Source organism: Pan troglodytes, chromosome 18 (assembly GCF_028858775.2).
Source record: "Pan troglodytes isolate AG18354 chromosome 18, NHGRI_mPanTro3-v2.0_pri, whole genome shotgun sequence".
Lineage (NCBI taxonomy): Eukaryota > Metazoa > Chordata > Mammalia > Primates > Hominidae > Pan > Pan troglodytes.
The window spans coordinates 35,967,465-36,084,845 of NC_072416.2; the positions used below are offsets into that span (position 1 = coordinate 35,967,465).

At 40.2% G+C, this 117,381-nt stretch overlaps 1 protein-coding gene and 1 long non-coding RNA gene across 7 annotated transcripts; both read left to right on the forward strand.

Annotated features, from left to right (window-relative positions):
• Positions 1-14,077: 14,077 nt before the first annotated feature.
• On the forward strand, positions 14,078-16,305 carry LOC134808805 (uncharacterized). Its single transcript, XR_010152590.1, has 3 exons — positions 14,078-14,191; positions 14,302-14,422; positions 14,563-16,305. It is a non-coding gene; the product is annotated as an uncharacterized LOC134808805 (long non-coding RNA).
• An 8,606-nt stretch (positions 16,306-24,911) lies between these two features.
• ZNF267 (zinc finger protein 267) lies at positions 24,912-68,477 on the forward strand. 6 transcript variants are annotated; one of them, XM_063797784.1, is made up of 6 exons: positions 24,956-25,148; positions 26,335-26,485; positions 31,913-32,009; positions 35,689-35,815; positions 36,356-36,451; positions 65,649-68,477. In XM_063797784.1, the coding sequence occupies exons 4-6, from the start codon at positions 35,782-35,784 to the stop codon at positions 67,652-67,654; spliced, it is 2,136 nt and encodes a 711-aa protein (XP_063653854.1). In that variant the 5' UTR covers positions 24,956-25,148; positions 26,335-26,485; positions 31,913-32,009; positions 35,689-35,781; the 3' UTR covers positions 67,655-68,477. The 6 variants fall into 6 exon arrangements, with proteins under 6 accessions (XP_063653856.1, XP_009428983.2, XP_001147484.2 ...); XM_063797785.1 differs by having other exon boundaries at positions 24,957-25,148; positions 26,386-26,485; XM_063797786.1 differs by lacking the exon at positions 31,913-32,009 and having other exon boundaries at positions 24,912-25,148.
• Positions 68,478-117,381: the final 48,904 nt, after the last annotated feature.

Sequence of the window (117,381 nt, forward strand, 5' to 3'; positions counted from 1 at the left end):
TGCTGATTTTTCCTTGCAGTACTGAGGAACAAGCATTCTGTTTCTAAATAAACATTTTACATGTAACAAAATGGTGGCCCATACATTCTCCTCTGGGGTCAGTCTCTAGTCCTCTCTCATGAGGAGGGGCCCCACTGCCTCATCGCGGTGGCCTTATGGGTAAGGAATCAAAACCCACCCAGCATGACAAATAAACCCAGACTCTCAGCAGTGCAGAAAGAAACCAGTTGGCAACCTGGAGTAAAGGATCCTCACATACCATGTAGACTGGGCGACCTCGTGCATGAGCCAAACAACGAAAACACTGGAGGAGCAGTTAAAGTATTTCCTTGGTGGTCAGAACTAAGGAAAAAAAGCCGTGGGGGTGGTAAAGCATTCCTTGGTTAAAGCACACCAAGGTAAAAGAAATTGCAGGGGCAGTAAAGCATGCCTTAGTCAAGACAGAGGAAAGGAAAGCTGTGGGGCTGGGGGGCGGTGAAAAAATCCTTAGTTGGGTTGTCTTAGAGGTTAAAAAAAGAGGTGAAAAATCCCCATTGGGGGAGATTAAAGATCACACAAACCTCCGGTAGTAAACAAATATATTCAAAACTTCCCTTTCCTTTCTTCTTGGGGGAAGAAAAACGCTAAGCTCCACGCCCACTGGCTGCTCCCTAGGGGAAGGGGAAAGAGAGGGGAAAATAGCAGCATGGGCAGCTGACAGAGGCAGGGAAAGACCAGCAGACAGAGAAAGAGAAGGGCAGATACAAAAAGCAAAAATCTGTTGGCAAGTTCCAAAGTTTTCTAAAAGAGGTAAAAGGAAAAAGTCAGGGAATTCAGGAATGCAAAAAGAAAGAAGGCAAGGTCAGTACTTTAAAGGAGAAGGTAAAAATAAATGGTGTAAGGGCTGTGGATATAAAAGTAAGGAGGAAAAACAAGGGGACCCTCTGGCCCAGGGTTAATAACTCATGCAACTTATGGCAGGCATCTGCTGAGCCTCTAGGCTGACAGTGGCCCAGGGCACGGACTGCAGCCATGAAGATCCCACCCAACAAGTAAGTGTGAGAGAAAGAGGAAACAGGAGGTGACAGAGAGAAGGAGAAAACGCAAATGAAGGAGAGAGATAGAAGGAAAAAATAAGTAAAAAAAAAAAAAAAAAAAAAAAATACTGGAAAAAACAAAGATAAAAAAACACAAAAAATAAAACTAGGGAAAAAATAGTGTAAAAAAAGTCTAAAAGTTAAGGCATGTCAAAAATTGTAAAAGTCCTAAAAAATTTTATAAAAAAAGGAATTTATGCAAAAAATTATATAATTTAAAAATAATTAAGCCTCCTAAATGTAAAACTATTAAAGAAGCAACTTGTGTGCAAGGTATATAAGGAAAGTAAAATATACTTTTAGAAAAAAAATTATAAGAAAACATAAGAATGTGAATTTTTACCTACATTAACATTTTTTAAATAGATGCTAAAGAAAATTCAGAAGGAAAATAAATATTGCTAAACCAAAATTAAAAGAATGTTATCCAAACCCCTTATTAAAAAAATCTTGTTCCAACTGCATCAAAAAACCCACTGGGGCTCTCCAGCACAGGTTTAATACCAACAAGTTTCCACCTCCAGCGGCTCCTACAGAGGCTGCAGTGAGAGCCTGCGAGGGCGTGGGGGGGACAAACACTTCAGGTGCAAGGGAGGGGGCCAAACGACTGTCAGACAGCACAGCCCAGCCCAGCCCAAGGCCAGGGGCTAGACAGTGGGGGCTCTGGCAGGAGCAAGGTCTGGGGGCAGTGGGGTAAGTCACAAGGACCCTCATCCCCCCAAGGCCGCAATGCATGGTAGCAGTAAAGGCCACAGGGAAGCCAGGACCTTAAGACGGGCCAGGGCCACAGCGTCCCCTAGGCTACACTGAACGGGAATGAAGCGGGAGGCGTCACCGTGGGGCTTCGGGCCCCAGGATATGCAAAGTTCTAACTTTCTGAGGGACCCCAAAGGTTCCCTCAAAAACAACATAAGTAAAAATTAAAAAAGGAAATTTAAGTCAAAAACTACCTATAGGTTGCCTTACTTACATTCCACGGCTGATATCCGCACATTTAAAACAACAACAAAAAAATCAGTTTCTCAAAAATTACATACTTATTTTCCACTTTCCTTTTCCTCAAAACTAAAAGTCTTCTAGCACAGGTGCCACTCTTAAAATTTCCAGTACACCAGCACCAGCCTGGAAACCACGTCCTCATCAAAGGATAAAAAGAAGAAAAACTCAAGCCAGCCTAAGAAAAACCCTACCTTGTGCTGCTAACCACCAAGACTGCCGTTCCCACAGCAGAAGAGAATGAACACCACATACCCGAGTCAAAAAAGCGTCATCACCGTCAAAGTCATAGGCCGTTGTTCCAGGGTTAAGCCCTACCAAGTTAAAGCTAAAAAAACGTAATCTATCTATCTTTTCTTTTTCTTTTCTTCCCTTTAACTACTGCCTATCTTATTAATATAACTAAATCTAACTCACCTCAAGTTACTACTTTCAATGCCTGTTTAGTTATCACTCCTCCCAGACACAAAAACAAGACCAAAGTCTCTACAGTAAAAATATAAAAATAAAAAACCTAAAGCAAACAATAACAATTAAAACAGGATATCAAAATGTAAATGGCTGGTTAAAATAAATTAAATATTCCATCTGCATCTAAATAAAAGTGACCGTTAAACACTTGTGTGCACGGTAGGCTAGAGGCCCAGGTTGTCCCCTTTCCACTCAAGTAGTCCTCTAATCAACAAAACATGGACTACATGGTAGCTCCTTTTCAAAATCCTGCAGCCTGAGATAATAAACTGTGTCAAATGCTCTCGCTACTATTTCCTAAAATGCAGTACCCTGTGGGTCAGCCCCCAAGGGCCATCTAGCCTCCATCTTCCAAGACCAATTTTACCTGGTGTCTCCAACAATAAGGGAAAAATTTAGTGTTCCTTGAAAACTTAATGCAGTGAAGTCGGGCACTCCCAAGAGCTGACCCATCAATCCACCCTTATTCATCACCAAACAGGTATGTAATAATATTGTAGAAGACCTTTACTGAACACTCTGCCAAATAATTAAAGCAATACTTGTGCTCTAGTTCAATTGGCTATCCCTTTTACTGTGGCATTTCACCAACCAGAAAAACTTTTTCTTTTAAAAACTCAAGCAAAACAGCTAAACCAAAACATGTTAAAAAATTTTAAAGAAAAAAAGCTATAAAATCAAAAGGAAGGAATTGCAGAAAGTAAAAAGTTTCCTCTTCAAAGTTTCCATTCTTGTTAAAGAATAAATAAGTGTTAGAAATAATAGTTTCTTTTAAAGACTAATTTATTTCAAGCCTCCTTACTTTGTGCTAATAACTCTTTGTTTAAGCCCTATCCTATGTAGCTGTTAAACATGCTCACAGGCACATAGTACATTCTATGTCCTTGTGCCTTAACTGAAATACCTGTCCTGGATGTGCTCACAGGCATGTCCCAGCTCACAGCCTGTCACTTCCTTATTTAGGAATGTTATTACTTTTCTAAGTCCTTTCATAAACAACTTCCTCTTTTCATTTATCTTTCCATTGCTTTTACCTGTTTAAAAAAGTTTAAGTTATTAACCAATCAGGTTTTAATTTAAATTGTGAAGTCTGGCTCCAGCCGATAAAAACAGGACACAAGAGCAGGGACAAGCTACATAAAAAATAAAAATTGCTTCCCTCCCTTGTTCAAATGTGCTCTTGCCATTGTTCCATCTGCAAGGAGCACCCTTTCTGCAGAAAGTAAAATTGCCTTGCTAAAAAAAACCTTTTTGTCTAAATGCTAATTTTTCCTTACGTGACCGAAAAACAAGCATTCTGTTTCTAAATAAACGTCTTACCTATAACATATACCATTACAAAATTACAAATATCCTTTCAAACATCTGTAAATTTATGTGCTCATGATATTAAAATTTATATTTTTATCTGGAAATAGTTATAATTCAGTGAGACACAAGAACAAAATTATGAGAGAGTTATCTACATCATTGAGAAAATCCTCCTGCCACTACCCACGTAAGTCTTGATCACTCACTTTTACTAAAGCTGAGAAACATCCATTTGCCCAGCGGAGTCCTGGAGTGAGTCTGAGTGTGTGGATGGTGGTCCCTGAGACTTGGTTATAAAGAAGAAAGAAGGGTTGCTGTCAGCTCATCTCCCTCCAGGCCCATAACTGTCATGTCACCTGTAGAAGCAGGACAGCCCTGGCCTCGAGATTATTGGAAAGGGGAGCAACAAAAGGAAAAACTGAACACATTTAATTCCTGGAAAAGATCAGTGTAGGACAGATGGGTTTCAAACTTTAACGTGTGCAAGCTTGTTTTCTTAGGTAATTTTGCCCAGGAGGGTTGTCTGGTCTCAGTTATTGCCAATAAAGTAGAAGTTAAGCAATAACTATAGTTTCAAACTTTGTTTAATTTCTGTGTTGCTTTACCAAACATCCTTGCTAACTGAAGAGATTTCTGGGGGCCTTCACACATGGTCCCCAGTTGTCCCTGCGTTTCAATATTACAGGTAGTCTATGTAAAACTTTTTTGGGAATGAAGAAAATGCCCCCTGCACCAGGCTTACATAGCACTTACAGTGAAGTTGTTTCTACTTACAGGGATGTTTAACTACACAGTCAGCATGAGAGCATGTGGAATAAAATGATTAACACATTCTTAGCAACTGACAACTTTTATTTGCTTCTGAGACACCACCAACCACACCTATGTTATAACTAGTGCTAACTTTAACTTTAACCTTGATCATGATTGCCACATTTGGAGTTACACTTTCTTAATCAAACATCATCTGATACTGAAGTGGTGACTTCTCACCCACTGAATCTATAGATTTTCCCCCAAGGCACCAGTTCTGAATATGTTTGAGTTCACGCTGGTGTACCTCTCATGTGCCATATCTGAGGCTCTAACAAATAAACTCTCCAGGCCGGGCATGGTGGCTCATGCCTGCAATCCCAGCCCTTTGGGAGGCCAAGGCAGGCGGATCACTTCAGGTCAGGAGTTTGAGACCAGCTGGCCAATATGGTGAAACCCCGTCTCTACTAAAAACACGGAAATTAGCCAGGCGTCGTGGCAGGTGCCTGGAATCCCAGCTATTCAAGAAGCTGAGGCAGAAGAATCGCTCAAACCCAGGAGGCAGAGGTTGCAGTGAGCTGAGATCGGGCCACTGCACTCTAGGCTGGGCAACAGAGCGAGATTCTGTCTCAAAAATTAAAATAAAATAAAATACAAAATAAACTTTCCATTCAGCTGCAGTCAGGACCACTTGATCCCCAGACTTCTACTGTCTTCAGTGACAATTCTCCCTGTCATCTTAAACCCAGCTGCCATCACTATGACGTTGGTGCTCAATCCAGTCAGTGTCCTTAGGTCTTGATTTATTTTCCTTCTCTGAAGCTTTTCAATTATTTCTTTATAAATTATTTTGTCTGATGCTCACAGAAAAAGCCTGCCTAATAAGAACCCTATACCCACAAAAACTAGCTATTAAAAATGAAGGTTAAATAAAAACATTTTATGTAAATAAAAACTGATACAATTTGTTGCTAGCCAACTGACCTTATGAAAAAATGGCAAAAGAAGTTTTTCAGGCTGAAAGCAAGTAAATCCAGACAATAATTTGAATGCATAAGAAAGACAAAGCACACACTAGCAAAACTAATTACATAATTATAAGACAGTGTAAGTGAATTTATTTATTTATTTATTTGCACATGAATAAATTCTTTAGTGGCGATTTCTGAGATTTTGGTGCACCCATCTCCCAGGGGCCTAATAACAGCTCCAGAAGGCCTGCCATCATTGGTGCCCTAGCATGAGCTCCAGAGGCCTGGGACTTCCCCTGCCCTGCCCACAGCCTATGCTCATGTGCATCACTAGGAGGACTTGAGAACAGGCCCGCCTCACCTGCCTCTCTCCCACCCTTAGTGGTCAAATATTCCACTTGTGGACCTGAGGACAGCACTGTACAGGTGGTAGCCTCTGGCATGAGTCCACCAGGGTCCTAAAAACAGGCCAAGAAAATGTGCAGCCAGCACTCAAGCATGCTGTCTAAAGGTCTAGGAATCTCCCATGCCATCCACCACTGCTGTCATCTGGGTACTCTTGGGGTCCTAAGGATGGGCCCACCCAGACAACCACCAGCACCCACACTCATGTGTCACCTAAGGCTCTAGGGACTGTCTGATTCAGCCCATTGAAGCCACCACAAACACTGTGAGTGCTGCCTGGAAGCCTGAAGTTGCCTCAACCCCACTACTCTCCTCATCCACACGGTACACACTGCTCAGAGGCCTGAGGACTTGCCCCATTTCCTAGCCCACTGCTGTTACTACAGACATCAGAGCAAGCCTCCTGAAGGCCTGAGAATCAACAGGCTTAGGCACACTAACACCAGTGCCCACATACACTACCCAGCAGCCCAAGGACAGACACCCTCAACCCTTTACTGCTGCCACTGTCACCATGGGGGCTGAAGGACTGGCCTATCTGGTGTTCCATTCCTACCAAAACCTCACCACAGCCTCAACTAGCAAACACAGCCTAAGCAAGGTTATACTTCATAATGAAGGAGAAATAAAGACGTTCCCAGACAAGCAAAAACTGAAGAAATTCATCACCACTAGACAAGCCCTGGAAGATTACCTAGACAGAAAATCAATAAAGAAACATCAGATTTCAACTGTACTTTAGACCAGGGGTCCCCAACCGTCAGGTCACAGACCAATACCCACCCCTGGCTTGTTAGGAACCAGGAAGCTCAGCAGGAGGTGAGTGGCAGGTGAGCCAGCGAAGCTGAGCTCTACCTCCTGTCAGATCAGCAGCAGCATTAGATTGTCATAGGAGCTCAAACCCTATTGTGAACTGCACATGCCAGTGATCCAGGCTGTATGCGCCTTATGAGAATCTAATGATAAATGTAATGCACTTAAATTATCCTGAAATCATCCCCCTCCCCTAGTCCAAGGAAAAATTGTCTTCCACGAAACCAGTTCCTGGTGCCAAAAAGGTTAGGCACCGCTGCTTTAGACCAAAGGAACCTAACAGACATCTGCAGAACACTTGATCCAATGACTGCAAAACATACATTCTTCTCAGAAGCACATGGAACAGTCTTCAGGATAGACCCTCTGTTAGGCCAGAAAACGAGTCTTAACAAATGTTTAAAAATTGAAATCATATCAAGTATTTTCTCATACTACGGTGAAATAAAGCCAAAAATCAGTAGCAAAAGGAACTTTGAAAACTGTACAAATACATGAAAATTAAATGACATGCTCCTGAACAACCATTGGGTTAATACAGAAATCCAAACAAATATTTTAAAAATGAAGATGAAAACACAATATATTGGAAACTATGAAATGCGGCAAAAGCAGTGTTGAGGGAAGTTTACAGCAGTAAATACCTACATCAAAAAAGTAGAAATATTTACAGTAAACAACCTAATGATACACCTCAAGAAACCAAAAAAGCAAGAACAAACTAAGCTCAACATAAGCATAAGGAATAATAAAAATCAGGCCAGGTGCAGTGGCTCATGCCTGTAGTCCAGCACTTTGGGAGACTGAGACAGCTGGATCACCTGAGGTCACGAGTTTGAGACCAGCCTGGCCAACGTGGTGAAACCTCTTCTCTACTAAAAAATACAAAAATTAGCCAGGTGTGGTGGAGTACACCTGTAATCCCAGCTACTCAGGGGGCTGAGGCAGGAGAATTGCTTGAACCCAGGGGGCAGAGGCTGCAGTGAGCCGAGATGGCACCACTGCAGTACAACCTGGGCAACAGAGTAAGACTCCGTCTTAAAACAAAACAAAACAAACAAACAAAAAAAGAAATAATAAAAATCGGAGAAGTAAGCAAACTAGAAACTTAAAAAAAATACAAAGGGCCAATGAAATAAAACTTTTTTTGAAAACATGAAACAACATTCATAAACCACTAGCTAGACAAAAAATAGAGAAAAGACCCAAATAAACAATATCAGAAATGAAAAAGCAGACATTTCAACTGATACTGCAGAAGTATGAAAGATAATCAGAGACTCCTAAGAACAACTGCATGATAACAAACTGGAAAAATTAGAGAAAATATCTAAATTCCTGGACACATACAAACTATCACTATTGAATCAGGGAGAAATAGAAGACCCAAACAAACCAATAATGAGAAATGAGATTGATACAGTAATAAAATGTCTCTCTGCAAATAAAAGCTTGGGGCTTGATAACTTGACAGCTGAATTCTACCAAACTTATAAAGAAGAACTAATATCAATTTTTCTCAAAGTATTCAAAAAATAGAAGGGGGGGAATTCTTTGTAACTCATTCTATGAAGCAAGCATTACCCTGATATGAAAACAATACAAGGATACAATGAAAACAGAAAGCTACAGTTTAATATGATGAATAAAGATGTTAAAATCTTCAACAAAATACTAGCAAACTGAATGCAACAGCACATCAAAAAGATAACATGCCACAATCAAGTAGGATTTATCCCAGGGATGGAAGGATGGATTTCCACACACAAACCCATAAACACAATACATCACATTAACAGAATGAAATACAAAAACCATACAATCATCTCAATAGATGCAGAAAAAGCATTTGACAAAATTTAACATCTTTTCATGATAGAAACGCTCAACAAACTAGGCCTACAGGAACATACCTCAACTTAATAAAGGCCATATATGACAAATCCACAGGTAACATTATACTAAATAAGGAAAAGCTTAAATCTTTTCTGCTAGGGACTAGAACTAAACAACGATGTTCATTTTCACTATTTCTATTCAACAAAGTACTGGAAGTCCTAGCCGAAGTAATCAGGCAAGAGAAAGAAATAAAAGGCATCTAAATTGGAAAAGTGAAAGTTTAATTGTTGCTTTGTGCAAATGACACGACTTTATATTTAGAAGAACATAAAGATGCCACCAAAAAACTATTAGATTTGATAAATATGATCAGCAAAGTTGTAGGACACAAAATCAACATGCAGAAATCAGGAGCATTTCTACATAATAAGTAAGTGGCTGAAACAGAAGTCAAGGAAGCCATCTCATTTACAATAGCTACAAAATATTAAAATACCTAGTAATAAATTTAGCTGTGGTGGTGAAAGACCTCTACAAGGAGAACTAAAAAACACTGATGTAAAAACTGAAGAGTACATAAAAAAATGAAAGGACATCCCATGCCCATAGATTCCATGCCCATAATTTTTTTGTCTAGCTAGTGGTTTAGCCCATAGATTAGAAGAATTAATATTGTTAAAATGGGCCAAAGCAGTCTACAGATTCAATGCAATCACTATCAAAATACCAACTTTTTCACACACAAAAGAAGTTTAAAATGTGTATGGAACCAACAAAGAGCCTGGAGTCAAAGCAATCCTGAGCAAAAGAACAAAGCTGAAGACATTGTACCACCTGATTTCAAAATATCATACAAGGTCAGAGCAACCCCAAAAGCATAGTGTTGGTATAAAAATAGACACAGAGACCAATAGAGCAGAATAGAGAATTCAGAAAAACACCACATATTTACAGGTAACTGACTTTCAACAATGGCACTAAGAACATACGTTGGGAGAAGGATACCCTCTTCGATAAATGGTATTGAAAAAACTGGATAGCTATATGCATAAGCTATTCAATTCATTTGAAGCTAGACTTCTATCAGTATATATATATACTGATAGAAGTCTAGCTTCTAATATATATATTTATATATATATCTCAACTCAAAATATATATATGATATATGATATATATATCATCTCAAAATAAAAGATTGAAACACGAACCCATAACTATAACACTACTAGAATAAAACATAAGAGAAACCCTCCTGAACATTGATCTAGCCAGAGATTTTATGGCTAAGACCACAAAATCACAAGCAACAAACAAATACTAGAAAATGGGACCATATTGAACTACAGAGCTTCTGCACAGCAAAGGAAGCAATCAACAGTGATGAGACAATTTGTTGAATGGGAGAAAATATTTGCAAATTATTCATGTGACACTATCAGTTATGTAACTAAAAGATAGGAAAACCTATGTGTACACAAAGGCTCCCTGCAGCACTATTCATGATAGCTGAATGGGTAAACAACCCAAATATCAACCAGTGAGAATAAGGAAAAACAATACACCATGGAACACTACATAGCCGTAAAAAAGAATGAGTTCATGTCCTTTGCAGGGACATAGATGAAGCTGGAAACCATCATCCTCAGCAAACTAACACAGGAACAGAAAACCAAACACCGTATGTTCTCACTCATAAGTGGGAGTTGAGCAATGAGAACTCATGGACACAGGGAGGGGAACATCACACACCAGGGCCTGTCAGGGGGTTGGGGGCAAGAATAGGGAAAGCGTTAGAATAAATACTGTGGGAGGCAAGCCACCCAGGTGCCAAGGCAGGAGACCGAAGGCACAAGTTGTTCCAGTATAATAAAGAAAATAATTAGAATAAGAATAGTTATATTAGAAATAGAATATAGACATGATTATATATGAATATTATTAATCATTAGTTTGTAGCATTACTCTTTTATTAATAACTTCTGTCCTACAATTATAACTTAGGAAAACCAGGCCATACAGAGTTAGGAGCTGAAGGGACATGATGAGAAGTGACCAGAAGGCGAGTGTGAGCCCTCTGTCACGCCTGGACAGGGCCACTAGAGGGCTCCTTGGTCTAGCAGTAACGCCAGTACCTGAGAAGGCACCTGTTACTTAGCAGACCTTGGTCTAGCGGTAGCGCCAGTGCCTGGGAAGGCAGGCAACCTTTACTTAGCAGGCCGGGAAAGGGAGTCTCCCTTTCCCTGGGGGATTTAGAGAACACTCTGCTATACCACCTTTTGTGGAAGGCCTGACAGCAGTCAGGCCCTCTCGCAGCCATACGAAGGCCTAAACATCTCCCTGTGATGCTGTGCTTTAGCGGTCACGCTCCTGGTCCACTTTCATGTTCCGCTCTGTACACACGGCTCTGCCTTTTAGATAGCAGTAGCAGAATTAGTGAAAATATTAAAGTCTTTCCAAGAAACGCATAGAAGAAATAATGACATAAGCTGTCCCCTCTCTCTCTCCACCTTGGCTACCAAATAGGGAAGGGCCCCCTGTCTGGTGAACACATGACTCGCATGACCTTACCTATCATTGGGGATGACTCACACTGCTAACCCTGCCCCCTTTCCTTGTATACAATAAATAGCAGCGCGGCCAGGCATTCGGGGCCACTACTGGTCTCTGCGTCTTGGTGGTAGTGCTCCCCCGGGCCCAGCTGTCTTTTCTTCTATTTCTTTGTCTCATATCTTTATTTCTGTGATCTCTTGTCTCCACACACAAAGAGAAAACCCACAGGTCCTGTAGGGCTGGACCCTACAAAATACATAATGCATGCAGGGCTTAAAACCTAGGTGACGGGTGGATAGGTGCAGCCAACCACCATGGCACATGTATGCCTATGTAACAAACCTGCACACTCTGCACATGTATCCCAGAACTTAAAGTAAAATAAAAACCATACATATATATGTTTTTACAATGAAATATATTCAGCAATCAAAATTGAGGCACGTAATGACACATGGTACAAGAGGAGTAAACTTTTCAAAAAGCTAAGAAGAAAGCAGAAGCCGGAGACCTTATACTGGAGAATTCCAATCATAAGACATGTCCAGAAAAGGCAAATCTCTAGAGACAGAATATAAACTAATGGTGTCTAGGGCTGGAAGAAAATGAAGAGTGACTACAAATAGCACAAAGTCTTTTTAGAGATGAACAAAAATAAATTAGACTGAGATTATAATTGCATAACTCAGCAAATACACTATGAGGCATGGAATCTATACTTAAAATATGACACTGTGGCTCATCAGGCTGTGTTCTGAGCACAGGACTCCAGCGAGGTGCCTAAAGTCCCATAAATATATTCCAGGAGTCCAGGGAGCAGTGGCTGTTTTATTTATAGTATTTTTGAGTATAGCATTTTTAGTGTGTGATCAAGATATTACATTATATACAGAAATTATCATAGTTGAAAATCTTACCATTTTTCCTTAAAGCATCAAATACAATTTATAAAACACAAGAGGGAAAGAAAGCCTATGGTGCTGTCTGCATTTCATCCTGGCATAGGTGAAACTCTAGCCTCTCATTTGGCTTTTGGTGGCATACGTGGGCAGGCAGCCATGGTTTTTCAGTGGTTTTGGCTGTAGTAGGGCAGTCACTGGATAAAAGTTTTCTGGTTTTATTTTTTTGCCTTTGCCCATTGGTGTATCTGAGTTGCCAGTTTCTTTAGCTCCAAGACTACAGTATATGGGCAAAGAAACCCATGTTTCACCCCACTCTGTTATCACATCTTTCTTTGGTTCATGAAGAGTATGCTTGCTTTCTTCCACCTTTTGGAGCTTTCTCCATTTAGTTTTATGTATAATGTCCAGGGATTTTAGTTGTACTTATTGGGAAGAATAGAGACATGTATGTCTAGTCTGTCTTCCCCAGAACTGAAATGCTTGGTTGTGAATGGATTAAACTGAGCTATCTCTAATTTGCCCATTATCCAAGCAGAAATATCAAGTTACTGATATTAGCTCCCATCTGAGGCTCTACTCCAGGTGGTGGCATCCCTTCCTGGGCACTGGGGCCTTGGCTGAGGCAGCAGGGAGAGATGCTGCCACTCAGGTCTTCAGCTCCCCTCTAGCATAGTGATGTCACTACCTGTGGTGGGGAATATGATTAACAACAAAGTCTCTTGCCAACTCAGGAAATCTCTCCGGAAAGATAGAAGAGAAAGAAAACAGTTTCATTGAAGAATCATTAAACCGCATTGTGATGCACAAAACAGATAATAACCTAGCACATTGCAAGAAAGAAGGAAATCTCACCCTCGTGCATAGCCAGGCAGCTACAACCAGTGCATGCGTGTTCCCGAGATAAACAGTAACCAGTCCTCAAGGAAGGGACTTGACAGCACTGTTTTTACATGTCCCTCAAGGGTACCCACTGTGTTCACTAATCGCATTTATGACAAGAAAAGACCAGTGTCTCATAGTTTATGGCAGGAGTAGGTTAGTAAGTTAGAGCCAGGCACTGGCGGAAGCTGGGCTCCTACCCTCTCATGGGAACTCGCTCCCTTAATGATTCCATTTCAGAGAGATGGCTCCCAGGCCCTTGAGAAAGACAGTCCTGGTTGGAAGTTGGTAAGCGGCTTACTTAACTTTTGGAGACTTCCATACGTCACAAGGGGACAGAGAAGAAACTCATAGGGACAAGTTTTCTTTTAAAAATGCTCTGAAAGAAAAAGGCAGGGTTCCTTTTTCCTCTTTCACTGGGACAAATTTGTTTAATTGGTGATTACCCTTGTATCTGCCAATGGTTCAGTGACCCCCCATCTTCTACTTTCCAGTCTTACCTCAGTTCAGCCACTCCCTCCTACTCTCTGGTACTCAGCCCTGTGTCTTCCAGCCACCTTTCTCCTTATATCATCAATCCTGTTTCCTTAACTCAGGGATTTCCATGCTCTGTCGGGATCCTGCCTCACTGCACTGCCTCCTGGACGCTCTCTGCAGGCTCTGAGTTGGGGCAGCCGGGGGGTCCCCTCCCTTGGATTCAGCCTCCAGGCCACTGTCCTGTGCCCCTATCAGATACTTTCTAGCATCTGGACACATTTAGGTCACATAGTGGATCTGGCTTTCTACTTGTTTGATGCTGGAGGGAGTCTGGATCTTGTTCTTTCACATACATAGAAGGCAAAGCTCTAAACTGATTTTGAAATTCTTTGTTATTAATTTTGGACTGAGATAAATTCTCTATTACTTTATAGTGACACATATATCGTAGCTCAAAGTTTAGTAGTTAGAATTTTAGATTATTATTTTCAGTACTGTGATTTCCCGTATTTAATCAACTTATAGGAAAGGCATGATAAAGAGATTATCTCATGTTTGAATACCCTTTTCTTTAATTTTTGGATTAGCTCTCTTCCCCCACCAACTCGCAATCTTTCTGTTCTAACCACAGGCACTTTTGGCAGCCATGAATTCTCATTCTGGGCAACAGGAGTGGCTCCACAGATGATGAGTCTATGGCCTGTTATACATGGAACTCTTGCAAGCAAGTCCTGGTGACCACAAGGTGACCCAAGGCCCCTTCTCAGGCCAGATCGCTATGCCTGAAACAAAGGAAGAACCCTTTAGGGGAAGGAATATTTAGCCTGAAAATTCTTTTGTTCACTCACTTTTCAGGTGTCTTTATCCATTATTGAGCATCATAAATATCCAGACGCACAGATGCTTCCTGATATGTCCATGAGTTTAAAGATTGAACATTACTTCGCCCAGCAATCCTCGTTTTCAAACTTGCCAAGTAAGGTTTTATCATCTCCCACCAACAGACACAAGGTCATGCTTAGGCCTTGGTGGCATGGAGGGAGGGTCTCTGAAAGTCACTCAAATATACACTCTGAGTAGTTTCAAGGTGTATTCACTTTTCTCTGTCCCTTGTAGGCCAGTCCTTGGAGAGACTAGGAAATCCAGAGTTTCCTACAAGAATGGGGATTCCTTGGAAGAGAGTTTCACCTTGAATCAAGAAAGAGGAATCACATACTTTCAAAGGAAATTTCTCATGATCTCAAGATCTCAAGAACCAGGGGCAGAAGGAAAAGCTGGGCTGACACAATGGTGGTGGTCCTGTCTCCATTCAAAAAGCTACCACTGCCTCTAGACCCTCTCAGGATGGCAACATTTCCTGATTCCAATCCTAAAATAGGCAAAGTTGGGAGGGTGCAAACTTCTCCATTCTGTGTCAGACATGTCTTAGGGAAAACCCAAATATGAATGACCAAAGAAAAGTATGAGAAAAAATTGAAAATCTATTCTAGGCTATTCACAGTGTTTTGCTGGTATCCTGGGATCCACATGCATTTCAAGAAGACTGAAGTGTGCCAGGCCTGCAGGACAATGAAGAGTGAATGTCTTAGTCCTAGACTATGGCCTGTCCATTCAGGTTCATGATACAGAATTGTCTTTAAAAGATGACTTGCCAGAGTCAGACATCAATGAAGAGTACTACATGCAGAATATAGGCGAGCAATTATGGACTCTGATGGAACATGGTCAGTTGGCCTGCTGGAGAGAGTCACATATACCAGTGACATGCTGCTCAAACTGGCGCAGACCACATGCTACTACCAAAGGAATACGCACATTTGCTCCTTCTGAGTGAAAGGAGAATGTGAGGGAGAAGAGGAGGGTCCATACAGACATGAGAAGCCTACAGATCCAGATGATCACCTTGCTGATAAGAATATTAAAGACTGAATCCAATATTATGGAATCAATGACCCCGGAGCAGATAAGCCTCTAAAGCAGGCTTCACCATACCTTGTCTGGATCCACCAGAGGACAAGGTTATCACCACACTCTGTGTTGGTGATCTCGGTGATGCCATTACTGAGACAGATCTAAATAATCATTTCTAATTATTTGACGATCTGAATGATCACTGTTGTGCAGACAGTAGAGTGCTTTCCATCCAGGTTTCCACAGGGCAGGCTGCAGAAGTGGCTGCTGAGAAATCCTTTAATAAGTTGATTGTCAAGGGCTGCAGACTCGGTAGAAAACGGAGAGGATCCGAAGCAGCCAGAGGAAAAGAAAAAGGACAGAACCGCAGGCTGGGATCCAGCTAACGCCTATTCCAGCACTGCCAGGAACAGGAACTCTTCCTCCTCCTGCAGTAGCAACAGATGTATCTGCCAACCACAGCAACATACCCCCACGTGCTCCTCCAGCTGTGGTGAGCATTGCCTGGCCACCAGCCCCTGGCGTGTCCTGCTGCTCCCCCCAGGATTTCAGCCACCCATGTTCCATCCAATGGGACCATTGCCTTCCTTTTGAGAGGACTCTAGGATCAATCCATTGTGTTGGATCCTGTGTTGGACTCCAGGATCAATCCATCTCAGGACCCCCAGAGGATGGGAGCTCGTTCTGGAAATCACAGCAGCCCCTGTCACATTTTCACCACCCTGTGGTTCTATGGAAGAAGCATCACTTTAAAATCTCAATTAATGAACATTGGAGGAAATATTTTTTTCTTTCTTTGTGGTTCCCAGTGCACCTGAATGTGGTCACATATGGGCATGCTTTTTCATATGGATTCAAAGGATCAATGGAGCTCAAATAAGCTGTCATTAAAACATCTGTTTACTATGACTGTAACATGACTAATAAAACCTACTGCCTGTTCCTCTCACCTCTATGGGGGATGAGTGGCTGAGTGAGTTATAGAATGTCCAATGGAGTTAGCAGTCCAATCATATAATCATTTTGTCTCTTTTTATGACTGTGGAAATAGACCTGAGGGGAAAAAAATACCTTTTGAACATGTTTGTGTCCATGGGGTATTTTCCATTTTATTACCTTAAAAAAGGATCACTAGTACTAATTGTTGTAGTGGTGTGTGTGATTTAACTCTTTTGAAGTCACACCCTCAGAAAAACAGGTAGAAACCACTTCCCATCACAGCCCAAATCTTTTCTTTCCTGTCTTTTTCCTCATGTGTCACCAAAGAAATCTGAGTAGTAGTTTTACTTCCATATACACCAAAAAAAAAAAAAAAAAAGACAAAATAGAATGTCTTTTTACTTCTATCAGCCAGATGAAAACAGACTTCTTGGAGCATTCTATCATGAAATTAGAAATCATTTTTATTTACATGAAAATTATGGAGACAATTTTCATTAGGTTTGATGAATTTCCCTAAGCTCGAAAGCTAAACACAAGCATTTCCTGATATATCATCAAGAAGAGAAATAGCCTGAAACACATTTGAAAAACACATTAGTATAGAACCCATGCACCCCTCCAGAGTCTATCTTAAGAAGAGCTCCTCAGTCACACACTAGTCCTCTGCCCCAGGCCCGAAGTCGTCCATGAAGCTCTCCTCATTATCTCAGGGGAAAAAGTTCCCTGGGCATTGGACCCTCTGGGGGTCAGCTTCCCAGCCCTGGTGGTGCATCAGAGCCCCCTGGGGGCTTCAGGCCTGCTGATGCCTGGGCCCTAAGCTGGGTCACCCCATCAGAATCTCTGGGATGGGACCTCACAGGATGGTGAAACCCTCTGTAGGGAGTTCTAATCTGCACCTTGCTGTGAATCCCACTTACTGAAGTCCTCGCCTCCCTGTGGTACATTAAGATGAGGAAAGACAAAGGTCACCCCTGCCCTTAGAGCAGCTCATGACAAAGAGAATTCTGTTCTTCTAAGGCTATGGATGTCAACCCAGGCTGCATGTGAATATTACACAGGGAGATTTTCACAAACGCGATGGCCTGCTCCAATAGAACGTGTTTCTTAGAACTGTTTCTCCGCATTTCTTGGGATGAGTTTATCAAAACCATTTTACTTCTTTGTAGATGCCAGTTTGACACATCTTTCTCTTGAACAAGTTTTGTCATTAATATATACACACTCCCACCTTATTTTTCACTTTTCGAACTCAGAGAGATATAGAAAAAATAAATCGAGGCCAGGCGCAGTAGCTCATGCCTGTAATCCCAGCACCTTGGGAGGCCGAGGCAGGCGGATCACGAGGTCAGGAGATCCAGCCCATCCTGGCTAACACAGTGAAACCTCGTATCTACTAAAAATACAAAAACTTAGCCAGGCATGGTGACGGGTGCCTGTAGTCCCAGCTACTAGGGAGGCTAAGGCAGGAGAATGGCGTGAACCCGGGAGACGGAGCTTGCAGTGAGCCGAGATCACGCCACTGCACTCCAGCCTAGGAGACAGAGCAAGACTCTGTCTCAAAAAAGAAAAAATAAATCAGCCGAAGTGTATTTCCTTTTCCTCACTCAACAATCAATACAGAATACTTCTGTGACCTCTGGTCACCAAAATTTATCGAGATTTCTCTATATCAACAGCCAATTCTGCAGCAGACACTGGCTGGGTGTTGTATAATTCAACTGGATTCTGACAACGTCTACCTGGAGCTTCAGGGCCCTCTCTTGGTGTGGGCACCCTACCTTCCAGGAACTGCCATGTATCCAGCTATCCAGAAGCTCTAGGAACTCCTTCATTTTGGGCTTCCCTGCAAGCTTCACTAAATAAGCATGATTGATTAAATCATTGGTTATTGGTGATTAACTTAACTTTCAGCCTCTCTGCCTCCTCAGAGGTTGCGGTGGGGCTAAGAAATGGTCCTATTAGAGTGAAATTGTATCTGCAGGCAAAAGACTGCATCACTCTTCTACATGTGGAGAGAGGATACCTGCTCCCAGGCTGCAGCACTGATCTGTGGTGCAAGAATTCTGCTGGCTTCATTTTCTGATTCTACCCTGTTCCTCTCTGTCTGTTAAGTTTCACCACAAGCTCCACAGGCATCCCAGCCCTTCTCCTCCTTTGTCTGTGTTCTGGCTGCAGCTCTCTCAGTTGCTCTCCCCACCCCATGTCATCTCACATGGCACGTTATCATTCTGATGAGTAGTTTGAAATTATGCTAATACCATGAGAAACCGTTTTCAATGGGAGAATTCGAGGTCATTTAAAGACTTTAAATAAACCATTCTGACCACTTAAATGAGAATAGAAGACAGTAATGTCTGTAACCCCAGGCCTGTTAGAATGTCTCTTATCAAAAAAACCAATGAAGGCAAGTGTTGGCAAGAATGTGGAGAAAAGGAAACCCTTGTACCCTATTGGTGGGAATGTAAAGTAGTACAGCCATTCTAAAAATGGTATGGAAGTTCTTCAAAAACCTAGAAATAAAAGTATCCCATGTAAAGAAAATGTGGTGCATATACACCATGGAATACTATGAAGCCATAAAAAGGAATGAGATCATGTCCTTTGCAGGGACATGGAAGGAGTTGGAAGCCATTATTTTCAACAAACTAACACAGGAACAGAAAACCAAATACTGCATATTCTTGCATCTAAGTGGGAGCTTAACAATGAAAACATATGGACACATGGTGGGGAACAACACACACTGGGGCCTGTTGGGGGATGGGGGAGGGAGAGCATCAGGGAGAATAGCTAACGCATGCTGGGCTTAATACCTATGTGATGTGTTTATCTGTGCAGCAAACTACCATGGCACATGTTTACCTATGTAACAAACCTGCACCTGCCCCACACGCACCCTGGAAGTTAAAGTAAAATTGAAGAAAAAAAACTATCCTATGATCCAGCAATTCCACTTTTGGGTATATATCCAAAAGAATTCAAATTAGGCTATTGAAGAGGGATCTGCCCTCCTGTGTTTACTTTGGCATTATTGACAATAGTCAAGATATAGAAGAAATTTAAGTGTCCTTCAACAGATGAATGAATAAAGACGTGTATATACACAATGGAGTACTATTTAGCCTTTATAAAGAAGGAAATTATGTCATTTGTGATAACTTGGATTGAACTAGAGGGTATTATGCTAAGTTAAATAAACCAGGAACAGGAAGACATATACTGTATGATCTCACCTAGCTGTGGAATTTAAAATATTGATCTCACAGAAACAAAGAATAGAGACTAGAAAGGTAGTTACCAGAGGCTGTGTCAGGGGGAAGGGTGGGATAGGGAAAAGGAAATAATTTATGGAAGGATACGAAGCTTTAGTTAGACTGGAGGAATAAGCGATCTATTGCACTGCACGGTGAGCACAGTGAATAATGTATTGTACATTTCAAAATTGCAAAATTAAATTTTTAATGTTCTCACTACAAAAAAAGATAAATTGGTGAGTGGATGGATACGTTAATTAGCTTGATGGAATCGTTCCATAATGTATACGTATATCAAAATGATCACATTGTATCCCATAAATATATAAAATTATTATTTGTCAGTAAAAAAGAAAAGACCGTCAGCCTGCTCTGGTTCTAGTGATATTATCTTTGATCTTCCGCCGCCACCTGGTGGCCAACTTCAGAGTGAGGAAGAAAGCAGAGAGGTGAGAAATGAAGTGGCCACTTTGCCTCTGGAGCCCAAATGAGGACTTAGCTCCCGGATGTGGGTGGGAATGTATTCTTTCACAGAATTCTCCCAAATTAGGGCCTAGCCCCCAACAAAACCTTTGGCATCCTCCACGAAGTCCCCCACTCACGGCAATTGGTCTGCTGTGTGGCTGCTCTCAAAGGTGCTGAGACTGAAACCTGAGGTTGAAGAGCCACCTACTAGGTGGGAGGATTCTGGATTCCACAGGACTAAGCATTTCCTTTAGTTCAAGCAGGCAACGTTTCTCATACTCAGTGGCAAACACACCACAGTACACACACATGCACATACGCATGCACCACAAGCACCATTTTAATCTATTTGCATGTATTTCATCCCAGGAGTGATTAGTCCTGTCCCCGATTCAACCTGGGTACTTTTTTTTTCTTCTCATGGTAATGCATGGAAATTGAGTTTCTCAGGTGTCTTTGGCGAGAGTACACACCCTGTTATTTTTTTTTCTTATTTTTTTGGAATGCTGTTGCCAATTGGATTGATGTGCTGGTAGCAGGTTTCATCCAATCATTGCATGAAAGCACAGATACAACACCCACAGACGAATTAGGACTTCGTTATAGAATATATTTTTTCTTTTTAAAATAAAGCCTGTCGTCAAGTTTCTTTCTCCTTCCTTTTTTCTTCATTGTGAGGAAAGAATGTACTATGTTTCCATGAAGCGGAACTTCCATTTTGCTTCCCATAGTCTGTTTGTCATCTTCCTCTCTCTCCTGTCACACCCCCTCCAGCTTGTCATGTGGCACAGTCCTTTTCTGAGCTCATGCCCTTCTCAGCTTACCCTGACAATGGCAGTCATGAACACATGAGTCAACCACTTCTAGCCTATTGTTTTTTCCTTCAAAGCATAAGGAGGATGTCTCATTTCCTTCCTCTCAGATTTTGTCAGCAGATAGACCTTTACTGTAGTTTGCAGTTGCATGAGATGTGTTGCCCTCTATCCAGGGTGCAATGTGGCTTGGTATCACCCATGGACTGACCCCTTCTTGGGTCAATTTACCTATATAACTTTTCTGGAAGGGTGTGACCCTGGCAGCCTACGGAGACCCTGGGAATATCTTCCAGAGGGCCCTGGACCAGGGATGTCTGCCTGGGTGTGAGACAGACAACCTCTCACCCTCCATGTACCTCCTGGGTCAGGGCATGGAAATCTCACACACCCTGCTCCAGGCAGAAGAGGAGGGGGCAGCCTTAGAGGCTGTGGACAGTTCCCTGGCTCCTGGGGGGACTTCAAACTTATTGCAGACGGAAACCCCTTCTTCCTCATTTTCAGTCCAACCAACACACTTGGTGGCTAGAGAAACTTTACTTCCTGTTTTTATTTATATATTAAATGTTTTCTTTTCATTTTACACAAGATGTGTATTTAAACAACCAGATCCTGGATTTGAAGAAGAACATATCTGGAATCTGTTCTGTTCTTTTAATTGTCACTTAGTCCTGTGTGAGGACAGATTTGTTCTATGTGTAACAGCTACATTTAAAAAGTTATAAAATTGTCCTTAGCGTTACAATGATCTATTTTTAAAAATAAAATTTTCTAATTGAACAATGTATGCAAAGGTTATTCCCCCTTTTTTTTTCCTGCCCCCAACAAACCTAAAGGATCACTATATTTTTTATATTGTTGTTGCTAAAGTCCTGGAATATAGAGATAAACAGTGAGTGAGCAGTCCCTGGTGGAGAAAGAGAGTCTTTTTCACAGACACAGTGTTTTCCCTCAGCTGTCTTCATTGGAAATCACTCAACACCAATGACTCAATGGCCATTGGAAATCAATGATCGTTGTTCATTCAGTACAAACAAACAAGCAAACAAAAATTATCAATATGTTTGTACAGCTACGCCCGATAATTTATGTACAATAAAGGAATGAGGAACAGGAAAGTGAAGAAGAGAGAAAGGGATGCTGGACCAGTAGATGTGATGGAAACATATTGCAATTTTCTACGTGAGAATGTCTGCTTGGTCTGTAGGAACAGAGTTCTGGAGTAAAGCAGTGAGTATGTTCTCAATAGACCCTCCTGTCTGCTTCTGGAACACATCAACTGAATCTTTGTCCTCCATTTCCAGTTCTGCAGATGTGTCTGTTTCACTGATTGGCCCCAGTCAAAGTGGAATCTGATCTGTGTCATGTAGAAACTCTGCCTTTCACCAAAGGCTTCCACTCATTCACTAAGTGGTGTGCACCTCTTCAACATCAACTGCATTCTGGGACCATCCTACCTGCCACCTTCAAATTCTGCCATAGCGGAGCCTGAAGGCTCTTCAGCTGCAGCTTCACCAAAGAGGTCCAGAGTGTGCACCAAACTAGTGAGCCAGCAGCTCCCGATGCCGCAGGTGAAGGAGGCAGCAGAGCCTTACCCGGTGTTTTTATCACCATCCCTCCAGTAACAGCAGCAGCAGCAGCAACCACAACTACTATTTCTAATTGTGGTAATAATGATGATCACACTTAGAATAATGATAAATAACAGTAGTTGTAATTGCTGACATGTTTAGTTTATATATAGATTTATTATTTGCAATGTTCTATAATTTACTTTTAGTAATATACACATTAATTGTGTCATAAATATCAGGACCTCAAAACACCCCACCTAATGAGTGATTCTCACATATGGACCCATGGCTGCCCACCTGCTAGTGCGGGTCCTCTCACCACTCCACCCCCAGAGCTTCGATCTGTCTGGTCAACATTCTGGGACAATGAAGTAGTTTAAGCAGTCATATGGTCTGACTGTGGTCTTGGCAAATAGCTTGACTTGTTAGAAATCAAAGGCTGACTTTAAGACGTACTCAGCTGTTTGGCTAAATTATGGCAGAAAAAAATGTCTTCTCAGCAGATATACCTTTGTATCTCCTGCTTTCAGAGTAAAAGATTGTTTCAGTCACAGTAGTTTGAGTTAATCTGTATTGAAAATCATCAACAGCTTACAAATACTGAAAGGGGACAAAAATAATTTGCAGACACATTGAGTCCATTATAAGTGCTTTCAAATCTCTCCTATAAGAAATGAAAAATAGAATGTTAGGCCTTGATTTCTTAAACTCAGCCTTCAGCCATTTTCCCAAATTATTCTACATGTTTCCAAGACATTTCAGAAGCCTTCTCTGGTGGGGATTATTTCCAATTGTGAAGAGTACTAGAAGGATGAGAATCAAAAGGAATCTTTCTTCTATTGCAAAAGAGTCAATCTCCAGGATTTCAAAGGCCTAGGGAAGCTGCTTGAGTTGTGAGGTCCATGGAGGTGCATGGGCTTTGGAGTCAGGCAGAGTTGATCCTGAGTTCCAGCCCAGCCCCTTAGTAGGCCCTAAGGACTCCCGTGGTGCTGTCACAAGCAGTGCTGCCTTTGGGAGCCCCTAACCTCCTGTCTTTTCTCCCTTAAGTGTGGGAAAGGGGTTTGGTCAGCCAGTGGTGTCAGCAGCCCTGTCCCACACCCGTTGTCTACACCTAATCTGGTGGCAGGGAGGCCACAGAGTGCAGCGACTAGAACTGGGTGAGAGGGTGAGAGGCAGCCATGCCCCAGGCCAAGTCAAGTGCATGGAATCCTGACTGTCAGCAATCAGGGATGTTTCTGCTTTGGGGAGGGAAGCATTTGTTCCACACGTCTCACTGAATAAGGCACAGAGCCTGATCTGTCCCAAGTGGGAGTTTAACCAAGCTAGATGGCGGCCGAGGGCCCTGGCCCAGTTTGACACCCACCTCCTCTCCCACCTTCTACTCAGCCAGAAGACTAGGAGAATCTACTCAGCCAGAAGACTACGAGGTGCTGCAGCGCCACTAGCTCCAAGACTCCAGAAAAACAGGAATAGGGCATTCTGGCAGGTCAAAGCAGACAGAATACTTGAGCTCAGGAGTTGGCGAACTGACTACTAACCTGTAGCCCCAGTTACTTGGGAGGCTAAGGTGGGAGGATCGCTTGAGCTCAGGAGATCGAGACCAGCCTGGGCAACATGGTGAAACCTCATCTCTACAAAAAATACAAAAATCAGCCGGGCATGGTGGCATGTGCCTGTAGTCCCAGCTACTCAGGAGGCTGAGGTGGGAAGATTGTTTGAGCCCCGGAGGCTGCAGTGAGCCATGACTGCACCACTGCACCAGCCTGGGCAATAGAGTGAGACCCTGTCTCAAAACAAAAACAAAAACCAGAGGTAGGGCTGAGGAGTCCGTGGCCACAGAGCCTGAGCCAGCACGGCCCAGAGGAACTGAGCTCCCAGCCCTGTCGCTGCCAAGGACCCTTCTTCCCTGAGCTTGAAGGGATTGAGAAGGAGAGACAGACGGACAGTCAGCGGCCCCGTTACCAGTGATGCAGACTCCAGGAGATGCGGGCAGAGTTGTAGATTAGAAGAATAGGCCAGCCCCTCTTCCACGTTCCACCACGGCCCGCAACATCCTCCTGGGACCCCATCCTGCATGCCCCTATAAGATGCTTTTGCACTGGTTCGGTCTATGTATCATGCGAGGGCCTAATTGAAAACACGTAATGAAGTGCACGGCCTTCTGTTCCCAGCTGAGGGGCCCCCTCCCACGGTGGCGTTAGCAGTGGGGTACAGTGCGGTAAGAGAGGTGCTAAGGGACGGGATGAGGGTCTTTCTTGCTTTAAAGGTGTCTAAATATACTTCTTCTTAAACTTAATTAGCTAATAAGATGTCTTATACAAGCAGAACCAGGTAAGGGAAAGAGCAAGTGCATTTCAAGTCGCAGCTCACCCCTTAATTAGCCGTAATACCCGCAGCAGGCGGCCCCACCTCAATGAGCCAGTCTCCCTTTCAAAAAAAAAAAAAAAAAGCACTAATCATGAGGGGGCGGGGCATGGAGCTTTATCCAATCAGGGGCGCTGGAGTGGAAACCGTCCAATCAGGAGTGAAGCCGGAGAGCAGGGGCGGCTTCCGGGATTTGGCGGGGGCCTTCGTCGGCTCCAGTTAGAGCTCGGGTCTCCTCGCCACATCTCCGAGTCTTTCGTTCTGGGAGGCCCAGGCGGCTTCGCGTTCTGAGAATAAACAGAACCTCTGTTGCTCTGCGACTTGCAGGCACTGGGAGATTCGTAGCTAAGACGCCAGGGCATCCCGGAAGCTGGGAAATGGTGAGTGTGCGGGGTCGGGGGTCCCCAGAGGGAGGGAGGGCGGTGGTCGGAAGCTGCGGGAACCCGCTGTAGGGGCACCCGGGCCTCCCCGCAGTCAGCTTCGGGGTCTGGGCCCCGAGTCCCAACTGGTGCATCTCGGCCCTCGGTCCCCTCCGCTGCAAGATGGCGGCCAGGCCGGCAGCCGGGACCCCGCGTGTCCTGTCCCATCCCGACCCCGCAGAGCGACCTCGTCCCTGGCCGGAGCCCTCTCTGGGCAGCTCCGCGTCGCAGCCCCGCGTCTCCCCCAGATTGTGCGGCGAGGACGGGAGCGTCTCAGGGGAGACCCAGGTTCGGTGTGTGGGAAGAAACCGTGCCCTGTGGGGTCCTCAGTCACTACTTTCTCCTCCTAAGAATTAAAGGGAGTCACTGTTAAAATGTTGAAGAATTTGAGCAAATAGCGATTTGTGACATGGGAAGCCTGCAGTCCTGGTTTGTGGTTCGGAGATCCCCAGAGGGGCTTGAAGGAAAGGTTTTTGTAAGGTGCATGAGGAAGCGGACCAAATTAACCGATGGGTTACAGTTTGTAGTTGCCTTATTTAGACTATGCAGGTGGAGGTGAATTGGAGCTTTGTGGTTCGTTAAGTCTGAATTTTGTTTTCCCCTAAAGTTGTAATTTACAAGAAAAGCATTTGAGTTTGGTTTTGGTTTTTCTCCCTAGAAACCTGGGGCACTATAACCACTTCCGTATAATCGCCTGCTCATTAATCATCTTAACACTGCCCAGGGGAACTGGTTTTCCCCCTGCGCTTTCCTAACGTGTAGCACGCAGAGTCTCAAGTCCACCACTGTGTTCCCCCAGTCTAACTGGGCTTGCAATAAAATATTAAATTTCCAGTTCCTTCCCGACATTTCCAAAGGCTAACTTCCCCTCTCCAGTTCACATTATTAACTATTGGTCATTTATTGTACATTTCAGACAGTATTTTACTCATTAATCATGATTTCACAGAGCAGTGGATGACACTTTTTTAAAGATTTGTGTTTTTTTGGTATACATTTCACGTGAGAGGAAAGCAGAGAATAAAAAATCCCTGACACTCCACTGCAAAAAAAACTGTGCCTCTTTTTCATTCATCTTCCCCAGGCACAGACACGTTATCAGAAAGAATGTCTTTTGACTTGAGGTTTTGCTTTGGAAACTTTACAGGGCCCTGTATAGCCACCCTCTATCCAGTCTTTTCCTGTTCCTGAATTTCAGAACTGTCTGGGATGACTCAAGATGCCCACAGTGGCCATGTCTCCTGGAGTGTTTAGTGACTGTCAGCCCCAGGTCACCTCCTGTTAGAGGACCGCCCAAGGTATGGAAATGTAGCCCCTCAGGGGAGCAGCTGGATGCCCTGGGGCTGAGAGAAATCTCCTGGGACACCCTTAACCTAAAAAGATAACCCCTTGGGACATAAGGATTTTATTTCTTCAAAGCTAGTTTTCATCCCTTGGAGACACATTGCTGGTCAGCCAATCGTTTGCTGGTATTGAGAGGAAACAGTCAAAAATGATTCCTGCCCCCTAGATTCATTCAGATTTGTGAAGGGCGAAAAACTCCCAAAGGACCAAAAAACAAAAAACCCCACCCCAGTGAGGTGGTGCAAACTCGGCTGCGGTGTCCATGGGGCACAGTGCAGGATCTCCTGGGAGGATGGTCCCTGAGCATTTTAATGAGCAGTATTGGGGTAGGAGAATGTCTCAATTGATACCGTGACCTGACTTGACACTTGAGCCAGATATGTCTGTATTCCAACAGCATTACCACTGCCTGAGTTTGCTGCCTTAGATTGTTCATTTATTTCTACTTCAGTTTTTCAGTTAGTGTAAATTTCATCAGTAGAGCTTGAAAGATAAAAAACATTTCCAAGGCCATGAAAGGTGGATTTCAGAAAATTAAAATATCAGGTCATTCTTCATTGTTAAAAATTCTTACTACCTTTTTTTTCAGCAGAATGAGTGTAGTAAGTTTCTCAGGTTTGTTCTTTTTTTGGGAGTAATGTAAAACAGAATCTCAGGGCTCACCTTTTGGAAATGCTGCCAGGGAAAAGAAACAGAGAAAATCTTTCTTTCATTATTGGCTGTAGAAAGTGAATACATTTTCACAACAACGTGTGGTAAATTGGTGAATTACATAGTTTCATCAAAACATCAATTTCTTTTTTTTGTAGGGTGAAGAAGTTATGACAGTGGATATCTTTGTTCTTTATCCTCTTGTCTGGATGTTGAGTTTATTTTTTATTTTTTGTTTTTGGAGACAGGATCTCTCCTCTGTCACCCAGACTGAAGTGCAGTGGTGTGATCACAGCTCACTCAACCTCCTGGGCTCAAGTGATCCTCCCACCTCAGCCTTCCAAGTAGATGGGACTTACAGGGATGCTGCGCCATGGCTGGCTATTTTGTTTTTTCTTTTTGTAAAGATGTGGGTCTCACTGTGTTGCCCCCAGAGTGGTCTCAAACTCCTGGGCTCAAGTGATCCTCCCGCCTTGGCCTCCCAAAGTGCTGGGATAACAGGCATGAGCCACCATGCCTGGCCTTGGATGTATGGCTTTAATGCCGAACGTAGCACTGGCTAGAATTGTTTATATATGATTATTTACTAAATGATCTGTTATCATGGAAATAAGTAAGTGGCCTATTTATTGTCTGAAAGGGATAGATACTTTAGTGTTTTCTGTTGAGGTATAAATTATAAAGGCGTTTCACTTTCCTTTATTCTATAAACACTGTTTGAGTAGTTTTGCTTTCTTCAAACACTGGGCATTCTCATTGAATACTAATTGAATAACCCTGACTGGGAAGCAGAAGCCTGAGCTCAGTGAGTGCAAACTAACCTGGTCTTGAGCCTGCAAGAAGAGGTCACTGAAGCCCAGTTAGTTCTTCCAGGGGAGTTTCCCCTGCAGGTTTCCCAGCCTGCTCACCCCATCCATGGAAGGAGCCCTTTATACTGAGAAGCTACAGAGCCCTGGAGAGCTGAAAGCTGAAAATCCACAGAAAGAGGCATTTGGGGTTGGGATGGAAGGAGGGTTGGGAGGCTCTTTCTGAGGGTAGAAATTGTTATTGTCCTGATTTTGGGTTTTCTTCCCAGAAACCCAGGGCACTACAACCACTTCCATATAATCGCCTACTCATTAATCATTTTAACACTCCCCCCGCCCCCCACAACTGGTTTTCCCCCTGTGTTTTCCTAATATGTGGCACGCAGAGTCTCAAATCTACCACTGTGTTCCCCCAGACTAACTGAGGCTTGCAGTAAAATATTAAGTTTCCAGTTCCTTCCCCACATTTTATTTGATTTTGTCAAATAAAACAAATTCAGGTTTAGGTAAGAAGTTCCTTAATTCTAAAGGAGTATTGCAACAGGGGGAAAGCAACAGCTATAAGATCTTTGTGGATCTCAAAGGTTAGGCAGACAAAGACTTTCTTTCACAGGGAGGAGCAAACAAGCTCAGAAGGTAGGAGGGGAAGGGCAGGATTAAGGTGCCAAAATCAGATTCGAGATCAGAGAATGTTTCACTCTGATGTCAGCCTGTTCTTAGGAGGGGCTTAGGGAGGGGTTGAATGTTGACCAGGCTGTGAGTGTGTCAAAGTCCAGCAACCTGGAGAAAAATACAGTTTTGTTAAGTAGTTTATTCTGAACACTGAAGACAGAACTGTTCAGCTGAGTCAGAAGGGGAATTTGGAGAGTCTGTGGCTTTGTGATGACTAAATCAGGGAGCATCATCGAAGTCATAATAGGGTTGTTTTTTGCAGTAAGCTGTTCTTGGAAAACACAAAAGATGGGGGATTTCTTTAATCACAGCTATTTACCAGGTTACTATTCCTATTTTTTCCCACTACTTTTTTTTTGCCCTATATGTATTTATTTCATTTGGCTGTTCTGAACTATATCCTTATGATAACCTGATAAACATAAGCAAAGTGATTTGCTGAGTTATTTGAGTAGATCTTTGAAATGATTGAACTTAAGGATAGGGTTATGGGTGCCCTCGATTTACAGGCAGTAGCTTGGAAGTATACATAGGGCCCCAGGCATTGTGACTGGCATCTGAAGTGGGGGCAGTGTTGTGGGACTGAGCCGAGAACTTGTGGGGCCTGCGCTGACTCTGCGTGGTGTCACAATTAAGTTTTTGGCACCCAGTTGATGTTGGAGGATTGGTTGGTGTTCAGCAAACTCTACACATTTGATGTCAGAAGACAGACCTCACAGAGGCCTGGGCTGGAGAGAGACTCCCAAGTGTCTGTGGGAAGAGAGGCTGTGTTCTGCACACAGGCTGCCCCACTGTGCGTTGTCCTTTGACACAGGTCTCCTGCTAGGGTGAGAAGGGACTGAACACTGAGAGGAAAGGAGTTCTGAGAAGAGACCCCCTCCCCGACCCAGCTGCCACCACATGATTCCCACCCACTCCTGAACATACCAACTAGGCATTGACATGTCCCCGTCCATCCCAGGAGAAGGCTTGACTGTCAGGAATTGCATCCACAGCACCTTTGCTTCCAGTTTCCTGCCAAAAACCCACACAAGTGCCTGAGGACTCCTGGCTTGTTGTAATCCCAGACACTGAATCCGTAGCAGCAGCCTAGTTTCTCCATCAACCTAGGCTTGTGGACCATCCAATCATAATCTCATCTGCCTGCGTGGACCCAGGAATATGTCAGAGCATAGCCCCACCTGGGCCAGTATCTGTAGCACAAACCAGTCCTTCCACCAACTTGGTACTGCCCCCTGCTCATGGCTCAATAGCACCTTCCTCTCTTCTGCCTTTTACTTCCCCACAAGCCCCTTCTTTATGTGTACACGGTGTTCCCAAGGTCACCCCACAGGTGCCTGAATCCAGCACCTATTGGAACTCAGATGTCTGTGAGCTCAAGACCATGGCCCTAGATCTGGCTGTTGTAAGAGCAAATACAAATGAGAAATACAAGACTTAATCCTTCTTGAAAATAAGGAAAGAAATTTTTCTTTTTTTTTTTCTTAAAGCATTTACTTTGGAAAACTTTCATATGTAAATTATTTTTCTGTTTTACAACCTGTCTAAATCACTCTAACAGCTAAATAGGCCATTTGTCAGTCTTTTTGACTCAGTACTGCCTTTCTCTAGGAGCTGGGAATCATTGATACAAAATGTAAATAGCAAAGAAGATAGATCCATATCCTACAGTTTCTCTAGGAGGGCAGGCACCTGGCTCCAAGTTGCAAATCTGCCTGTCATAAAGACATGAAGTTTATTTTTCCTTTGACTGTAGCCAATTAAAAAACACAGATGGCCTCCCAATTCCCAGGTGAATTTAGGATGAACTCTATCTGACAAATGGTGCTGTCAGGTCTTCTATTGAGGACTAATTATGGTGACTTTTCACCAGTGGGTATTTTTCTAATCTCTTAGCAGGTTGCCTATCATTCCTTTACATTCTGGGCTAATTATGTCATAAAACAGTTTTCTTTCTTTTCTACCACTATGGATAGTTTTTCTGGGGTTGGAGATGATTTTATGATTTTCTTCTTCATTATATTTTTCAAACATTGCCCAGAATTACTACACAGAATATAAACCTGTACGATGCCTGTAAGACTTCACTCCAGTGGGTCCTTTCCCTCTTTGATTTCTGTTCACAACCCACATTTGTGCAGCAAAGTGCCCATTGCCCCTAAAATCTGCAGGCAGAATGGTCTTTCTGCTTACTTGGGATCTTCAGTCGCTTCTAGAACAGTTTGACTAGATTTCTATAAAAATAAGTTTACAGGGCATCAGTTAGCCATTCCAGCTCTGTCTTTCCATGCCCCTGGCATCTTCAGACCTGAAACCGATTCAGAGACCATGGGGGCTGGAAACCAACCAGGCACACACATACATTGAGCAGGCCTGAGAATCTCAACATTCCCCTCATCCTCTTGCCCAAATGCCCATGAATGTGCAGAAGGTGCATGCCACTTCCCTGCGCCACCAGCACCTAAATCTGCAGCTGTGAATTCTGAACCCAGGTCCTGAGGTTCTCCAGGATGTGTGAGAGCAGCCTTCCTGAAGGGCTGTCTCCTCTAGTTTTCTTCACAGCAATACACAAGAATTGCAGAGCCAGGTTGATTCCACCTGGGGTCTGCACATAAAGGCTGGTCTCCACCTGGGATCCACAAGACAGGACCAGACTTTGGACTCAGGATATATAGAAAATCCAGGGGACATTTTCTGCATTGTGAGAGATCAACATGGACTTTGTAAAGCCCTACTTTTGGAGTGAGGCCCTCAGAGTTTTCAAGACCTTGTCCAGTGAGCTACAGCAGTTCTGTGAGTGGTTCCTTTTTATAAACAGAATCTCGTGGCAGAATCTGTAAGTGTAAAGCAGCACCTTAGCAGAGGGAGGGTGGGGCCACCACTGTCCAGAGCCATGAGTAAAGCTATGCCTACCTGTGAGCTGTGTTACTGGAGTAGGGTAATCTTGTCCTTTCTTGTACCCAAGAGTCAGCTGATCAGGTATGGGTAATAACATATCTGGATCCTGGATCTGTGGCCCTACTATGACAACTCAATTTTCTATTCTGGTTCCACAAGGACAACTTGAGTCTTTCCTGCCTGAATCACTATTGGGTTTTCATCACACAGTTACCAGGGACTCTCTCACCAGCACCTAGGGGACACTTGGTTATATATCCTGTGCAGGCAGGGGACAGGCTGACAACGGGCTAATCTTGCTTCCGTCTCAGAGGGAGAAGAATGAGTCATCAGGGTTTGTTTCTTTTTTAACAGAAGGAATCTCCTTATTTGGTATCCAAGTGGGAGTTGCTCCAGTTTTCTAATGTGTGGGTGAAATACAAGGAGGAGGCCTGGAGACTCATACTGATAGGTAAACCAATTGCTTCCATTTCATATGGCCACTAGGAAAACAGATGCAGCAGCCATAGTCCCTACCATCCAGGAACTTTCAGTCTAAAGCAGACGGATAATGGTTGAATTCAACATCATGTGGTCAGGAGCAAGAATGGAGGTGTACAGGGAACTTGGGCTTGATTTGGGACACTGCCCTTATGTTGACGTTGTGAATTCTGATGTCACCACCTGAAGGGCCACCCGTGGACAAAAGAGTTATTATAATTATTATTTATATTGCTTTTTTCTTGTTAAAGATAATTATGTAGCTACTAATATAATTTTCATAGAAAGCCCTACGTGTTTTGGTTAAATTGCTTGTTGTTGCATGTTACAAAATAGGATGAAGCTTAAACTATTTAAACAAGGCAAACCATGGGAGTCAAGTTCTTGTTGGTCAGGCTTAGGAAAGACAGCTGAAAATAAAGCAGCAGTGTAGAGATGAGAAGCCTAGCCCAGCCCCTGCTCCAGCTCTGCCCAAATCCAGCCTCTTCTGAGCCTGGTCCAGGTCTGTCCCTACCCTGGAGCCTCCCCTCATAGAACTGACTAGAGGAGATCAGACTTCTGGGTGGCCGCTGCTGCCATCTCTTCTGAGGTGGTGCTCACAATTTCCCCAAACCCAAAAGCAGGTAAATGGGAGCACAGGACTCACTTTTTCAAAATTATTTGAAAATTAAATTTTTTTCTTATTGAAACCAGTACCTTTAGAAACATTCCACCTGGCAACCTCTTTTTCATTTCTGCAGATCCAGTAGTTGCTTCACAAGTTGTAACAAAGTCAGTGTAAAGATATAAAGAGAATAATGAGAAATTCTTTTTCTTCTTCTTTTTTTTTTTTTTTGAGACTGAATCTCACTCTGTTGCCTAGGCTGGAATAGTGTCATCTCGGCTCACACAACCTCTGCCTTCCCGGTTCAGATGATTCTCCTGCCTCAGCCTCCCGAGTAGCTGGGATTATAGGTGTGCCACCATGCACAGCTGATTTTTGTATTTTTAGTAGAGACAGGGTTTCACAATGTTGACCAGGCTGATCTTGAACTCCTGACCTCAAGTGATAACACCCATCTTGGCCTCCCAAAGTGCTGGGATTACAGGCGTGAGCCACCGTGCCCAGTGGAGAAATTCTTGTGAACTGAACTTGACTCCTTCCTTTCTGTATCCCTCCCATCTGTCTATAGTTAGCTTTTATAGTGATAGGGAAACAAGAAGAAATAGAAAGGCTGAGCCATTATCTAAATCCTGCTGGGAATTATGGGATACTTAGGACCCACATCCCAGGGGTTTATATGGCTTAACTCACACCATGTGATGTTCCCAGCACAGTACATACTGTGAGCACATAGTACAAGCTCAATAAACACTGCTTTAATGCATGTATCCATGCTGTTTTCCAAATGCTGACTTAGACATAACTGTCTTCTCCAGTCTCTGTATCTGTAGCCTTTAAATGGCTGGCAAAGGGTGTGATCTTTCAGGACAGTGGTTGGTGGTCCTCGCTGTGAACGAAAAGTATTTTTGTTGTGATTAGAGTATTGGGTGTAAGGGACTCTGTGTGCTGTGTCTGCTTCCTCTAGCTGAGTGCTATTGATAATGGGTCTAGGAGGAGCAACATCAGCATTGACAGGGGACTTGTTAAAGAAGCCAGTTCATGGAAACTTTCCAAACCTGCAGAATCACATTACTTAGAGGGGGCCCAGAACACCGAATGATATGTATGCGTATTGAAGCTTGAGAGGCAATGCTTAGCTAAGTGATTCTCAGCCCAGGCTTCTAAGTAGGGTCACATAACCAGTTTGAAGATCTCTGGTCACCTGTATCTTCCCCCACAGATTGTTTTTTTATGATTATATTAAGATTATGATTTACTGTTCCCCTCCGCCCATATCACAGCAATGATTATGGGCCCATCTGTGCATTAGCACTGATACCAATTTGTCTTATTACAGACGATGCTAACTTCATTCACTTGGTGCAGGTGCTCTCTGTCAGATTCCTTCGCTATAAAGTTAATCATTTTTCTCTTTGTAATGAGTATCTAGGAGGGAGGATTTACTGAGTGATGTCTATAAACCATCACATTTAATCCAGAGACTCCCATTTCTTTTTGGTTTCCCTTTGCTTGTAGCTTTCTTTGCAGAGTAAAGGCTCTCACATTTGTTGACAGGAGATAACAGCTTTTAAGACTGGAAGTTCTGAAGCAGGTCTCAGTTCTGTAGGTTTCCATTTTATTTCATCTCATGTCACAAGCATATGCTTATTTATTCTCTATATTTTCAGAGAAAGAACAAGAATTAACATATAACAAATATGTCTATTGTCTTAAAATTCTAAAATATATAATAGCACATAATAAACATAACAAAAACTTGAAAAAAAAATACCAGACTCAGAAACAAGAGCCTTTACTTTATTTCATTGTATGTATTGGTCTTTATAAAGGCATCACAAAAAAGGCATCACCCACAAAGAGTTTTATAGTTTTTATACAATTTAAAATATTTTTAAATTTTATTTACACAGAAATATTCTCTTACTTTTAGTGTGTATATAGTTACCATTATGTGCACATATGCACATAAAATGAAAGCATTATTCGATAACTATTGTGTGGCTGCTTTCTTAATTTGTTTTCATTACTCAGTTACGAAATCTTCTCTGAACATTCTGTTAAGGTTGTCTCTGTATATTGGCCGGTATGTCCCTTTGAGATAAATTCTAAATCAGATAAACTGAGGCAAAATACAAACTACTATGTAGCAAATATTTGGAAAATAATTTTTATGTAAGAGGAAGAATATAATTTTTCTCATAGATTATTTATTGGGTTTTATATATGTAAACAACTTTTAGGATGATATCTGATATATTGTGCATGTTCAAAAAGGATTACTACCATTCTAGCTGTTACAACTTGTAAATTTCATAAAACTCTCAGTTTCACATCATGCCTGAATTCTTTCCTCAGTGTTCGACCTCTCTGCTATTCAAAAGTGGCTTTGGGGCCTGAAGCATTAACACTACTGGTGAACTTGTTAGACATGCAGATACTCAGCCAGCCATGGTGGCTCATGCCTGTAGCCTTAGCTACTCAGGAGGCTGAAACAGGAGGATCGCCTGAGCCCAGGAGGTTGAGGCTGCAGTGAGCCAAGATTCAACCACTGCACTCCAGCCTGGGTGGCAGAGCGAGACCCTGTGTCAAAATTAAAAATTAAAAAATGTGGAAATGCAGAAACTCAAAATCTAGATCTCCTGAATCAGACTCTGCTTTTGAAGAAGATCTCCAGTTTATTGTTGTATAGTATACAATTTGAGAAGTATGCCTCTAAGTCACCATGACTTTTGCACCTGAGAATTATACACAGCTGATTCTGGATGATGTAAATATAGCACCCAAAAATGTATATTCCTGTGTTGATGCCTTAGTTTTATATTTTACATTTGATATAAATATCTACACTAGTTTTGTGGATTTTATGTTATTCTCTTTCCACAGAGTTTGAGACTACATTAGAAAATATTACTGTGTTAAAAATGATCTTACTGAATAATTCAGGTCACTCATATAGGTCAGAACCAATAACTGTCATTTCATCTTGGGACAAATGAAGAACTCTGCCATGGCCACATGGTCAGTGTATTCTTTATTTTTATTTCAGGGACTGTTGACATTCAGGGATGTGGCCGTAGAATTCTCTTTGGAGGAGTGGGAACACCTGGAACCAGCTCAGAAGAATTTGTATCAGGATGTGATGTTAGAAAACTACAGAAACCTGGTCTCTCTGGGTGAGGATAACTTGCCTTCGGAATATCTAATAACTAAGAGTTTTATTTCTTTTCTTTTCAGAATGTCCCTTGGGATCTTGTGCTTTGTATGAGTTAGTTTTAGGTTCTTGTTTTCAGGAAAAAAATAGGGGTTTTGTTGAAGTAGAAAAAATTTCATAATGTTTGATTTTGACATTTGCCTTTTTATTTGAGGTGATGTACAAGTTTCACTCTAGTCGTGATTCTAGAAATTGGTTGACATAAACTATTGTTGCTTACACTTTAAAATCCAATTTTTTTTGTTTGTTTTTGATTCAGTCAGATTTGCAGAAGCTCAGGATCCCCAGATTTAAAATGCTTCCTAAATATTCTAAACAAGCTGGTAGGAAACAATATTTTGAGAAATACTTTTCAAGAATCTTCTATAATGTCTTATTTTTTCTACTGAGCACAGTACTAAGTTAGAAATTAATCCTGTCCTGTGGGGCCAAAAAAAAGTATAAAAATAAAAAATAAAAAGAACCCTCATTAAGAGTCATGTGAATTTTTCCAATAAAACAGGTCTTGTTGTCTCTAAGCCGGACCTGATCACCTTTTTGGAACAAAGGAAAGAGCCTTGGAATGTGAAGAGTGAGGAGACAGTAGCCATTCAGCCAGGTAGGTGGGAGCGAATGAAGTAGATGACATGGGCAAGAGGTCCAGAAGTCAAGAAAGAACCAGACCTTGAAGTGTGGATTGGGAAGTTCTCCAGTGGAAATGATTTTTGAGACACCTGGCTTTATTTCTTTCCCTTGCTGTTAAAGAGGGACATCTTCTGTCCCATGCTCTTGAATTATCTGATGATTCTCCTTCCTCTTCTGTGATCCGCCATCATATTCACAGTGACAGCCAAAGTGCTCCCCTTGGCCTGTGAGGGCCTGCTTGATCTGACTGTTCTTCTATTGATTTGGGGGCTCTGGGAAAGTCTGTGCATGTTTCTACCTCTATGTGAAACCACTTCTAAAGTTCTGGTTTTGCCTCATGTCAGAAGTGTGTGAGGAGAGTGATGGACAGTGGAATTTTTTTCAGAAGTCTCAGGAATTCTGTGGATAGATGTCACATATTTTCTGATACATTAATTTTTAATCGTATTGTGGTTTCCGAGGTGATCCTATAGAAATTAAGATGCAGTAATTTTATGAAAATACAAGGCATCTTCCCAAATCTAAGAAAATCTAATCTTATGTTTCACTTCAACTTCTCATTTTTCCTCACCTGAACTAAGATGAGAAATTTAAACTCTATAGGCACAAATTCCACAAATGTAAAATAGTTTAATGTGTATTACTTATTATTTAGACTTCTTATCTAAATTTTTGTCTATGGGGAGCTTAGAACATTGTCCAGTATATAATAAACTCTAAACTGTTGCCTTGTATCTTAATAACTATCATTCTATAATTTTGTCTGGTTCAGTATGAAGCTTACTGAGAATGTGTCCTTTAGTTCCTTTTTTTTCTTTCTAGACATATGATTCTTTCCACAATATAAATATTATCTATTTAAAGGTTACATCTTGATGATTTGATATACATACACATTGTGTAATGACTAACACAGCAAAGTTAATTACCACATCAGTCATCTCACATTAGATGCCAATTTTTGTGTGTGTGGTGAGAACTCTTAAGATGTACACTCTTAACAAATCTCAAGTATACTATAGTGCAGGGGTCTATAGTACTGGTCTGTGGCCTCTGAGGAATCCGATCACACAGCAGGAGGTGTGACCATTGGGCCAGCAAGCATTACTGCCTGATCGCTGCCTCCTCAGATCAGCAGCAGCATTTGATTCTCATAGGAGTGTGAACCCTTTTGTGAACTGTGCATGCAAAAGATCTAGGTTGTGTGCTTTTTATGAGAATCTATCTAATGCCTGATGATCTGAGGTAAAACAGCTTCATCCCAAAACCACCCCCGACTTGACCTCCATCCATGGAAAAATTGTCTTCCATAAAACTGGTCCCTGCTGCTGAAAAGGTTGGGTACTGCTACTGTAGAGTATCATTAACTATATTTACAATGCTGTACATTAGATATTCAGAATTTATCTTGTAAATGAAAGTTTTTACTTGTTACCATAATGTCTACCTTGTTTATTCATCCATGTTGTCAGAAATTGCAGTACCTTCTTCATTATGTCTGAATAATATTCTATATATTGCAAATAATTGGCTATGAACATAGGGGTACAGATATATCTTTGACATATGATTTTATTTCCTTTGGTTATACAATTAGAAGTAGCATTGAAGGTTCATATAATACTATTTTTAATTTTTTTTGAGGTGCCTTCATGCCATTTTTCATAGTGGCTGAATTAATTTACATTTCCACTGACAGCATACAAGGGTTTTCTTTTCTCCACACTCTGACTCTTAATATTTCTTGACTCTGACAGCAGTCATTCTAACAAGTGTGAATATTTATTTATTGACTCTTTGACAGCAGTTATACTAACAAGTGTGAGATGATATCTCATTAAGGTTTTACTTGCATTTTCCTGATGAATAATAACATTGAGAACCTTTTTATAAACGTGTTTGCCACTTCCATGTCATATTTTGAGAAATGTCTACTTGAGTCCTTTGCAAATTTTTGTCAGATTTCCTTTTTTTTTGCTATCGAATTGTGTGAGATTCTTAATATTTTGGATATAAAACTCTTATCAGATCTATTTTCTCCCAGTCCCTGGGTCGCTTTTTCATGTTCTGTGTTTGCTGTGCACACACTTTTTTGTTTCATTTAATGCTACTTGTTTTTATTTTTTGCTTTTTGTTGCTTGTGATTTTTTGATGTGATAGCCAGAAAAATTATTGCCAAGGCCAGTGTCAAAGAGATTGTTCCTTATGCTTTGTTCTAGAAGTTACACAGTTTCTGGTTTTGCATTTAAGTGTTAATTCTTTTGAGTTAATTTTTGTACATAGTATAAGTAAATTTTATTCTTTTGCAGATGACTACTTTCTTTCAGCATTATTTGTTGAAGAGACTATACTTCCCCTTTGTGTATCTTGGTGCCCTTGTCAAAGTAATAGTTGACTGTATGCACATGGGTTTCTTTCTGGTTTTTGTATTCTATTCCATTGGTCTATGTGTCTGTTTTTACGTCAGTACCATACTCTTGATTAGTATAGCTGTGTAATAGTTTGAAATGAAGAAGTGTGATGCCTCTAGCTTTATTCTTCTTTTTCAAGATTGCATGGGCTATTTGGAGTTATTTGTGATTCCATTGAAGTTTTATAATTTTTTCTATTTCTGTGAAAAATGCCATTAAAATGTCAATACAGATTTCATTGGATCTGTGAATCATTTTGTGAAGTATGGACATTTTAGCAATATTTTTTCCAATCCATGAAGAAGGGATATTTTTCCATTTGTGTCTTTTTCAATTACTTTCATCAGTGTTTTATAGATTTTACTGGACAGATCTTTCACTTTTGTTAAATGAAGTTATAAAATTTTAAAAAAAATTTGATACTGTTATAAATCAGATTTTTTTGTAACTTTTTTCTCAGTTTATTGTTAGTATATGGAAATGCAACTAATTTTTGTATATTTTTGTGGCCTCAACTTTACTGAATGGATATATTAGCTCTATTTTTTGTTTGTTTGGTATAGTCTTTATGGTTTTCTGTATCTTCAAATCACTTCGTCTGTAAACAGTGAGAATTTTACTTCTTTATTCCTGATTTGAATGCCTTTTTGTTTCTTTTTCTTACCTAATTGTTCTGGCTTGATTTCTCACTACTATGTTGAATAGAAGTGTTGAGATTGGGCACCCCTGTCTTGTTTCTGATACTAGAGGAAACTTTCAGCATTTCACTGTTTACTCTGTTGAGATGGATACTTTTGTATGTATGTTGTTTGGAGTTTTTATTATGAAAATGTATTTACTTCTGTTATAGGCTTTTAATTTTTTGAGAGGATTATATGATTTTCATCTTTTTGTTATTGTGGTATATCATTTAAATTGTGTATGTTAAAACATTCTTGCATCTCAGGGATAAATCCTACTTGATAATGATGTCTGATCCTTTTAATGTGTTTTTGAATTTGGTGTCTAGTATTTTGTTGAGAATTTTTGCTTGTATCTTTATAAGGAATATTGTTTTGTTCCTTTTTTGTAGTGTCCTTATCTGGCTTCAGTATGAGATGTTGGTGGTCTCATAAAATGAGTTTGAAAGTGCTTTTTTCTTTCAGTTTTTTGGAAGAGTTTGAAAAGTGTTGACATTGCTTTTTTAAATGCTTGATACAGTTTACCCATGAAGTCATTTGGTCATGGGATTTTTTTTAAATTGGAAGATTTCTGAGTATTTCTGTCTTCTTTCTCATTATTAGTCTTTTGGGTATTTCTGTTTCTTCACAGTGTGGTGTTCTTTCTAAGAATCAGTTTCTTCTAAGTTATCTTTTTTTGTTATGTAATTGTTCATAAGAGTTTCTTATTTTTTTTCTTTCTGTGATATCAGCTGGAATGACTGCTTTTTCATTAATAGCTTTTTGAGTCCTCTCTCTTTTTTTTCCCTTGGATAATCTAGGAAGAGTTTGTTCATTTTGTTTTTTTTTTTGAAGACTCTTAGTTTTTTGATATTTTTTATTTTTCTAGTCTCTCTCTCTTTTTGCTCTAATTTTTATTATTTCCATAATTATGCCAACATTGGGATTATTTTGTTCTTCTTGATCAAGCTCCTTGAGGATTACAGTTAGATTGCTTATTTGAGATCTTTGTTTTCCTTATTGTAGAACTTTATCATTTTATACTTCTGTCTTAGAACTGCTTTTGTTACATCTCAGAAGTTTTGTTTTCTTGTGTTTCCAATTTCATTTGTATCAAGACAATTTTTTATTTCCCTTTTGATTTCATGGTTGTTCAGAAGCATGTTGTTTAATGTCAACACTGTATTAGTCTATTCTATAAAGAAAAGAGATTTAATTGGTCTACAGTTCTGCAGTCTGTACAGAAGCATGGCACCAGCATCTGCTTGGCTTCTGGCGAGGGCCTCAGTAAGTTTGCAATCAGGGGAATTGGTAAAGGGAGAACAGGCAGTCACATGGCAAGAGCAGGAGCACCAGACTAAGTTGGGAGGTGCTACACACTTTTAAACAACCAGATCTCATAACATCTCACTATCAAGGACAGCACCAAAGAATTCTTGAGGGATCTGCCCCTATTATTCAGACACCCCATATTAGGCTCCACCTTCAAGATTGGGGATTACTTTTCAACATGAGTTTTGTGGTGGGAGACTAAACATCCACACTGTATCACACACATTTGTGAGCTTTCTAGTTTTCCTCCTGCTGTTGATTTTCTAGTTTTACACCATTATGATCAAAAACTTGATATAATTTTAATCCTAAATTTAAAAAGACTTGTTTTCTATTTTTGGTTTAACATATGATCTATTCTGGAGAATATTCCATGTATTCTTGAGAAGAATGTGTATTCTCATACTGTTTGATAAAATATTGTCTATTTAGTTTATGGTGTTATACAGGTGAACTCTTTTTTTTTATTAGTTTTCTCTCTAAATATTCCATGCTTTGTTGTAAATAGGACATTGAAGTTCCCTGTTATTGCATTTCATTTTCTCACCACAGGTATGTTAATGTTTGCTTTATACATTTGGGTGCTCCAGTGTTGGGTGCATACATAGTTTTAATTTCTATATCCTCTTAACAAATTAACTTCTTTATCATCATGTAGTGAACTCCTTTCCTCTTGTGACAGATTTTTGCATGGAAGTCTGTTTTGTCTAATATAACCAACAACCACTCCTGATTCTTGGTTGTTGTTTGCATGCACTATGGTTTCTATTCTTTAAGTTTATGTTTGTCCTTAAATCAAAAGTGAGTCTCTTGTAAGCAGCATACTGTTAGTTTAAAAAAATTCATTTAGCCACTCTGTGTTTATTCTAGTCTGTTTTGTTTTCTATAATAGAATACCACAGATTGGCTAATTTATAAACAGGGGAAGTTTATTTGGCTCATGATTCCAGGAGCTTGGAAGGCAAAGAAAACGGCATTGTTATCTGGTGAAGGCCTTTTTGCTGCATAGTAACATGGCCAAAGGCCTGAGGGAGAAGAGAGCTCCCTTTTATAACAGACTCACTTTTGTGATAACTAACACACTCCCATAAGGACATTAATTCATGAGGGCAGAGTCCCAATGGCCTAACCACTTCTTAAAGATCCCACCTCTTAATTCCATCACAATGGCTATTAAATTTTATCCTAAATTTTGGAGGTGACATTCAGTCTATACCAGTATCTGTTTATTGGATAATTTAATCTCTTTATATGTAAAGTAATTATTGATACATAAGGATTTACTATTACAGTTTTATTGTTTTCTGTTTTATAGTTTCTTTTTTTCTCATGCTGTCTTCTGTTAATTTTTGGATTTGTTTTTGTTGTTTTTATGTTTTGATGGCTTTTTCCATTTGTGTATCTACTACAGTTTTTTCCTAGAGGTTATCAGGAGACTTAGATAAAATATCTTATATTTGTAAAAGTCTAGTTTAAGATGATAACAATTTAACATCTATCCATAGAAAAACACTCCACAGTTTTTCTCCCTTTCACACATTTTATTACTGCATATGTTATACTTTATAACTTTTTATACTGTGTATTCATTAACAAATTATTGTAGGTATACTTATTTTAATGCTTTTATTTTGTAGCTTTTATACTAGAGTTAAAAGTGATTTGTACACTAACGTTATGGTATTAGTGTATTCTGAATTTCACTATGTATTTACCATTTCCAGTGACATTTATGCTTTTAATTTTTTTTGTGTTTTTCATTAGCATTTGATATGGTTTGGCTGTGTCCCCACCCAAATCTCATCTTGAATTGTAGCTTCCACAATTCCCACATGCTGTGGGAGGGACCCAATGGGAGGTAATTGAATGATGGGGCGGGTCTTTCCTGTGCTATTCTTATGATACTGAATAAGTCTCATGAGATCTGATGGTTTTATAAAGGAGAGTTTCCCTGCACAAGCTCTCTTCTCTTGTCTGCTGCCATGTGAGATGTGCCTTTCACCTTCCACCATGATTGTGAGGCCTCCTCAGCCATGTGGAACTGTGAGTCCACTAAACCTCTTTCTTTTGTAAATTGCCCAGTCTTGGCTGTGTCTTTATCAGCAGTTATGAAAACAGAGTAATACAGTAAATTGGTACCAGTAGAGTGAGGTGCTGCTGAAAAGATAGATACCTGAAAATATGGAAGCAACTTTGGAACTGGGTAGCAGGCAGAGATTGGAACAGTTTGGAGGGCTCAGAAGAAGACAGGAAAATGTGGGAAAGTTTGGAACTCCCTAGAGACTTGTTGAATGGTTTTGACCAAAATGCTGATAATGATACGGACAACAAAATCCAGGCTGAGGTGTCTTGGATGGTGTATTAGTCTGTCCTCACACTGCTGATAAAGACATACCCAAGACTGGGTAATTTACAAAAGAAAGAGGTTTAATGGACTTAAACAGTTCCACATGGCTGGGGAGGCCTCACAATCACAGTGGAAGGCGAGGAGGAGCAAGTCACGTCTTACATGGATGGCAGCAGGCAAAAAGAGAGGGAGCTTGTGCAGATAAACTCCCCTTTATAAAACCATCAGATCTCCTGAGACTTATTCATTGTCACAAGATTAGCACAGGAAAGACCTGCCCCCATGATTCAGTTACCTCCGACCAGGTCCCTCCCACAACACACGGGAATTCAAGATAAGATTTGGGTGGGGACACAGCCAAACCATATCATTCCTCCCCTGGCCTCTCCCAAATCTCATGTCCTCACATTTCAAAACACAATCATGCCTTCCCAATAGTCCCCCAAAGTCCTAACTAATTTCAGCATTAACTCAAATGTCCACAGTCCAGAGTCTCATCTGAGACAAGGCAAGTCCCTTCTGCCTGTGAGCCTGTAAAATCAAAAGCAAGTTGGTTACTTCCTAGATACATTGGGGGTGCAGGCATTGGGTAGCCATTTCAAACGGGAGAAATTGGCCAAAACAAAGGGGCTATAAGCCCCATGCAAGTCCGAAATCCAGCAGGGCAGTCAAATCTTAAAGCTCCAAGATGATCTCCTTTGACTCCATGTCTCACATCCAGGTCATGCTGATGCAAGAGGTGGGCTCTTACAGCCTTGGGCAGCTCTGCCCCTGTGGCTTTGCAGGGTATAGCCACCCTCCTGGCTGCTTTCACTGGCTGGCATTGAGTGTCTGCAGCTTTTTCAGGTGTCCAGTGCAAGCTGTCAGTGTATCTACCATTCTGGGGTCTGGAGGACAGTGGCCCTCTTCTCACAGCTCCACTAGGCTGTGCCCAAGTAGGGACTCTGTGTGGGGGCTCCAACTCCACATTTCCCTTCTGCACTGCCCTAGCAGAGGTTCTCCCTGTGGGCCCTGCCCCTGCAGCAAACTTCCGCCTGGGCATCCAGGCATTTCTGTGTATCCTCTGAAATCTAAACGGGGGTTCCCAAACCCCAATCCTTGACTTCTGTACACTCACAGGCTCAACACCACGTGAAAGCTGCCAAGGCTTGGGGCTTGCACCCTCTGAAGCCACAGCCTGAGCTCTGTATTGGCCCCTTTCAGCCACTGCTGGAGCCGCTGGGATGCAGGGCACCAAGTCCCTAGGCTGCAGGCAGCATGGGGACCCTGGGCCTGACCCAGGAAACCACCTTTTCCTCCTACGCCTCTGGGCCTGTGATGGGAGGGGCTGCCATGAAGACTTCTGACATGCCCTGGAGACATTTTCCCCATTATCTTGGTGATTAACATTCGGCTCTTTGTTACTTATGGAAATATCTGCAGCTGGCCTGAATTTCTTCTCAGAAAATGGGATTTTCTTTTCAATCGCATTGTTAGGCTGCAAATTTTCTGAACTTTTATGGTTTGCTTCCCTTATAAAACTGAATACCTTTAGCAGCACCCAAGTCACCTAGGTTACAGAGCTGCTTTAAGATTCACAATGAGACTAATGTTAGCAGTCATGCCTTTATGGGCACAGATGTGTGTGCCTTCAGGGATGTCTCAGGTTAAGCATAACTGCTCCTGAACTGTGGCTGCATGCAGCTGGAGCCAGGTTACAGTGCCACTTCAGGTCCACATTCAGATAATTGTTGATGGTCCTATATATAGAACCACAGATAGATTTTTTTCCCTGAGAATCTCTGTGTGGGCAGGACTTTTTTTCCAGACCATGGGTGAGAGGTGAAGAAGGTGGGTTTTGCCTGATTCATGTGTCACAGACAGGACCAAATTCTGCATGTATGTCACCTAAGACTTAGGTGGGTATAAGTTGTCCTCTGTTCTTGGCAGATGGTCCTACTGACAGGACAAAGGCCAAGTGGGTTATAGCTAAGTCTACAGTGGGATGTGGCAAGTTTTGTTCTGTAGCCAGGACCATGATCAGCAAGCCTGCCACTTGGCCAAGGGCAATGTCTAAGGTCGACCAGCAAGGTCACATTTTTCAAGAGTAGTGATTCTCTCTTCATGTCTTCCTTTTGGGCCATGGCTTTATGGACATCTTCTTGCAATTTGGAGTTCATTTCTTCAAATTTGATGAAATCTTTTCTAGATTTGATGAAAATCTTTCAGATCCTCTTCCAGCTCTGTCACATGACTGGAGAGGGCAGCCAGGTGCTCTTTCATTTGGCTGTGCTCCCTTGACTGTTTATGATTTCTTGGACCACACTTACTTTAGTAAGGTCTTCCTCATAGCTTAAAGAACCATCAGAAGATCTCTTTCCATTCATGTTTGATGTATTTTCTTGTTCATGGTTTATGTTAAGCACTCCACCTGTTAGTGTTTTTTTTTTCTGACTATTCTGTTCTTTAAGAATCATTAGCTCTTTGTGTGTGACACCTAATTCTTCTTCTAACAAACTACATCTTTCAAGTGCTGCTCATAATCGCGCTCTCACCTTTTCATCCAGAGCTTTGTGCTGTTCAGATAATGACTTCAGTGCTTTCAGCACTTCAGCTTCGCTGGACACGCCTGCTGGAGACTGCACTTGTTTCTTCACCACTGTCATCCTGAGATACCGCTCATGCCTGGAGACAGGGCATTCCAAATGCTCTAATAGTAGCCTGGTGGTGTTCCTTTCTGCTTTCATTTTTCAGCAGTTTCTTCTTTCCTTTCAAGGAGCTGTTCCCTGCATACATTGACTTCTTTAGTAAGTGCTGTGAACTCCTGTGGAGGTGGAGTGTTGAGCTGTCTCTGCAAGGAATCTCTTTCATGACCAACCTCATGTGATTTCCCCTGGGTTAGTGCCAGCATTTCTGGAATCTCAGTGTGTTAAGAAGACAGCCTCTTTCTTCTAGCATGCAGACCATCAACTGTTCAAAATATAAATCTGCGTCTGGCTGTGAAGGGGAGCCGGACCCATGGCTCCCACTTCCTCCCAGGGGGCCTTCTGCTTCGCTGATGGCCGACATCACCTCTCATATCATCTTGCTTGCCATGGGAGCCGATGAGGAGGCTCTGCAGTGTCTAGCAGGTGGGTGCGAGCTCTGGGTGAGCTCGGGAGCTGACGAAGGCAGCCCGCGCCCAGACATTGGTAGACAAAGTATTTGCTTTTCTACATATGGCTTATTTCACTTAACATGAGATTCTCCAAGTCCATCCATGTTGTTTCAAATGACAGGATTTTATTCCTTTTTAATGGCCGAAAAGTATTTAATAGTATGTACGTACAGCACATTTTCATTATTTATCTGCTGCTGTACACTTGAATTGGTTTTATATCTTGGCTATTATAAATAGTGCTGCAATAAACATGGGAATGCAGATATCTTTGTCAAACTCTGATTTCCTTTCTTTGGGGATATATACCCAGTAGTGGAATTGCTGGATCGTATGGTACCTCTATGTGTGATGATTTTTTGAGGAATCTTCATACGATTTTCTATAGTGGCTATACTAATTTATAATTCCACCAACAGTGTTTATACATTCCTATTCTTCACCTCCTCACCAACACATTTTTGTTATTATGTTTTGTCTTTTTGATTATACCCATTGAAACTGGAGTGAGGGGGTCCCACTGGGTTTGGATTTGCATTTCCTGTGTGATTAATGATTTTGAGCATTTTTTATGTACCTGTTGGCCATTTGTATTTCTTCTTTTGAGAATGTCTAGTAAGGTCTTCCACACATTTTAAAATTCGGTTATATGTTTGTATTATCTTGAAATCTTAAAGCTTCTTATATGATCTAGATATTAACACCTTTTCATATGTATAGTTTGCAAATATTTTCTCACATTGTTTAGGTTGTCTTTTCACTCAGTATTTTCATTTTGTATTTAAACTCTTTTTAGTAGGATGTAATTATATTTGCTTTTTCTTTTGTTATCTGTGCTTTTCAAGTCTTTATTTTTAAGAAACAGGGTCTCACTCTGTCACCCAGGTTAGAGTGAAGTAGCATGATCATAGCTCACTGCAGGCTTGATTTCCTGGGCTCAAGTGATGCTCCTGTCTCATCCACTTGAGTAGGTTGACTATAGACACGTGCCACCACACCCAGCTAATTTAAAACTTTTTTTTTAGGGACAGGATCTCACTATGTGGCCCAGGATGCCCTCAAACTCCTGACCTCAAATGATTCTCCCACCTTGGCGTCCCAAAGCATTGGGATTACAGGCATGAGCGAGCCACTGCAACTGGCCATGCTTTTGAAGTCTTATTTGAAAAATATTTTCCAAGTCTGTACTAAAGCGTTTGCCCTATGCAAATGCCCTATGCAAACTATGAAATAGTTTGGGCTGATTACATTTAATTCTTTAATCCAGTTTGACTTGATTTTTTTGGTATATGGTGAGTGGTAGGGGTGTAGTCTCATTCTTCTGCATATGGATATTCAATTTTTCCTGCATCATTTATTGAGGAAACTGTCTTTTCCCCAAAGTGTATTCTTGGCACATTTGAAAATCAGTTTGCTTTAGATGCATGAATGCATTTTTTGGCTCAGCAGGCATATTGGTCTATATGTCTGTTTGGTGCCAGTACAATACTGTTTAGTTTACTGTAGCTTTGTCGTAAATTTTGATGTAAGGTATTGTATTGTCTCCAGATTTATTCTTTTTGCTCAGGATTGTTTTGGCTATTCAGGGTCCCTTGTGGTTCCATATAAATTTAGAATTTTTTTTTCTATTTCTGTGAAGAATGCTGGTGACTTTTTGATCAGAGTTGCATTAAATCCATAGATCATTTGGGGTAATATGGCCATTTTGATTATATCTTTTCAATCTATGAACACAAGATATCTTTTCATTTATTCACATATATTTTATTTTTTCATCCATGCTTTGTAGTTTTAATGTAGGAATATTTCATCTTCTTAGTTACGTTCATTGCTAGGTATCTTAATTTTAGTACTTAGTAGTAGATGTCTTTTACATCTAAACTGGAAACGAGGAAGTTAAATGGTTCCTGTTAGAGACAAAAAGATCTTACATTTACAAAACCTGAACACAACACCAAACACCAAAAAAAAAAAAAAAAAAAAAAACCCAGAAACAGCAAAACTGTTAGGAGTAATAAATTCATTAAAGTTGCAGGATATAAAATTTGATAATTCCATTCACAATAGCTACAAAAAGAAAGTCAGTTCATTTAAAGTTCCTGTTTGTATATGGTACAAAGTGAGGTCCAACTTTATTCTTTCCCATGCAAATTTCTAGTATTTCTAACATTTTTTGGTGAGGAGACTGTTCTTTCCTCATTGTGTGTTCTTAGAACCCTTGTTGAAGATAAATTTACTATATACATGAGGATTTATGGGCTCTCTAATCTTTACATCATCTATAATACTTGTCTGTCTTTGGGTACCACACTGTTTTGATTACTATAGCTTTGTAATATGTCTTAAAATCAGAAAGTAGATGTCTCCTTTTTTTCCCCCCAAGATTGTTTGGCTATTTCTGATTTCTTGAAATTCCATAGATATTTTAGAATATTTTAATACTTCTGCAAAGAGATCTATTGGTATTTTGATAGAGAGTACATTGAATCTGTAAATCACCTTGGATAATATTGACATCTTAAGAATATTGAGTCTTCAAACTCTTAAACAAGTTTGTGTGTTTGAGACTGTTTAATTTCTACATATTTGTAGACCTGCCAGTTTTCTTTTCATTTTTAACTTAAAGCTATTCTGTTGTAGTCAAAAATAATACTTTGTGTGATTTCCATCTGTTTAAATTTGTTAAGACATTTTATGGCTTAAAAAGTTGTCTATCTGGAATAATGTACCATATGTGATTAAAGACATTGTGTATTTTGCTGTTGTTGGGTGACAAGTTATGTATATATGTTAAGTCTAATTGTCTTTAGTGTTCAAGTCTTCTGTTTCCTTATTGATCTTCTTTCTGTTTTTGGTTTTGTTCATTTTTGCATTACTGAAAGTGGAGTATGGAAGTCTTCTACTATTATTGTGCTGCTAGCTACTTGCTTCAATTCTGTGAAAGGTCACAATGTATATATGGGAGCTGTGACATTAGATGCATATATGCTAATGCTTGTTATAGCTTTCTGGTCAGTGGACACTATTATTATTATTATATAATGCCCTTTCTTGTATTTTGTGACAGTTTTTGATGTAATGTATATTTTGTCTGATAGTATTTTACTTTGCATTTAATTTCTTTTTTCCATGCTTTCATGTTCAGCCCATGTGTGTTTTTGTATCTAAAGTGGGTCTTTTATTGAAAGCATAGAGTCGGATCTTGTTTATTGAATTTCAGCCAAATTTTGTCTTGTGAATGATTTAATTATTTTTATATACAAAGTAATTACTGAAAGGGAATGACATTGCTTTTTGTTTTTTATTTTAGATCTTGTAGCTTTTTTGTTTCTGTTTTCCTCTTGCTGTCTTCCTTGGTGTTTTATTGATTTTTTTTTTATAGTGGCATATTTTGATTCCTTTCTCATTTCTTTTTGTGTATCTACTATAGGTATTTTTGTGGTTACCATAGATATTACACAAAACATCTTAAAATTATTAACAATTTGTATTAACCTGATAACTTTAGTAGCATACAAAAATCCTGCCTCTCTATGTCCCCTTATTGTATTTTATTGAGGTCACAAATTATATGCTTTTTATTGTGAATCCATTAACACAGATTTACGGTTATTTTTAAGTGTTGTCTTTTCACACACATAGGCTCAAAATAAAGGGATGGTGGAAGATCTACCAAGCAAATGGAAAGCAAAAAAAGCAGGGGTTGCAATCCTGGTCTCTGATAAAACAGACTTTAAACCAACAAAGGTCAAAAGAGACAAGGCCATTACATAATGGTAAAGGGATCAATTCCGCAAGAAGAGCTAACTATCCTAAATATGTATGCACCCAATACAGGAGCACCCAGATTCATAAAGCAAGTTCTTAGAGACCTACAAAGAGACTTAGACTCCCACACAATAATAATGGGAGACTTTAACACCCCACTGTCAATATTAGATCAAGGAGACAGAAAATTAACAAGGATATCTAGGACTTGAAGTCAGCTCTGGACCAAGCAGACCTAATAGACATCTACAGAACTCTCCAACCCAAGTCAACAGAATATACATTCTTCTTAGCACCACATTGCACTTATTCTAAAATTGACTGCATAATTGGAAGTAAAACACTCTTCAGCAAATGTAAAAGAACAGAAATCACAACAAACTGTCTCTCAGACCACAGTGCAATCAAATTAGAACTCAGGGTTAAGACTCTCACTCAAAACTGCACAACTGCATGGAAACTGAACAACCTGCTCCTGAATGACTACTGGGTAAATAACCAAATGAAGGCAGAAATAAAGATGTTCTTTGAAACCAATGAGAACAAAGACACAACATACCAGAATCTCTGGGACACATTTAAAGCAGTGTGTAGATGGAAATTTATAGCACTGAATGCCCACAAGAGAAAGCAGGAGAGATCTAAAAGCGACACCCTAACATCACGATTAAAAGAACTAGAGAAGCAAAAGGAAAAAATCTTAAAATTACATAGTGAAAGGAAAATGTGAGAGATGTGCCTAACTGTGGTGTTTAGGAACAGGAAGTCTACATACCTGTATGTATTTCAAAGTTAACAGGCTCTCTAATGCCTAGTTATTGGTTATACAGATTGCATAATGCCACTCAATATTTTTATTTAAAATACTTTATAAGCATATTATAAATGATATACTCATATGAGTGTATTTTCTAATAACCTAGATTGTAATATAAAACAAAAATGAATCAAGAAGTAAATTGCAATTAGGACTTCTTAATTACCTTTTTAGAAATTAATCTAGCTGCCAATTGCATTTTAATTGAACCCTTGGTGTCATCCATATATATATACACACACACACATACACACACACAATGTGTTTATATATATATATAAACTGTGTGTGTAGTGTATTCATTTCCACAAGATACTGAAAATTTTGTGTCGTCTTTGTATCCTATATTTCCATGTAATTAGTAATAATACAGAATTGTATCAGGTAAATTAAAAAAAAAAGAGAGCCATACAGTCACACACACGAGAAAGTGTTTGTCTTTTCAAATGTATAGCAGAATTAAAAGTATTCTATATACTATTATTACAATAATACCAAATACTTTATTTGTGTATATTATTACCTTAACCAGAAAACTTTATACTGTTACATGATTTTGTGTTCCTCCCTACCATCATGTTATTTTTCAATATAAAGAACTGACTCCTTTAGCATTTCTTGTATGATAGGTCTAATGGATATAAATTCATTTAGCTTTTATTAAGAATTCTTTATTTCTTTATTTTTTTTCCTGAAACGGAGTCTCGCTCTGCCGCCCAGGCTGGAGTGCGGTGGCGAGATCTTGGCTCACTGCAAGCTCCGCCTCCTGGGTTCATGCCATTCTCCTGCCTCAGCCTCTTGAGTAGCTGGGGCTACAGGTGCCTGCCACCACGCCCAGCTATTTTTTTGTATTTTTAGTAGAGATGGGGTTTCACTGCATTAGCTAGGATGGTCTCGATCTCCTGACCTCGTGATCCGCCTGTCTTGGCCTCCCAAAGTGCTGGGATTACAAGCATGAGTCACTGTGCCCAGCCCCAAGAATTCTTTATTTCTTTTTTTTTTTTTTTTACTTATTTTTATTTATTTATTTATTTTATTATTATTATACTTTAAGTTTTAGGGTACATGTGCACAATGTGCAGATTTGTTACATTTGTATACATGTGCCATGTTGGTGTGCTGCACCCATTAACTCGTCATTTAGCATTAGGTATATCTCCTAATGCTATCTATCCCTCTCCTCTCCCCCTACCCCACAACGGGCCCCAGTGTGTGATGTTCCCCTTCCTGTGTCCATGTGTTCTCTTTGTTCAATTCCCACCTATGAGTGAGAACATGCGGTGTTTGGTTTTTTGTCCTTGCGATAGTTTGCTGAGAATGATGGTTTCCAGCTTCATCCATGTCCCTACAAAGGACATGAACTCATCATTTTTTATGGCTGCATAGTATTCCATGGTGTATATGTGCCACATTTTCTTAATCCAGTCTATCATTGTTGGACATTTGGGTTGGTTCCAAGTCTTTGCTATTGTGAATAGTGCCGCAGTAAACATACATGTGCATGTGTCTTTAGAGCAGCATGATTTATAATCCTTTGGGTATATACCCAGTAATGGGGTGGCTGGGTCAAATGGTATTTCTAGTTCTAGATCCCTGAGGAATCACCACACCGACTTCCACAATGGTTGGACTAGTTTACAGTCCCACCAACAGTGTAAAAGTGTTCCTATTTCTCCACATCCTCTCCAGCACTTGTTTCCTGACTTTTTAATGATCGCCATTCTAACTGGTGTGAGATGGTATCTCATTGTGGTTTTGATTTGCATTTCTCTGATGGCCAGTGATGATGAGCATTTTTTCATGTGTCTTTTGGCTGCATAAATGTCTTCTTTTGAGAAGTGTCTGTTCATATCCTTCACCCACTTTTTGATGGGGTTTTTTTTTCTTGTAAATTTGTTTGAGTTCATTGTAGATTCTGGATATTAGCCCTTTGTCTGATGAGTAGGTTGCAAAAATTTTCTCCCATTCTGTAGGTTGCCTGTTCACTCTGATGGTGGTTTCCTTTGCTGTGCAGAAGCTCTTTCATTTAATTAGATCCCATTTGTCAATTTTGGCTTTTGTTGCCATTGCTTTTGGTGTTTTAGACATGAAGTCCTTGCCCATGCCTATGTCCTGAATGGTATTACCTAGGTTTTCTTCTAGGGTTCTTAGGTTTTAGGTCTAATATGTAAGTCTTTAATCCATCTTGAGTTAATTTTTGTATAAGGTGTAAGGAAGGGATCCATTTTCAGCTTTCTACATATGGCTAGCCAGTTTTCCCAGCACCATTTATTAAATATGGAATCCTTTCCCCATTGCTTGTTTTTGTCAGGTTTGTCAAAGACCGGATGGTTGTAGATATGCGGCATTATTTCTGAGGGCTCTGTTCTGTTCCACTGGTCTATATCTCTGTTTTTGTACCAGTACCATGCTGTTTTGGTTACTGTAGCCTTGTAGTATAGTTTGAAGTCAGGTAGCGTGATGCCTCCAGCTTTGTTCTTTTGGCTTAGGATTGTCTTGGCGATGCAGGCTCTTTTTTGGTTCCAAATGAACTTTAAAGTAGTTTTTTCCAATTCTGTGAGAAAGTCATTGGTAGCTTGATAGGGATGGCATTGAATCTGTAAATTACCTTGGGCAGTATGGCCATTTTCACGATATTGATTCTTCCTACCCATGAGCATGGAATGTTCTTCCATTTGTTTGTATACTCTTTTATTTCATTGAGCAGTGGTTTGTAGTTCTCCTTGAAGAGGTCCTTCACGTCCCTTGTAAGTTGGATTCCTAGGTATTTTATTCTCTTTGAAGCAATTGTGAATGGGAGTTCACTCATGATTTGGCTCTCTGTTTGTCTGTTATTGGTGTATAAGAATGCTTGTGATTTTTGCACATTGATTTTGTATCCTGAGACTTTGCTGAAGTTGCTTATCAGCTTAAGGAGATTTTGGGCTGAGACGATGGGGTTTTCTAGATATACAGTCATGTCATCTGCAAACAGGGACAATTTGACTTCCTCTTTTCCTAATTGAATGCCCTTTATTTCCTTCTCCTGCCTGATTGCCCTGGCCAGAACTTCCAACACTATGTTGAATAGGAGTGGTGAGAGAGGACATCCCTGTCTTGTGCCAGTTTTCAAAGGGAATGCTTCCAGTTTTTGTCCATTCAGTGTGATATTGGCTGTGGGTTTGTCATAGATAGCTCTTATCTATGACGTCCCGTGAATACCTAATGTATTGAGAGTTTTTAGCATGAAGCGTTGTTGAATTTTGTCAAAGGCCTTTTCTGCATCTATTGTGATAATCATGTGGTTTTTGTCTTTGGTTCTGTTTATATGCTGGATTATGTTTCTTGATTTTCATATTTTGAACCAGCCTTGCATCCCAGGGATGAAGTCCACTTGATCATGGTGGATAAGGTTTTTGATGTGTTGCTGGATTCGGTTTACTAGTGTTTTATTGAGGATTTTTGCATCAATGTTCATCAAGGATATTGGTCTAAAATTCTCTTTTTTTGTTGTGTGTCTGCCAGGCTTTGGTCTCAGGATGATGCTGGCCTCATAAAATGAGTTAGGGAGGGATTCCCTCTTTTTCTGTTGACTGGAATAGTTTCAGAAGGAATGGTACCAGCTCGTCCTTGTACCTCTGGTAGAATTCGGCTGTGAATCCATCTGGTCCTGGACTTTTTTTGGTTGGTAAGCTATTAATTATTGCCTCAATTTCAGAGCCTGTTATTGGTCTGTTTAGAGACTCAACTTCTTCCTGGTTTAGTCTTGGGAGAGTGTATGTGTTGAGGAACTTATCCATGTCTTCTAGATTTTCTAGTTTATTTGTGTAGAGGTGTTTATAGTATTCTCTGATGGTAGTTTGTATTTCTGTGGGATCGGTGGTGATATCCCCTTTGTCATTTTTTATTGCGTCTATTTGATTCTTTTCTCTTTTCTTCTTTATTAGTCTTGCTAGGGGTCTATGAATTTTGTTGATCTTTTCAAAAAACCAGCTCCTGGATTCATTGATTTTTTGAAGGGTTTTTTGTTTCTCTGTTTCCTTCAGTTCTGCTCTGATCTTAGTTATTTCTTGCCTTCTGCTAGCTTTTGAATGTGTTTGCTCTTGCTTCTCTAGTTCTTTTAATTGTGATGTTAGGGTGTCAATTTTAGATCTTTCCTGCTTTCTCTTGTGGGCATTTAGTGCTATAAATTTCCCTCTGCACACTGCTTTGAATGTGTCCCAGAGATTCTGGTATGTTGTGTCTTTGTTCTCGTTGGTTTCAAAGAACATCTTTATTTATGTCTTCATTTCATTATGTATCCAGTAGTCATTCAGGAGCAGGTTGTTCAGTTTCCATGTAGTTGAGCAGTTTTGAGTGAGTTTCTTAATCCTGAGTTCTAGTTGGATTGCACTGTGGTCTGAGAGACAGTTTGTTATCATTTCTGTTCTTTTACATTTGCTGAGGAGTGCTTTACTTCCAACTATGTGGTCAATTTTGGAATAAGTGTGGTGTGGTGCTGAAAAGAATGTATATTCTGTTGATTTGGGGTGGAGAGTTCTGTAGATGTCTATTAGGTCCACTTGGTGCAGAGCTGAGTTCAATTCCTGGATATCCTTGTTAACTTTCTGTCCTGTTGATCTGTCTGATGTTGACAATGGGGTGTTAAATCTCCCATTATTATTGTGTGGGAGTCTAAGTCTCTTTGTAGGACACTACGGACTTGCTTTATGAATCTGGGTGCTCCTGTATGGGGTACATATATATTTAGGATAGTTAGCTCTTCTTGTTGAATTGATCCCTTTACCATTATGTAATGGCCTTCTTTCTCTCTTTGGATCTTTGTTGGTTTAAAATCTGTTTTATCAGAGACTAGGATTGCAACCCCTGCCTTTTTTTGTTTTCCATTTGCTTGGTAGATCTTCCTCCATCCCTTTATTTTGAGCCTATATGTGTCTCTGCACATGAGATGGGTTTCCTGAATACAGCACACTGATGGGTCTTGACTCTTTATCCAATTTGCCAGTCTGTGTCTTTTAATTGGAGCATTTAGCCCGTTTACATTTAAGGTTAATATTCTTATGTGTGAATTTGATCCTGTGATTATGATGTTAGCTGGTTATTTTGCTCATTAGTTGATGTAGTTTCTTCCTAGCCTTGATGGTCTTTACAATTTGGCATGTTTTTGCAGTGGCTGGTACCAGTTGTTCCTTTCCATGTTTAGTGCTTCCTTCAGGAGCTCTTGTAGGGCAGGCCTGGTGGTGACAAAATCTCTCAGCATTTGCTTGTCTGTAAAGTATTTTATTTCTCCTTCACTTATGAAGCTTAGTTTGGCTGGATATGAAATTCTGGGTTGAAAATTCTTTTCTTTAAGAATGTTGAATATTGGCCCCCACTCTCTTCTGGCTTGTAGAGTTTCTGCCAAGAGATCAGCTGTTAGTCTGATGGGCTTCCCTTTGTGGGTAACCTGACCTTTCTCTCTGGCTGCCCTTAACATTTTTTCCTTCCTTTCAACTTTGGTGAATCTGACAATTATGTGTCTTGGAGTTGCTCTTCTTGAGGAGTATCTTTGTGGCATTCTCTATATTTCCTGAATTTGAATGTTGGCCTGCCTTGCTAGATTGGGGAAGTTCTCCTGGATAATATCCTGCAGAGTGTTTTCCAACTTGGTTCCATTCTCCTCGTCACTTTCAGGTACACCAATGAGACGTAGATTTGGTCTTTTCACATAATCCCATATTTCTTGGAGGCTTTGTTCGTTTCTTTTTATTCTTTTTTCTCTAAACTTCTCTTTTCGCTTCATTTCATTCATTTCATCTTCCATCACTGGTACCCTTTCTTCCAGTTGATTGAATCGGCTACTGAGGCTTGTGCATTCGTCACGTAGTTCGCGTGCCTTGGTTTTCAGCTCCATCAGGTCCTTTAAGGACTTCTCTGCATTGGTTATTCTAGTTAGCCATTCGTCTAATTTTTTTTCAAGGTTTTTAACTTCTTTGCCATGGGTTCGAACTTCCTCATTTAGCTCAGAGTAGTTTGATCATCTGACGCCTTCTTCTCTCAACTTGTCAAAGTCATTCTCCGTCCAGCTTTGTTCCATTGATTTTGAGGAGCTGCGTTCCTTTGGAGGAGGAGAGGCGCTCTGATTTTTAGAGTTTCCAGTGTTTCTGCTGTTTTTTCCCCATCTTTGTGGTTTTATGTACCTTTGGTCTTTGATGATGGTGACGTACAGATGGGTTTTTGGTGTGGTTGTCCTTTCCGTTTGTTAGTTTTCCTTCTAACAGTCAGGACCCTCAGCTGCAGGTCTGTTTGAGTTTGTTGGAGGTCCACTCCAGACCCTGTATGCCTGAGTATCAGCAGTGGTGGCTGCTGAACAGCGGATATTGGTGAACCGCAAATGCTGCTGCCTGATCGTTCCTCTGGAAGTTTTGTCTCAGAGGAGTACCCGGCCATGTGAGGTGTCAGTCAGCTCCTACTGGGGGGTGCCTCCCAGATAGGCTAGTCAGGGACCCACTTGAGGAGGCAGTCTGCCCATTCTCAGATCTCAAGCTGTGTGCTGGGAGAACCACTACTCTCTTCAAAGCTGACAGACAGGGACATTTAAGTCTGCAGATGTTACTGCTGCCTTTTGTTTGTCTGTGTCCTGCCCCCAGAGGTGGAGTCTACAGAGGCAGGCAGGCCTCCTTGAGCTGTGGTGGGCTCCACCCAGTTGGAGCTTCCGGCCCGCTTTGTTTACCTACTCAAGCCTGGGCAATGGTGGGCACCCCTCCCCCAGCCTCGCTGCCACCTTGCAGTTTGATCTCAGACTGCTGTGCTAGCAATCAGTGAGACTCCGTGGGAGTAGGAACCTCCGAGCCAGGTGCGGGATATAATCTCCTGGTGTGCCGTTTGTTAAGCCTATTGGAAAAGTGCTGTATTAGGGTGGGAGTGACCCGATTTTCCAGGTGCCGTCTGTCACCCCTTTCTTTGACTAGGAGAGGGAATTCCCTGACCCATTGCACTTCCCAGGTGAGGCAATGCCTCACCCTGCTTTGGCTCATGCACGGTGGGCTGCACCCACCGTCCTGCATCCACTGTCTGGCACTCCCCAGTGAGATGAACCCAGTGCCTCAGTTGGAAATGCAGAAATCACCCGTCTTCTGCGTGGCTCAGGCTGGGAGCTGTAGACTGGAGCTGTTCCCATTGGCCATCTTGGCTCCTCCCCCCAAAGTTCTTTTTTTCTAATTCATTTTTAAAGTATAGTTTGGGCAGATGTAGTGTTCATAGTAGGTAGTTGTCATTTTTTCATCACTTTCAATATATCATCCTGCCATCTTCTGGCTTGTGAGATTTTTTGCTGAGACATCTGTTGATCATTTTATAAGAGTGGCCTTGTACGTGCCAAGTCATCTTTTTCTTTCTGACTTCAAGATTCTCTTTGTCACTTTTGAATTTCTGATTATAATGTCTCATGTGAGTCTCTTTGTGTTGCTGCTAGAGTTGGTTGAACTTTAAATTTTAGGCCATTTTCTCCATCAAATTGGTCTTAGTCATTATTACTTCCAATAAATTTTCTGCTCTTTTTCAGTTTAGAATTCTCATGAGTATGTTGGCCTACTTGATAGTATCCCATAGGTTTACTAGGCTCTTTTTTCCTTCATTTTTTAATCCTGTTTGCCTTCCTGACTTTAAAATTTCAAATGACCTGTTATCAAGTGTGCTGGGGATTTTGTACCTGCTACATCAGGTCTGCTGTAGACCTCATCTAGTGAATCTTTAAATTTAGTTTTTATTTTTTACCTCCACACTTTGTGTTTTTATAGGTTTAATCTCTGTTCATTTTCATCATCCATTTTCTCTTTTAGTTTAGTTGTGTTCTCCTTTAGTTGTTTGAACATTTTTAATATAAATATTTTAGCCAGTTATGTGGCTCATGCCTGTTATCCCAGCTACTTTGGAGGTTGAAGTTGGAGGATCATTTGAGGCCAGGAGTTTGAGACCTGCCTGAGCAATATATTGAGACCCTGTGTCTATAAAAAATAATAAATATGGCTGGGCGCAGTGGCTCATGCCTATAATCCCAGCAATTTGGGAGGCCGAGGTGGGCGGATCACGAGGTCAGGAGATCGAGACCGTCCTGGCTAACATGATGAAACCCCGTCTCTACTAAAAATAGAAAAAAAAAAAAAATTAGCCGGGTGTGGTGACGGGCGCCTGTAGTCCCAGCTACTCAGGAGGCTGAGGCAGGAGAATGGCCTGAACCCGGGAGGCGGAGCTTGCAGTGAACCAAGATAGCGCCACTGCACTGCAGCCTGGGCGACAATGCAAGACTGTCTCAAAAAATAATAATAATAATAAATACACTAGGTGTGATGGTGCATGCCTGTAGTTTTAGGTACTCAGGAAGCTGAGGCAGGAGAATCCGTTAACTTCAGAAATTTATGCCTGCAGTGAGCGGTGATTGTGCCACTGCTCCCTAGTTTGGGTTTTTTTGAGAAATGTCCCTTCAAGTCTTGTGCCCATTTTTGATTGGATTATTAGATTGTTTCTTAAAGAGTTGTTTGAGCTCCTTACATATTCTGATTATTGATCCTTTGTCAGATGGGTAGTTTGTGAATATTTTCTCCCATTCTGTGGGTTGTTTCTTCACTTTATTGAGTATTTCCTTTGTTGTCCAGGTGCTTTTTAACTTGACATGATCCCATGTGTCCATTTTTGCTTTGTTTCCCTGTGCTTTAATACATTACTTAAGAAATTTTTACACCAACCATTGTCCTGGAGAGTTTCCCCAATGTTTTCTTGTAGTAGTTTCATAGTTTGAAATCTTAAAGTCCTTAATCCATTCTGATTTGATTTTTGTGTATGGTGAGAGATAGGGGTCTAGTTTCTGTTTTTAATGAATAGCTTGTCTTCATATATATGGATATCCAGTTTTTTTTTAGCACTGGTTATTGAAAAAAACTGTCCTTTCTCTAGTGTATATTCTTAACATCTTTGTTAAAAACGAGTCCACTCAAAGTGTCTGGAGTTGTTTTTGGGTTCTCTATTCTGTTGCATTGGTCTGTGTGTCTGTTTTTATGCCAGTACCATGCCATTTTGATTACTACAGCTCTTTAGTGTAATGTGAAATCAGATAATGTGACTCCTTAAGTTTTGTTCTTTTAGCTTAGGATAGCTTTGCTATTCTGAGTCTTTTGTGGTTCCATATATATTTTAGGATTGTTTTTTCTAATTCTGTGAAGAATGTCATTAGTATTTTGATAGGGATTGCATTGAATCTGTAGATTGTTTTGAGTAGTATGGATATTTTAACAATATTGATTCTTCCAATCCATTGACATGGGATATTTTTCGTGTGTGTGTGTGTGTGTGTGTGTGTGTGTGTTTGTGTGTGTGTCCTCTTCTATTTCTTTTCTTTCTTTTTTTTTTTTTTTTTTGACGTGTCTCCCTCTTGTCGCCCAGGCTGGAGTGCAGTAGCGCGATCTCGGCTCGGCTCACTGCAACCTCCGCCTCCCGGGTTCAAGTGATTCTCCTGCCGCAGCCTCCCAAGTAGCTGGGACTCCAGGCATGCGCCACCGTGCCTGGCTAATTTTTTGTATTTTTAGTAGAGACGGAGTTTCACCATGTTGACTATGCTGGTCTCAAACTCCTGACCTCAAGTGATCTGCCCATCTCGGCCTCCTAGGGTGCTGGGATTACAGGTGTGAGCCACTGCACCCAGCCATCCTCTTCAATGTCTTTCATTCATGTTTTATAGTTTTCATTGTACAGATCTTTCACTTCTTTGGTTAAGTTAATGTCTAGGTATTTAATTTTATTTGTGGCTACTGTAAATGGAATTACTTTCTAATCTCTTTTTTCAGATTCTCTGTTGGCATATAGAAATGCTACTGATGTTTGTATGTTCATTTTATATCCTGCAACTTTATCAGTTCTTATTGTTTTTTGGTGGAGTCTTTAGATTTTTCTTAATATAAGACTGTACCATCTGCAAACAAGAATAATTTGATGACTTCCTTTCCAATTTGGATGCCATTTATTTTTTTCTCGTTTTACTGCTGCTGTAGCTAGCACTTCCAGTACTATGTTGAATAACAGTGGTGAAAGTGGACATCCTTGTTATGTTCCAGATCTTAGAGAAAAGACTTTCAGATTTTTTTCCTCCATTCAGGATGATACTAGCTGTGGATCTGTCATATATGGTTTTTATTATTTTGAGGTATGTTCTTTCTATACCCAGCTTTTTGAGAGTTTTTATTATCAAAGGATGTTGAATTTTATTAAATCCTTTTTTCAGCAGCAGTTGAAATGATCATATGATTTTGTCCTTCATTCTGTTGATGTATCATATTGATTGATTGCATATGATGAACCATTCTTGCATCCCTGGGATAAATCCCACTTTGTCATAATGAACAATCTTTTAATGTGTTGTTGAATTCTGTTTGCTAACACTTTGTTATTTTTACATAAATATTTATTATAGATATTGGCGTACAGTTTTCATCTTTTGATGTATCTTTTTCTGATTTGGGTATTATGGTAATACTGGCCTCAAAGAATGAGTTGGGAAGTATTCCTTCCTCCTGTGTTTTGGAAGTTTTTGAGTAGGGCTGGTATTAGATCTTTAAATGTTGGGTAGAATTTAGTGGTGAAGCCATCAGGTCCTGGGCTTTTCTTTACTGGGAGACTTTTTATTATGGCTTTGAACTTGTTACTTCTTATTGGTCTGTTCATGTTTTGGATTTCTTCGTTGTTTAATCTTGGTAAGTTGTATATATCTGGGAACTTACCTATTTTTGTTAGATTTTCCAATTAGTTGGCATACAGTTGTTAATAATAGCCACTAATAATCTTTTGAATTTCTGCAGTATCAGTTATAATGTCTCCTTTTTCATCTCTGATTTTATGTGGGTCTTCTTTTTTTCTTAGTCAAGCTAAAGGTTTATAAATTTTATTTATCTGCTTAAAAAATCAACTTTTCATTTCATTGATTTTTTTTGTATTTTTTATTTGAATTTTATTTCTGCTGTGATGTTTATTATAATTTTTGTTTTGCTGTTTTTTCTTTAAGATGCAACATTAGGTTATATGATTTTTTTTCTTTTTTGATGTAAGCACATATATCTATACATTTCTCACTCAGTACTGCTTTTGCTGTATCCCATAGGTTTTGGTATGTGTTTTTTCATTATTTGTTTGAAGAAATTTCTCAATTTCGTTCTTAATTTCTTTACTGATCCAATTTTCATTGAGGAGCGTATTGTTTAATTTACATTTGTTTGTATAGTTTCCAAAATTCTTGTTACTGATTTCTAGTTATATTCCATTGTGGGCAGAGATGTTTGATATTATTTCACTTTTCTGAATGTTTTAAGACTTGTTTTGTAACCTAAAATGTTGTGTATCTGAAAATTATCTATGTGCTGAGAAGAATGTGTGTTCTGTAGCCATTAGATAAAATGTTCTGCAAATATTTATTAGGTATATTTGGTTTATAGCACAGATTAAGTCTGATGTTTCTTTCATGATTTTCTATCTGTAAGATCTGTACAATGCTGAAAGTGGTGTGTTGAAGTCTCAATTATTATTGTATTGGGGCCTCTCTCTTTAGCTCTAATAGTCTATGTCTCAGTGCTTTAGTGTAGGGTGCATGGATATTTAAAATTGTTATATTCTCTGACTGAATTGATCCCTTTATCATAAAATGACATTTGTTCTGTCTTCACAGTTTTTATCTTGAAATATATTTTATCTGATGTAAGTATAGCTACTTTGGTTCTTTTTTTTTGTTTTCATTGGCATGGAACATTTTTCCATTCTTTTATTTTTCAGTCTATGTGTATCTTTATAGGTGAAGTGTATTTCTTGTGGGCAGCAGATAATTGGGTCTTCCTTTTTCTTTTTTTCACCCATTCTGTGTCATCTAATTGGAATGTTTAGTGCATTTCCATTCAGCGTTATTATTGATAAGTATGTGTTCACTCCTGCCATTTTGTTATTTGTTTTTGCATCTTCTCTTTCTTTTGTCCTTCCTTCCTGTCTTCATTTTAGTGAACATGATTTTTCTTGGTGGTATGATTTAATTTCTTGCTTTTTGGTTTCTGTGTCTGTTGTATGTTTTTTTATTTGAGGTTACCATGAAACTTACAAATACTATCTTATAACCTATTGTTTTAACTGCTGACAACTTCACACTGATTGCCTAAGTGAACAAATAAGCAATAAGAAAACTAGTAAAAACTCTACCTTAACTTTGCTTCCCCATTTTTCAACTTTTTGTTGGTTCTCTTTATGTCTTATTGTACTGTCTTTGTCTTGAAACATTGTTGTAGTTGTATTGAGTCATCATTGAGTATTTCTACTTGAGTATTTTACACACCACAATTACCATATTATAATACTCAGTTTTTCTCTGTGCTATTACCAATGAGTTCTGTACCTTCAGATGACTTCTTATTGTTCATTAACATTCTTTTCTTACAGATGGAAGAGAATGCCCCTTAGTATTACTTGTAGGACAGGTCTGGTTTTAATGAAATCTCTCAGTGTTTGTCTGGGAAGGTCATTTTTTTCTCCTTCATGGCTATGGAATATTTTCACAGGATAGACTATTCTAGTGTAAAAGCTTTGCTACTTCAGCACTTTAAATATGTCATGCTATTCTCTCCTGGCCTGTAAGATTTCCACTGAAAATCTGCTGCCAGACATACTGGAGTTTCATTGTATGCTGTTTTTCTTGCTGCTTTTAGGATCCTTTATTCTTAATTTTTGGGAGTTTGATTATTAAATGTCTTGAGGTAGTCATCTTTGGGTTCAATCTGCTTTGTGTTCTGTAACCTGGTTGTACTTGGATATTGATATCTTTATAGATTTGGGAAGTTCTCTGATCGTATTCTTGAAACTTTCTACCCCTTTCTCTTTCTCTCTTTAAGGCTAACAACTCTTAGATTTGCCCTTTTCAGGGTGTTTTCTAAATCTTGTAGGCATACTTCATTCTTTTTTGTCTTCTCTACATATTTTCAAATTGCCTATGTTCAAGCTCAATAATTTTTTCTTTTGCCTGATCAGTTTTGCTATTAAAAGACTGATGCATTCTTCAGTATGCCAATTGCTTTTTTAACTTCAATTTCTGCTTGATTCCTTTTAATTATTTCAACCTCTTTGTTTGATTTATCTGATAGAATCTGAATTCCTTCTCTATTTTATCTTGAATTTGTTTCCTCAACACAACTATGTTGAATCATCTGTCTGAAAAGTTACTTATTTTGTTTCTCCAGGATTGGCCTCTTGTGCCTTATTCAGTTTGTTAGGTGAGGCCATAATTTACTGGATGGTCTTAATGTGTAGATGTTCATCTGTGTCTTGGCATTGAAGAGTTAGGCATTTATTGTAGCCTTCGCAGTCTGGGCTTTGTGTCCACCCTTGTTGGGAAAGCTTTCCAGAATTTGAAGGTACTTGGATCTCAAACTCAATAACGTTGTTCTTGCAGACTCATAGAGGTACCATGTGGTTGGTCTTGGTTAAAATCGATGAATTATCTGGATTACCAAGCAGAGACTCTTGTTCTCTTCCCTTAGTTTCTTTCAGACTAATGGAATTTCTTTCTCTATGCTGAGCTACCTGGAGCTGGGGTGGGATGACACAAGCTTCCCTGTTGCCCCCACCACTGGGACTGTGCTAATTTAGACCTGAAGTGAGCACAGCACTGGGTGTCACCCAAGGCCCAGTGTAATTACTGCCTGGCTACCACCTAAGTTTACTCAAGACCTTAGGCCTCTACAATCAGCAGGTGGTAACCAGCCAGGTTTGTGTCTCCTCAGGGCAGTGAGTTCCCTTTGGCCCCAGGTAGGTTCAGAGATATTGTGTGGGAGCCAGGTATTGAAGTCAGAAGCCTTATTTATCTCGTGTTCTATTCTACTGCAGCTAAGCTGGCATTCAAATTACAAGACAACATCCTTACCACTCCTCCCTCCCCTTTCTGTAGGCAGAGGAGCCTCACAATATGTCTGCCACCACCACCAGCCCACAGGGGTTTCCACTGGGCTATCACTGATGTTCACTCAACACCCAAGCACTCTTCAGTCAGCTTATGATGACTGCTTCCACAACTGGGACTTACTCTTTGGTGCAGGGCAGGTCCAGAAATGCTGACTCAGGGACCCTAAGAGTCTGCTTGGTGCTCTACCCCACTGTGGCCAAGGTGGTACCTCAGGTGCAAGACAGAATGCCATTTACTTTTTCCTCTGCTTTGCTCAAACAGAAGGTGTCTTTCACTATACCCACCACAGTGGGAAATGTTCTGGGTCACACCTGAAGCCAGCAGATCTCGGAGTCCAATGTTCATGATGTGTTATTGGGGTACCACTGTTGGTTATTCAGAGACCAGCAGCTCCTAAGTCAGAAGGTGATGAATCCTGCCAGGTCTCTGCTGTGATAGGGCAGCACTGGGTTCATTGTAGTCCCCTAGTCACTGTGCTCTCCGTCTCCCAAATGAACAGATTTCTCCCCGCCATGCAGATGCTGCTGAGGGGCAAGGGCAAGGTGGCACAAGCACTCCCTTTCCTTCACTGTTGGTGTCTTAGTAGTAGTTCACGTGCCACTTTATTGTAGTAAAGTTTGTATATCAATTGAGAAAACACGGCCTCAGGTTTTTCACTCAACTGTTGTTGTATTCTCAACTTAGCATAATTTTGTATATTAGATTTGTAAAATATATGTACCTGAATCTAGTAATTGGAATTCTTAAAATTTTTATATCTTTCAGATGTGTTTTCGCATTATAACAAGGACCTGTTGACAGAGCACTGCACAGAAGCTTCATTCCAAAAAGTGATATCGAGGAGACATGGGAGCTGTGATCTTGAGAATTTACATTTAAGAAAAAGGTGGAAAAGGGAGGAGTGTGAAGGGCACAATGGATGTTATGATGAAAAGACTTTTAAATATGATCAATTTGATGAGTCCTCTGTTGAAAGTTTGTTTCACCAGCAAATACTTTCTTCTTGTGCCAAAAGCTATAACTTTGATCAATATAGGAAGGTCTTTACTCATTCACCATTGCTTAATCAACAAGAGGAAATAGATATTTGGGGAAAACATCACATATATGATAAAACTTCAGTGTTATTTAGGCAGGTCTCTACTCTAAATAGTTACCGAAATGTTTTTATTGGAGAGAAAAATTATCATTGCAATAATTCTGAAAAAACCTTGAACCAAAGCTCAAGCCCTAAAAATCATCAGGAAAATTATTTTCTAGAAAAACAATACAAATGTAAAGAATTTGAGAAAGTCTTTCTTCAGAGTATGCATGGGCAAGAGAAACAAGAACAGTCTTACAAATGTAATAAATGTGTAGAAGTTTGTACCCAGTCATTAAAACATATTCAACATCAGACCATCCATATCAGAGAAAACTCATATAGATATAACAAATATGATAAAGACCTTAGTCAGTCATCAAATCTTAGAAAGCAGATAATCCATAATGAAGAGAAACCATACAAATGTGAAAAATGTGGGGATAGCTTTAACCATAGTTTGCACCTTACTCAACATCAGATCATTCCTACCGAAGAGAAACCTTATAAATGGAAAGAATATGGCAAGGTCTTTAACCTTAACTGTAGTTTATACCTGACTAAACAGCAGCAAATTGATACTGGAGAAAACCTTTACAAATGTAAAGCATGTAGCAAATCTTTTACTCGTTCCTCCAATCTTATTGTGCATCAGAGAATTCACACTGGAGAGAAACCATACAAATGTAAAGAATGTGGCAAAGCCTTTCGCTGTAGTTCATACCTTACTAAACATAAGCGAATTCATACTGGAGAGAAACCTTATAAATGTAAAGAATGTGGAAAAGCTTTTAACCGTAGTTCATGCCTTACTCAACATCAGACAACTCATACAGGAGAAAAACTTTACAAATGTAAAGTATGTAGCAAATCTTATGCTCGTTCTTCAAATCTTATTATGCATCAGAGAGTTCATACTGGAGAGAAGCCTTATAAATGTAAAGAATGTGGCAAAGTCTTTAGCCGTAGTTCTTGCCTTACTCAACATCGGAAAATTCATACTGGAGAAAATCTTTACAAATGCAAAGTATGTGCTAAACCTTTTACTTGTTTCTCAAATCTTATTGTGCATGAGAGAATTCATACTGGAGAGAAACCCTATAAATGTAAAGAATGTGGCAAAGCCTTTCCTTATAGTTCACACCTTATTCGACATCATCGAATTCATACTGGAGAAAAACCATACAAATGTAAAGCATGTAGCAAATCTTTTAGTGACTCCTCAGGTCTTACTGTGCATCGGCGAACTCATACTGGAGAGAAACCCTATACATGTAAAGAATGTGGCAAAGCCTTTAGTTATAGTTCAGATGTTATTCAGCATCGGAGAATTCATACTGGCCAGAGACCCTACAAATGTGAAGAATGTGGCAAAGCCTTCAACTATAGGTCATACCTCACTACACATCAGAGAAGTCATACTGGAGAGAGACCCTACAAATGTGAAGAATGTGGCAAAGCCTTCAACTCTAGGTCATACCTCACTACACATCGGAGAAGTCATACTGGAGAGAGACCCTACAAATGTGATGAATGTGGTAAAGCCTTCAGCTATAGGTCATACCTCACTACACATCGGAGAAGTCATAGTGGAGAGAGACCCTACAAATGTGAAGAATGTGGCAAAGCCTTTAACTCTAGGTCATACCTCATTACACATCAGAGAAGTCATACTAGAGAAAAACTTTAAAAATGTAAAACATGGAGCAGATTTTTTACTTGTTACCCATGTCTTATTGTGCATCAGATAATTTATATGGGAGTGAAACCCTACAAATATTAAGAATGTGGCATAACCTTTAACTATTTTCAAGCCTTACACAATAGCAGAGAATATAAACTGAAAAAATCCATACAAATATTAAAAATGTGGCAAATTATTTTAAACTGTGCTCAACCCTTACTCAAGATAATCCATACTAGAGAAACACTATAGATGTAAAAATGTGAAAAGTTTTATTCAAAATATCAAACTTATGAGTCACCTAGGGGTTCATAGAAAAAGGAAGTTTGCAGATGCAATAAATGTGAGGAGGTATTTAATAAAAAATGAAGTCTAAATGTGTCAGAGAATTTATATGAGAAAGGACTAAAGCACAGACACTTTCAGCCTTTATACTAAATAAGAGTATTTTTTATACAGAATAATCTAAAGGCAAAATAATTAGATAATTTATTTGCTTATATGTTTTAAAGTAGCAAGAACATTGATGTTTTGACAGGTATATTTCATAGATACTTCATTTGTATTTACAGTATTTGAGGTTTTTGGAAAGCAAATATTATTATATAATTCAGCTTTCAAATCTGTTGCTGCTTTTCCTTAATCCGTGGCGTTCATGTGAAAATATGTGTTCTGTTTTTTTTCTGCATCAGAACAATGTGAGGTCATTCTACGTTAATATCATTAATATCAGCATTTTTCATGGAAGTTTAATGCCAAATGTAAAACACATGAAAAATTTTTAAAATATGCTCTTTGTGTTTGAATAAAGTAGTAATGCATGTAAACATATACGTGTTTAGAGCACTTTTCTATATTAAAGTAAGAGGGATATTCTGAATTTTTGAAATTACTTCAATTCCTCCATAAGTTTAAAAAAAAAAAAAAAGACTTCATTTAAAGCAGAGGTCCCCATTCCCAGGCTGTAGACCGGTTACTGGTCTGTGGCCTGTTAGAAACTGAGCTGCACCAGTAGGACATGAGTGGTGGGTGAGCAAGCATTACCACCTGAGCTCTGCCTCCTCTCAGATGAGTGGTGGCATTAGATTTTCATAAACCCTATTGTGAACTATGCATGTGAGGGATCTAGGTTGTGTGCTCCTTAGGAGACTCCAACTAATGCCTGATGACCTGAGGCAGAACATTTTCATCCCAAAACCATCTCTCTCCTTGCCAGTTTGTAGAAAAATTGTCTTCCATGAAACCAATCCCTGGTGCCAAAAAGGTTAGGACCACTGAGTTGAAGTACTAACATATCTTTAAAACAGAATAAAGTAGGAGTCTTTAGTATTATTTGATGTGATAGAATACATAGTGAAAAAGTTGAGTATTTGATGTGATGAGAAGAACATCTTCACCTGTATCGGGGAAATGTGAAGATAATTCCTATCAACATTCACTAAATAATTAGCCTCACTTTAAAAAAACGTAGAAAACAGAACTGCAAGATTAGTATATTGGAAAAAAGGAATGCTTCTTGAGTACTTGTAACTGTATTTTGACCAGGAAGAATATAGTGGATTTTAAAATGCTGTAGACTATGGGTGAACTTAATTTCTTTTAATAAAATGAGTTGGTTTTTCATGTTTTAACACTGATGTACAATGAATGAAATGTTGTACTGACACCAGTGTTAAACTATTCCATCTTATCTAAGATTGTGGTTAACAGATGGAAATAATATACTATGGGTTAACAGTGAAATGTCTTCCCTAATATTCCTTTTGCTGGAGGACTTAAACTTTCAATAATTTGGAGAATAGTTTTCTCATAGTGACTATCTTGATAATGATTAGATAAGGCAGGTAAGATTGAAAGGCCACAACTTAGCAGCAAATGTTTTACATTCATTTGAGAGCCAGTTTGTAAGTAGTTCACCAAAAGATGTTGGGTTAAAGCAGTGGTTTGAATTAATTGCATAGCATTCATATAACAGAATACAACTCAGCCTAAAGCTCACACCCTATATGAATCTCATAGACCTCGTAAGTGAAAAAAGGTAGACATAAAATTGTGTTTTGTATATTTATGTATTGTATTATTTCAGGCAAAATAAACCTATGGTGAAATAAACACATTGATAGCCTCTGGCTGAGGAAGAAAAGATAGGTGCCTGGGACAAAACAAGAGTGAATTTTCTGAAGATGATGAAAATGTTCTGTTTCTAAACTAGGTGAAGGTCGTAAGGGTTTATTTGTCAAAAATTTACAACTAGAGTTTGCGTCAGCCCATTGGTGCTGCAGAGTCTGTTTCCTTTGGGTTGGGACCTCATTCCTTTGAGTTGGGACTTCACCTCATTGAAGTCCTGGCAGAGTCACTAGAAGAGATGTGATGATCTTGTCCCAGACCCCAAGAGTGGATTCTTGAATCTCACACAGGAAAGAATTCTTGGTGAGTTGCAGAGTAGTAAAGTTTATTAGAGACTACTCAGTTACAGAGTAGGGCATCCTCAGAAAGCAGGAAGAGGAATGCCTTACAATGAGAAGAGATAGTTTATTGAAAGCTCCTCTGTTAGAGTAGGCCTTCCTCAGAAAGCAAGAGGAGAAATGCACCCATTTCAAATGGTTATATAGGTTATTAAGGATGGTATACTTTATTACAGAGGATTCTAATCAGCTTATGACAGGCTATTAGTATTGTTACTTTTCTATGTTACTATTGATTTCAGCAAGAATTTATGAGTACTATTTTTAAAGCAAAACATACTTAAACTAATAATGCTTTTTCTTAAAGTACTGGGACATTTTCTTAAGTTTTGAGTTCTTATTTAGTTGATTAACATCATTAACTCAGTGTCTCAACCATAAACATCTTGTGACCAAGAGTGCCCGGCCCCCTCGGAAAGTAATCCAGCAGGTTTGGCTTTTTTTTTTTTTTTTTTTTTTCTTGAGACAGAGTCTTGCTGAGTTGCCCAGGCTGGAGTGCAGTGGTGCAATCTCGGCTCACTGCAATCTCCGCCTCTTGGGCGTAAGCCATTCTCCTGCCTCAGCCTCCCGAGTAGCCGGGATTACAGGTGCCCACCACCACACCCGGCTAATTTATATATTTTTAGTAGAGACAGGGTTTCACCACGTTGGCCAGGCTGTTTTTGAACCTCTGACCTCAGGTGATCTACCCACTTCAGCCTCCCAAAGTGTTGGGATTACAGGTGCAAGCCACTGTGCCCGGCCATAGGTTTGGCTTTACCTGGCCTTTATTCAAGATAGGGCCACTAGTTAGGATACTTCTGGCAGAATTAGCATGATTGTTATCTGAGAGTGGTCTATCACACTGCAGTGAGGAAGGGTGTTGAACAGCGACTAAGGTGTAATGGCTGCGCATTTGGCTACAGAGGTCCAGCTAGCAGCAAAAGTATAATGACTTGAGTAGGAATTACAGTTAGGAAAAGGATTTTTAAAGAGCTCTATAGTCCAAAGTTGACTTAATAAAAACTGATATTTACTCTATGTACATACACATATGCATGGTTTTAAGATCTCCTCTCTCTGTAAAAGTCAAATGAATTCTGTTTCTCCATTTACTTCTGTCTGTCCTTCCTCTTGCCACTCCAAATGCCACATGAGGGGAACCCCCCCCCAAAAAAAGAATTCTAACAGAATTCTAGCCTAGAATCACAGAAAACAGAAAAGTTGGCACAGTCTCCTCCTCTTGGGAGGAAACTGCTTTTTCTCATGAGGCCCTCAGAGTTGTAAGCAGAGAGATCCCTCTCAGGTCTAACACTCTGCTCTTTTTTGTATTGCATTACTTGATCTCCTTGGCTTTGGGGGATACCAGAGATTACATTGTACTATGAGAGAACTTGACTAGGTGGATGTAATTGCTGGTGAGTCACTGGCAAGAGCTATGGTGTTAGAGGGCTGACAGCAGTCGCTTACAGTAAATGTTTATTACTCTAGAGAGTTGCTTATTTCTTTGGGTGTTTGGATAGAAAAAGAATGATTTAGAATGTAGAGGCTACAGAAACAGCCCCCAAGCCACCCCACCGAGGGGTAAGACACCCATGTGGGCTGCAGTAATCATAGTGTGTGCTGGCATAGGATTGCCTACCAACCTCAAAGGAATGTCCCTCTACTGAGGTGCACTATGGAATCATTGAACTGCCCAGTTCTCTGGCATGGCATTTCTTTTGGGGGCTCAGAATTCAATGTAAAAACGGGATTCTTGATTTGGGAGGATCTAAGTGTTATGCCTTCCAGCTGCTCCTGCTTTGCACATATTTAAATATTAAGCCCTAAAAACTGCATGCTTCCTTTGCTTTATTTATTAAGTGGCTCCACCCTGAAGCCAGTAATCTAAGAAACACACTAAGTTAAAAAGCCCATCTAGCCAACTAAATCAGTCTCCAAAATGTGCAACTTTCCGACATTTAGCTGGCTGTTTTGCTGCTCTTTGTTAAAACACACACACACACACACACACACACACAAACAGGAATACTTTTCTCCAGGACCTGGGAACAATGTATTTGAAATATAAATATGAAAAAAGATAGTACCCGATCTCACAATTTTGCAGTAAGATAGAAGCCTAATTTTATCAGGCACTTAATTCCAAGTTGCAAAACAATTTTCTGTCACAAAAGTTGGAAGTTTATTTCCCCCCCCCCCTTTTTTTTTTGAGACGGAGTCTCGCCCTGTCGCCCAGACTGCAGTGGCACAGTCACGGCTCACTGCAAGCACCGCCTCCGGGGTTCACGCCATTCTCCTGCCTCAGCCTCCCGAGTGGCTGGGACTACAGGCACCTGCCACCACGCCCAGCTAATTGTTTGTATTTTTAGTAGAGACGGGGTTTCACCGTGTTAGCCAGGATGGTCTCGATCTCCTGACCTCGTGGTCCACCCGCCTCAGCCTCCCAAAGTGCTGGGATTACAGGCGTCAGCCACCGCGCCCGGCCTATTTTTCCTTTTAATAAAGCCAATTATCAAACCTAGATCATCTTTCTAGTTACCAGGTGAATTTAGGATAAACTGTGCCAAATGGTGCTGTCAAGTTTTCCTACTTGAGGGCTATTAATATTAATCTTGACAACACATATGTTTTATAACTCAATTAAACCAGACTGTGATGTTTAAACACTACATGTGTTGCTTCTGATGCACATCACATTCTGGTTTGAGTTATAAAACAATTTTATCTCTCTTCTACCTTTGTGGGGAGGCATTCTAGGTTGGGAGGCAATGTTGTTTTAATTATATTTCCCAAGCACTGTTCAGAATTACAAGATCAAATATAAACATAAAAGGTACCGATCAGGTTTCATACTAGAAGGGACTTTGGCAGATACCCATCAAATTTTCTTTCAGGCCTTCTTCCCTCAAGCCACAATTGTTCAGTGAAGATCTTGCCTGCCCTCAAAATGTGAATGCAGTATGATCTCGCTGCCTATTTTGGGCTCTGCAGTTTCATCTGGGGCATAGTTAGAAAAGATTTGTAATAAAATAACCTCATAAAGTGGCAATCATCAGTTCCAGCCCTGTCTTTCAATGTACCTGGGGACTTTATAACAGAAATTGATTCAGAGAACATGGGGCCTGGTAGCACAGACACGTACATGCGCATTGAGTTGGCCTCTTCCACTTCCCTGTCTCTCTGGGGACCTAAATCTGCACCAGTAAATTTTGAATGCAGTATCTGGGGCTCTTCAGAATGTTCTATAGCAGCCTTCCTGGAAGGAATCTCTTTTCCTCTTGTCTCTTCTTGCTGTAAAACCCAAGAATACAGAACAGATGCGATCCCTCATAGAATTTGCACACAAGGGGAATTTGCCTCCCCGTGAGATTCATAAAACAGGGGCAGCCTTCAGTCTGAGGATTACAGAAAATCCAGGGCAGACCTTTCTTGTATCATGAGAGATCAATACAGACCCTATAAAGCAGGAGGATCACTCAGGTTGGGGCCTGTAGAATCTTTTAGATCTTGTTCACCAGCCTGCTGCCATTGTGTGAGGAGCTTCTGGTGGTCAATGCAGAATCTGTAAGTGTAAACAAGCATTAACATCAAAACTACAACTTCCAGGGACACCAGAACCTGCCTTGTTTAGAATGTTAAATATATCTTTTCCAAAAAATTGATGATATTTGATTATCTAATCAAAATATTATAACTATACATTAAACCTTACATAGAAAGATGTTAAAATTGTTAAACTTTCTTGAATTTTGTTTAAATGATCTTAAAATTCTACACTTTGGAATACTGACTTCCATTCTTTAAAATCTGTGCTTTTCTAGGCAGTCTATCCTAAATGTTTGTATTTAAATAAAGTCTTTTAGATTCTAATCTTTTTGATGACTTTAGGTTGACATAGCTATAGTCACAATCTTGTGAAAGAAATCTCAAAAACATTCCTCTTTTGGCTTTCTCATAAACAGTTTGGCCACAGAGTCAAGGAGAGAACATTGGAGTGTCTGAGAGCGTGGGTCTTGACTAATTTTAATCAGCGTTCCTGGGCACAGAGGACATACCCTCCATTTCATTCCTGATGTAATATTTGATGTAGTTCATGTTACTATAATCTTGTTACTGTGATCCACCAAAATATGAGGTTAAAAGACCTTTCAATCTTTTAGGAAGAAAAAGTGTTATATTTTCCTCATCTTTTTGGGTTTCGTGGTCAGAAACATGCACTGGCAGACAGGATTTTTAAAGTTTCCAATAATTTGTAGCTCAGGATTTGTGTCCAGTGTTTTTCTGTCTCCTACCTCTGCAGCTGCCTTCTCTGACTCATGTTTTTCTCACATGAGCTGAGAATAAAATGTCTTGAGATTGGGAGTGTCCATGACTTGCGATGCATCTTACTCTGTTTAATGAATAGTAGATGCATGTCTGTTTTTTGACGGCATCTAAAATATCATAATTATTATCTTGCCATTTGTGCATTTTACACAAATATTTAATAAAACTGTTATTAGCCAGGAAGGGCAATTCCCTTTTCTGATATTGCTAGCTGTGTTTCTTGGGTTGCCACTATTGCCACTGAATGAAAAAAACCTTTTCTTCACCTAACCAGGTAATCTGCAGTTCTCATAATCGCTTTGTGCTGTTGATGAGCAGTCATATGTTTTTCAATGCTATTTATAAAGTACGGTAAAATCGATGAGGAATATGATGCTTTCGATTGTTATACTAATAAAACATAGGATATTTTGTGATATATAGCTACACTTAAATATGTCAGGAAGAATGCAAGTAACTATTAAAATAATATTGTTAATAAAATGATGTTGTAGAATTCCAAATCCTGGCTCATGAATGTGATGTACAGCTGAGGCCAAACAGTGTCACCGGTGCCTGGAGATAGAGGAAGGTTTATTCAATGGGGCCAAAGTAAGAATGTAGGAGAGAAAATTTCTCAAATCCATCTGAAAAAACAAAGCAGCATCAGGGGATGTTTATTCAGCCAGAAGATAAGGAAGGGGGAGATTAAGGGAATTGAGGGGAAAAGTGTGTATTTCTTCAGTCTCAGATAACATCTTGGCCAACAAGACTTCTCGGTGTCAACAGCTGGTAACAATGTCCTTCAAGGCATGTATTTCTTCTGCAAAATGTTTCTGTGACCCTCCTGCTTGAAAAAGAAAATTATCTCTTCCTGCTTGACAACAGTATATCAACAATTTATAATTTTATTGTAGAAACAAGGGATGCTGGCTTTTGTGCAAGCAAGCAAGGGTTTAATTAGAAATTTCATTATTTCAGTCGCTAAAAATGCTGGGGTGCTGAAATCTCAAGGGGCTTGGTTATAATAATACAACACTAAACAATAGCTATTATTATAAAACTGAGGAAATAAGTCTTATAAAACTTTATTTTTGTCTAAGGTAACATTCTGTCATACAAAATAACATTGGTTTTGGAAATGGCTTCTTTCTTTGAAGTCATTTTTGTTTTCAGACATTTGATCTAAGCACATAGACTTTATGATTAGTTTTTAGTTCCTGGTTCACTTGATGATGTTTTTCCTGACATTTCCATGATTGCATGGAAGCTTTTGGGCTTGCAATGTCATAAACAAGCTAAGATGAAAGTGAGAATAAGGAAGATGAACTTGTTCTGCATTATCCGTCTCTGAGAGTACTCAGGGGCTTCACCCTCAGCCTGAGGACAAAGTGTCACTGTTCAGAGCAATCTGAGATGTGCATTCAAATACATATATTTGTATGGTATCAGATGGCACCCAATTCTCCTCCATGCTCCTTCCAATCTATATGACCTCTATGGATTTTTCTTCTTTTGCTTTTCTCCCAGGTCTGCATCATGTTTTCAGATCCTATGATTATTTCATGTTGGCGTTGATGGATTCAGCAAGTAAAACTACCAGACACACAGTTACCTCTAAAAAGCAGAAAGACAACTACTAACTCTGTAGTATAAGTATTTGGATACTCTATATGTAAGTCATTATCTGAAATTTATTTAACTGACTATCTTTTACTTTATTTGTTAACTCCAATCTGTGAGAAACATAGTCCTCTCTAGTCCAGGCTCAACACCAATGCCCTCCAGAGTCTCCTTGGAGAGGGAGGGCTCATGCTGATGTAGGAGAAACACTTTTTTATTAGTACATCAGAGTTATTTAGAGTGAAGAGCATACATTAGAGGTGATGAACTGGATATCCCATGTGGTAAGAGAAGAAAATATTAAAATTTTAATCTTTTCTATTATTTTTATCTCTTTTGGGTATATGAACTATCATATAAGAGGATAAAAATAAAATAATTCAGATATACAGTTATTAAATAATTTCATGAATATTAGCATTTTATGTCCAAATATTGTTTTACTTGTATGGGTTTGTGAACCTTAAGATGTGGAGACCATTGAGCCTTTAAGGCAATATTCTTCTGGCAATTCTCTGGCTTCTTATTGTTAGCAGACTTCTGAATGATTCTACTCCGAGGTCATGCCAAGATGGTCTTCTGTTGTTGGATAAAGTCCTCTATCAGGGAAGAAATAAGTTTATTGGGCTGTGTTTTCTTGCTATCTGGGGGACCGAAAAACACTAAGTGTTGGTCTCTTTTTTTCTCAGTTGAGTTAGGGGAATAACATGCATTGCCACAAAACAATTCCTTCAGTTCTGGAGTCCTTAAACAGACTGTCTTCTTCATACCACCTTTCAGAGCTCTGCTTTCAAGGCTTCCTGTGTGATTTTCAAGGTTTATAGCTGTAGTTAGTGGAGAAATGCAGGGGGAAATGGGTCTGTTATAAGAAAAATTTTAGACTGTAATATTTCCCTGTCCCACAATCTGGAAGGGAGCCGAGACTAAATAATGATCCAGACCAGTCCAGCTTGGCAAGTAGATAAGTGTGTTAAGACTTACATGTGGGACCCTCCTAGGAGGCAGCAGGACAGCGTTAGAGTCCACATCACCTCCCATCTCTAAGCTGCTTTTAAGCACTTTTACAGCTTTTTGCCTACCATGTGTGTATCATGGGACTCTCCCTTGGTATGTTCTCACATACTCTCTAGGATGTTTGCATTCTCAGAAACACCTGCTCCTCAGCTGGTCCCTATGGCCTTGGCTCACTACCTGGCCTTCAGTGCTCAAGCAGTAGATACACACCTTTAAGTTATCTAGTGGAGGACTTGTCACACTACAGGGTCTACATCATCCTTTCCAGACTCAAAGTTTCTACTCACAGACTTTTTTGTTGACTAAGGATTCTTCTGACATCCTGAACTAATTTAAGATTGCCTGGAAAGTCTTCCAACAAATCAGTAATAAAATGTATTCCTTATATCCTATGTCATCTTGAACATAATGGAATACATGGCCCAAAAAAACTCACCAGTGTTAGCCCACCAGTGTTGCAATACCACAAAACAAGAGAAACATGATAATATAAATAAAGAAACTGAGTGTGCTGCCTTCTATTGCATTATAACAACATCAGCAAATAACTGACACCCCCTCCCCTGATTTTCAGGCATTAAAATTAGGGTTCTGTGGGTTAATCTTATATCAATATGGAGGGCTGTTTCTTTTTGATGACATTACCATTTAAATTTGTAATCTTTGAGTAAGCAGATTGTCCTACATACTGCGGGTTAGGCCTCATCCAATCATTTGAAGGTTTAAATAAAACAAAAAAGCCAGCCTTCCTGAGCAAGAGAAATATCTCCATTAGATCGCTTTTGTACTTTATCTGCACCATTAACTATGTCAAATTTTCCTCAAAATTAAAACTGGAATTGCCCTCTCAGATCTCAGTCTTAATCTTCTCAGCCCACATTGCAGATTTGGACTTGCCAGTCTCCATAATCAAATGAGCCTGTGTGTGTACATATATATATACACACACATACATGTATATGTATATTATATACTATAATAATCATACACAAACATATACACACGTGTGTGTGTGCATGTGATCATATAGTATATAATATGTATTATAAGTATTGAATTATACACTACATATATTAAGGTTAAATGAATTCATAAGGGAGAGCCCTTATTCTGGTAGGAATGGTATCTTTATAAGAAGAGGAAGAGACACCAGAAAGCTCTTTCTCCACACACAGAGAGGAAAGCTATATGAGAACATAGAAGGGAGCCTCCAATAAGCCAGGAAGAGAGGAGTTACTGGAAACCAACCCTGCATAATAGGACCTTGATCTTGGACTTAAAGCATCCAGAATTGTAGAAAAATAATTGTATGCTGTTTAGTCCACCCAGTTTGTGGTACTTGTTATGAAAACTTGAGATAATTTATACAATATACCATTGGCTCTATTTCTCTAAAGAATCTTGGCTAATACAGATTTTGGTACTAAGAGTGGTTTTATAGGAATGACCTGGAGAAATCTTATTTTTTGGTTCTGAAGTTTCTGTATTGGGCTCAATAATTTGATTAAATTCAGACACTATTAATTATTTCCAGTAGTAATAAGAGCATTGATAGTGCATGTCATGACATGGCAAAAAAGGTGCAGAATATTGCCATTGAATACCCCTAATGAAGCATTTTTAGAATCAAGAACCTGGACAACCATGCATATAATACTTTGAAACATTTTTGTCAAAATAAAAATATATGAATATTGACTGGTTGTTTGTAATGTCCGTGGACAAAGTGGGGAAAGAAAAGAATGAGCTCAGAAAAAAAAATGTGTATGCCAAATTCCATGTTCATGACCTTAAAGCTTCTATGTCTGCCATGAAGATGCTTATCTCCAGTAACCAGGCCAAGATTGTTGAAAACCAAATGCAGAATCTCATCCTGTGAGTACCTGAATTACAACACAAATTAAATTACCAGATTAGTGTCATGTCAAATATCAAAATGACGACAGAAGAGAACGGGAACCTATATTCAGCATTCTTAAAGAAAATAATTTCTGACTAATAATTTTATATCCAGCCAAATTAAGCTTCATAAGTGAAGGAGAGATAAGATCCTTTCAGGCACCCTTTCAACACTCTCTCCCCTCCCCCTTTCTCTATACTTAAAACTCCCTCTACCCCACCCAGATATCCAAAGGCATTGATCCTACCCTCCTAAAGCTCCCAGTGTGGCCAGCTCCACTGAGGCCTCTCAGGGAAGAGTGAAATGAGTTAATCAACCCAGCCTAGGCTTCTGTTGACCCAGAACCAATTCAAGATGAAGACCATGCCTTAGACAGCAGCTGCCAGGGAAATACATGACTTATACAATGACATCAGCTGAAATTCACAAAGGTCATTGCATTTAACTCATTCCTCACCCAAGGTGATGCAAGCATGCTAACCCTTTTCCTCCCAGTCTTCTCTGGATGATCTTCTCCACTTGATTTTACTGGGATGTACATGAACAAGCTAGAGGAGCAGCCTGTGCCTGTTATCTTCTCCTCCTCACTGCTGAGGTCACTCTCCACACTTCTCATCCTACTCTCTTGCTGGGGACACTGAACTGTATGAGTTTCATCAATGGACTCCCTTGCCCTTTGACCTCGAGTTGGGTTCTGCCAATTAGAGGTCGTTAATAGGAGATAAGAGGGAGGGAGAAGGAGTGGAGGCTGGGATATTTATGCCTCTGGCTTGATCCCTGAAGTATTGTCTTGCAGTCATCTCTATGTGATTCTCTCCACCCAGGTTCCAGTAACTGATCCCTCCTCATATCATTTCTGGTGAGGAGTTGTAACTGAACTCAGTGGTGCTACACTGTCCTTTATGGACTCCATAAACACTGCTCATCCTTTGTAAACAGTCCCTTCACTAAACCTCCCTCCAATTGTTCTAATGAAAATGGCCCAACACATTCCTCCTGGGATCCTGAAATGATTCCTTAAATGATGTGGTCTATCCTATCTCCCCTTCCTGCCTACAATGGCCTTGGGCTCTGTCCTAATTCTGCTGCCTTTAAGATTGGTCTACCCTAAACTATATCCACATAACCCCAAGATTGTCCCTTCATGCCTAACCCACAAAGAGAGGTGATAGGAGTTAGGCTGAGGAGTGGGGATAGGGAAAGACAAGGCTCAGCATGGTCCCTGATAACCTCGTAGCTTCCAGGCAGATGAAGGCAGGGTGGAGGCAGGCTGCTCTCAGCCCAGCTGGTCGGTGCTCAATCAGAAAGGATATGGGTTGAGCTCAGAAAGCCTGAGAGTAGTGGCACTCTGGAGCAGATCAGAAGCCAAGACTCTAAGAACAACATGCAAATCTGTGTAGGGAACATCAGAGGCTCCTACCCAGGCCTGAGCAAGTGCAGACAGACAGGCTGGTTGTCAGGAGGCACTGATTGACAGGGGAGAGGAGTGAATCAAATATGAAGCAAAGCAATGATCAATTAGCTCAATCTGCAGATAGGAATAGATTCCCACAGATAGGAATTTAAGTCAGAGTTGCAAGGGATTTAGAAATCACACACTTCAATCACTTCACTTTTAGATGAGGACCATCAGACTGTAGACACAGGGGTGATGAGTGCAGAACAAAGACAAACACCCAAAACTTCTCACTTCTAGATTTAGGATTTACCTGTGAAACCCATGCCTCTAAAAAGACAGGTCGATTCTACTTTTTAAATATATTTAAACAGAGTAGCTTTGGATGAAAACATGATGTTATGACCTTGATATTTTTATATCAAGTATATTTTCAACTGGTCACTAGAAAAAAAAATTGATGTAGTAAAAAGAATCTACACAGGATCAAGCTGATAATAACTAAAATGATATATGTTAACTTTGATATTGACAAAAAACTGACTGAAGAATCTCATTGTGTTGGTAAGTCACAAAACTACAAAAGTGAACTCTTTTAAAATTGCACTTTATAGAAATAACACAAAATAAAATGACAAAGGTGAAAGCTTTACACTGAAAAATTTGTAATTGACTTTAAAAATTGACAAAAGAATCAAATCTTCTTGTCAAAAATTATACCTGCAAAATCTAGCCCAGGAAAAGTAGTAGAATTTGGTAGAAAATGACTACATAAGAAACCTCAAAATTGCTGATTGGAAAAGTTGGAAAGATTTAATAAGGACATAAAATGGGATCACTGAATAAAGTCTAAATTATTTCAGTAAAATAAAAATACTGAAAATTATTTAATGTCACAGGAAGAAATTTGATCAAAGAATTACATTAATTCAAGACAGCTGCTTCTAGAAAATAATTTCTTGATAATATTTCCAGAAATGTTGGAATAATTCTGATGAAAATGTTTGTTTTCATTCAATAAAAAATGTCCTCAGGGTCAAAACAACTGAGAGAGAAGTACCTGATGTGGGACTTCTCAGGTAGCCCCCACTCTTGGGGCTTCCAGTTTTATATTTACCAAGTTTAAAGAAATCTAAGATCTCTTTCCAGGATCGTAACAACTTGCCTAGATCAAAATAACATGTACTTCAGTGAATGATTTCAGCTGGTTGATAAAATCAAAGTTTACCAGAAGGCATGAAAGTTCAGAGATCCCCTTACAATTTCAAAGGGGGTTTGTACTTTAAAATCAATCTACATGTCACCTCACACCCATTATGGTGGCCACTATTTAAAAAGAAAACAGAAAATAGCAAGGGTTAGCACCAATGTGGAGAAATTAGAGCGCTTGTGCACTGTTGGTGGAATGCAAAATGATCCTGCCATTATGGAAAACAATATGGAGGTTCCTCAAAAAATTAAAGCTAGAATTACCATATAATCTAGTGATATGGTTTGGCTCTGTGTCCCCACCCAAATCTTATGTGGAATTGTAATCCCCACGTGTTGAAGGTGGGGCCTGGCAGGAGGTGATTCGATCACGGGGGTGGTTTCTAATGGTTTTGCATCATCCCTCTAGTATTGTCTCATGACAGAGTTTTCATGAGATCTGGTTTTTAAAAGTGTGTAGCACGTCCTCCTTCACTCTGTCTCTCTCTCCTGCCACCATGTGAAGATATGCCTGCTTCCCCTTCACCTTCTGCTGTGATTGTAAGTTTCCTGAGGCCTCCCAGTCATGTTTCCTGTACAGCCTGCAGAAACTGTGAGTCAATTAAACCACTTTCTTCATAAATTACCCAGTCTCAGGTAGTTCTTTATAGGAATGTGAGAATGGACTAATACATCCAGCAATCCCACTTCTGGGCATATATCCAAAAAAGAATTGAAAGCAGTATCTTGAAGAGATATTTGTACATGGGTGTTCATAGCAGCACTATTCACAATAGCCAAGAGCTGAAACCAACCCAAATGCTCATTAAAAGATGAATGGATAAACAAAAGAGTGTGTTTCTTTAAATGTGATTTTATGCTGGGATCATAGAGAACCCTGGATTTTATGCAAATGAGTGGGAAAAAAATTAACCCAACACAAAAAAGTAGGTTTATACTGATCATACAGGACAACACCTTTCAAGATTGTAAAAAGTTAAAACTTTTCTCTCTTCACATCACCTGTAATCATGACACCCCATAAAGATTTTTCTGTATGTATCCTTAGTTTTGCACAATCCCCTGGCCCCAGTGCTGCATCCCCATATCCCAGTTGAGAAGAATATGCCAATATTTAAGGCCACACAATAGGGTCAGCACATCAAGCTTCAGGACTTACAGCCTCCATAAAAGAGAAAATTCTCCTTTCTCATGTCACTCTCTCAAAGCCAGGGTTCCTGAAGAAAGGATTTCTGGTGTCATTACACAAAGGAGATCCTGGAAATTAAGGTTTGCCATGGGTTATGTCCAGTACTGGAATAAACACAGAATTATTGAGGTACCTTCCTCTGTCTTCTTTGCAAACTCCTCGTTGCAGCTCCTTCCTTGCAAACCCCTCTGTCTTCCTTGCGAACCCCTCATTGTAGCTCAGAACTCTGCTTTGGCATTGCCTCCTGGTAAAGCCCCTGCTGCGTCCACCCTTCCAACCACACTTCCTCACTCTCCTCCGCACCACTTTGGTGCTGCAGGAGTTACACTTTCTGTTGCAAAGATCAAGTAGTCTCGGGTGACCTCTGGTGATGTGGGTGATTGGAAAGATACTTAAGGCAATAAGGAAGCACAGGTATGACACTAGGCAGGTTGTAGTCCAGCCTCCTAGAGCCCTGGGATGTCAGAAAGGGCTCCGCTTTGAGTCAGTAATGGTAATGCCCCCTTGAGAAGAGGGACCTTTGGCCCCTGACTCCCGACGGTGCCATACTCACAGTTTCACTTCTCTCCTTCACCTCTCTGTGCTTCTGCTTCTCACTAGTTCAGCTGTTACCTCCACTTTTGTTTCTTTCTAATTCTACTCTGGTTCTGTAGTTGAGTTTCTCACAGTGGAAACTACCTGTGCTCTCACTGGTTGGGTCAGTGAGTTGCCTCCATTATTGGGCAGAATTCTGCTATTAGGCCTCCCAGAGCCCATTGGTAAACCTAAGATTGTAAAAGTGTAAAACTTTTCTCTCCTCAACGTCATCTGTAGTAATGAAACCCCCAAAATATTTACTCTATGTATCCTGTAGTTTTGCACAATTTTGTGGTTACCTTTGGCCAAGTTACAGATTCTTGATCAGTTCGATCATGGTTACTTACCAGGGTCACATGACAGAAAGTCAACAACTTATGGAAAAAGAACAGTCTTTGCTGCTTTGCTTAGAAGGTAATATGTACAAACTTGCATTATTGCATATATCACAATACAGCTTGTTTCTGCATAGCCCAGTCCCCTACAAGACTAGAACCGTGAGGCCAGTGGTATTTCCTATATTTGCATGTTCAGCATGTAACATACTGCCTGGTACATGGTAGATTCTCAATAAAGCTCTGTTGAAGTTAATTGAAATGAAAGTAAAATCAAAATACCTGAATTCTAATTTTGCTATTTCTTTGCTATCTGAACTAAGACAAGTTACTTAATCTTTCTGAACCTCCCTTTCTTCTTATGTAAAAAGACATAGTTGTGGTAAATATTAAGTAAGATGTGGGCATACCTAGCACAGTTTTGTGTGTGTGTGTATGTGTGTGTGTATACATATATATATATTTAAACATATATATATATATATTTAAACTGTCTCTTTGTTATACCACTGCCATGTATTGTAATTACATTCAAATAGATCTTCTCTTCCAAACAGAGAGTAAGTTTTAAGGACGGGGTCTTTGTCTTATTAACCTTTGCACCTCCATACCATCACCCAAATTTCTGCTTTTGGTGGGTATTTAAGATAATTAATGGCATGAAGCGCCAACGGATTTATAAACTGTATGTGCTTAAAATCTCCATATATTAACATTTTTAACAATTTTTTAAAAGCAGGAAATATTAAGCATGACAAATTATGGTCAACCCGAGTTTCAATAACTCTGGGTGCCTAGCAATCTTCTAAGAGTCAAACGAAAGCAATGTTGCCTAGGTTGCAGTTTTCCAGTGTGTGTCTCCACCTACTGTATTTACTGGAAAGCTGCTGAAGCGTTCCTTCTAATCTTGAGGTTTTCAAGTGTCTATCTCTGGGACAAGCAAAGCTCTGCATTGGGCACCACAGTCTAGCATACGTTTTCAGGCACCACTAGAGGGCAGGCTAACGCTAACTTTGGGGACTACTAAGCAAGGGCTTTAGTCTCGAAAAAATGGGTAAACGCACCACTTGTTTCTTGGGTCTGTTTCTAAATGGAAAAGTACATGTGGGCATGTCCAGATTTGTATTTCGTGTTCCCTTGATTCGTTATTTAATCCTTCGGCTCACCTTTCCTTTTGTTTTCTATTTCCTCCTTCAAGTTCTTTCTCCTCTGGAGTGTAACAAATAAACCTTTTTTCCCTCCCGCCAAAGGCTTAACCCACAAAAATAAATCAAGATGAAGGAACAGAAGGAAACATTGCATAATTTAGTTAGTAAAAGTTGGACAGCTGAGGTTTCCTTTGGGTTTATTCTAAAATAAAGGATTTTTTAAAGGTTCAACTTGCCTAATTTTTCATACTTTGGGCAGCTTGCCAAGACGGGAAGGGAAGGGGATTTGCAGAAAGAAGAAAACTGAGAGAGAGAGAGAGAAAGAGAGTGTGAGTGTGTGTGTGTGTGTGCGCGCGCGCATAGCGGGGCGCGTTTCTGGGTGTAGGGGATGTTTATAGGGATGGAGGAAGGAAATGAAAAGCAGAAGTTGGGAGTTGGATGGTCACAGAAAGAACACTGGCTTGCAAGTATTACTGGGCCACCATGAGCAGTGCTGGGACACAGCTCCACTGGACAGCCACCCCTTTCTGTAACCTGAGAGCCGCCACCCTACTCACACCTCAGGCTCCTCATCAAGCATGTGAGAAATTTGTACTAGACGACCTTCTGGTTCAAATATGAGCCTGTGTTGAGCGAGAGAAAACATGGGGGTTAGAAACGCAGGATGAATATTTGTGGAGAATCTGAGAATGACAAACAGAAAGCAAGCAAGCTAACAAATACACTATGAAGCTGGAAGAGTCTTCCAGCTGACCCAAGTGTAGAAACAGTTGCCCCATTTAGAATATTTGGAACATTTTCCCTCCCATTATCAGGACCCTAACACCGGCCTGCCCTCTGTTCTACCCTCTGGAAAATCCAAGGGAAAAAGCTACCAAACCAGACAAGCAAGGATAGAAACGGTGGCGGCATTGCAGGCTGGTCTGCATTGCGGCTATAGAACAAAAATTTCCAACCCAAAATGATAAGCTAATAAAATTCTAAACACAAACTTCCTCTAGCCAGTTAAAACAATGGTTCAAAGAAATACACATCCCTTGGGATCGTACTGCTATTCTTCCATAGTTAGTGTAAGTTCAGTGTTGGTTTTTCATGACTTTTGGAGGCCACTAACTTTCCATTTCACCTGCACAGTTTCAATTACTCTAATCGTATAGCTCTTTAATAATCAGCCTGGCTATGAGTTGGAAGCTTTAACTGCTCTCTGACAATAAGTAGTAGCTAATTAATTGCTACTTATGAACTTTCTATTTTTTTATCTTAATACTTGAGAGTTCTTTCCAGATAATCACTGGAGAATAAGGAGTTTTTACCCCCATGTGGCTATTCCTCTAAAACTAGCTATATGTAACTAGCTCTAAAATAGATGCGAAAGATTGTTACTTTGCGTGCAACAAATACACAGGAAGAATCGAAAGAACTGTATTTTAAATTTGTTACATCTGCAATTTCAAGTAACCACCACTAGGGGGTGGTGCTAAATACTTACATGGTAATTCTCAGTCTGAGTTCAAAAATGCAGATGTCTAGGTCTTGGAGAATCAGGATCTTCTGAGGAAGCCCTTTTTTATTATTATACTTTAAGTTCTGGGGTACATGTGCAGAACGTGCAGGCTTGTTACATAGGCATACACATGCCTTGGTGGTTTGCTGCACCCATCAACCCATCATCTACATTAGGTATTTCTCCTAATGCTATCCCTCCCCTAGCCACCCACCCCACAACAGGCCCCAGTGTGTGATGTTCCCCTCCCTATGTCCATGTGTTCTCATTGTTCAACTCCCACTTATGAGTGAGAACATGTGGTGTTTGATTTTCTGTTCTTGTGTTAGTTTGCTGAGAATGATGGTTGCCAGCTTCATCCATGTCCCTGCAAAGGACATGAACTCATCCTTTTTTATAGCTGTATGGTATTCCATGGTGTATATGTGCCACACTTTCTTTATCCAGTCTATCACTGATGGGCATTTGGGTTGGTTCCAAGTCTTTGCTATTGTGAACAGTGCTGTAATTAACATATGTGTGCATGTGTCTTTATAGTAGAATGATTTATAATCCTTTGGGTATATACCCAGAATTGGATTGCTGGGTCAAATGAGTATTTCTGGTTCTACATCCTTGAGGAATCACCACACTGTCTTCCACAATGATTGAACTAATTTACACTCCCACCAACAGTGTAAAAGCGTTCCTATTTCTCCACAACCTCTCCAGCATCTGTTGTTTCCCGACTTTTTAATAATTTCCATTCTAACTGGCATGAGATGGTATCTCATTGTGGTTTTGATTTATATTTCTCTAATGAAGAGTGATGATTTTTTTTTTTATATGTTTGTTGGCTGCATAAATGTCTTCTTTTGAGAAGTGTCTGTTCATATCCTTGGCCCACTTTTCGATGGGGTTTTTTTTTCATGTAAATTTGTTTAAGTTCTTTGTAGATTCTGGATCTTAGCCCTTTGTCACATGGATAGATTACAAAAGTTTTCTCCCACTCTGTAGGTTGCCTGATCAGTCTGATGATAGTTTCTTTGGCTGTGCAGGAGCTCTTTAGTTTAATTAGATCCCATTTGTCAATTTTGGCTTTTGTTGCCATTGCTTTTGGTGTTTAGTCATGAAGTCCTTGCCCATGCCTATGTCCTGAATGGTATTGTCTAGGTTTTCTTCCAGGGTTTTTATGGTTTTAGGTCTTAGGTTTAAGTCTTTAATCCATCTTGAGTTAATTTTTGTATAATATGTAAGGAAGGGGTCCAGTTTCAGTTTTCTGCATATGGCTAGCCAGTTTTCCCAACACCATTTATTAAATAGGGAATCCTTTCCCCATTTCTTGTTTCTGTCAGGTTTGTCAAAGATCCGATGGTTGTAGATGTGTGGTGTTATTTCTGAGGCCTCTGTTCTGTTCCATTGGTCTACATCTCTGTTTTGGTACCAGTATCATGCTGTTTTGGTTACTGTAGCCTTGTAGTATAGTTTGAAGTCAGGTAGCATGATGCCTCCGGCTTTGTTCTTTTTGCTTAGGATTGTCTTGGCTGTGCAGGCTCTTTTTTGGTTCCATATGAAATTTAAAGTAGTTTTTTTTCCAATTCTGTGAAGAAAGTCAATGGTAGCTTGATGGAGATAGCATTGAATCAATAAATTACTTTGGGCAGTATGGCCATTTTCATGCTATTGATTCTTCCTATCCATGAGCATGGAATGTTTTTCCATTTGTTTGTGTCCCCTCTTATTTCCTTGAGCAGTGATTTGTAGTTCTACTTGAAGAAGCCCTTCACATCCCTTGTGAGTTGGATTCCTAGGTATTTTATTCTTTTTGTGGCAGTTGTGAATGGGAGTTTACTCATGATTTGGCTCTCTGTTTGTCTATTATTGGTGTATAGGAAAGCTTGTGATTTTTGCACATTGATTTTGTATCCTGAGACTTTGCTGAAGTTGCTTAAGGAGATTTTGGGCTGAGATGATGGGGTTTTCTAAATATACAATCATGTCATCTGCAAACAGAGACAATTTGACTTCCTTTCTTCCTATTTGAATACCCTTTATTTCTTTCTCTTGCCTGATTGCCCTGGCCAGAACTTCCAATACTATGTTGAATAGGAGTGGTGAGAGAGGGCATCCTTGTCTTGTGCCAGTTTTCAAAGGGAATGTTTCCAGTTTTTGCCCATTCAGTATGATATTGGCTATGAGTTTGTCATAAATAGCTCTTATTATTTTGAGATACGTTCCATCAATACCTAGTTTAAAGAGATTTTTAAGGGGTGGTGAATTTTATCGAAGGACTTTTCTGCATCTATTGAGATAATCATGTGGTTTTTCTCATTGGTTCTGTTTATGTGATGGATTATGTTTATTAATTTGCATATGTTGAACTAGCCTTGCATCCCAGGGATGAAGCCAACTTGATCGTGGTGGATAAGCTTTTTGACGTGCTGCTGGATTTGGTTTACCAGTATTTTATTGAGGATTTTTATATCAATGTTCATCAAGGATATTGGTTTGAAATTTTTTGGCTGTTGTTTTGTCTCTGTCAGGTGTTGGTATCAGGATGATGCTGGCCTCATAAAATGAGTTAAGGAGGATTCCCTCTTTTTCTATTGTTTGGAATAGTTTCAGAAGGAATGGTACCAGCTCCTCCTTGTACCTCTGGTAGAATTCAGCTGTGAATCCGTCTGGTCCTGGACTTTTTTTGGTTGGTAGATGATTAATAACTGCCTCAATTTCAGAACTTGTTATTGGTCTATTCAGGGATTTGACTTCTTCCTGGTTTAGACTTGGGAGGGTGTATGTATCCAGGAATTTATCCATTTCTTCTAGATTTTCTAGTTTCTTTGCATAGAGGTGTTTAGAGTATTCTCTGATGGTAGTTTGTATTTCTGTGTGATCAGTGGTGATATCCCCTTTATCATTTTTTATTGCATCTATTTGATTCTTCTCTCTTTTCTTCTTTATTAGTCTGGCTAGCGGTCCATCAATTTTGTTTACCTTTTCAAAAAACCAGCTCCTGGATTCACTGATTTTTTGAAGGGTTTTTTGTGTCTCTATCTCCTTCAGTTCTGCTAGTTCTCTCCATTGTGATGTTAAGGTGTCAATTTTAGATCTTTCCTCCTTTCTCTTGCGGGCATTTAGTGCTATAAATTTCCCTCTAAACACGGTTTCAGCTGTGTCCCAGAGATTCTGGTACATTGTGTCTTTGTTCTCATTGGTTTCAAAGAACTTATTTATTTCTGCCTCCATTTTGTTATTTACCCAGTAGTCATTCAGCAGCAGGTTGTTCAGTTTCCATGTAGTTGTGCGGTTTTGAGTGAGTTTCTTAATCCTGAGTTCTAATTTGATTGCACTGTGGTCTGAGAGACTGTTTGTTATGATTTCCATTCTTTTCCATTTGCTGAGAAGTGTTTTGCTTCCAATTATGTGGTCAATTTTAGAATAAGTGTGATGAGGTGCTGAGAAGAATGTATATTCTATCAATTTGGGGTGGAGAGTTCTGTAGATGTCTATTAGGTCTGCTTGGTCCAGAGCTGAGTTCAAGTCCTGAATATCCTTGTTAATTTTCTGTCTCATTGATCTGTCTAATGTTGACAGTGGGGTGTTAAAGTCTCCCACTATTATTGTATGGGAGTCTAAGTCTCTTTGTAGGTCTCCAAGAACTTGCTTTATGAGTCTGTGTGCTCCTGTATTGGGTGCATATATATTTAGGATAGGCAGCTCGTCTTGTTGCATTGATCTCTTTACCATTATGTAATGCCCTTCTGTGTCTCTTTTTATCTTTACTGGTTTAAAGTCTGTTTTATCAGAGACTAGGATGGCAACCTCTGCTTTTTTTGCTTTCCATTTGCTTGGTGAATATTCTTCCATCCCTTTATTTTGAGCCTACGTGTATCTTTGCAAATGAGGTGGGTCTCCTGAATACAGCACACCAATGGGTCTTGACTCTATCCCATTTGCCACTCTGTGTCTTTCAATTGGGGCATTTAGCCCATTTACATTTAAGGTTAATATTGTTATGTGTGAATTTGATCCTGTCATTATGATGCTAGCTGGTTATTTTGCCCGTTAGTTGATGCAGTTTCTTCATAGCGTCGATGGTCTTTATAATTTGGCATGTTTTTGCAGTGGCTGGTACTGGTTGTTCCTTTCCATGTTTAGTGCTTCCTTCAGGTGCTCTTGTAAGGCAGGCCTGGTGGTGACAAAACCTCTCAGCATTTGCTTGTCTGTAAAGGATTTTATTTCTCCTTCACTTATGAAGCTTAGTTTGGCTGGATATGAAATTCTGAGCTCAAAATTCTTTTCTTTAAGAATGTTGAATATTGGCCCCCATTCTCTTCTGGCTTGTAGGGTTTCTGCAGGGAGATCTGCTGTTAGTCTGATGGGCTTCCCTTTGTGGGTAACTTGACCTTTCTCTCTGGCTGCCCTTAACATTTTTTCCTTCATTTCAACCTTGGTGAACCTGACAATTATGTGTCTTGGGGTTGCTCTTCTCAATGAATATCTTTGTGGTGTTCTCTGTATTTCCTGAATTTGAATGTTGGCCTGCCTTGCTAGGCTAGGGAAGTTCTCCTGGATCATACCCTGCAGAGTGTCTTCCAACTTGGTTCCATTCTCCCCATCACTTTCAGATACACCAATCAAACACAGATTTGGTCTTTTCACATAGTCCCATATTTCTTGGAGGCTTCATTCATTCCTTTTCATTCTTTTTCTCTAATCTTGTCTTCACACTTTATTTCATTAATTTGATCTTCAATCTCTGATATCCTTTTTTCTGCTTGATTGATTTAGCTATTGATACTTGTATATGCTTCACAAAGTTCTCGTGCTGGGTTTTTCAGCTCCATCAGGTCATTTATGTTCTTCTCTAAAGTGGTTATTCTAGTTAGCAATTCATCTAACATTTTTTCAAGGTTCTTAGCTTCCTTGCCTTGGGTTAGAACATGCTCCTTTAGCTCAGAGGAGTTTATTACCCACCTTCTGAAGCCTACTTCTGTCAATTTGTCAAACTCATTCTCTGTACAGTTTTGTTCTCTTGCTGGTGAGGAGTTGTGATCCTTTGGAGGAGAAGAGGCATGCTGGTTTTTGGAATTTTCAGACTTTTCACGCTGGTTTCACCCCATCTTCATCGATTTATCTCCCTTCCCAGTCTGGAGACATGGGGGTCAGGGACACACTTGAGGAGGCAGTCTGACCATTGGCAGAGCTCAAACATTGTGCTGGGAGATCTAGCGCTGTCTTCAGAGTCAAGTCTTGTTTGTTTTTAAGATAATATATAGATTAGTAATGCATATCTTGCAACCCTTTTAAAGATTTCAATAGATTATATAGGATCTTTACTTCTTTATTTCAGTTCAATCCAACTCGGGTGACAATTACTGATGCCTCTCAGGCCCAGGGGTTTGCTGGCCCATACAGAGGGCTTGTGGCTTTGCAGACTCTGAACCTTGATTCTTTCTGATTTAATCTTTCTACTTCCTTCAATCCAAGGGTCACTTCCTCTTATCAGTTGCACAAGAGACACCATCCCACTTGCGTGTCCTGGCAACAGCTTGTCAAGGTGCTCTAGGTCCAAAGAAGAATGCCAATTCTGCTTTCCCTTAAATAAATCTCTCTGGGAAATCTTCCTTTTTAAATAAGTCTCCTGAGTGAATTTGAGGCAGGCTAAGTTAGACAACAGCAATTCAATTCATTTTAAGTGGTGTGAGTTCCCTCAACCCCATCCACAAAAGAAAATCTTCCTTTAGAAAATTGTCATCTTTAACTAAAAGGACAATATGAATATCCACATAGAGTGTATCCACGCCCAACCACTTTTCAGCACCTCTGCTGACCACCGTCATCCCTTGTCACAGCCACTGAAATTGCCTCCTAATCAGTTCCCTTGCTTCCATTTCCCTGGAATCAATCTCCACATAGTAGCTGGAATTTATTTTTAGAAAGATAAATTCTGTCATCTCACTTTCCTGCTCAGAACCTTCTATTTACTATACAGCACCCTCAGAATAAAATCCAAATGTCTTACTGTGGCCTGGAAGGCCCTCCATGAACAGGCCTCGGACCACCATATCATTGCCTCCCCTAGCACCTTCCACCTTCATGCAAAGCTCAGATCCTTGAGCAAGCTATTTCCTCAGCCCGTCCCCAAGATCTGCAGGGCTGACTCCTTCCTCCTCTGCTCAAATGTCACCACCTCAGAGAAGCTTTTCCTTTGCCTCACCACCTACCATCAGTCCTGCCAGTGGTGGCTGGGGGCCAGGGGCCAGGAGTCAGGGAGGGTTATTAGAGACAGATTTTGTAGATCCTTTTACAATCACAAAGCAGGAGCATAGTATGTGTTTGTTGAATGAATAAATGGATAAACTTAAGCTAAATCTAAGTATAAAGTGGGAAAATATTAATATGTGTAGGTGCAAACTGCGACCCCCTCTTTATTATTATAACTATGCAATGGCTTTTTAACTAAGCTTTCCACACACATTCAACTTTAACACAGCTACCCTTGTCTTGCCTCTTAGGAGTGATTTTCCATAGGGACTTGAGGGAGATGGACCCTTCCAAAACAGGCATTTCAGAATTTTCAGGCACCAAGGGATATATAAAGTTGAAGCTGCACACTCAATATATGTCATTATAATATTTTAATTAATTAATAGTGACTTTAATATGAATAAAGACTTAAGAAAGCAGATTTCAACACAATCTTCTGGTACTGTCTATCCCTAGGGCATTAACGTGATCCTCTTCCTTGGAGCTGAAGGTTTTTGGTGTGTGGCCCTCCAGAGCCCTCCCCACCCTCCTCTGCTCTGCTGACCCCGTGGCCTGGGAGGCTGACCTTCATGGATTATTGTATCATATGGGTTTCCTTGGTCTCTGTTTCATTTTAGGGTTTGGCCAATGGAAAGTATCAGCAGAAATTAAGAGGATGAAAGAAAAGAGTGTGTTATTTATTCTCCAGCTCACCCCCTGTAGATTGGCAGTGGCTGCTTTCCTCTACCAAAGGGCCCAGTTAAGTCAGACAGCCTCTGCTAAACTACAAGTCTCTCTAGGGTCCAGTAAGTGCTCCCTTCCCTTGCCTCCTTAGGCCTGAGGATGGTCATGGCTCTCTGCAGTTACTGGCTCCAGAATGCCCCCCTAATCCTGCTTGCACCTTTGTAAATAGCCCCTTCATTAATTTTTCTTCAATCACTCCTTTGGAGTAAGCAATTAGTCTACTACATGGACTCAGATGACTACGCTATTTTTATTTTTATTTTTTGAGACAGTCTTGCTCTGTCACCCAGGCTGCAGTGCAGTGGCGTGATCTCAGCTCACTGCAGCCTCTGACTCCTGGGTTCAAGCAATTCTCCTGCCTCAGCCTCCCAAGTAGCTGGGATTATAGGCGAGTGCTACCACACCCAGCTAATTTTTGTATTTTTAGTAGAGACGGGGTTTCACCATGTTGGCCAGGCTGGTCTCAAACTCCGGACCTAATGATCTGCCCACCTTGGCCCCCCAAAGTGCTGGGATTACAGACATGAGCCACAGTGCCCAGCCCAGATGACTACACTTTATGAGGGTGATGTTGCTGTTCTAGTCTCTTTCTAATGACAAACGGATCTTAAGTTGCTCAGGTGACTACATTTCAGTCCTTTTCTCTCATTGTCTCCACACTGTCTTCTCTTTTCATTCCCCTCCCATCCCGAGCTGTTCTCGGCAATAACTTCACTAATGTTTACCCATGCCTGTGCAAAAGCCAGCACTCCCAGAAAGTCCTAGCATTCTCCAACTCTCTACAAAAAGGATCTTGGCTTTTGTTTTCTTTCAGAATATTTATATTTTAAGCAAGGAGAGCTTTAAAAAAGAATCAGCTACTAAATATTCTTTAAAATGACTATCCCACTCCTGTCACACTGTTTATTCTCAACACTCTATAAATGATACTGCTTTAGGCAAGACTGGTTGTGTGAGCATTTAACCAACAAATATCAGCAACTGGGAAGCCCATAAATAGCAGCGGAGAGGACAAATAGGATGACTCATTAAGCCCTCTGAGTCATACTGGCAGAGACTGGCCTTCCTTCATAATTATGGGGCATTAAACCCATCATCTGTGAAGTCACCTCCAAGTCTCATCTCACCAATATCATGCATCTAGTTTCCTTTGAAGATGTGCAATCTTCCTCCTTGTAGCTACTAAGAAATTAAAGTGCTTGGGCTGAGAGGGCTCCTGTAAGCTAATAGTCTATGTCTTCAGCAATTAACCCCTTTCTGAGATCAGCTGGTGTTCATGCTTTTAGCTGGTCCTAGTCCTGGCTTGGGCACCCTCGATCGTGAGTCCTTAGATAAGTCACTTCATCTCACTGAACTTCTTTCATCTATGATGAGATAACAAAACTTGCCTAGCTACAGAGTTGTCATGAAGATTAAAGTCAATTTGGCCAACTACATGACATTTTGGAAAAGGCAAACTATACAGACAGGAAATAGACCAATGACTGCCAGGGACTCGAGGATGAAAAGGTGGAACACATCATATTTTTAGGGCAGTGAAACTATTCTCTATGATATTCTAATGGTGGATACATGACATTTTACATCTGTCAAGGCCCACAGACTGCACAACACAAAGATGAGCCCTGATGTAAACTGTGGACTTCATTTAATAATAATGTATCCATACTGATTGATCAATTGTAACAAATATACCTCAGTAATGCCAGATATTAATAGTAAAACAAACTGCAGGGAGAAGAAAGTATAGGTAAGTAGGAATCCTCTTCACTTTCAGGCCAATTTTTATGTAAACCTAAAATCGTTCTAAAAATAATTTTTTGTGACATTACCAGGCCAAAATGAATTAATTAATTTAATTTAAAAAGTAAAATACAAATAATTTTTTAAATCAGTTTGGATAAGTTATGTGAAAGTATTTGACAAACTCTAAAGAGCTAAATAAACATAAGGCATAATACCCAAATGATCTTAAAGAACTTAATTGTGAAAGTTCATTTGGGGATCTGACAAGTAGAGCCCCAGGTGATGTCTTAATTACCTGTCTCCATGCCTTCGAAGTTGGTTGAGATAGAAGGGTGGGTAGGACTTCTATGACTAGTTTGCCTTCATTGCTGACTGAAAAGATTTCTACAAAATCCAAATCATGGTACAAATATTCTACCCTTCACACAACTACTACCTCTTTGAAATTGCTCACGAAAGTTTAATACACATACACACTACCTTTCAGCATGTTTCCTTTTGATTCTCCGTGGCTCTCACCCTGTCCAATATTTAGCAGTCAAGTTTGATTAAGGTCACATTTTTCAGAGGTGAAAAAGCGATGAGAATATTTCAGGATTAAGTTCAGGATTAAGTTCAGTTAGGTTAGGAAGGAAAATCTTTTCTCCTTGTAAGCCAGAGAATGCCTGACATAGACAAACCTTCTTACAGTGTTTCGTTGTTGGGACTGGGGGCTGAAAGGGTGGCTCTTGCTGGAGCCTGGAAAACATTATCTCTGATGCCCACTCTATCCGTGTCAGTTAGGGAGGATAAATTGTAGGGCAAGAAAGAGGACCAGTGGGGTCAAAAATTAGCATAGATCATGCAGAAATGACAGACAGGGATTCAAACTCAAGACAGAGGAAGCTGTTGCTCAGGCCTTGCTAAGTGAGATTAGCTAGCTAATTTCAGCCAACTTATTCTGGGATAGTGGTGGTCAATTGCATTTCCTCTCCTGGATAATGCATGTACTATTGACAAGAACCTTCAAAGCTTTTGAAAAAGACCTTCAGTGTTCATCACATAATGATCGTTGGAACTCTGTTTTAGGAGCTATTAGTAGACTTGCCATGAAAAAAGAAGTTCTATGGTCAAATAATTAGGAAATGCTTAACATGATGGAGCCCTTTGTGAACAATTATGACACACATTCGCACATTGCAGGCTCTGGGCAGCCTGCAGCTAAGAAAACTATTTAGTTTCATTTAACTCCAACATGTCCCAGATTTATGTGCACTTTGAGCACCTTTTACTGTATGCTTACTAACATTTCCTTGAATACCAGCATAGGAAAAAATTGGTTTTAAAAAAGGAAGCAGGCTGAACACGGTGGCTCATGCCTGTAATCCCAGCACTTTGGGAAGCCAGGGTAGGCAGATCCCTTAAGGTCAGGAGTACGAGCCAGCCTGGCCAACATGGTGAAACCCTGTCTCTACTAAAAATACAAAAATTAGCCGGGCGTGGTGGTGCATGCCTGTAGTCCCAGCTATTTGGGAGGCTGAGGCACGAGAATCACTTGAACCCAGGAGGCAGAGGTTGCAGTGAGCCGAGATCACGCAACTGCACTCCAGTCTGAGCAACAGAGTGAGACTCCATCTCAAAAAAAAAAAAAAAAAAAAAAAAAGGAAGCAACTAATGGTGGAAGTAAAGCCACCCTGACATGATAACAAAAGCGTCATTTTGGGGAAATGACCTCATATCAGCAGTTTCCCCACTCATCCAGAGGTGAGTATGGTGTACTCTCCATGTAGTGACAATAAATATATTTATTAAATAAATAAATCCTGTGTCCATGATTTCCCCACAACTCCATGTTAGATCCTGTTATCATCCATTAGATATTAAAGTGCTTTCAGCCAAGGAGCACTTGGGGGTTAGCTCTAGATTCTGAGGTAATACTACCAGAAACTAGAAAACGAGGAGAAACAGGTGTCTGAAAAGAGAATCAGAACAGAGAACAGAATCTGATGCGAGGAACTGAAGAAAAGCAAGCTGCAAAACTGACATCTCTTGCACTGCCTCCACTCACTATCTGACTATGTAGACAGAAACATCTAGGTTTTAGGTTGGTGCAAAAGTAATTGCGGTTTTTGCCATTAAAAGTGTATTTAAGAACTAACATCCCTAATGAAAGGTACTAGAAGTTTAAGCCACTCTAAATACTAATAAGATACATAGTGTTTGCACACAGAAGGATGGAAAAACAGGCAATGAGAAAGACTTCTTTGCTGCATATAACTGTCATTGAATGTGGAAGCTTAGTTGTTCGGAATCTAATAGTTGAGACCAGTTTTCAAAACCACTCCCAATTTCAGGGCACAGAATGTCTTAGTAACACCCACAAGTTTCATCTAACGAATATGACTAAAGCCAGAAAGCAGCCCTGAGGTTTTTCCGCAGAGAGTCTGCCCTGCCTGGGTCATACATGCCCCTATGCAAAGTGGGCCCAGCAGCTGTCCCCTCCTGGTGCTCACCCTGCGGGGGAGCAGAGCCAGGGTGGAAACCTGCTATGGGCAGAATGAGGCTGTGCTGGGCTGGAATGAGCCACTCCCTTAGAGAATCTAAATGAGGATAAAGAATTTCTGAACCAGCTAGGGGCCAAAACCCATTCAAGAATAGAAGTGGAAGGGACTCAAGCTTTTTAAGCTTCTTCCACAGCAATCCAGACTCCAACATTGTTTCTAAGGAGGCTTTTGCTTCCCTGGAGAACTCTAGTTTCAAAGTGGACTTTCTTGCACAAAGAGAGCTTCAATAAAATTGGTTGTGTGAGTGAGTGTTAAGTGTGAATTCAAAGAAGAATATTAGGCTGGGTCTCAGGCATACGTTACTATTACACTATGTATCTTATTAGTATTCAGAGTGGCTTAAACTTCAAGTACCTTTCATTTGGGATGTTAATTCTTAAACATACTTTTAATGGCAAAAACTGAAATTACTTTTGCATCAACCTAATATCTAGATGTTTCTGTCTACATCTCAGAAGCCAGAGGTGCCTCATGCGAACACTGAGGTACCCAGACAAGGACCACATCCAGACAGGAGAAGCACACAGCACAGTGGCTGTGAGCATGGGTTTTCCATGAGATAGACCTCAGTTAGAATCTCAGCCTCAACACTTACTAGCCATGCAATCGGGGGAAATCTTGCTGTATGATCCTGCTGAGCCTTGGTTTCCTTAACTGTAGAGACACTAAGAATCTCTAACTTACTTGGGGATTCAATGCAATAAGTATCACAGACCAGGCACAGTGGCTTATGCCTGTAATCCCAGCACTTTGGGAGGCTGAGGTGAGTGGATCGCTTGAGCCCAGGAGTTTGACCACCCTAGCAACATGGTGAAACCCCATCTCTACCAAAAATACACACACACACACACACACACACACACACACACACACACCAGCCAGGCATGGTGGCACTTGCCTGTAGTCCCAGCTACTCGGGGGCCTGAGGTGGGAGGATCACCTGAACTTTGAAATTTGAGGCTGCTGTGAGCCAAGATGGCACCACTACACTCCAGTCTGGGAGACAGGAGTGAGACCCTGTCTCAAATAATTATAATAATACATGTAATATTTAGCATTTTACCTGGCATATCATAAGTACTTGATATATTGTAGTCATTATAAAGGTCAAATTTCTCTCTAGGACTGGGTTAGAAAATATGAGGAAAATAGATAAGTTCATAGAACTAATTAGAAAAGAGAGAAAGTTAAACTCTCCTATGACTTGATAAAATGTCTGTAGAAAAAGACAATTTCAGCAGGGTTGCATCAGATAAATTGAACCCATCCCCTGCCACATTTGTCCCTGGGCCTTTATATCCTCAGCATGACATTGAACTGATAGGACCAGAAGGTACTGGGAGAAATGTAAAGATGGGATGTGACTGAATTTGGGGTGGGTGATTTGCTTCATAGGAATTCTTTGGTTTTTGGAGAAGAAAGCCAAACTGTGATTTTGTCATGAAGCTGTCATGAAACTGGCATTTTATGATCATTTTAAAACTTCCATTATAGTTTTAAATAAGTTCCTGGCAGTCTTCAACTTTTACAAAGTCTTCCTGGAAACAGGGTCAGAAAACAAAAAGGGTGAAGCCAAATCCCTTTCCCCTGACATTTGCTGTGCTAGAAAGACAGACCGGGGTCCCTCTCAAAGCTGGCTGCCCCTCACTTCCCAGTTCCCCTGGTTCCTGTGTGCCATTCAGACACCCCACTGCAGTGCTTTCAGCCCACAGGATAGAAAGGAAAAGCTCATGGCTATTGTTATAAAACACAGTTATAAGATCAATGGAATGGTTTTGAATGCATTTGCTTGCTAATGGGAATTTTTACAAGAGGGAAATAGAAGAGAAATTAGTTCAAATTTCCCTAGACAGATGTCTTAAAGAAATCTGAGCCTTCCAAAATGCTACCAAAAAGCTTTTCTAAATTCTGCAAACGAAGCAAAATTGTCGTTAGTTAAATGCGTAATGTTTATTATCACCAGCATATTAGTTTTAGAGCAAATTTACACCACAGTGGAGTTGTATTTTCATGTACTATGAGTACATTTTGTCAATCATTAGGGTCCCTGCTAAAATCAAAGTAACAATATAGTAAGCCCATTTTAAAGAAGCTAGAAAACAGTTTTACTATTTTTTTTTATTGGTTTAGAAACTTGTGCTGTTGTGTTTTTTCTTTAATGATATCATTAAGTATCCGGCCAAATATCCCTGTCCAAGGAATTCAATCTTTAATTATTACATTATTTCCATGGGAATAAACACTGTCACTGAGTGTTACAACTTAGTTTCTAAAAGTACCTGGTGGCCAGAAGCCTGCTAGCCTCAGAGATATTTCCGCAAATTTAGCAGGGTCCAAACTAACTGAGTTACATCAGCTATTTGTTGAAAGAGTCCCACCAAAATCTGATAAAAGGCCCATAAAGGAATCAGAATGTTTGCTTATTTGTCTGTTTAAAGTAGTGTCAGAGTAATAGATCAATACAAAACAGGCGCTGCCTATATTGTTCAGAGGAATAGTATATTAAAAAATGCTATTCTTGATCAAAGTAGACCCCCAGCATGATAACACATAAGAGAATCTGGAATTCTAAAACTACAAGAAATGGGGAGAGATAGGAAGTAAGCACAAAATAATGAGAAACCTTCAATAATCAGCTTTAGTTTAGCTGATCATTGAATGACAATATTTACTATAGTGTTTTCTGTCTTTGCTAGTTTAACCACATGTTCTGTTTTTCAATTCAAGATCAGGGCATTTTTACATTCACTTTAGGGAAACCATATGTCAAGAAACATTTACTTGTATATCCCCAAGCATTCAGATTTCATGGTAAAAATTAATGTATATGACATACATTTAGACAACAGTTACTGGTTGCTCCCTCCAAAAAAAGTCAAGGTGCCACAAAGACTGAGCTCTTGATGTGAGGAAAACAGTCATTATAAGCGGTCCTGTGGTCCCTGAGAAAAAGGATTCCTTCACTCTCTGAAGAGGAATTTATTTATACAGCATGAACAACTATCTGCTGAATTTTAATTCTGTCCTTTCTCAGAAATAAGTTTGGGCTCTGCTTTTAAAAACAAGCCCAGGAAATAACAGTTTGCAGGGGCCTGAAATCAGAAGTCTGCAGACTGCTGGCAGGAATGTTCAATATTCATATTCATTGTACAATTGACCTCATGTACCAGAAGGCTTTTCCTCAACTTGAAATCTCAGTGGTCCCTCAAACAAGTCGCAGCATGTGTTTGCCTCACGCGTGACACTAACTCTTACTTCCGGACTGAAACAAAAGCCAAAGGTGAATCCTGGTGACCGTCAAGACTCCAGGAATGACCCAGCATTGATTATGGGCTCCTTGGAGAAATCCAGACAAATATGAGAAAACAAATAGGGGCGGAGCCAGAATTTAGGGTGGTGGGGCACTGAGAAACTTTTTTTCTCATTTGCATATTTTCTATTATTGTTGTAACACATGCTTCATTCACAGGGTATGTGACAATCCAGAAGGACACCCTCTCCAGAATGACCTGTGTCTGAGCGTAGAGTTTCAGAGACCAGGCCATTCACTTGGCACAGTTACCAAGAATGGTCTTTTGGAGTTTTTCAGAATGGTTGGAGTTTCTCAGAGATACGTCCTCATTGTTTGATTTTCTTACATAATATGTACTCCCTTGGTAATCACATCCGCATTTTTAATTATTAACTATATTCAAATCCTCTGGCCCCTCCACTGAGCACCAATGATATATAGCCAACTCTTTTGGACATCCCCACTGCTGGTCCTATAGCCCATCACATTCAGCAATGCTCACATCATCCCCTCCTCTTTCCCAAACCACTCCCCTTCCTGTCTGCTGCCTCAGCAAATAGCACTTCCATCCAGCAAAGCTCCTCAGCCAGACACCTGACTTTCTCTCCCTCACAACCACCCATGACCAAGCCTGTCAATTTCAACTCCTATTAATAATTTTCCCTGAACGCAGTCCACTCCCCTCCATCTCTATCACCACCATCCTGGGGGAGGAGACCACTACCATCTCAAACCTATGTTACACACAGTCTTCCTAACTGAAATGCTGAGCCTCTTCTAAAGCACTAGAACTTTCAAAGGCTCAGTCCTACCTTTCTCACCCTGCTGCTCAAAACCTACTCCCACTGCCATTGGTCTAAACAAAACTCTTTTATGTGGCATGAAAGGCATTTCTTGATCTATCTCTTTTATCTCAAAAATTTCATCCCTTGCACTCCATAATCTAGTCATGCTACAATCTAGTCACTGTATTTTGATTACCTGTTTTAATTTTTTTGTGTTTTTTTTTCAGAGACAGTGTCTTGCTATGTTACCCAGGCTGGAGTGCAGTGACTATTCTCAATCCTGATCATAGTGCACCATGGCCTCAAATTCCTGAGCTAAAGCCATCCTCCCACCTCAGCTCCAAGGACTACAGGCTCACACCACAACACCTGGCACTCTGTTTACTTCTCTTTTTCCCCTACTAGGTTATAAACTCCTCCAAGGCAAGGATTTAGTCCTGCTCACAGTTGTAACATAACACCTAGCTCAGTGCCTGCACATAGCAGATGTTCAATCATTAAACTAAAATTTATTTCTCCCATAATTTTTTCTTAAGTTTTGGTGGTTCCAATTGAAAAAAAGACAACATGAATGAACATTAACAAATAAATAAAAAGCTCAGATGCATGAGACCTGCCTGCATCCTTATAATAAAAGCTGTATATTCTTCAAGTAATTTTTTCCTGTTTTATGTGAGGAATTAAATATATCAATGTGTCATAGTGTTAGAAAAGGAGAACTTTGGCCTTCAGGTAATACAACACCTAAAAAAGTTTTATGTCATTTGTATTAGAAAATATCACGTTCCTAGGCTGCTTAGATACTCAGGATTCATTAGCTATTTCTCATTGCAAGTGCCAGAAAAGTGCCAGAAATCCAACTCAATCAACTTAGACACTCCACCCTCACAAAAACTGATAATCGGTTCATGTAATCCAAGAGAAGATTGAATAACCAATACACAGAAAGGACAGTCATGCATTTAGGTCTCAGAAAGGACTCAAAACCAAGATTCAAAAGCTATCAGACTCACTGTGACTCTTCTCTCAAAAAAAAAAAACCTGCATACTCTCACTAGTTCTCTCCACTCTATATGATGAGAAAAAAAAAAACACAACACACAACACAGTATTATTTTCTAGGGCTGCTATAACAACACACTAAAAACGAGTTGTCTTAAAACAACGGAAATCTATTGTCTTACAATTCTGGAGGTTAGAAGTCCAAGCTCAAGGAGTTGGCAGGGCATGCCCACTCAGAGGACTCTCGGGGAGAATCCTTTCTGGCCTCTCCCAGCTTCCCATGTTTGTGGGCAATCCTTGACAGCCAGTGGCTTTTAGATGCGTTACTCCAGTCACATAACCATCTCCTCCCTGTATCTCTTCGCATGGTCTTCCTTCTGTGTGTGTCTGTCTGTGAGTCTAAATTTCCCTTTTTTATTATATAAGGACACCAGTCCTATTGATTAGGGCCTACTCTAATGACCTCATTGTAACTTGATTACATGTATAAACACCCTATTTCCAAATAAGGTCACATTCTGAGGTACTGGGGGCTAGGACTTCAACATACCTTTTTGCAGGAGACATAATTCAACTACAACAACGAATAATAACAGTTTCCAATATTTGCATCTAAAGTCTCCCCTACCAGAGGAAAAGTCTAGAAGTCTTTGACGTGGTTTGTGTGGTGTCCCCAACCCCTGGGCCAAACAACAGAGATGGGGGCAGCAGAGTTCTATAAGAACATGATTGTTTCTGTGGTAGTCATATAGATGGGGAAAGTGGTACTATGGAACAGCTATGCTCACATCTGCTTCCCTTCTAGTGACAAGGAGATGGGTTAATGTTAGAGGGTAAAAAAAAGATACAGACACTCAGCAGAGTGAAAGGTAAACATTCACAAGGAGAGGAGTGTTAGGAAAAAGATCGGGAAAGGAGTGTGTGCCATGACATATCAAATGTCTTCTTTAATATTGTAAGTGGGAAACAAAGCAAAGCATTTGTTCAATTTACTGCTGCTACAAATGAGAGATGCATTATTTTTCTTTTTCAGGGGTTACGGTCAACCCAATTTTCTCCCTACGTACAGCATTCCATTACATATATTTTGCTCCTAACTTATTTTATATTCCAGAGGTGAAAGCATATAAGAACAAATCAGTAAAAACTGTGGTGATACTTTGGCACCAGAAATAAAGTTCTTTTTTAACATTATGAACTATGGCTAAACCAGGACAAAGGTGACTCAAAATTTCCTTAACTTAAGCTGGGTATGGTAGCACCTGCCTGTATTCTCAGCTACTCAGGAGGCTGAGGCAAGAAGAGAAGATGGCTTGAAGCCAGGAGTTCTAGGCCAGAGTGCACTGTGATCACACCTGTGAAGAGCCACTGCACTCCTAGGCAACAAAGCAAGACCCTGTCTTTAAAAAAAAAAAAGAAAAGTTAAAAAAATTTCCTTTACTTAAAGGTTTGCATGACTATTTAGACATACATTGAAGCCAAGTGTGGTGGCTCACATCTGTAATCCCAGTATTTTGGGAGGTGGGGCAGCGAGGATTGCTTGAGGCCAAAAGTTCATGACCAGCCTGGGCAACATAGCAAAATCCTGTCTCTACAAAGATTTTAAAAATTAGCTGGGCCTGGTGGCATGCGCCTGTAGTCCTAGCTGCTTGGGAGGTTAAGGCAGCAGGATCGCTTGAGCCCAGGAGTTTGAGGCTGCAGTGAGCTATGATTATGCAGCCTGAGTGACAGAGCAAGACCTTGTCTTTAGAAAAAATAAAAGTAAAAATAAAATAAAAATAAAAACATACATTGCAATTGTTCTAATTGTCAAATTTATTTGCTCCAAAATAAAACTGGGCAGGTCTATTTTGGATATCATTTAAACTCCACCATTAAAGAAACTGTATTTTAAAGTACTTTTTAATTATAGAAAAATAATATTTGTTAATTTATAGACATTTTGGGAAAATCCATGAAAGACTGTTTAAAAAATAAAAGTCACCTATAATCCCATCACTAATTACCGTTAACATTTCAATATCTTTACTTAGTTGTTTTCTCTATTTACATAAGTACATTTTTAAAAACTTTACAGAGTTAGATTTATATTATACAGTTTTTGTTTTTTGTTTTTTTGAGACAGGGTCTCGCTCTGTCAACCCAGGCTGGAGTGCAGTGGCATGAATATGGCTCTCACTGCACCTCTGCCTCCTGGGCTCAAGGGATCCTTCCACCTCAGCCTCTCGAGTAACTGGGACCACAGGCACGAGCCAGCACACCCGGCTAATTTTTGTATTATTTTGGTAAGGTTCTGCCATGTTGCCTAGGCTGGTCTCCAACTTTTGGGCTCAAGCAGTCCTCCTGCCTAGCCTCCCAAATTGCTGCGATTACAGGCATGAGCTGCTGCACCCAGCCAGATACATATTAAACAGTCTTATGTCCTCATTTTTTCATTTTATATTTTGGGAATACCATGTTTAATCACAGCATAATATTCTATGGTATGCCATAATTCATATAAACACTATTTTATTGTTGGACATGTAGGTTGCTTATTTTTTTATTATAAGGATGTTCCAAATATATATATGCACAGTTTTATTGTAAGCATAGCTAATCACCCCTAAAAGAGATGCAAAGCTTTCCGCCATCACTAAGCAAATTTCAATTTATTCTATACAATCTGCCTCTAAAATGAGATAAAATATCAATCATCACAAGAAATATACCAAAATGCATACATACAATTAACAAACATATCTAATTCCTAATTACAAATTGTCTCATATGTTGAAAAGCACAGTATTCAAGTTCCTTGAGGGCAGGCACAGTGGCTCACACCTAGAATGCCAGAACTGTGGGAGACCAACGTGGGAGGATCGCTTGAGGCTGTTACAGTAAGTAGCTAGTCAGACATGGGTGGAGCAGGGCAGGGCAGGAGAGGCGAGGAGTCGGCAGGAGAGGGAAGGAATGGGCAGGAGAGGGTTCCCCCATCCCCAACCCAGGAGTCTTGGGCAGGCGAGGGGGTTGTTAACTGTCTCTCTAAAGTAATAATTGGTCCCAGCCGGTGCTAGGGAAAGGCAGGCTCCCAATAAATAGAAAACACCTGAAACTGATCAACTTCTGGCTAAGCTTTCAGGAGTGGGGAGAAGTAACCCAAGATCCTGGAAGTATGCTGATGTATAAAACCCCAAATCAAAAGGTCAAACCACACACTTGTCTTTCAGGTCACCCACTTGGCCCTCTTCCAAGTATATTTTCCTCCCTTTCATTCCTGCTCTGAAGTTTTTAAATAAACTTTCACTTCTGCTCTAAAACTTGCCTCAGTATCTCCTTCTGCCTTCTGCCCCTCAGTCAAATTATTTCTTCTGAGGAAACGAGAATTGAGGTTGCTGCAGACCTGTGGGATTTGCCATGGTAACAAGGCCAGGAGTTCGAGACTAGCCCAGAAAACGTGGTGAGATCTTGCCTCTAAAGAAAAGGGGGGAAAAAAGTTTCTTGACTCTCTTCAGATCTTTCGGAAATCTTATCCCTTGCTAATAAATATTTGTAGAGTCAGAAAGAGGAGATGGCATTAATTTCTGCATTGATGTTTATATTTTGGTGGTATATGGCCAGGTCAAAGGGCTACATATTCCACCTCTGCTCCAGAGCTGCGTATCCAAGTTCTCTGGGATGTAGCTGGTATAACTAGGAATTATGTCCTTAGAAAGACGCAACCCTGCAGCAGCTAGACTTAGTGCAATTTAGTGAGAAGAGCACGGGACTTTCTCTACACCTGGGTTCAAATTTCAATGCCAGCACTTCTGGGAGCAAGTCTTTGGGCAACTCAGTGTTTGTGAGTCAATCTACTATTTCTAAAATAGGGAAGGAGACAGGTGAACATTCATTGAATACAGAGGCTTTACACAAGCGATCTCGTTTAACTCTCACTAAAAAATGTCTGATCCTTTTAAAAATAAGCAAACAGGCTCAGACTGGGTAAGTAATTACTCAGACTCATAAGGAGGCAAGGCAGGATTTAATTCCAGATCTGTCTAGCCCTAAAGCTCACATTCCCTGCCCCACTTGACATGTTGCTTCCTGGACTCACTTGGATTGTGGAGAAATTAGTTGGATTTGAATATCTCCTCTAGCGTAGTGAGCACAGTTTTCATTCCTGTAGCAGTTTTTGTATTATAGTTTGTTGGGATAGAGGGTTGGGACCAGGGCCAGGAATAGGTTCAGGCAAGTGAAACACTAACCTCAGGCAGAAAATATAAGGGGTGGGGCACAAAAATTCAGTCATCAAGATAAATAATATTTTAATATAATAGTTTTTAAAATCTAAATTAATGCAAAAATCCATAAAGAACAAAATAACATTTTAAATGAAAACAAGAACTGATAGTGCCATGTTAAGCCATATTGGAGCCTACAACAGAAAAACATACAACCCTATTCACATGTTTTTTATGTATTTTTGATGTTTAATTATGATAAATTCTATGTAATAATACCTTGGCCAGGCGCGGTGGCTCACGCCTGTAATCCCAGCACTTTGGGAGGCCGAGGCAGGTGGATCATGAGGTCAGGAGATCGAGAACATTCTGGCTAACACGGTGAAACCCTGTCTCTACTAAAAATACCAAAAAAATTAGCTGGGCGCAGTGGCGGGCGCCTGTAGTCCCAGCTACTCAGGAGGCTGAGGAGGAAAATGGCGTGAACCCGGGAGGCGGAGCTTGCAAGTTTGCGCCACTGCACTCCAGCCTGGGCGACAGAGTGACTCCATCTCAAAAAAAATAAAATAAAATAAAAATAATACCTTAAGCAGATATGAATTTTTTTCAGAACACTAGTTTTAAAATATTGAAACAATTGAAAAGTAGATATATTAAAACTCACATTAAGTATTTGATTTATACCAAAATCAGAATTTACTATAAATTTATTTTGCTGGTTTTAATGGAAGCAAACTCATAGGTGATATTTTTATCTAAGTCAATAACCTTTTTTTTTTTCCAAGACAGAGTTTCACTCTTATTGCCCAGGCTGGAGTGTGATGGCGCCATCTCGGCTCACTGCAACCTCCACCTCCTAGGTTCAAGCGATTCTCCAGCCTCAGCCTCCCGAGTAGCTGGGATTACAGGTGCTCGCCACCATGCCCAGCTCATTTTTTTGTATTTTTAGTAGAGATGGGGTTTCATCATGTTAGCCAGGCTGGTCATGAACTCCTGACCTCAGGTGATCCACCTGCCTCGGCCTCCCAAAGTGCTGGGATTACAGGTATGAGCCACTGCGCCTGGCCGCCAATAACTGGTTTTAAAAATACGTAAAATCATGTATCCAGTTATACAGTATGTAGTACACATCCTTCCTTTTGCAACATGGCTCAGCACAGCACTGGCTGGAACTATGACTTGCGGCTACCAGCCTCAAAGATTTTCAGGACTCTGTAAATGGAAACAGAACATCTGATCATATCTGACTCCTCAGGTCTCCTGTCACAGCTCCTTTGGGTAGTAGTCTCTCTTTTCATAGAAGAATATCACTGTCAGGCTGACTTTTAGGGTCATGTTCCTAAAGGCCAATAAAGACAAGCTGTGTTCTCATGACAACAGGCAGAAATCAACCTCACACATCTGCTGACACTCCAGAACATCTATGTGGACTTCCAAGCACTAAATATCTGAGAGTTACTGTCTTTTAAATACCCCCAAATGAAGGTTTTGAATAACTTTTCTGAAGCACATATGTTCATTTAACATTTATTGAAGACTACATCCCTACTAAATAAAACAGCCTATATCTGGGTTTGCAGATTCTATTATCCAGCCTTATGTTCTTTACCAATTAGTAGTGTATGTCATTATATCTTTTGTCATTTAAAAAGCATGTATTATGCATCTTTTATTACAGTAAGCGCTATATAATAATGCCTTATGCTTTTACGATTTTTCACTTGCATTCAATGCTTATGAAGGTTCTATGAGGTAGGCAGATATGATATTTTATACAAATTAACGTATTAACTTTTTCTTTGAAGCTGCAGGTTATCTAGTGATCAGCCCTCTCACTTTTTTCTCACTGTCCTCTGATTCCAGTTCTAATGCTCTTTCCACACTGCCAAGTTGCCTCTTCTAACAGACACACAGCCTAATAACATAGGATTTCAGATAGACAAGTGTAGACAAAACAGGACTGTACGGTTGAATATAGGATGTCTAAAGTGATCAAATGAATATGAAATTATGATATAACCTGCCAAGGAAAAGATGAATTTTCCAGAAGGGAGAGTGAAGAGGAGTCATAGGGCGACTCAGTCCCGGACACAGCCACAGAGCTGGGGAGGCCTGGGCCTGCTGGAGAGGCGGTGCCATGTGTGGTTACCATATGGCTGGGGGCAGAGGTGTGGTCAGCAGCACAAGCAGAGCTCAGAGCATGACAGCCTTACCAGAGACAAAAAATTGAGTCACAAACCTGGCCTAATCAGAATCAAGAAACAGACCAGGCCGGGAGCAGTAGCTCATGCTTGTAATCCCAGCACTTTGGGAGGCTGAGGTGGGTGGATCACAAGGTCAGGAGCTCGAGACCAGCCTGGCAACACGATGAAACCCTGTCTCTAAAATACAAAAATTAGCTGGGCATGGTGGCGGCTGCCTGTAATCCCAGCTACTTGGGAGGCTGAGGCAGAAGAATCACTTGAACTAGGGAGACAGAGGTTGCTGTGAGCCGAGATCGTGCCACTGAACTCCAGCCTGGGTGAGAGAGCTAGACTCCATCTCAAAAAAATAAAAGAAAAAAGAAATAGACCAATTCTCAGAATGAGTGCCAATGAGAAGACCTAAGAAAACAAGAGACAGGCCAGGTGCGGTGGCTCACGCCTATAAACCCAACACTTTGGGAGGCCGAGGCAGTTGGATCATGAGGTCAGGAGACTGAGGCCATCCTGGCCAACATGGTGAAACCCCGTCTCTACTAAAAATACAAAAATTAGCTGGGTGTGGTGACGGGCGCCTCTAATCTCAGCTACTCGGGAGGCTGAGGAACAAGAATCGTTTGAACCCAGGAGGTGGAGGTTGCACTAAGCTGAGATCCCACCACTGCACTCTAGCCTGGAGACAGAGTGAGACTCTGTCTCAAAAAAAAAAAAAAAAAAGAAAACGAGAGACAAAACAGACTACTGTCTGTGATTTCTTTAAAAAACCAGGAGGAGAAGATAAAACTGTTCTGGAGATGGATAGTGGTATTGGTTGTACAATAATGTAAATGTTTAATGTCACTGAACTATACATTTAAAATGGTTTAAATGGTAACTTTTATTATATGTATATTTTTAACATTATATATTGTGTTATATATAATTGTGTATATGTGCACAATTTTTAACATAAATAATTTTTTAAAATCAGACTCAAGTTGACCTAATTCTCTGTACCTCAGAGGAAAATCCTCCCAGGTCCAAAAAAGAAAAACAGTCAGGAGCTGCTTAACCAGTGATTGAGGTGAAGGCAGGGGAATTATACCCACCTAAAGGGACAATTTGTAAGTTTGTCAGTATTTGGGGGTTTTGCTTTATTTTTCTTTTTTGAGACAGAGTCTCACTCTGTCGCCCAGGCTTGAGTGCAGGAGTTATCTCAGCTCACTGCAACCTCTGCCTCCCAAGTTCAAGCAGTGCTCGTGCCTCAGCCTCCCAAGTAGCTAGGATTACAGGCACATGCCACCACGCCCAGCTGATTTTTGTATTTTTAGTAGAGACAGGGTTTCACTATGTTGGCCAGGCTGGTCTCAAATTCCCAACCTCAGGTCCACCCGCCTCAGCTTCCCAAAGTGCTGGGATTACAGGCATTAAGTCACCATGCCCGGCCTAGTTTGTTTGTATTTTGGCTCTAACAATGAATGGGGTACAACTTGCTGGGGTCCTGGGATTAGAGATGCCCAATAATATGTGGGTCAGTCATGCAAAAAAAAGCTGTCTCATGTCAGACATGAGCTTTGAATGTCTTTCAAGTAGATGAAAAACCTATTTACAATGATGTGAGCCTAAAACCTAACTTTAATTTACACATAAAACACAAAATACTTTTGAGTAGTTTTAAATGCACTGAATTTTCTAGGAATACAATTTATAAATGCAAAGAAAATTGGATGTTGCTTCACGCATAACTTAACCCATCGTAGTTCATCATTCTGGAAAATTACAATACCAATGGTGATGCCCCCTGTGGTATTTGAGTCATCAATGTATCACTCCAGTATCAGTCTGCATTTGTAGGTGTCACATTCACAACGATTCTAGGTATAAGTACAAGCATCTGGCTAAAATGTATGTTTACTGTAAATTTAATTTTTAAAATTTCTCCTTTATGTTATGCTTAGGTTATGTGTGAGATTAGCTTGTATTTTCTATTCACTTTCTTTTAGAATAGAAGATATTTATGAAAGAAAAAGGGTACTGAGACTGGTGAAATGTATCTACATCCAACCAGGATGGCTTGGAGTACACAGCTACTGGGGATTTTCCAAGCACTATGGGAGAATGCACGCATTGTATTGTTTGAACAGAGACCACCCATTTATCACTGACATCCCGTATCCCTTTTCTGCTGCTATCGGGGGTCTAATCTTGTCCAGACAAGCCAGAAATATCTCCTTTTCTCTTCCAAGTACTCTGCAGCATCTTCACTGGAAAAGAGGAATTTCAGATGTTTGACTATTAGAGGCTTGACAAGGGCAGAGAGAGCAGACACCTAGCACAGAGTTTAGTCAGTAGGAACTCTGAGGAAAAGGGCAATGATCAGTTAAAAAAGGTCAGCTATAATATGTTTCCTATCCTCAAAGTCTGCTGCTAAATTACGGGAAAAAATTTTAAAGATGTATGCAAAAAATTTATTGTACACAATCAAAAGGAAGTTGAATTTAACTACAATTGCAATTATTCATGAGGTTTATCAATTTGTAGATCATTTTGAAGAATTGACAAAATTTTGTATGCTCCTTGGGGAGACACTGAAAAAGTCATTAAAGCAAAGGAATCTCATTAGAAAATGTGGTCTCTGTCCTCACTGAAAGTTAAACAATGACTCAACTGACAGATAGTTTCCATACTTCCTTTTTAATAGCCATACCTTATATCAGTTTGCTCTCATACATGAGAATTAGAGACCACATATTTTTTCAGAGCAATTTAAAAACAACTGTTTCGCCAAGCGCGGTGGCTCACGCCTGTAATCCCAGCACTTTTGGAGGCTGAGGCAGGTGGATAACGAGGTCAGGAGTTCAAGACCAGCATGGCCAAGATGGTGAAACCCCGTCTCTACTAAAAATACAAAAATTAACCGGGTGTGGTGGCAGGTGCCTGTAATCTCAGCTACTCGGGAGACTGAGGCAGAGAATTGCTTGAACCCGGGAAGCAGAGGTTGCAGTGAGCCGAGAGTACACCACTGCCCTCCAGCCTGGGCGACAGAGTGAGACTCCGTTTCAAAAAAAAAAAAAAATCTGTTTCTTTCTACAACCACTTAAAAAAACAAACCATGCCCAAACTTAATTTCATAAACTAAATTGCACTACTAAAAACCAAAGGTTAATTGGAAAATTTAAATTTTCATTACTTTATTGCAGACTTGTTTGTAATAGTAAAAACAAAAATGGAAACAACCTAAATGTCTCAGCAGAAACATAGTTGAACAGGAGACAGTGCATTCATAAATGGAATACCATGCAATCTCCAAAATGATCTTATAGAATTACCAATGTTATTGAAAGATGTGCATGTGCCAGGTATGGTGGCTCATGCCTGTAATCCCAACACTTTGGGAAGCCAAGGTGGGTGGATCACTTGAGCCTAGGAGTTTGAGACAAGCCTAGGCAACATGGCAAAAACCTGTCCCAACAAAAAATACAAAAATTAGCTGGGCATGGTGGCGCACACCTGTAGTGCCAGCTACTTGGGAGGCTGAGGCAGAAGGATCACTCGAACTCAAGAGATGGGGGTTGAAGTGAGCCAGAATTGCACTACATTCAAGCCCAGGTGACAGAGCTAGACCATGTCTCAAAAAAAAAAAAAAAAAGCAAGAAAGAAAAGAAAGAAGGATGTGCATGATATATTTAATCATGAGAACATTACTGAAATCCTTTAAAAATGCATATATTTACACATGTGCTTAGAAAAAAAAGGATACACACCAAAGTGTTACAAGTCATTGTAACATTGCATTTGTGTAACAACATTTTCTTTGGCTTGTCTGTAATTTCTAAATTGTCTGTGTATATATTACTTTTGCAATAAAAACAATGTCTTATCAAAATAAATACATTTAACTTTTATTGAGAGTATTTTCTCTGGGGCTGTCATATTTTTTTCTAAGGCCTCAATAAACTAAACAACTAGACAGAACAGAAGGTAAAAAAGTGAAGCTCATTTTCTTTATTAGTTGTTTATGACCATCATCATCTCTACTCATCACCTTCAAGCACCAAGCTGGTTCTTCCCCACCATCCCCGCCTCATGAATGGCATCACCTCGCTGGCTGCCCAAGTGAGAATTTGTTACCTTTACCCATCCCCAATCCAGGGGCCCACCTCTGTCTAATGTTTCTCCATAATAGCTCCCAAACTCTAACACCCTCCTTATCATTTCTACCATCTTGTTGTCTATGACTGCAGCAAGCCCTGTAACTGGCCTCTCTGCCTCTAGGCTTCTCCCGACCTAGACTTGCTTACATTGCTGTACAAGTGAGGTTTTTAACATTCTCAGTCTTGTCACTCACTGCTTAAACTCGAAGAAGAGTTTTCACTCCCTTCAGGCCAAGGGCTATATGAAGCCCTTCAGATGTGGCCCTTGCTTGTGTCTCCAGCCCCATCTCTCAGCAGTGCTCTTAACACTCCCAACCATCATGAGCTAATTACTATCCTTCCAACACGCCATGCTCCTTCACACCCCTCTTGCTTTGAACACGCTGACTCTTCTGCCTGAAATGCCTTTCCCAGTTCCCTTCTGATATGGTTTGGCTGTGTCCCCACCCAAATCTCATCTTGAATTGTAGTTCCCATAATCCCCACATGTTGTGGGAGGGACCTGGTAGGAGGTAATTGAGTCATGGGGGTGATTACCCTCATGCTGCCATTCTCATGGTAGTGAATGTGAGTTCTCACAAGATCTTATGGTTTTATAAGGGGCTTCTCTCCCTTTTGCTCAGCACTTCACCTTGCTGTCACCATGTGAAGGACACGTTTTCTTCCCCTTCCACCATGATTGTAAGTTTCCTGAGGCCTCCTCAGCCATGCTGAACTGTGAGTCAATTAACTTCTTTCCTTTATAAATTACCCAGTCTCGGGTATGTCTTTATTAGCAGTGTGAGAATGGACTAATACACCCCCTTCACTCACTTTTCAGTCCTCAAAGTGCACAGCCATCCTTTACTGCCCCGTGCAGCACCTTCAGGCCTTGAGCTCTATGCAGGGAGGTAAGCCACGGAAGTCACAAGCACATCTTTTATACTAGTGCACACAGCTGAAAACTCACAGACTGGTACCAAACCAGCTTGGTTCTGTTCTGCTTCCACTGCCTGTCAAGACTGTGTGCTCTGGGCAAGGTACTTCAACCACTGGGTCTTGGCTTCCTCATCTGGAAAATGAAAATAAAACTGCAACTTTAAAAAGCTTTTCTGAAATCAAATGCAGCAATGTACATAAAAGGCAAATAAGCTCACCCTATGTTTTACCTAATTTTCTTTTTATCCTGCTCTGTGTATTTCTTAAGCCAACCATCTTACTTCCTTTTTAGAATGCATCAGGATAGACACAAATAAATGCAAACACCGTTACAAAGCCCCTGCTCACACTTCAGAATTCAGATTGCATTACCTCCTCCAGGAAGTCTTCCTTAATCACTCTCTGCTCGAGTCTCATTTAGATGATCTCCTGTGTGCTTGCATATCGTCTGTGCATACCTCTGTGTTGGGAGGAGTGGTAAGAGATGGGGCTGGAGACTCAAGAAAAGGCCACATCGGAAGGGCCTCGATCCTTTCCCCTGAAGGGAGTAAAGGCTCTCCAAAGAGTTTAAGCAGTGAGTGAAAAGACCAGCCAAGAATGTGAAAAACCTCATCTGGACACAAGGCAAAATAATTATTTTCTCCCTTGGTTACCTTTTCCATTCCCTTTCTTCAAGGGAAAGAACCATGTCTTATTTTACTTGGCATCAGCAGCTCTCAGAACAGTGGCTTGACCAATACCAAGCATTCAATAAATGTTTAGTGAAGGAATGAATCAATGGCCACCCACAACCTATACCTCTTACAGCCCATTTAATTGTCCTTTAGCCCCTTCCATAGGTATTTGCCTGGAATGTTTGTAAGATTTTTGAAAATCTCAGAAACAACACCAGCCCTCCACCCATGGGAAGATGTGTCTCAGGCTAACACCTGTGCTCTTGTTGATGCCATTGCCCCAAAGAAGACCAACCTCTCCTTCTTGCCCATATAAGTTGGCTCTAATTTCAATGCTGCTGAAAACCTCTCCTCTTCCATAAATTATTTTTTCAGATTGCTCCAGCCCATTGTGATATTTCATCCTTCAAACTCCTTTAACATCTAGGGCCTACACCATTAATCTGACAATCACCATATACTGCTTAATATTGTTGTAGTCTGCTATTTACCTTCAATCTGCAATTTAACTTCCTTAAATTTATTTCTTGTTCCCCATTGTAGAGAATATCTCCCTTAAATAGCTGCCAAGTCTTGCCAATCATGGCCTTTCCTGTAGTGTTTTGCATGTGTGTGCACACATGTGTTTTTAATTGACTTGAAGACAAAGAGACTCCCCTTAGGAAGCTTTATTTTCTGTTTGCCACTTCCCTAGGACCCAAGATACCCTGATCCCCCTCAATTCATTCTCTGCCTTTCCCTGCTCTTCTTCCCAAGGAAACGAACACCTTCCAACTTTATCACCAGGGCTCCTTTGCCTTCTGGCTTGCATTTGGGTTCAACCAATAGAAGGCACAGATAGGTAATAGATGGGTGGGAGGACAGTGGTAGGGAATGTCTTCCCTTGCTTGGCCCATTCTGTAGTGTTTGAGACCTTCCAGGACTATGGCTTCTCTAGGGCAGCCCCTCTTCAAAAGCTGTGCCCCCCCAGGTAAGCTCCAATGGCATCATTTCTTCCCTTTACCTTTTCAGGCCTGGTGCCTCAACATCCTTTTTTGATGCTCTTAACTCTGCCCACACTTCTGTAAATAGTCCCTTTATTAAAGGGACTTTTATCTCTTCAAAAATCCCCACATAATATTCTGTTTCTTGCTGGGATCTTGACTAACACAGGAACTTTCCGTTTAGTTGGGATAAGACTATGGGTACCTTATAACTTATCATCCAAGCCAGGACACTTCTGAGAGTGAAAGGGGGCACTATTAATTAAACCATGGCAACGGGCGCAAATCAGAATTGTTCCAGGCCACCTGGAATGAATGAGCATCCTAGGTAAGTCAGGCACATAAAAAGATAATTGTTATAATGAAGAGATAAAAACATTTCTAAAAGAGATAATATTACCACATAGATTAAGGTAAGTGCCAAGGGTGGAATAGACTTTCAGTGCTACAGCCATTCCAAGACAAGAGAGATTATTTCTCCTGGGGAAAGACATTTGAGATCAGCGGGTTGCTCAGTTCTCCTCCAACTAAATGAAGTCACACAATCCATGTGTGCTTGGCCGATTTTGTAGATTTTCTCCAAGAAATTTCAGTCCCAGTTGGGTCCCCCCCTCCACCCCTCACACACCCAGTGTAACTGTTCCTATTTCTTTCTATTGTTTAGGCTCTGGGTTTTTAAGGAAAGCAAATTAATTTAAATCTTAGCCAATTATTCCTTTTAAAAAATACCAAATGCATTCCTGATTCAATTATAAATCATTGTAAATATCTTATATTTTTGATTCTTTAAACCATGTTTTAGCTTCATTTTGCAAAGATATCTAAGAGGTGATTTATAAGCTTTGCTTGCAAATACAAACATTTCTGCTACCAATCACATAAAGCCTAAGTAACCCTAGAAAGCTTCTCTATGTATATATGTATGAATGTTTACCTTGTCTCTTAAACAAAAGAGTTTGATAATTAACCAATACTCTAAAGCCTTGTCACCCTGAGCAAAGTGAACTCAGACTCATTGCACCCCTACTCCTAGCTGATTCAAGGCTACTTGGCCAGGAAATGTTTCTAATGCTCACGTTGCTAGCAGAAGCAAGTTACTATGAGCCCCAGTGTGTGACTTCAGGCTTGCCAAATCACTGCTTTGTTCAGGCATTTCATACTCAAGAGAATACTATATAAAAACACCCACACCCCTGCCCAGGAGCAGAGAGCACCATGTAGATTAGGGCAGCCAGAGTTCCTGCTCTACTTCCCAACCAGCTGGTGCTGGTTAGGATTAGACCAGTGGGAGTTGGGGTTGAAAAGGTCCCTCTTGAGAGAGTCAGAAAGGGTCCTACAAGAACAAGACAAACAGGAAAAGAAAGCAGTAACCAGAGACAAAAAGCAATGGCAGACGTGCAAATCACACCCAGGAAATAGCACAAACCAACGCAGATAGTGTCAATAAATGCAAATAGTGTCAGATATTGAACCAAGTAGGTCCATGCTATGCCCAACATCAGAGAAAACAGTTAAGTATGCCCCACCATGTACCTGAAAGGCAGATAGCTAGAAGGCTTTTGCTATTGACACTAGCAAGACTCTATCTCAAACAACAATAAAAACGTCAAATAGAGCTTTAAACCTGAATCATTTA

Bases quoted from the DNA above. Each gene is read 5' to 3' on its own strand.
- ZNF267 (XM_001147484.4), top strand. The intron at 35,816-36,355 runs GTGAGGATAACT...CCAATAAAACAG, and splicing joins CAGAAACCTGGTCTCTCTGG to GTCTTGTTGTCTCTAAGCCG. The intron at 36,452-65,648 runs GTAGGTGGGAGC...TATATCTTTCAG, and splicing joins GACAGTAGCCATTCAGCCAG to ATGTGTTTTCGCATTATAAC.